This window comes from Neoarius graeffei, chromosome 2 (genome assembly GCF_027579695.1).
Source record: "Neoarius graeffei isolate fNeoGra1 chromosome 2, fNeoGra1.pri, whole genome shotgun sequence".
In the NCBI taxonomy this organism is placed as follows: Eukaryota; Metazoa; Chordata; class Actinopteri; order Siluriformes; family Ariidae; genus Neoarius; species Neoarius graeffei.
In genome coordinates, this window is record NC_083570.1 from 88,623,953 (window position 1) to 88,742,877 (window position 118,925).

At 43.3% G+C, this 118,925-nt stretch overlaps 2 protein-coding genes across 3 annotated transcripts; both read left to right on the plus strand.

Annotated features, from left to right (window-relative positions):
- Positions 1–41,085: 41,085 nt before the first annotated feature.
- LOC132882000 (protein diaphanous homolog 1) lies at positions 41,086–105,434 on the plus strand. Its single transcript, XM_060915145.1, has 11 exons — positions 41,086–41,102; positions 59,795–59,890; positions 60,029–60,123; positions 60,224–60,325; positions 64,237–64,476; positions 64,569–64,698; positions 67,063–67,187; positions 67,494–67,658; positions 68,856–68,997; positions 79,078–79,167; positions 103,097–105,434. The coding sequence occupies exons 3-11, from the start codon at positions 60,115–60,117 to the stop codon at positions 103,282–103,284; spliced, it is 1,191 nt and encodes a 396-aa protein (XP_060771128.1). The 5' UTR covers positions 41,086–41,102; positions 59,795–59,890; positions 60,029–60,114; the 3' UTR covers positions 103,285–105,434.
- A 7,795-nt stretch (positions 105,435–113,229) lies between these two features.
- On the plus strand, positions 113,230–115,261 carry LOC132874265 (uncharacterized). Of its 2 annotated transcripts, none has more exons than XM_060910288.1 (3): positions 113,230–113,420; positions 113,751–114,033; positions 114,381–115,261. In XM_060910288.1, exons 1-3 carry the CDS (start codon positions 113,335–113,337, stop codon positions 114,849–114,851), a joined length of 840 nt encoding a protein of 279 aa, XP_060766271.1. In that variant the 5' UTR covers positions 113,230–113,334; the 3' UTR covers positions 114,852–115,261. The 2 variants fall into 2 exon arrangements, with proteins under 2 accessions (XP_060766271.1, XP_060766281.1); XM_060910298.1 differs by lacking the exon at positions 113,230–113,420 and adding an exon at positions 113,444–113,625.
- The last annotated feature ends 3,664 nt before the right edge of the window (positions 115,262–118,925 follow it).

Genomic DNA, 118,925 nt, shown 5'->3' on the forward strand with positions numbered 1-118,925 from the left:
ACCTACCACCTGACAGAACACTTCACAAAGTCTCTGTGAAAACAGCGTCCTTATACGTGCGTGCTGATTGCGCTCAAATCAGCATCAGGTGTTTCCCCAGGTCTCATGCGCAACACGCTCCGAAGGATCCCCGAATGTAAATGCACTGTAAGTCTCGGGGAAGGTTAGGCTGTGTCGACGAGGCGCCTGCAAGCATCGGAGACATGGATTCAAGACACATGCATCTCAAGAAGTTTGGCGAAGTTTCCCTGAGCTTCAGGAAGTATTCCCAAACCCATCTGCGAGTGTTCACTGCTTCGTTTGCCGACGAAAGCATCGGCACCAAATTTCAGTGCTTGCATTTGAAATTTTTTGTGACGTTTTTGGCCACTCACGAGCCAGAGAGACACCAAAAAACTTGCGAAGCTCGGAGAACATTTGCCGTGTATTGCATGATTGGTGGCGATGCTGCCATCTTTTCTTTGCCAAGTATTCGCAAACCCATCACAAGCTGTAGTGTAACCAAGGCCCTAAAATTCTGTAAGACTCAAATGTCCAGAAGCGCCGGTGACCGGTAGTTTTCTCTGCCTACACAGACAGTCTCCGCTGCCTATAATTTGCTCCAAATCCAGCTATTCCACAGTGAAATTGTCTTCGATTTTGGTCAAGCATGACCGAAAGCGATGCCATACTTGTTGCTCGATTCTTGCGCTCTGATTGGCTGACCACGCTGTAGCATATGTAGTTATGTTGCAGAGCCAGGCAGCGTACTACAGAGGGGTAACTGAGAAAGCCAAGCGCGCGCGCACATCTGGAGGGAAATTTCATACATATTTAGCAAGTATTTTACAGAGAAATGGCTCGTAATTTATTAGTATAGAATGCACCAGAAGGCATGTAAATTTCACAATTTTCTGGGGGGCCAGCTTGACCGCCACAAATTCCAGAGCCACCTACTACTTTATTATTATTATTTTTTTTAAGTAAAGCCAGCTACTTCAGATTTTCTGGAGGACCCTGGTAAGGCTACTTTTTTGACGAGGCTTATTGCACTAATCTTATTGCAGATTAAACGACTTCTGAGCAACACTGCCGAGTACAAATACAAGAGCTTTTGTTTTTCATTTTGTCGTCAAGCAGTCTTCATTTGTTTGATCGCCAATTCAGTCGATACCTTACTTAAAGACATGTGCAACCCTAAAAGGTGTGCTAGCCGTTGTGTTTCCTGTTTGTCGCCGATTGGCTGCAGACGGTGATGAGTTTTAATAGAACTTCAAGGCTCGTCGAGAAGAGTGGATCATGGCAGAACACGAAGGACGAGGGGAGGAAAGACGAGCGATGTCGAAGAGCTCAGTGATGTTGGAGCTGCAATAGATAGATAGATGGATAGAACTTTATTGATCCCTTTGGGAGGGTCCCCTCAGGGAAATTAAAATTCCAGCAGCATCATTACAGAATAAACAGAGAATAGGAAATAGAGAAAACTTCTAGATGAATTAAGTTATACATTATACAAATATAAAAAATAAAATGTGAAAAAAGGTGTGTGTGTGTGGGGTTAGGGAGCAGTGCTGAGGTGTTTCTGATTGAAACCAGCACACAGTAACAGTTCAGCTCTCTCGCGCGCCGCTCCAGCACTCCTTTATCAGCGGAAATGTCAGAACATGCCGCCCTCTTCATCCACGCCCTTCCTCACGCATTCACACTTTTTTTTTCTTTCCTTTTCTTTTCGACTGGCTGCTTCTTTTGGAGCAGGTCTGTAATACCAGGGTATGGGAGAGAAGGTTGTAATTAGTGATCAGCTCCAGGTCTCAGTGCCTTTATCCTGCTAACAACCCGAGCCCTGGTGGTGCTTTGTTCACACAGCCATGTACAGCGGAGTGTTATTCTTAGTACACTCACGCGTGCGCACACACTCTCACACACTCTCCGTCTCACACACACACACTGTTCGCTTGCACTTCAAAGGAACAAAGGAGTGAACTAATGGCAGCATGTAGCAGGGAGTAGGAGACGGCTCCCTGCCTTAATCACGCTCGCCCACTCTCTTCCACCTCTGCTCCCTCTCCACCTGGCTGTCGCACTCATTCGTCCTGCCCTTCTCTCGCTCGTTCTCCCTCTCCCGAATGCTACGTTTCAATGCGGGCGTCCTCAAATAGGTGTGAGTGCGGCAGAGCGAATTTGCTTTTGCGTGGTAAAGAAAGACGAGCAAATTACACTTTTATAGCCTTCTGTCACCATCCCTCGCTTCAACTATTACTCATCCCCCAGACTGAGAGAGAGAGAGAGAGACACAACACTCTGGGTGACCTGAGCGCTCTTTGGATGTGGGGGTGTGTTTGAAGTTGAAGGACAAATGTAGGTAGCTGTCAGCTCAAGCCTCATTCAGCGTTATGAGCTCTACGACTTTGCGAGTGTGTTGGCTGATTGCGACTCCAGCTCGAGTTTTAATTTGTGTGTGTGTGTGTGTGTGTGTGTGTGTGTTGTAGTTTGCAGTGGCTGTCATTTAGAATCCACTGGTGTCTTTATCAGCCATCTGTCTGCTGCAGATTTTATCTCAGTTTCTCCTTCAACCCCTTGTTTTTTTGTTCATCTCTGGGAGGGAAAAAAAAAAACAGTTTTGTGAAACAAAGACGCTTTTAGATTTCTGCAACACCATCCTTTATTGAGGTTTTTCACCTGACGTCACAGGGTCACGTGACGCCCCGGTGTCCGCCATTTTGAAGGTCAAGCTACATACTAACGCTGCAGACAGAGAGGGAGAACCAGCTTGAAAAAAAAACGTGTTACAGACACCGGATCCAGTGTAAATAGCTGCCGGAGCACGCTCCGGCTTGCTCCCCCTCAAATTAAGCAGCGCGCTCCGGCTTGCTCCCGGAGTGCTCCAGCCGAGGTTCCGGAGCGCGCTCTGGCTTGCTCCCCCTCAAATTAAGCAGCGTGCTCACTGCTTAATTTGAGGGGGAGCAAGCCGGAGCGCGCTCCGGCAGCTATTTACACTGGATCCGGTGTAAATAGCTGCCGGATCATAATTACAGTAAACTAGTAAATCCAGTAAAGGAAAAACTTGAGACTGAAAGGTTTTAACAGTCATCCAAATGACTGAACGTTAACATTGCTACAGTAACATACTAGCTATGTTGTTGACATTAGCTAGTGCTAACAGCTAGCTGCTAGTGCACTGCTACAACACAGACACCGACCCTAATAATACAGTTCTTGGTCATTGCCTGGTAACAGCAAATTTATAACGGGCCATGTCTCAACAGACTAAGAAGTTATTTCAATGACATTTAATAACATTTTGTTTATCCTGAGGACCGAAAGTAAATGAAAATGTGAACAAACCTTAGGTGTAATAAGATGGCGACCACCGGCTCCAGGGACGACCCGCTGATGTAGGCATGTTATCCAGCCTGACACAAAATATTTGTAGGCATCCAAACTCTTATACACTTTCAGATCAATACCTGTGTATGGCGATGGGTTTTTAACGACATAGGTATACAGATCATGTGGGCCGAAGTCAGGTAAAGACGAGGGCTTCATGTACTTCCGTACGTCAGTGAGCAATCCTGGTGGAAGCAGGTAAACGTCGTTCTCTAATGCCGCTTTTCCACTACAAACGCGGCTGAGTCGGGCTGAGCCGTGCCGTGCTGAGTCGAGCTGAGTGGGGCTGTTGGAGTTGCATTTCGACTACAACCGCGCTGAACCGTGCTGGCTGGAAGTGGGTGGACACATTGGGTGGAGTTAGCGAAAGCGGGTGGACGTCAGGTGATGTCGTTAAGCAGCGCAAACAGTGACATCAGTGAGCTTTTAAGCGGTAGTCTCACGACCCGGATAGTAAACAATAAACATGGAGGACATGGAGTCGTTAGTGTTGCTGGTCTTGGTGCTGTGGCTTGTTGTCACCGACAACGCCAACAGATACTGGCAAGAGCGTATAGATGAGGCGAGGCGCATAAGGCTTCAGAAATTCTCGTAATTCTTCTTCTTCCGGGTTTACGGTGTTTACAGATCCCAGCGTGCTCGCGGGGCGTGTGTGGGCATGTGAGGACACTCCTCCTCACCAATCAGTGCACAGGGGAGTGTCTGCTCACGCCCCCAGCCTCACTCGGCTCGGTTTGGCTCGCTTCAGCCCCACTCCAAAACCGTGCGAGTTTTAGGGGCTAAGCAGGGCTGAAGCGAGCTGAGTCGTGCTGTTTTTGGTAGTCGAAACGCGAGCCGTGTCGGGCTGAAGTGAGCTGAAAAAGGGTAGTGGAAAAGGGCCATAAGCCTGCTAACCTCAATTTTTGCAAATACCTCTCCCTCTGCTCGCCCTGTAAATGCCCTACGTCGCTGGATAGTGAAGGTGTTTTCTGCATCTCGCTCCTTTTTCTTTTGTTTTTCGTTTGTCGCCTTCCTCGCATTCAAACCGATTCGAGCCGTGATGTCCAAAATGGCAGCCTAACGATGCATCACATGACTTGGTCACGTGGGTGAAAAACCTCAATAGCCTTGTGTGTGTGTGTGTGTGTGTGTGTGTGTGTGTGTGTGTGTGTGTGTGTGTGTGTATATACGGTCCTCATATGGTCTATAAGCACCGTAGATTATCGCTCTTCTTCATTGCCGTATTTCTGCTGTAGAAAATTGACCCCCCCCCCCAGTCTTTCTTTATATCTCGGATTTAGTTGTATTGGTTTATTCTCCATGTGTCCTTCCCTCCTCCTGCTGTCATTGTATCCGGTCTTCCACTGACATTTACTGTCAGATGCTCTCATTATTGAGTCCCTTCAGATCGCTGATTAAGAGCCGACCTCCCCCTGCCCTCCCTCCCTTTTTCTCAGTCTTTTTTTTTCTTCCCCGTCCCTCTTTCTCACTCTCTTGATTCGTTTTTCCCCCCTTGTCATCTCGCTACTTTTTTTTTTCTTTTTTACTCATTCACTCTGCGCTACTGTTTGACCTTTTCTTCCAAGTTCTTGGTTCCCTTCATCAGTCATTCCTTCTCATTCTCTGCTTTTATAAAGGTTGTCAGTAGAAGTGTCTTTCTCTTTCTCTCGATGTCTCAGCTGTGATTTCACTTCCCAAGGACACCGAGCATTTCCGCCTTAATTATACGCTCTCAGCCCACAGCTTGCCTTACCACCCCACCCCCTCCTCTGTGTCCGTCCCCCCCGTCTCCCGCTCTGTCTTGTGCACGCTCTCTTTGTGTCTCTCTGTCTCGTGCGCGCGGTCTGTCTCACTCATTCTGTCTGCGCGCTCTCTCTCTCTCTCTCTCTCTCTCTCTCTCTCACGTGTACACACTCAGTCTGTCAGTCTTTGTCCGTCTGTCTATCTTCCGTCATTCTGTCTTTCCTCTCTCTGCCCTATTCCTCCTCCTTCCCTGCCACGGTCTCTTTTTCTCCCTTCATTTCTGTCTTGCACCCTTTCTCTCCTCCTTGTCCTCTCTTAATTTCTTTCTCAGTCTCTCATCTGTCCATTTTTTTTCCCCTTTGTCAATCTGCAAAAGTGCATCTGCAGCTCAGGTACAGCATTTATGATAGACTGCTTGCTACAGTTTTACAGGAGCCAACTGGAAGGAAAAAACAAAAAACGCTGACCCCTTTTTGCGGTTTCACCTTATTAAAATTCACCTGCAGAAAAACCAGTTCACTGACGGGGAGAACGTGGGATGTGAAAGACGTGTTTCTTGTTGCAGGTTAATAGCGTGGGTTTTTTTTTTTTCTTTTTCCCGCAACGTTATCTAGGTGAACTTTGGATTGTAATTTTGTGAGGCGCTACCCCAAAAAAAAGAAAAGAAAACAAGTGTATTTTTGGTCAGTTTAAAAAAACAAAAAAACAGAAGAGCTGCTAATTAGCAGTCACCAAACTTTTGCCATGCTGTTTTAGATTAGATTAGATTCACTTTATTGATCCCACATCGGGGAAATTCACGTGTTAGAGTAGCAAGAAAATGTCATACAGATAACAAAACTGAAATAAAAATTAGACAAACGAAAGATTAAATACAGAGGGCTATTTGCATTATCTACCGTGAAAAAGTATAGAAATATTGCCTTATTGAGAAGCTCGGAAAAAATTGCACATTACAGGTCAACTCTGTGTATATACACACACACATTTTATATATATATATATATATATATATATATATATATATATATATATATATATATATATATATATGCATAAAATAGTTTAGGGCCTATATTATTGCACATAATTGCATCAGTGAGGTAGAGGTAGTAGTGGTGAAGTAGTGCAAATAAAACGACAAACAGGTTACTGGTGCTACATTAGGGCAATTCCATGTAAATGTCAACCTTACAGGAGATCCCAAATTTCAAACTAAACAAACTAAATAAATACATACATACATACATACATACATAAATAAATATTTTGATCACCTAATATGTCACTGTCAGTCTTTCTTTCTTATAATGTAAAACCCAAGCTAAAATCAACTTTGATCATGTACAATTCTATATTATTGCCACAAGCCACAGAAATGTATGCTAAAATCCACAAAACAGCAAAACAATAGCCATCCTAAATATTATTTAAGAACTTTGATAGTTTTAGCTGATATTTAGAGTTTTTCAAAGGGTTATGGTGGTTAAATTGCTGATTTTCTAAACATATGCCATGTCTATTTCAGACGCGTCACATCCATAACGGAATTTCGTCACATCCATAACGCTGACTTTTCCTTCCGAAACTCTGCATGAAATACAAAATATTTTAAACAGAGATTTTTTAATATTCACCTTGGCCCCCTCTATCAAACGGATATCTCCATTTCGACATTAGGTTTACGATTTCACAGAGTTTGATAAAAATGTACAGTCACCCAAGAAAAGTGATACTTTTTCTGTCACATCCATAACGCGTCTTTTATTGGCATTTTCTGGCATGCCCTAGATGTACTATGGGAATTGTTCTTGTTCTATCATTTCTCCAGTATGGTACAGCCTTAAAATATGCAACACCTGTTTAAATACTGGGAGACAATAAGACATGCACTGGGTCATTTGTTGCCATTTTGAGTTCAAGTGTCACGTCCATAACGCTGGAATTGCTCATTACAAATTGTGGGTGTTCTACAGTCTGACAGCAGCAGGTATGAATGACCTGCGGTATCTCTCCTTCTTACACCGTGGGTGTAGCAGTCTACTACTAAACGAGCTGCTTAAAGCCCCCACAGCCTCATGTAGGGGGTGAGAGGGGTTCTCCACGATTGATGTCAGCTTGGCTAACATCCTCCTCTCACCCACCTCCTCAGTGGAGTCCAGAGGACAGTCCAAGACTGAGCCAGCCCTTCTGACCAGTTTATTAAGTTTCTTCCTGTTCCTCTCTGAACTTCCACAGCCCCAGCAGATCACAGCGTAGAAAATCGCCGATGCCACCACAGAGTCATAAAAAGTCCTAAGCAGTGTCCTGCACACACCAAAAGACCTCAGTCTTCTCAACAGGTGGAGACGGCTTTGGCCCTTCTTGTACAGGACATCTGTGTTGTTAGTCCAGTCCAGTTTGTTGTTTTCTGAACATTACTGGTGCAAACCTGAAAATAAAATCAAAGTAAATAGCGAGGTTCCGCTCACATTCTCTCCAAAGCACCAACAAGAAATTAAAGCGAGAGGGACTTGAATACCTACTAACACGCTGTTAATGCGTGCATCTCAACTCTGTCACTTTGCCAAGAAGTCCATATGCTACCAGCAAAAGCGGACTTGTTTTCTGTTTCATTTCGGTAATTTCTTTTGGGGTGAAAGTCTGTGTAATGATTGCCATGTGGATATCCACGTACAGTCCACGCATGCACTTCTGATCCATTTGTAGCAGTTATGTAATATAGATATTTTGGCAGTGCCTAAAAGCGGCGCTCCCGATGAGTGTATGAACAAAAGGGTGCAAAATCAACAATAATAAGAGCATATGAACTATCGAACTGTGTTGTGTATTTCACGTCAAATTGCTGCATTGTCTTGTGACAGCGATACCAATAACACTGGTCTATAGCTAAAATGCTTCCGAAAAAACATATAGTCAAACTTTACTCGTTCTGTGTTGCTGAGAACGAAAATGAAACTTAAATTTGTTCACTGGCTCTATGAATAAATCTATGATAGGGTTTGGATAGCACTTTTTTTTTTTTTTTCCCCCTTTTTGGGCAAAACAGTGAATGATGCAATCTGGAGCCAGGATTGCATCATACCTGATATCATGTTATTCCTAGAAGTCACTGATGATGCAATCATAAGTCAACTTGCATCACTCTGCTGAACAAATTGCCCTAGATCAGCTAAAAAAAAAAAAATTCATAGTGCTATGCACTCGAGATTAAGGCTTTGCTTGACAAGAGATGCTCCGTTTCATGAATACAAGAGACAAGCTGCCAAAAAGCACTGAGTGTACACTGAATAAGGACTAAGTACTTGTTCTTTTTTTTTTTGCCATTTGGTTCATAATACATTTTATTTATATCAAATTTTTGCTGAGTTTTCTAGTGTTACATAAAGAGAACAGGTGAAATATTATGTAAACCAACCATGAACACATGACCCCTAGGTTTACAATTTATACGGTACTTAAAACGTTACTATCTACACAACGTACGCAAGTGTAAAATCTTAAAGGAGATACACGGAACCATGGCTTCACTTTTTGTTTATAAATGCCTTGAGACCTCAAGAATGGCACAGGAATAGTTTTAAGTGTTAACAATAAATCTAACATATAGTAATTTTTGGCAGCACGGTGGTGTAGTGGTTAGCGCTGTCGCCTCACAGCAAGAAGGTCCGGGTTCGAGCCCCGTGGCCGGCGAGGGCCTTTCTGTGTGGAGTTTGCATGTTCTCCCCGTGTCCGCGTGGGTTTCCTCCGGGTGCTCCGGTTTCCCCCACAGTCCAAAGACATGCAGGTTAGGTTAACTGGTGACTCTAAATTGACCGTAGGTGTGAATGTGAGTGTGAATGGTTGTCTGTGTCTATGTGTCAGCCCTGTGATGACCTGGCGACTTGTCCAGGGTGTACCCCGCCTTTCGCCCATAGTCAGCTGGGATAGGCTCCAGCTTGCCTGCGACCCTATAGAACAGGATAAAGCGGCTACAGATAATGAGATGAGATATAGTAATTTTTACGATTAAAATGATTCCTATAGGTAGCGGTCTGAGTGAATGACCTTGACATCTGTGACGTCACCACAGGAAGTCTATCGGTCTCATCGCCATTTCCGCTATAGAAAAAAAAAAACTGACTGCAACTCCGATCCTCCATTTTGAGCTAATTTATCGCCGTGCCACGTAGATGTGTTGCTGGCAGGTGCAGCAGCATAACAGAAGGTGGATTTATGTTGCATTCATGACCCAAGAATGTTCAAACTGCAAAGATTTGGATGCGTTTTGCGAGAAGTTCACGGGCACATTGGGCAGCTACGAAGTGGTCTCTCCTCTGCTCTGCTCATTTTACTGAAGACTCGTATGAGACCTCTGATCTGTTGAGCGTTGGATGGAGTCAAGGATGGAGATACTATCCACTCAGAAATGTATATAAAAATAAAGGTTCTGCATATCTCCTTTAAATATCTTGGAAGCTGTAGCCAATCAGCTGTTTTGTCATATTTGAATTCAACGCACCAATTTTCATAACAAACAGCCAACTTCATCTCTGAAGCAGACAACTTCTGAAAAATTGTTGACCAGTGTAATGAGATGCACGTTGCAGTTACGAATACATATTTGTTCCTTTCTTTGACACCGCATGCCATGCGTGAGAAACACCACCAGTGTGGTGGACAACAGTGAACCAGCGCTTTCACTTCAGATCATTACTGTATAGTTACGATCGAATATCAAACTTGAGATGTCAAACAGTTGCCTGGTTACATCTTTCACATCCACGTACGTTAGAGCTCAGAGCACGCAGCTGCAGAGTACACCATTAGGACTAATTACCATGCACTTGTTCTTGATTAGAGCTCAATCACAGCGCATACATATAAGGACTCTGAGTAACACGGAGACTTTGAAAGTCTTGTATTTTGTCACTTTTCTGGTTTTGACCCGGTGTTTTCGGACTGAGTATTGTATTGCCTCTGATATCCTGTCTGTGCCTCGCTCGATTCTTTGTCTGTTTTGTCTGTTTGCTAGCATGCTTTCAATGAAACTCTTCCTGTAATTAATAGGGAAGTCATGGCCTAATGAATGAGAGAAGCCGCTTTGGGACCAAAAGGTTGTCAGTTCGATTCCCTGGACCAGCAGGAATGGCTGAAGTGCCCTTGAGCAAGGCACCTAACCCCCAGCTGCTCCCCAGGCTGCTTTGGATAAGATGATGTACGTCGCTCTGGATAAGAGCGTTTGCTAAATGCATGTAATGTAATGATTACGTCCGTATATCGCCCTTACATGACCGAACAAGCTAGTGGACTAATAAAACTGTTTTACATGAAACTGTCGTGAATATTTTCCGCCAAATGTAAATAAATAATCCCATATTTTTAAAAAGCAAATTAAAAATAAGCATTGGATAAAAGTGCGCGAGTTGGCCTAGTGGTTAGCGTGTCCGCCTTTTGATTGCAAGTTCTACTCACGGTCGGGTCATACCAAAGACCGTCATAAAAATGGTACAGACTGCCGTCTGGCAAGGCACGCTGCAAAACAGATGCGAGTGGGGAGTCAAACTCTCGCGGTTACCAGACGACTAGACCCCCACTGTAATCCTAGCTATGTAATGGGCGAGAGGCCGAGGGCTACGGAAATGGAGATCGGCGCCGCCATGTGCGCCACATGGCGTGAGAAGGGACTTTGACTGGATAAAAGCCCATCTATCTTATTGTCAATAAAGATACAGTTGTCAAATGTTTTGAGATGATGCACTTACGGTCGGGTTCTTTGTGGTGGTACACATTCATACGGGCGTCGTACGGTCAAGCCATCAAAAATCGCGTCGATGCATTACCGTATCTTGTGTGTGCGAGGAGCTCCGCTATAAAGCAAGCGTATACGCTCAGCTGGTTGCTTGTAAATCGTAACGTTTCTCCATTTCTGCAGTACGTTTTATCATTTGCGGTGTTTGCATCAAGCCACCCACTGACATACTTGAACTTTATTGTGTGGGGTTTTTTTTTTGGGGGGGGGGGGCATCTGCTTGAACAACTTGTTGGTAACGTTGACACCTTGCTTGTATTTAATCTTTTTCTCTCTCTCACCCAGACGTACGGTACCCGCATTCTCGCAATCACTAAGTGTGTGCGCAGAGTGCCAACTCGTTGTCAGCCAGCCCCGGTGTAATAACTGCTCCGTCAGTGCTCTGAGGTCAGGGAGTGGCTTTGTGAGATAAAGGCCTGGGTCTGCTGATAAGAATGTTCTTGGCTGTTTGTTTAAAGCCACTATTGACTCCCAAACTTGCACAAATTCTAATTACAAGTCTGAAACCGTTATCTCCTAATTGATGACCTGCATTACCCTGCTTTTTCCTGCTCCTGTGTAATAAATTAGCGTTCCTGCTAAACGGGTTGGGACTCTTAAATGTTCCCATCCACAAACCAGCAGGAGAAAAACACAGGAAGAACATGATGTGAAACATTATGATCTAATTTTCAGCCGAGTTTAAGCTCTACTTCTGCATATTGAGTACATCGACCACACATCAGCGTTATCAGGAAAGAAAGCGGTGTGAACACCAGATGAAGGATGAAACAGGTGGTCATGGATGTGTAGTGTGGGTTGGGGACATTTCTGTAGCCTGGGGCCCGAAGCAGCTATTGTGTCCGGGCTGTTCGTTTTTTATTTTTAATTGCCCATGAGACATGCAAGTTTAACAACCAGAGAAATGGGGTGGGGGGAAAATTCCTTATTGATTTTTCACACAACAAAAGCTTTCATTTGTCGTGTATGTCTGATACCATGGTGGTGTAAATTACCGTAAGAGAGACGCTCGGACCATGTCGAAACCTTTATTAGGAGAGGATAAAGGCCCATCTATGCCAGAGCTATGCTGTAGGTATTCAGGGTGAAGTATTTATTCTGTACTTGCACACACAGTCAGGTGTGCGTGTCCTCTAGGAGTCCTTGTCGCATGAAATGCACCAGAATTTACCACTTTTACACATACGAGCGGAATGCAAGCGCCGTGTTTCACTGTAGGAATAATGAACACAAACGGTGTTTTTGAAACAAATTTTACTGGCAAATTTTTTTTTTTTTAAATATAAACCACTGAAAGCATTTTTTTAAACTTTATTTACTTATACAAATAACATGAGATCATCGTGGGTGTTACAGTTAAAAACAAAATATTACTTTACACGTACATCATGGTATAATGTCGTCATACTTTTCACCGTGCATGCACAATCCATTTTTCCCAGTGTTCTGTAGATTTCTCCAACTGAAGTCTTAAAACAAAGGTAAATCTCTCCATACAGTAAATTTCTTTAATGATCCCGCACCGCTGGTCCAATGTTGGAGGATCAGGTTGCAACCATTTTCTGGTTATAGCTTTCCTACTACTTGCCAAAAGTATCTTTAATAGGTATTTATCCTTCTGTAGAACTGTTTCTGGTATTTTACCTACAGTGGGGCAAAAAAGTATTTAGTCAGTCACCAATTGTGCAAGTTCTCCCACTTAAAAAGATGAGAGAGACCTTTAATTTTCATCATAGGTACACTTCAACTATGAGAGACAAAATGAGAAAAAAAAATCCAGAATATCACATTGTCTGATTTTTAAAGAATTTATTTGCAAGTTATGGTGGAAAATAGGTATTTGGTCAATAACAAAAGTTCATCTCAATACTTTGTTATATACCCTTTGTTGGTAATGACAGAGGTCAAACGTTTTCTGTAAGTCTTCACAAGGTTTTCACACACTGTTGCTGGTATTTTGGCCCATTCCTCCATGCAGATCTCCTCTAGAGCAGTGATGTTTTGGGGCTGTCGCTGGGCAACACGGACTTTCAACTCCCTCCAAAGATTTTCTATGGGGTTGAGATCTGGAGACTGGCTAGGCCACTCCAGGACCTTGAAATGCTTCTTACGAAGCCACTCCTTCGTTGCCTGGGCGGTGTGTTTGGGATCATTGTCATGCTGAAAGACCCAGCCACGTTTCATCTTCAATGCCCTTGCTGATGGAAGGAGGTTTTCACTCAAAATCTCACGATACATGGCCCCATTCATTCTTTCCTTTACACGGATCAGTCGTCCTGGTCCCTTTGCAGAAGAACAGCCCCAAAGCATGATGTTTCCACCCCCATGCTTCACAGTAGGTATGGTGTTCTTTGGATGCAACTCAGCATTCTTTCTCCTCCAAACACGACAGGTTGAGTTTTTACCAAAAAGTTCTATTTTGGTTTCATCTGACCATATGACATTCTCCCAATCCTCTTCTGGATCATCCAAATGCTCTCTAGCAAACTTCAGACAGGCCTGGACATGTACTGGCTTAAGCAGGGGGACGCGTCTGGCACTGCAGGATTTGAGTCCCTGGCGGCGTAGTGTGTTACTGATGGTAGCCTTTGTTACTTTGGTCCCAGCTCTCTGCAGGTCATTCACTAGGTCCCCCCGTGTGGTTCTGGGATTTTTGCTCACTGTTCTTGTGATCATTTTGACCCCACGGGGTGAGATCTTGCGTGGAGTCCCAGATCGAGGGAGATTATCAATGGTCTTGTATGTCTTCCATTTTCTAATAATTGCTCCCACAGTTGATTTCTTCACACCAAGCTGCTTACCTATTGCAGATTCAGTCTTCCCAGCCTGGTGCAGGTCTACAATTTTGTTTCTGGTGTCCTTTGACAGCTCTTTGGTCTTGGCCATAGTGGAGTTTGGAGTGTGACTGTTTGAGGTTGTGGACAGGTGTCTTTTATACTGATAACGAGTTCAAACAGGTGCCATTAATACAGGTAACGAGTGGAGGACAGAGGAGCCTCTTAAAGAAGTTGTTACAGGTCTGTGAGAGCCAGAAATCTTGCTTGTTTGTAGGTGACCAAATACTTATTTTACCGAGGAATTTACCAATTAATTCATTAAAAATCCTACAATGTGATTTCCTGGATTCTTTCCCCCCCCATTCTGTCGCTCATAGTTGAAGTGTACCTATGATGAAAATTACAGGCCTCTCATCTTTTTAAGTGGGAGAACTTGCACAATTGGTGGCTGACTAAATACTTTTTTGCCCCACTGTAGATATAAGGTAACAAAAGAGAAGTCTAAATCCACCCCTATTATTTTATTTATCTCGGTAGCCACCTCCCTCCAGTATGACTGGATTTTCGGACAGGCCCAAAAAACATGGAAGTGATTAGCCATAGAGGTTCCACATCGTCTCCAACAGAAGCCTCTGCTCTGTGTGCCTGTTTGCAGTGCTGTTAATTTAGGAGTTATAAAAAAATCTCATGACATTCTTCCAGCAGAACTCTCTCAACGATCTCGAGTTCGCGGTGGTCGCTTGTGTCTCACATATTTCCATCCAGATCTCTTCTGATATTTGCGTTTCTGACTCCCTCTCCCATTTTTGTTTAATTGATATCGTAGAATGTTTTTTAGAGGCTTGTATACTTCCATATATTCTTGAGACCAACTTTTTATAGTCTTTTTTTTTTTTTTGGTATGCATCATGAAATATAGAAATCAGATTGTATTCCCTCTCTTTGATTCGTAATTTTTTATTATAATAGTCTCTGACTTGCAGATATCTATGGAAGTCCTGCTTTTCCAGTCCAAATGTATCTGAAATTAATTCATAGCTCTGAAATTTACTGTTTGAGGTGAGGGAACAAAAAGAAGTGATACCTCTCCCAACCCACTGTTTAAAGCCCCCGTCCAATCTAGCAGGTTCAAATTCTGGATCATATCCTACCCAGTTCAAGACCCTCGCCTGTTTCTCTATTTGTAACTTCCTCAAAACCTTAAACCATAGCTTCGGAGTAAATAAAGTCCATTGATTCAAGCTGTTGTAATGTTTTTCAGCTTGGCTTTTATTTCCTATTATAGATTGTATTGGAATTTCTATCTGCTTAATTTCCAAGTATTTCCATTTGGAGTCATAATTTGGAGCACACCAGTGTACCAAGAGTTTCAATTGCGCAGCATAATAATAATCCTGTAAGCATGGTAAAGCTCTTCCTCCCTTCTCTTTTTTTCAGCTGCAATGTCTTGAACTGAACCCTAGGTCTTCGACTGTTCCAAACGAACCTTGAGATCCAGGCATTCCACTCATCAAATTGTTTTTGGGGTACCTCCAAAGGCAATGACTGGATGAGAGAAAGAAGCCGTGGCAACACATTCATTTTAATTATTTCTATTCTGTTACTCATCTAGTGGGAGGAGGGTCCATCTAGACATGTCCGATTTGATCTCTTTATTAATGAGGTCGTAGATGTTTTCAAAAAGTTTTGACATATCTTTAGTAAGGTTTATTCCTAAATATTTTAATTTGGGCGAGTCCCATTTGAAATTGTAGAGGTGTTCACACGGCACATATTTGCATCGATGCTGCACCGATGTATTTTGTTGCGATATATCTTACACCGGTGTAAATTTTGTGGAGCGTTCACACGTCACAACCCTGCTTACTGGAGAGAAGCGTGTTAGCACCGGTGCAGCCCCACTTGCGGTCACGCGGCAGTTTTTGCGACCGTGCTATACGATAGTAATAATGCGGAAATGAAATATGCGCATGCGTGAAAATGTACTTCCTTTCCCCGGTTGTCATGCCATCAACAAGCACCAGGAAAACAACGTGGATGAAGACACCAGTGTTGCCAGATACTGCTGACGTTTTCCAGCCCAAAATATGTTCAAATCTGCCAAAATGCACTTAAAACCGCCCAATCTGGCAACACTGGAAGACACGCAGTTCTGTTGTTGTTGATATTCGCCATTTTGGAAGCGCAAAATACCAGGATGCAAATTATGCAATGCCCGTATGTAATCAACTCTCCTCCCGCGTAGCGAGTCTACCCCTGTAGCGTTCAGACGTCCCATTTTATATCGGTGCTGCCCCGCAAACTAGCATTTACTCCGGAGTACATTTCTTAAACCACCTCCCGAGCAGGGTTAGATTTGCACCGGTTTAAGCAGCTTTCAGGGGCGACACCGGTATAACTTTGTACCGTGTGAACGCTCTACCGGGGCAGCCGGTAAAAGTTGCCGTGTGAGGAGTATAATTAAATGAGCGGGTTTGTGTTTTTTGAGTATTTTAGCTTGTATCCAGAATATGAATTATATTTATTTAGCAGGGGCATCAATTCAGGGATGCTTGAGTCTGGGCTCATGATAAAAAGCAGAACATCATCTGCAAGCATACACGTCTTATGATGTTCTCCTCTAATTGTAATCCCCTTTATCTCGGAGTCCTCTCTAATTGCTTGAGCCAAGGGTTCAATAAATAATGCGAATAGGGTCGGACTCAGGGGACAGCCCTGGCGTGTCCCTCTTTCTAAATAAATAGTTTGCGACAGGTGTCCATTAACTCTAATCCTGGCTGTTGGCGAGAAGTATAATGCTCCAATACATTTAATAAAGCCATCTTTGAAGCCGAATCTTGCAAGTACCCTGTATAGATATTCCCATCCCACCCTTTTCGGCATCTAGGCTGACCAACATTGCACTGATGTTTTCTGATGTAATATGACTCTCCACTTGTATTGTTCTCCTTAAATTATCCAGTGTCTGTCTATTTAACACAAAGCCTGTTTTGATCTAAGTCTACCAGCTCCGGAACAATAGTTTCCAGTCTCTTAATTGAAGCGAATAATTTATAGTCTACATTCAAGACTGATACTGGTCTGTATGAGCTGCATTCTTTTTTTGATCTTTTCCTTCTTTTGAGATGATCGAGATAACTGCTTCCTTCCATGAATGGGGGGCTTCCCCTGTCAACGTATGATGAAAACAGTGAAGCAACACAGGCGTAATTTGAAGTTTAAATGTTTTATACCATTCGGACGGATATCCGTCTGAGCCCGGAGCCCTATTTGCTTTGTCTTGATGGCCTTGTTCAGTTCTTCTGCTGTTATCTCAGCAATAATTTCTTTATTCTGTTGTTCACCGAAAGCATTTCTGAAGTGTTTTTAAGTCGTCTGTATTCATCAGTTTGAGCATCTCGAAGCAAAAGTCCCACTGTGTGCTCAGGAATGAGGCACAAAAATAATGCCGTCATGTTTAAATTCACAGCAAGACTAAACTGGCCATTATAATGACGCTATAGAGCCTCGCAGTTGATGCGTTTATATTAACACAACGTAGATTTTCAATTTTTGCAGAGAAGAACGAGCAGCCGGAAATGCCATGCTACCAAGCGGCCCAACCAATCACAGCTGGACGTGTAGTTACGTTTCTGGAGAGCTGCGCATCAGGCTACGTCATACTCTACAGTATAGACTGGGGACACGTATAAAATAACCTTAAGGACCAGCTTCACAGTCGTCCCATGTCTTTTCCAGAGGTGGACAAAAGTACCCGACTTCATTACTTAAGTCAAAGTACAGATCCCACTGGTCACATGTTACTTCGATACAAGTGACAGTTGTCCAGTCAACTGTTTTACTTAAGTTAAAGTACTGAAATACTTGCTTTTAAAAATACTTAAGTATTAAAAGTACATTTTCTGTCAACGCATCGTTGTATTCTTGCCACAACGCTTACAAAACCTAATGCCGTTACCAAAGACAGAAATGTGAATTCACAAAATGAACGCATGCTGTGCCATCATGGCGGCTTAACATTAAGCTAGCTCGTCAGTGAAGCGCCACCTGACATACTAGCGAACTCTTTTCGAACTCGAAATCATATTGGGTAGCTAACGCTACTAGAAAAGAGAGATTTCTACGTCGTTTATTTGGCAAGATTATGCTAAAAGGTATTTCTGAAAGGACTTCAGATAAGTTAACGTTATTCATGTTAGCGTTATTCATGTTTTTACATGCTAACTAAGAGTGTCCAAGTTAACTAGCTATGTGTTAACATTAGCCGTGGACAAGGCGATGGCTACTTGGTGGGCAAATCCATAGAAAGTCATTTGACTAACCAGACTGCACAGCTATTGCAACGCTAGCTCTAAAAGCACAGACAACTTCATTGCAAGCTTTCTCTTGGAATAAAACGTTTATAGACCTCAATATGCTTCCGCAGGTCGGATGGTGAGTTTTTGTAGGCCGTGATGTGGTTCGTTTTCAGCAAACGTTTAAAACGAAACGAATCTTTAATCCTTTCAGAAAACTGAAACATGGGTTCATGGGGCGTGCATTCCCCAGAAGAACCGCCTCCTTCCATTCAGCCATCAACTGATCGTGTTCAGTAACGCTGCTGAGAAATCATTGAGCTGGATTTTATCCAGTCTATGGACGTGACATGACCCTAGTGATTACTGATCGGCTGTCTCAGTGTCACGTGAAAAAACCAATCACTTTTTAGAAAGGAAAAGAAAAAAACATCCACTTTCAAAGCTGTTTCAGAGTAACGAGGACCTTGATAGAAATGTAGTGGAGTGAAAAGTACGATATTTGCCTTTCAAATGTAGGGACATTAAAGTCAGAAGTTGCCCCAAAAATTAATACTCAAGTAAAGTACAGATACTCAGAAAGTGTACTTAAGTACAGTACTCAAGTAAATGTACTTCGTTACTGTCCACCTCTGGTCCTTTCCAGGAATTCATATACACGTTCGTTTCCATTATTCTGTGTTAATACACGTAACTAGCTTATAATACATAGGGTCTGATTGGTCAATCAAAGAGGACTTTTTTCCTTAACATGGGCCATATTTCTGAAATGCTATTGGCTAGTTCGTTGCTTGGTTACGGTTACAAAAATGAGCAAATTTTGTCAACAAAGTGGCTGACTCAGCAATGCCGCGTTTCGCCATGTTTGACGAAGAAATGATAAACCAATTGAAAGCTGCAAGCGAAAATGAAAATACCCAAAAAAGTACGAATTTTTGTCTTCCCGTGTTTAAGAAATGGGCCACAGAAAGACAAATAAACGACTCTCTAGTGGTATATGAATGCTGCGAGTTAGACAAGGTGCTATCGCGGTTTTTTTGTCTCATGATGAAAGACGCTTTAGAAACTGATTCAAACGTGCAAGATAGTCTTGTGCCCTGACTGGTTCAGAAAACGTGAAATGACAAATGTGAACTTGAATGGCTTCCGGAGTATGAATTTGGCCCGATATATTATAAACAAGTAATCATATGGTTCCTCGTAAAATTAAGGATCAATTTCACTCGTGATTTCATCTCATTATCTGTAGCCGCTTTATCCTGTTCTACAGGGTCGCAGGCAAGCTGGAGCCTATCCCAGCTGACTACGGGCGAAAGGCGGGGTACACCCTGGACAAGTCGCCAGGTCATCACAGGGCTGACACATAGACACAGACAACCATTCACACTCACATTCACACCTACGCTCAATTTAGAGTCACCAGTTAACCTAACCTGCATGTCTTTGGACTGTGGGGGAAACCGGAGCACCCGGAGGAAACCCACGCGGACACGGGGAGAACATGCAAACTCCGCACAGAAAGGCCCTCGCCGGCCACAGGGCTCGAACCCAGGACCTTCTTGCTGTGAGGCGACAGCGCTAACCACTACACCGCCGTGCCGCCCTCTAGTGAGTTCAAAGTTTTGAAATTGAATTTTCAAAACTTCGAAATCACTCGTGAAATTAATCCTTAATTTGACTGGGCCCCATACAATTACCTATATTACTCACAGTAGCACATAATTAGCTCGCACTTTCTTAGCCCGGGCAGTTAAATTTCCAGGAAACCAAAACATAGGATTAGGCAACACATTGGAGCTTTGCTGATAAATTTGACTTGCTCTTTAGCAACAGATATTACATTGAAACATTTTACAACAAACAAACATCATCCAACCCTAAGTTCTGATCCACTGAGGACTGATATTTAGTACAACACCACTGTGTACATCACTCTGATCTGTGTTTGAGTCAAATTTCAATTCGAGCAACGGTGTGTTGGGTTGAAGTCCTTTAAAACCACCAGTGGAGAATCGTTACTGTTAGAGCTGGGACTTGAGCTCAGCCAAAACTTAGCCAGATCCACCAAAAAAGCAACAGGGCAAAGGATTTTCCAAGGGATTAGCGGCAGGTTGCCGGGTAGCTCCGTTGTGTGTAGCTGACGATGTTGATTTTAAAAGTAACTAAGTAAATTACACAGGGAAATGAATACTTCAGTCTGAGTAAAAAAAATTTTTTAAAAATACTCTGGTGAGTGTGCGTGGAAGAAGAGTCTGGAGACAGAAATCTTGGCTTCTCGGTCGTTAGCCTGTGCTAATTGCTCTCGATAGCACTGGCTTGACTGCTTTAAAGTGCACATCACGGGTAAATTCAGGAGCGAGATCGATGTAATTCTCCTATTTACGTTAAACTCTGGTCAAATATCTGTCACATTTTGTGCAATGTTTTTTATCTTGCGCAATACCAGAAAAATTCAGTTGAAATCAAGCCATTTGAGGCGAATTGGTCCGCCTCTGAAAAAACTTGGCGTTTGGATTTCCCGGCAAACATTGATTTTGGTGACGTCGCGTGCGGGACGCCTCCCTCTGAATCCTACGTCAGCGCTGGTTTGTTTGAGAAAACGACCTGGTGGTTTTCTGCAAGTTTCTTCAACGTTATCGCGTAATTATTAAAATGGTTAACAGATGTATCGTAGGAGGGTGTAGCAACACCAATCTTGATGGGATTAGTACTCATCGTTTCCCAAAAGACCGGACAATGAGAGAGAAACGGGAGCGCTTGGTCTACACAGGCTGTGCACTGAAACCGTGCGAAGCTCGCGCAGCCTGCTGGCGCTTCCACAGGTGACGTCACGGATCTGGCTCCAGACTCCCTTGGGATTTTTCCAGACGCGTTTTGTTATTTTATTTTTTTCTGCTGTAGACAGACGGCCTTGTGCAAAATTACCCCTCTGGATGAGTGTGTAAAGGGACAGTCTTTCGCTAACACTACTGATGAACAACTTGATGAAGCTAACGTTGGCCTTCAAGAAGTCCGAGGGAGATTTAAATTTTTGGTCCCTTCCACTAAAGATCAATATCTAATTGATTGGTTAATTCGTCTGTCACTTCCTACGTAAACGCACACAGCCGTGGCCTTCTGTCCCGGCAGTGAAGCTCTAACCAGTGAGTGAGCCAGCTCTAAACCCTTCTCTGCCTAGAGACAACAAACAAATAAATCTCTCATTGGATAAATCTATTTTAATGTTTTCAGGACAGTAACCCTTTCATTCCTGGAGCAAATTTGATAGAAAATGAGGCCAGATGAGAAGAGGATAATTCTGAAAGAAATGCAATCTATTTGAAACGCTGATATGTTTGAACCTTCTCTGAAGGCTTAGAAAGCCCTGACAGTTCCCCTAAGGCTGTCAGTCGGTCTGCACTTTGGCAAAAATAAACTAAATATTTGTCTGATGTTTCAGTTACTTGATGTTTATCGAGCTGTTGTGCAAAAGCAGGATCGCGCTCGCAGTTGCGACGCTGGACTGAATCTCAGCACAGCTGTGATTTGGCTGCAGGCCAAGTTTTGGCACACGGCCTGTGTTCACTCCGGCAGTGCTCTTGCTCATATATTGTTTAATTAAAGGTTTACTTTATAAAATGTGCATCAGTTCAGTGATTTGATCAGGGATGAGAGTTTTCCGCTTTTCGGCGGATTTCCGCTTTTTCTGAGCGAAAATCGATATTATGCCAAATCCGTTGAGATTTTTTTTTTCATTGAGGGGGGTTGGGGTATGTTCCTTCGTGATACTCAAGTGTACGACGATGTTACATGTTTACATTTTCGACATCTTTCGTCTCGCGGTAGAATACGTGTTATCTGCAATGTAATTGGCCAAAACATCGCTGGCGAGAGCATGATAGCCAATCATAACAGTTCTTACAAGAGTGTGACAGAGAACAAAAGCCAATCGTAACAGTTCTTACAAAAGTACCCGCATCTGTTCTATTTTATCGAAACTTGCACATGTTCATCGTCGCTGCGCTTCAAAAATACGTTTCTCTTTCGTATCGGCTTTTTTACTCAAAATGCCGAATACAATTGACAAGCGAGACGAAGTGAAGGTACGTGAAATCGATGCTGGTATAAAAAACAGAGAGAGGACTGACGAGCTCTTGTCTTTGGCCAAAAGGCTGAAGAAGTCGTCGAAATGATTAAATGAAAATGAGAAGTGACCGTGAACTATAAATAATTGTATAACGTGTACATAGACATTATCCCATAAACTTAGCATTCGTTTGATTTACTACACTGAACATGTATATGATGGTCAGTAAATCTGAATTAATGCTGACAGTTTTGAAAACTTAAATATTTCAAAAGACTTTGAAATCATATGCAACTAATGAGGACATGGGGAGACTGACCTTTTCTCCCTAAGAAATCTTATTTAATATATAAACATTTTGATAATGAATAAAACTTGCGTTTAATGTGAATTTAGTTTCTCATTTTTGTTGATCATAAATTATAACCATACCCTTGAATGTAGAATGTGATTTTATTTTGAATTCAAACAATACTCCTGTTGATTTGAAACACATTTTCATGTAAATATATAAAAAAGACAACAGATTTTTTTTTTAATCTACTACAGCTCAGATTGCAGGAAAAGTGGTTTGTAAGGCCTTATTTTTCTAAATTTTCCTGGGGGGTATCCCTCCCAGACCCCCGGCTTCGGGCGCCATCTTGTTTTCTGCTTTTTTGGTGACCACCCACTCTCATCCCTGTTTGATATCAAGGCTTTAGACAAGTGCTTTAAAAAAAAAAGCAGCTAGGTGTGGCGGTTTCATGCCCAGAATTCTAGTTTGAATCGCATTTGAAAGAAAACATGAATTAAATTAAAAAGAATCTAAACGTCTGAATGTAGCCTAAATGACCGTTATATAATGCAGGTCTGGATTTTGTTCGAATGCTGCATTACTTCTTGCATTAATGCGTCTCTGACTGAGTGGACGGTACTGTAGGTGAGGTTTTTCAGTTTGCGGACTGCGCAGTAGCTCTGTGCCGCCTGATTCGGAGGGCAATGCCACCACTTAGAATAATCATAATGACTCCATTTTCACACCAGAGCTGTGCGCGTGGAAGCTGCTGATAATTAGCACTGACAAGCACAGATTAAGCCTGAAAAGGGCAGCGATGCTGATCTATTAGAAGCTCCTCATCACCACCTTATTCACAGCAGAAGCTAAAGACCTTTTTGTGCCCTTTTTTGGATGACTGTGCCGTTTCGAGTGCAGTACACATCCAGGAAGTGCAGAGGCTGAAGCAGCTAACAGCCTCGACTCTTCCGCCCCCCCGAGCACAGGTCTCCGTGGACTTGCTCTAGTCAGTAATGAGCGCTTTTGTTTGGCTGTCATTTTTACAGCCAGGTGGTTCCTGTGGCATCGCTTTGTGATCTCTGCCTCCTCGTTAACGCGCACCATCACTGCTGTTAATTAGCCGCTTACTGTCATAACATTAGCTAGCATCAGAATGCAGGTTTGGTGCTGGGGTTGATTCACTGATCTTTGAGTTATGGGTATTGAAGCATGAACTTCTGAACCTCATCTCATTATCTCTAGCCGCTTTATCCTGTTCTACAGGGTCGCAGGCAAGCTGGAGCCTATCCCAGCTGACTACGGGTGAGAGGCGGGGTACACCCTGGACAAGTCGCCAGGTCATCACAGGGCTGACACATAGACACAGACAACCATTCACACTCACATTCACACCTACGGTCAATTTAGAGTCACCAGTTAACCTAACCTGCATGTCTTTGGACTGTGGAGGAAACCGGAGCACCCGGAGGAAACCCACGCGGGCACGGGGAGAACATGCAAACTCCACACAGAAAGGCCCTCGCCGGCCACGGGGCTCGAACCCGGACCTTCTTGCTGTGAGGCAACAGCGCTAACCACTACACCACCGTGCTTGGCTAAATAACACTTTAAATTGTAATACCGTCAGTGTAACCTCGTCTAAAAACGTGGCACGTTTTAATCGACCATTTAAAACTGTCATATAGAAAACAAAATCCAGAAGGAAATGATCAAATCTCCTAATTGTTCATTTTTGAAAGCGACTTTTTCCATAAAGCCTCGGTCACAACCGGCCGTACGTGCTCCTACGGCAGGTCTACGTGCAAAAAAACGCAAGAAACGCACGGAGGGCGCGCATGTGACGTGCTGATTTTCGAGCCGTAGACCGGCCGCAGAGGTTCTTTGTCATGTCAAACAAACTCTACGGGCGCTTACGTTTTTTTTTTCATGTTGCAAGACAAACTTACGGCCAACGTGCGTCTTTCTCCACGAACAAAAAAAAAAACGCAGCGATTTGGGGAAACGCCAAAAATCGCACGGCCAAAAAATCGTACGTCCGGTTGTGACCTAGGCTTAAGAGGCGCAAGACCTAAAGATAAGATCGACATCGTTTTGACCGCGTTTTCTTTACTTAAGAACGTTTCGTTACATTTCAAACGCAGCTTTGCTATAATTATGACAGCCCTGTTGTCTATTGTCTGTCTCCTTTTCTCGTTTCGTTCCCCTCGGTCTCGGCGAAGCTGGGAAACAGTGAGGAGATGGAGGAAGAATGCTAATTCGATCATTGTGGCAGAGAGGGAGGAGTGCAAGCATCTAAAATGAGATTCGGTGGACCAACGGTGGCGCTCCCACACACCGCGTGTGTCGTCTTATCCGTGCGCGCGTGTGTTTTTGGCCTTAGTCGTTTCGTCCCGTCTCCGTTTTTCTGGTCACTCCTCCATCTCGCACTTGGAAATATGATCACGCGTTCTTTCGGCGAAGGAAAGTGGAGAGCAGGGGGAGAGAGGGAGGAAATGGGAAGAAAAGAGAGAGATGGATAGAACAGTGTCTGAGTGAAAGAGCGGGCATGGTGTGGCGGAAAAGAAAAGCGATTTGTATGTGTACCCAATTACCAGGCATTGTGCCCAAAGTCACCTTCACTTCACCCTCTCCTTCATTCCCACTCTGTCTCTTTCTCTCACTGCACATGCTCAAAATAGAAAGGCAGTATACTTTGTGTACACACACGCTTCCTTTGTCTGTACACAGACAGGAGAGGGGTGTGTGTGTGTGTGTGTGTGTGTGTGTGTGTGCGCGCGCGCATGTCAGAGTTCTGAGTAGTAGGTGTTTGTCTCTGTCGGAGTTGAGGTGTGTGTGTGTGTGTGTGTGTGAGAATGTCAGCCTCATGGCCCAAGGGTTGTGCACACGCCCTACTGTGTGTCTGCTGATGAGCGACGGCAAATCCTCCCCTGGCCCATGACCTCATTAGAACAACCTCGTTAGAGCCTCGTTATGGACTGCCTCTTAATTAAGAGACCGCTGCCTGCTCTTGCACACCCACACGCGTACACGAATTCTCCCTCGCCTGCTCTTTGTGCCCTTATAAGAACAGGAATAAGGACAGAGAGAGAAAAGGGGAGGGAGAATTTAAGGTGCATGAGCACAAAGTTGAACCGTTGTGCCTTTTTCACGGTAGAGGAGGTGGGCGAGGATTGCAGGAGGCACAAACTTGATTCACAGCATGGAAAAAAAAGTTTCGACTGGGAAATAATGTATGCAGATTTCAAGCTGGAGCTCCGCAGCAGGAGTGTGTGTGTGGGGGGGGGGGATGGGAGTCGGCCTGTATTATAAGGCATTCTAACTATGTTTTGAAAATCCACATACTGTAGTTGAAATATCTCGCACAAAATGACGGACAGCTAGAAAGAGGATTCCATCTTTGAATTGATTTGAAGTTCTAGAGCTGTGCGAGCAAAATTCGATCAAGGATGTCTCTTAAGCCTAGGTCACAACCGGACGTATGATTTTTTTTTGGCCGTGAGATTTTTGGCGTTTCCCAAATCGCTGCGTTTTTTTTTTTTTTTTTTTTTTTTTTTTTTGTTCGTGGAGAAAGACGCACGTTGGCCGCAAGTTTGTCTTGCAACCTGAAAAAAAAAAAAACGTAAGCGCCCGTAGAGTTTATTTGACATGACAAAGAAACTCTGCGGCCGGTCTACGGCTCGAAAATCAGCACGTCACACGTGCGCCCTCCGTGCATTTCTTGCGCTTTTTGCACGTAGACCAGCCGTAGGAGCACGTACGGCTGGTTGTGACCGAGGCAATATGAATTGTTTTAATCGGATCAAATGGCAACGAAAATGACTTGCGCAGTGCTGCTACACTATATGGCCAAAAGTTTGTAGACTCCTGATCATGTGCTACCTCTGCTTTTCTGGGAGCTAAATGTTGGAACGTGGTCGTGAGGGTGTTTGTTCAGCCCCAAGAGCATTAGTGTGGTGAGGCACTGGTGATGTACGAGGAGGCCTGGGATGCAGTCAGCGTTCCAGTTCATCCTAAAGGTGTGCATTGGGGTTGAGATCAGGGTTCTGTGTTAGGACGCTTGTTCTTCCACTCTAACCTTGGCAGACCGTGACTTCATGGGCCTCACTTTGTGCATTGTAAGGCCCCAGCATACCAAGACATTCTATACAATTGTCTGCTTCCAACTTCATGACTTTAACCTCGCCCGCGACGGAGTAAGCAGAGCGAGGTATTGTAATCAGTGCCGTTTGTTTGTTTAACAATCTAGCGTTTAGACGGTTGCACAGATTTGACTTAAAATTTTCAGGGTAGATGCACAACGGTCCATAGATTACCTGCTTAAATTTTGGGGGTGATCCGGTTGAGGTCACCGGAAAGGTCAACCTTTCGGTCAAAATAACATATATTTTCCATTGTAACTCAAACGGTTACCGATAGACAGGTGTTTACTATTATCAGCATATAGGAACTCCCATATGGCCTTTCATTTGGCACCATGGTCTTTGACCTTGAGTAACCTTGAAAGGTCAAACTCAAGTTCATGGATTTTCAGAGAGCTGTAACATTGCTGTCATGACTTTTTGAAATGTCAAACTCAAGGTCATGGATTGTCATAGGACTATAACCTGACAGCTGATGCCTGAGAAATATTACCATTATCAACATCCATCCATTATCTGTAGCCGCTTTATCCTGTCCTACAGGGTCACAGGCAAGCTGGAGCCTATCCCAGCTGACTACGGGCGAAAGGCGGGGTACACCCTGGACAAGTCGCCAGGTCATCACAGGGCTGACACATAGACACAGACAACCATTCACACTCACATTCACACCTACGCTCAATTTAGAGTCACCAGTTAACCTAACCTGCATGTCTTTGGACTGTGGGGGAAACCAGAGCACCCGGAGGAAACCCACGCGGACACGGGGAGAACATGCAAACTCCACACAGAAAGGCCCCTATCGGCCGCTGGGTTCGAACCTGGACCTTCTTGCTGTGAGGCCTGTGCTCCTCGCTATGGACCGCACTGAGCTCATTGCTCTTTTTAACATCAAGGTTGTCCAGTGCTCTGTGCAGCGGTGCTTTGTGCGGTGTTCCAAGCGGTGGGTGTCGCGGTGGCTGTGCAGGTGGTTCGGGATGTGGCAGTGCTTCTGTGCTCGCTTTGTGGATCCATGGCGCGGTGTTCCAGGTGATGTCGTGGCGGCTGTGTAGGCGGTGTGGGATTTATTTTTGTGGGACTGTGGTAGCTACGCCATTGGAATTACATCCTGACCCTCTTTTAGTGGATTTTTTTTCCCCCTCTCCACCCTAATTGTAAAGTGACCTTGCGTGTGAGAACGGTGTAATATAAATTGAATTGATTTTTTATTATTACTACTACTACTACTACTACTACTACTACAACAGTTGGGGAAAGAAGCGAACATGGGTGTGATGGTCAGGTGTCCACATACTTTTGACCATATGGTGTGCATCGCACATTCTTGTTGCTTGACATGATAAGCAGCTACTTGTCAGTCATTCTTGGTTCTAGGTTGCATGCCTGGTCAAAACAATGCATTTAAAATGCTGTAAATGTATAGAGATGTATGCTGTGTGCATAAAGGGCAAGTATGAGTGAGGTACAAAAAAAGATCTGTACTCTCGGGAGTGTTGGAGGGCGTCTAATCTGTGCATCTCAACTAGGCGTGTGTGCACTTCTGCTTCATCACTCTTCATTCCATGAACAACACGACTGGAGTTGCACAGCTGTGTGTGTGTGTGTGTGTTTGGAGCAGTTAGATGCAGGTTTAAAGTTTAATAAAGCTGTCAGTGCTCAGTGATTCTGTGAAGGCTTAACCAGGGCTGACACGTTTGATATAGCACACATACAGACGCCGAGAGCCGCAGTCTCAGACGCATACAGGCTTTCACCAAGCCACGTCTCATCTTTGCAGCGCGTCGTGTGTATTTCTAAGTCCGCGTTTGATTTATTGTTATGGGCTGAATGAAAGCCCGTTTTCACCCACAGCTCAGTGGTGGTTAAATCTCAGTAGCGATTTCTCTGTAAAGTTTCAATACCAAGAATATTAGATACAGGCAGTGGGATATTTCCTCTCATCATGCGATATCAGCCCGATTCGTGCTGCTGGCGTACTTGGATCAGGGTTCTGCTTGTTTTGAACGACGTGTACGCATACTCAACATCGCTGGCACATGCGTGCTGCACTGATTCAGCACACCAGCTGTGCGTGCAAGTTTTACTCTGGTGTTGCACATGGTGAACAAACTAGAGCTGTGTCTCTGCTTGTAAACCTCTTCTTTTCTGGATAGTTTTTATTAGCATTAATGCTTTATCTTACAAATCTGAGCAATCTTCTAGATAGGTAAATATTTTGAGTATAATAAAGTATGCAATTTGAAGTAGATTTCCATTTGCAACACTGAAGTTAACCACAAACGTTTGGAAAGTTTTCAAGAGAAATGAGCAGATGGGTCTGTGCGTGTTACATCTTGGCACGCAGAGACAGATGTGTGACCCGGAATACTGTAGGCGCACGAATACGCAACGTTTTACAGGTCAAAGTGGAAACCTTGGCCTTCTATTAGATACGCAGAGCCATGGCCTCACTTTTTGTTTATACCATAAATGCCTTGAGACCTCAAGAATGGCACAGGAATAGTTTTAAGGGTCAACAATAAATCTAATATAGTAATTTTTATGATATTTTAAAATGATTCATATAGGTAGCGGTCTGAGTGAATGACCTTGATATCTGTGACGTCACAGCAGGAAGTCTATCGGTCTCATCGCCATTTCCGCTATACTAAAACACAGAGCTGACTGCAACTCTGATCCTCCATTTTGAGCTAATTTATCGCCGTGCCACGTAGATGTGTTGCTGGCGGGTGCAGCAACACGACAAAAGGTGGATTTACGTTGTATTCACGGCCCAAGAATGTTCAAACTGCAAAGGTTTGGACGCGTTTTGCGAGAAGTTCACGGACACATCGGGCACCTACGACGTGGTCTCTCCTCTGCTCTGCACATTTTACTGAAGACTCGTACGAGACCTCTGATCTGTTGAGGAGTGTTTGCTATAAGCCCGTACTGAAAGAGGGTACAGTACCAACAATTAAAGAAAAAGGAAAGCAAGTTCAGTTGCACCAGTTCTCCCGGAGTGTGAGCCGAGCAGTAATAGCGGAGTACTCAGTTTGGAGAAAATGGAGAATGAGTGGAGTAGTCGTCAGATTTCTCCACTGGATATGTTCGCCTCAGCAGCAATATCTCGCCCTTACATGGAAGAAGCGAATGAACGAAGAACTGAAAGTCAGATTGTTTCAAAACAATCGGCCTTCAAGAAGCGAGAACACAGACGGGTAAGATGCGACTCTCGTTTGTTGACCTGCGTTTAGATTAATACATGTAACTTGTATTGTGTGTTTAAGTTAGCGGTATAAGAATTTAATTTGCTTCAGAATGTGATCGTCTCCGTTCATCTGATTATTTAATTAGCCTTTTACGTTTTATCAGTGAAAACGCATGCAGGTACATGTCTCTTGCATAAGTTATAGCATCCATCCTGTTTTAATGAGAGTCACATGAGACTATCAGTTCAATTCCCTCCAATTCTCTAGACAGCTTTGTTCTCTGGCTTTATTTCGTAAGGTAGGGGCCTCCGTGGCCAGCGTGTTTCAAACTGATAGGGTTCTGCGTGTATAGCAGTAGCATGTACACGCACTCCAGTTTCAGGACCATCATAGTCAGATGTATTACTGTCTGAGGAATCCGAAGAATCTCCAGTAAATCCAAGCGAAGAGGCCATTGTAACCACTCTCGCCTGCCGAGTCTGGCTTTGGTCTATAGCTGTAAAAGGCCTCGGCCTTAAAACCGGTTCCTGCTGTGGAGTCACGCACTCAGGGCTGGCTGGCTCAGCGGAGCAGCTCGAACGCTGACTTTGTGGTCGATTTTAACTCTCAAAAATGTATTTTTTATTCCCGTTTGTGCAGCATACAAGAGTCAAGGACGGAGATACTATCCACTCAGAAATGTATTTAAAAATAAAGGTTCTGCGTATCTGCTTTAATCTTTAAGATGTACGAAAGCTATGCAGGAGTGTGTGTGAGAGCAGTGCCACTTGCTCGCTGTATGTTTAGAGTTGCACACTAGGGCTGTGAAGAAATTATTCCAGTTGATTTTTTTTTTTTTAATATTTCTGCATTCAAAGGCAGAAAATCTACATTTGAACGTTGCACAATATTCTGTCGGTTGCCTGAGACAGTTTCCTGAACTTTTCAGCAAACTGTGGGTGGTAGAAAAGGGCAACTGGACTTGCTTGAAGATTCTTGAAAACGTTTCACCTCTTGTCCGAAAGGCTTTCTCAGTTCTGTCTGACTAATAGGGAGTGTCAGATATTTATCCTCTCCTGGGTGAGAATCAGAATTCTGATGAGCAGCTCATCTAAGGTGTCATTGAGGCATCATGTTGGTGTGGGTCACTGGAGGCTGGGTGTGAATGGCGAGTCATTAGGGTGATCAAAGGATTGCCCGTTAGGGTGATCAATGGCAATCTGACTCTCTCTGTCCTCCTGTGAGTCACCGAAAACAGCTGGGTCCTGGCGTACACCCAGCCGTCTGGGAAGAGGGTGTCCAAGACCGCATTGTTAGATGGTTGATAAATGATGTCTTAGACCCCCACCTCTGTTCAGTGATGGCCGTTCCAGGTTGACAAAAATGGCTTCTTTAACTCCTCGCTCATACCAACGATCCTCTCTGCATCCTCATACCAACGATCCTCACTTTTCAGCAAAGTGACTCGTAATTTAAGAAATTATGTAAGAAAAGGTGTCCGTCATTAGAAGAAGAAGAAAAGAAGCCTTTGTCACATGCACAGTGAAATTCGTCTTCTGTATTTAACCCATCTGAAGCAGTGAATACACACACATACCCAGAGCAGTGGGCAGCTATGCTACAGCAGTCTGGGAGCAGTTGGGGGTTAGGCGCCTTGCTCAAGGGCACTTCAGGCTAAAGGCCAGTTTATGCTGACAACCCAGTCCTCGCAGATAGCGTCGCAGACAGTGTCTGCGTAGCCCCCCCCCACCTTCGCAGACGCTCTGCGCACACCTCCCAAAAATTGTGACCACCGCAGAAGCCTCGCAGACAAGAGGGCTCTGATTGGTCCACTCTACATCCGCTGTACACGCACTTCCGCTTCCCTACTTTCCCGGTTTGGTTTGTTTTCACGACCGGCATTTTTAAAAACACGAGCGAAGATGGAGCAGCACGAAGAGCGGTTGATTGAGGAAGTACGTACATCTATACGACTCCAGTTCTAGTCATTATAAAAAAAAAGAAAGTTCTAGTCATTATAAGTAACCAGAGGATAAACACTCCACTAACCACACCCACCAACTACTCCTAGCGACTTCGCGCCCCCTTGCGTTGTGCTGGTGAATAACATCGCGCACGCCTATTACTCCCCGCTCAACGATAAATTACAACTGTCTGCGAAAAGCTATCTGCGAAAGCCTTGTCGCAAGAGCATGCAGAGGCCTTAAGGCTGCCCCATGTTAACCTCACCACATGTCTCTGGACTGTGGGGGAAACCGGAGCACCCGGTTGGGTGTAAATTTGAACCGCTGCACCGCCATGCCACTAAACTATTGGTTCAGATTGGTTTTCACTGATTTACCCAGAGTAATGTACTCTAGTTGCTCATCGTACATTTCTACAGGGTTTCCGCGGAGTCTTAAAAAGTCTAAAATTTGATAATCCTAATTTAAGGCCTTAAAAAGTCTAAAATACGAGCATATTTTGCATTGTAGGTCTTAAATGTAATTTTGTGAAGTCTTAAATCCTTACGTCCATTTACCCCATTCGCTTTTTTTTGTTAAATGCGTTGGTGATATTCATAATTAGTCATATAGGCTACGCTGCAAACTACAAATGAGACACAGTGGAATCTGGCGTCTAGCCCGGTTGGCATGGCAGGGCATGGTACGCGCACGTTTGGACAGTAGAGCCTAAAACTTGGGTGGCCAACCCGCGGCTCGCGAGCCGCATGCAGCTCTTTGCCCGGTGTCATGCGGCTCTTACGTTCATATCGAAGTTTGTGTTTGTGTATGTGTTTTTTTTTTTTTTTTTTTAAATGTGCGTGTGCGCTTTGCTTGAGTTCAGTATGGTATTTTCGTCAAATGCATCTTCGCTTTGCTTGGGTATATTACGGTATTTTCAGGTCATGTCAAATGTGCATGTGCGTGAGATAATCGCCAAGTTTTTGGGCAAGGTGTATCTTGTGTCAAGTAGCCTCTCAAAATGGCAATGAAAAAATGCACAGCAAAACGAAAATATGAACACGAACATAGGACATTTTTAACAGAGTGGGAGAGTTTATACTTTTTTGTTGAACATAATGGCAAGCCATTCTGCCTTATATATCAGTCGTCATTAGCTCATTTCAAAGCAACATGCATAGTAAAGTGCACACAATATTGATTGCTGTAAATGACTGGCCTGTGGTATTAGTACTGACTGAAGGAGTAAATTTCTCTCATGTTGGCGTGTGACATTTACTATTAATCTGGCTGAGCAGAGATGCATGCGTGAGCGTGTGGGTCTGGGGGGGGGGCGATGTTCATGTGCGGTCATGTGTATGGTGTGGCTTTTTTTTGGTAATGACCATAAGTCCCACTAAGCAGCATGCATAGTAAGTGCACACAATGTTCACTGTTAAAAATGACTGCCTGTGGTCTTAGTACTGTAGGAGTAAATATGTTGGTGTGTGACATTTACTATTAATCTGGCTGAGCAGAGGTGTGTGTGTGTGTGTGTGAGAGAGAGAGAGGAAGGGATGGGTGATGTTCGTGTGCCCATGTGTATGATGTGGCTCTTTACGGTAACACAGTAAAAAACGTGGCTCTTGGTCTCCAACTGGTTGGCCACCCCTGGCCTAAAAGAAGCGAGGGAGATTGTCACGGTTTGTAGCAAAATGGGCAAATGCAAGTTTAACGACTTCTGGCTTGAACGCAATGATTTCGTAGACTGGTTAAAACGTGTACCAAACAATATCTGTGAAGAAACTCAGTCGTCCAGGTACATAGTAGTCTGTGGTTGGTTGAAGAGAGCAACTGGACTTGCTTGACGATTCTTGAAGACGTTTCGCCTCTCCTCCGAAAGGCATCCTCAGTTCTGTCTGACTACTAGGGAGTATCCAGTATTTATCCTCTCATGGATCATCATAGAATCCGAATCAGAATGCTGATGGCTGATTGTGGGCGGTTTTCAAGAATCGTCAAGCAAGTCCAGTTGCTCTCTTCAACCATCCACAGATTACTATGTACAGTACCTGGACGACTGAGTATCTTCACAGATATGTTTCTACGCACTTTGGGATGAGATCCCTTCGACTGGTGCGGGAGTATGAGAGGACTTCCAGAAAACTGGCAGACATCTTAGCCAGAGAGGATCGTTCATTTTTGTCAACCTGGAATGACCATCACTGAACAGAGATGGGTGTCTATGACATCTTATCAGCCACCTACAATGCAGCCATCAGCATTCTGATTCGGATTCTATGATGATCCATGAGAGGATAAATACTGGATACTCCCTAGTAGACAGACAGAACTGAGGATGCCTTTCGGAGGAGAGGCGAAACGTTTTCAAGAATCGTCAAGCAAGTCCAGTTGCTCTCTTCAACCAACCACAGTGTACCAAACAATCCGTTTGAGGCGTACTGCACATTGTGCAAAAGAACACTCAGACTCGGCACCCTGGGTGTAAAGGCACCGGAATCGCACGCGAAAGCGGAGAAGCACCAGGCTGCCCATAAAAGTCTGCAACAATCGCATGCCATCACTCAATTTTGTTCAGCGTTGTCAGGTCCAAGCACATCTTGAGACGGTGTATCAGCTAACTCCGTGCGAACTGTAACGTTACAACACGCAAACCGTACGGAATCGAATGCCTCATCCTCAAGTGATTTGCGCGATGTCTTTGGCTCCACTGCAACTTAGTTCCTCATTAATGCAAGCGCGCACCCTAGGGATGTAATGAGTTCATTGGTGAATGATAATAAATTTTATTTTGAAAGTAATTCAGGCTCTCCCAATTTTCTTTATTTTTTTGTGCGGCATAAGTCTTAAATTTAACCCGTTATGGTCTTAAAAAGTCTTAAATTGAACTTGTTCAAGCCTGCAGACACCCTGTTTCTAAGGCGAACAGGGTCGCGTTTGCTGCCTCACAGCTCCAGGGGCCCTTGATTGGGTTCTGATCAAGCGTTCCTGTCCGTGTGGGATTTTGCGTCTTTTCTCTCGGGGCCAGTGTGGTTTTCTCAGGGGTCTCTGGTTTCCTCCACTTTTCAAAAACGTTATCAGTAGGCAGACTGCTTCCCATAAAATCACCCCAGTGTGTGTGATATCCTGTGATGGACTGCCATCTGATTCAGGGTGTATCTAGAGCTACAGTGACCCCATCAGAATGAAGGGACATTAAAGTTTATGGGTGTTTTTATGATGATGATGATGCCGAATTCAGCCCTCTGTTTTTTACCTGCTGGGGTTTATGGCATACGGCTGCAGTGTAGCGCTCCTGCTAATGTTCATGATCCGTAGGAGAATGGAGTACTTGGGTAAATATTACAAGTGAGTAAGAACTTTTTTTTTTTTTTTTAAATAAAAACAAGGCTGACAGCTGTATAACAGACACGTAAGGGGTGTTCACACGGCACATATTTGCATCGATGTATTTTGTTGCGATATATCTTACACCGGTGTAAATTTTGTGGAGCGTTCACACGTCACAATCCTGCTTACTAGAGAGAAGCGTGTTAGCACCAGTGCAGCCCCACTTGCGGTCACACGGCAGTTTTTGCGACCGTGCTATACGATAGTAATAATGCGGAAATGAAATATGCGCATGCATGAAAATGTACTTCCTTTTCCCAGTTGTCATGGCATCACCAAGCGCCGGGAAAACAACGTGGATGAAGACACCAGTGTTGCCAGATACTGCTGACGTTTTCCAGCCCAAAATATGTTCAAATCCGCCAAAATGCACTTAAAACCGCCCAATCTGGCAACACTGGAAGATACGCAGTTCTGTTGTTGTTAATATTTGCCATTTTGGAAGCGCAAAATACCAGGATGCAAATTATGCAATGCCCGTATGTAATCAACTCTCCTCACGCATAGCGAGTCTACCCCTGTAGCGTTCAGACACCCCATTTTATATCGGTGCTGCCCCGCAAACTAGCATGTACTCCGGAGTAAATTTCTTAAACCGCCTCCCGAGCAGGGTGAGATTTGCACCGGTTTAAGCAGCTTTCAGGGGCGACACCGGTATAACTTTGTACCGTGTGAACGCTCTACCGGGGCAGCCCCAGTACAATTTTAAGTGGGGGGTGTTTTTTTTTTTTTAATGACATGCTTAAATTTGGCAAGTGACTTTCGGCATGAGGATGAAATATCAGAATGTGTGTGTGTGTGTGAGCATGCACTGCTGGTGGCAACACCATTGGCTTGGCCTGGTCAGACATCATGACAGGTTTGAGTTGTGTGCTGATGACACGACATCCAAGAGGAATGAACCCCAAAGCAGTCTGTCTCTCTCTCTCTTCCCCCCCCTTTCTCACCCCATGCGCACATGATATCTGAACCCCCCACCCCCACCCAGAGCTGCTACGGACGCCGACATACCTACTCACTGAGAAACTGCCATTTTTGCCTATATGAGAGAGAGAAAAAAGAAGAACGCACAACTTTATTCATCACACACTTGTGAAATTCCTCTCTGCATTTAACCCATCTGAAGCCGTGAACACACACCCAGCCATGCTAACAGCGCCCGGGGAGCAGCTGGGAGTTAGGTGCCTCGCTCAAGGGCACCTCAGCCCAAGGCCGTCCCATATTAACCTAACCGCATGTCTTTAAACTGTGGGGGGAAACCCACACAGACACGGGGAGAACATGCAAACTCCACACAGAAAGGCCCTCGCCGGCCACTGCGTTCGAACCCAGAACCTTCTTGCTGTGAGCGCTAACCACTTACACCACCCAGAGCAGAAGATCTTCCATGCTGTTGCACTGGATGAATAGGAAACTCGACTGACAGACATTTGAGAGTTCAAATCACATTTGCCGAGTTGTACATGTTTAATTTCAAACCATTTCACACTTCCACCGTAGTTAAAGAGGGGATTTAATTTGGGCTGGCAAAATTGGCTTGGTTCTGAAATACTTCTGAGAACTGATGAAGCAGTCGTTGAATTTTTATTTTATTTTTTAAATAAGCCATATTGCTAATCTGTTAATCAGACCAAAGGGTAAATAAAATGAGAGAAATCTGTGTGAAAACGCTCCCTTTTCTGACTTAATGCCTCTAGCTTTGTAGTTGATCTCTGATCTGTTCAACTAAATGTGTGAGATTGGCTACAACAGAGGGTCCGCTCCAGAACCCATGATGTTTGGAGAGCTGCAGTCGTTCAGCTACAGCCAGATATGGCCCTTTTCCACTACCCTTTTTCAGCTCACTTCAGCCCGACACGGCTCGCGTTTCGACTACCTCAGAGCAGCACGACTCAGCTCGCTTCAGCCCTACTCAGCGCCCAAAACTCGCACGGTTTTGGAGTGGGGCTGAAGTGAGCCAAACCGAGCCGAGTGAGGCTGGGGGCGTGAGCAGACACTCCCCTGTGCACTGATTGGTGAGGAGGAGTGTCCTCACATGCCCACACACGCCCCGCGAGCACGCTGGGATCTGTAAACACCGCAAACCCGGAAGAATAATAATTACGAATTACGAGAATTTCTGAAGCCTTATGCGCCTCGCCTCATCTATGCGCTCTTGCCAGTATCTGTTGGCGTTGTCGGTGACAACAAGCCACAGCACCAAGACCAGCAACACTAACGACTCCATGTCCCCCATGTTTATTGTTTACTATCCGGGTCGTGAGACTACCGCTTAAAAGATCACTGATGTCACTGTTTGCGCTGCTTAACGACATCACGTGACGTCCACCCACTTTCGCTAACTCCACCCAATGTGTCCACCCACTTCCAGCCAGCACGGTTCAGCGCGGTTGTAGTCGAAATGCAACTCCAGCAGCCCCACTCAGCTCGACTCAGCACGGCACGGCTCAGCCCGACTCAGCCGCGTCGGTAGTGGGAAAGCGGCATTATTGTCTTCATTTCGCTTTACTCTAGCATTTTTCAAGTGCTTGGTATGGTTCACTGAAGTACATTGCTGATCGTCTGCAAGTTGATGAGCCGTAATTTAACGGTGAAGTGGTTTCTCATATTTCACAAAACATGGTTCCTTCATGTTCTTTCCAGTGAGATGCACAACAGATGCATTTTTGTCTCATTGAGCTCAGTTTTTGAAGTTTGTGCAACACTGTAAGAAGCAGAAAGCAGTAGGTGTATCTGTACCATTTGCTTCAGGAAAGCTCAATCAATATCTCTCTGTGCCACAAAAGGAAGAGCAACGAAGCAACAGAAGCACTCTGTGCCAACCCAGTGAATTGAAATCTGTCCTCAGAGGACCTGCCTCAGTAACCACCTCCCTTGTTCTCATAAAGTTTGAATCATGAAGGATTTTTTAAATACCTGACCCTGCACTTTTATTTTCACTTCCTTTCATGGCTTTTTTTTCCCCGTCTAGGGTTTATTATGCAAAATAACATGTGTTGCAAATAATCATGCAAAATGTTCAGGAATCAAAAAGGCCCATGAAGTGTTTCTTCTTGTCGGTTGTGATGCACGCATGGCTGGCGTTAACCGCTAACACGCTAATCTCGCTGTCGCTACAGGCTGCCTGCTATCTTGCCTTATCCACACACAGAGGTGATTAGGACACAGCGCGCAGAGTCAGCGTGCAGAACAGCAAATAAAAATCTGCAGGGACGTGACACAACACTGAGCTAGTCTGTCTCTCTCTCTCTCTCTCTCTCTCTCTCTCCCTCCCCCCCTCCCTCAGTCTCAGTTTCTGTCCCTCTGTCTCTCTCTCTCCCTCAGTCTCAGTTTCTGTCCCTCTGTCTCTCTCTCTCTCTCCCTCAGTCTCAGTTTCTGTCCCTCTGTCTCTCTCTCTCTCTCCCTCAGTCTCAGTTTCTGTCCCTCTCTCTCCCTCAGTCTCAGTTTCTGTCCCTCTGTCTCTCTCTCTCTCCCTCAGTCTCAGTTTCTGTCCCTCTGTCTCCCTCAGTCTCAGTTTCTGTCCCTCTCTCTCCCTCAGTCTCAGTTTCTGTCCCTCTGTCTCTCTCTCTCTCCCTCAGTCTCAGTTTCTGTCCCTCTCTCTCCCTCAGTCTCAGTTTCTGTCCCTCTGTCTCTCTCTCTCTCCCTCAGTCTCAGTTTCTGTCCCTCTGTCTCCCTCAGTCTCAGTTTCTGTCCCTCTGTCTCTCTCTCTCTCCCTCAGTCTCAGTTTCTGTCCCTCTGTCTCCCTCAGTCTCAGTTTCTGTCCCTCTGTCTCTCTCTCTCCCTCAGTCTCAGTTTCTGTCCCTCTGTCTCTCTCTCTCTCTCTCCCTCAGTCTCAGTTTCTGTCCCTCTCTCTCCCTCAGTCTCAGTTTCTGTCCCTCTCTCTCCCTCAGTCTCAGTTTCTGTCCCTCTGTCTCTCTCTCTCTCCCTCAGTCTCAGTTTCTGTCCCTCTGTCTCTCTCTCTCTCCCTCAGTCTCAGTTTCTGTCCCTCTGTCTCTCTCTCTCTCCCTCAGTCTCAGTTTCTGTCCCTCTCTCTCCCTCAGTCTCAGTTTCTGTCCCTCTGTCTCTCTCTCTCTCCCTCAGTCTCAGTTTCTGTCCCTCTCTCTCCCTCAGTCTCAGTTTCTGTCCCTCTGTCTCTCTCTCTCTCCCTCAGTCTCAGTTTCTGTCCCTCTGTCTCCCTCAGTCTCAGTTTCTGTCCCTCTGTCTCTCTCTCTCTCCCTCAGTCTCAGTTTCTGTCCCTCTGTCTCTCTCTCTCCCTCAGTCTCAGTTTCTGTCCCTCTGTCTCTCTCTCTCTCCCTCAGTCTCAGTTTCTGTCCCTCTGTCTCTCTCTCTCTCCCTCAGTCTCAGTTTCTGTCCCTCTGTCTCTCTCTCTCTCCCTCAGTCTCAGTTTCTGTCCCTCTGTCTCCCTCAGTCTCAGTTTCTGTCCCTCTGTCTCCCTCAGTCTCTGTTTCTGTCTCTCTCTCTCTCCCTCAGTCTCTGTTTCTGTCTCTCTCTCCCTCAGTCTCTGTTTCTGTCTCTCTCTCCCTCAGTCTCTGTTTCTGTCTCTCTCTCTCCCTCAGTCTCTGTTTCTGTCTCTCTCTCTCCCTCAGTCTCTGTTTCTGTCTCTCTCTCTCTCCCTCAGTCTCTGTTTCTGTCTCTCTCTCCCTCAGTCTCTGTTTCTGTCTCTCTCTCTCTCCCTCAGTCTCTGTTTCTGTCCCTCTGTCTCTTTCTCTCCCTCAGTCTCTGTTTCTGTCCCTCTGTGTGTCTCTCTCCCTCAGTCTCTGTTTCTGTCTCTCTCTCTCCCTCAGTCTCTGTTTCTGTCCCTCTGTCTCTCTCTCTCCCTCAGTCTCTGTTTCTGTCCCTCTGTCTCTCTCTCTCCCTCAGTCTCAGTTTCTGTCCCTCTCTCTCCCTCAGTCTCAGTTTCTGTCTCTCTCAGTCTTGGTTTATTTCTCTCTCTCTCTATCAGTCTCTCCCCCAGTCTCAGTTTCTGTCTCTATCAGTTTCTCTCTCTCTCTCTCTCTCTCTCTCTCTCTCTCTCTCTCTCTCTCTCTCTCTCTGTGTATCAGTTTCTGTCTCTATCAGTCTCTCTCTCTCCCCCCCCCCCCTCGGTCTCAGTTTCTCTCTCTCTCCCTCCCTCCCTGGTCTCAGTTTCTCTCTCTCTCTCTGTATCGGTTTCTGTGTCTCTCTATCAGGTCCCCCCCCCCCCCCCCCCCCCAGGTCTCAGTTTCTGTCTCTCTCTCTGTATTGGTTTCTGTCTCTGATCAGTCTCTCTCTCTCCCCCCCCCTCCCTGGTCTCAGTTTCTCTCTCTCTCTCTGTCTGTCTGTATCAGTCCCCCCCAGGTCTCAGTTTCTGTGTGTCTCTCTCTCTCTCTCTCTCTCTCTCTGTATCTGTTTGTCTCTATCAGTTTTTCTCTCTCTCTCTCTCTCTCTCTCTCTCTCTCTCCCTCCCTGGTCTCAGTTTCTCTCTCTCTCTCTCTCTCTCTCTCTCTCTCTCTCTCTCTCTCTCTGTGTATCGGTTTCTGTGTCTCTCTATCAGGTCTCCCCCCCCCTCCCTGGTCTCAGTTTTTCTCTCTCTCTGTCTGTCTGTATCAGTCCCCCCAGGTCTCAGTTTCTCTCTCTCTCTCTCTCTCTCTCTCTCTGTCTGTTTCTGTCTCTATCAATTTTTTTCTCTCTCTCCCCCTCGGTCTCAGTTTCTCTCTCTCTCTCTCTCTCTCTCTCTCTCTCTCTCTCTCTCTCTCTGGTCTCAGTTTTTCTCTGTCTGTCTGTCTCTATCAGTCCCCCCCCCCGGTATCAGTTTCTGTCTCTCTTGGTATTGGTTTCTGTCCGTCTCTCTTCCTCTGTCGCAGTTTCTGTCTCTCTCTCGGTTTCGGTATTAGTGTGTGTGTGTGTCTCTCTCTCTCTCTCTCTCTCTTCCTTGGTCTCAGTTTCGGTATCTGTGTCTCTCTCTCTGTCTCTCTCTCTCTCCCTCGGTCTTGGTTTCTGTCTCTCAGTCTCGGTATTGGTGTGTCTCTCTCTCTTGATCTCAGTTTCTGTCCGTCTCTCTGGTTGTGATGTAGCGTTTAGAAGTGTGATCAGTATATTTGTGGTGTGATGCGGCTTGCTGGCTGAAGAGAGGGATGCTGTGCTGGAGGTTGGTGCTCTGAGGGACCCCTGCACTTTCCCCCGTTTCTGCTAATTGGATCGATCCACACAGGTGATGGAGTGCGAAGGATCAAAGCACAATCAGGGTGAAAGAGAGGGTCAGCGCACACTGTCAACACAATCAGCACCTCAGTAGATTGTCCTGAACATGAGGGTGTGTGCACGCGCGCACATGTCAGATAGAGGTTCGTACATAAAACCCAGGATACTATCGCTGTTGCTTTAAGGTTCAGACCACGCGCGTTACTCCAACCTGCAGCCTTTAAGCAGTAATTTACAAATCCCACTTTCATTATATCCGGTCACATTTATGTTGCAATCAGTTAATCACCTGCATCTTGAATTTTCTCAGTTGCTGTTCGTTTAACGATGAATTTCATCCTGCGTGGCAAACCACACTCTCATGGATTTGCTCGATTCTTTTCTTTGTTGATTTTTGGTTTTCAAGAATTGTACTACGGCTCGTTCTGGTGGACCGACCGATCAGACTTCGCTGAATTTGTCTTGCATTTGCGCAGAATCCTTTCCTGATTGTTTTTGAGTATGGACATGTGTAAAAGAGGCTGTCGAGAGAAGGAATAAAAAAATGAATAATCAGCGGTGGGGTGATGTGATGAGGCCCAGTGTGCAGCGGAGTTGCTTTTACCACAATGAAGTGCTGTTTTTCTCTAACAGCACGTCACGTGTTGATCAGTTTATACCACAGCAAGCTGTCAATGGTTTTTTCCATTAAAGAACAACCTGTCGTGCATTTTATCCATTTATAGTTATGTTTAATGTCGTGGGATGTCCACAAAACAACTTACTTACGTTGTAGCAGCTTTAAATAATCTTTCCCTCCCCAGCCTGTATTTTACATTCGCTTGAACTTTTGCATAAGGCAGAAAAATGCAGTTTGTCATGTTACTGCGAAACCCCGAATCCCTTCGTTGTATACTTTCAGATTATGACAAAGCACTGACGCTGGAGACTCCTTCCAAAAAACGTTACATCGGCATATCCTGTCTGGGGGGAAAAAAAATCATTTTTTTTTTTTTTAAATGTGTTTATGGCGGGCGGCACGGTGGTGTAGTGGTTAGCGCTGTCGCCTCACAGCAAGAAGGTCCTGGGTTCGAGCCCCGGGGCCGGCGAGGGCCTTTCTGTGCGGAGTTTGCATGTTCTCCCCGTGTCTGCGTGGGTTTCCTCCGGGTGCTCCGGTTTCCCCCACAGTCCAAAGACATGCAGGTTAGGTTAACTGGTGACTCTAAATTGACCGTAGGTGTGAATGTGAGTATGAATGGTTGTCTGTGTCTATGTGTCAGCCCTGTGATGACCTGGCGACTTGTCCAGGGTGTACCCTGCCTTTCGCCCGTAGTCAGCTGGGATAGGCTCCAGCTTGCCTGCGACCCTGTAGAAGGATAAAGCGGCTAGAGATAATGAGATGAGATGAGAATGTGTTTATGGCTCGTTTACCATACAAGTCCCTGTATAAGTTGTTAGTATAGAAATAATTACATGTTGAAACGAGTGCATTAACCCAAGCCTTGCAGGCAGGGCGATGGTCAGAGCTGCCGGTAGAGAAAACGAATCACTTCACGCTTTCAGAATCGAGCAGCAGTGCTGCTGTATAAAGAAGGCTGTCACACGAGCATGTACGCCAGAATTGATCATGTGACCTTATTGCGAAGATACTTGTGGGTTGTCCTTTCTTTAGGTTAGAACCCAGCTGAGGTGTGTGCGCACGCTTACCTGCAGCTTTTTTTTTTTTTTAACATGGTGTGTGTGTGTGTGTGTTGCAGTGATGTGTTTGAAGAAGAGAGAGTGCCGAGAGTGTGGTTGAGGGTTTGACTGTAACTCTTTCAGGCAGGCAGAAACAGTGCAATCCCACTGGGGCTGCTCTACTCAGAAAGAGGGCAGGCGTGTGTGTGTGTGTGTGTGTGTGTGTGTGTGTGTATCCTGGGGGAGTTGTGTGCTGAGTGCATTGGTCTAATGTACATGTGTGATTCTGTGATAGACGCACCATCCTCCCACTTTTCCCCTCACTGTCCTTACGTCCGTTCTCTCCCTCCCCCCTTTCCCTCCCTCCTTCCCTCCCTCCCCTTCTCATCTCCTCAGGAGCTGCGTTTACAGCCGAATAATTCATTACCAGTCAGACAGATGGCTCGGTCAATATACGAAAATGTTCTTATAAACTTCAGAATTATTTTTGGATTAATTTCACACGTGCATTTGCGTCACGGCCTTTTCAAAAGATGTAGAAATAATTGCGAGGTGGAACGGGCAGCTAATTTCAAATTAGAACGCTGCAGGAAATAACGTAGTTACTCAGCTGTTACTGAAAAGGCATGTTCGAGGAGCGTACTGCTGAGGCTTGTACGGTATTAATGCTTAAACAATCAACGCTGGTGTGTCCAACCTTTTTAAACCAGTCCCTTAGTGTTATGGACACCAACTTAATCATGTATACCGAGAATAACACCACCCAAAAAAAAAGGTTTTGGAAAGATTCTCATTTTAATTTTATAGACCGTCTACTCCGGGGGGGAAACCGTTATCTATTTTTGATGACTCGTCTTGCACGAGACGTGCCCCACCTTCTATGGGATTAGCTTGTTAGCATCGTCGTCTTTCAAGACCACAGAACTAGGTTGCGGCAGATGTGAGAGATCTTCCACAGTTGAAAAATGCCAGTCAGAGAATATTTAGCTAGGTGGCGAAGCTGTTGTCGGGTTTTCGATTCTGCGGGGTTCTTTTAATGCGAACGCTGCCGACTTTTTTTTTTTTTTTCTGCAAACGTGCAGAATCCAATCCTGGCTCTCAAACCATTTAATGCAGACTTTTTCAAAACTATTTACTGCTTGCTTTGACAGTCACATGCAAGCAATCACTAAATCGGCATTTTATCACCTCAAAAACATTTCCAAACTAAGAGGACTTGTGTCGAAAAATGATCTGGAAAAACTTATACATGCCTTCATCTCTAGTAGGGTTGATTACTGCAATGGCCTTTTCACAGGCCTGCCAAAAAAAAAACGTCAAACGACTTCAGCTGGTTCAAAATGCAGCGGCGAGGGTTCTCACACGAACAAAAAGAACAGAGCGCATTACTCCAATTCTAAGGTCCCTTCACTGGCTTCCAGTAAGCTACAGAATTGACTTTAAAGCATTGCTGCTGGTGTACAAATCTCTAAATGGTACAGGGCCCAGTTACCTCTCTGATATGTTGCAGCGGCCTAACCCAATCAGATCTACCAGATCGCAGCAGCAAAATTTACTGGTAAAACCTGTTGTTAAAACAAAGTGTGGTGAAGCAGCTTTTAGCTACTATGCAGTACAGCTATGGAACCAACTGCCAGAGGACATTAAAAATGCTCCTGCTGTTGGCAGCTTCAAATCTAGACTAAAGACCAAGCTGTTTTCAGATGCTTTCTGTTAAATTATTAATATCGTCATCTTTACATGTTTTAAACTTTTACTTAACTTTTTTATTCTATTTTATTCTGCTGTTGGCGGCACGGTGGTGTAGTGGTCAGCGCTGTCGCCTCACAGCAAGAAGGTCCTGGGTTTGAGCCCCGTGGCCGGCGAGGGCCTTTCTGTGCGGAGTTTGCATGTTCTCCCCGTGTCCGCGTGGGTTTCCTCCGGGTGCTCCGGTTTCCCCCACAGTCCAAAGACATGCAGGTTAGGTTAACTGGTGACTCTAAATTGAGCGTAGGTGTGAATGTGAGTGTGAATGGTTGTCTGTGTCTATGTGTCAGCCCTGTGATGACCTGGCGACTTGTCCAGGGTGCATCCCGCCTTTCGCCCGTAGTGTATGCTGTTTTTAGGAGTATTTTCATTAAAGGATTTTTATTTTTCTCTCTTCTTCCCCATTTATTTTATGTAATTTTATTTTCTATTGTTTACTGCTTTGCTTTTACGTCTGTAAAGCACATTGAACTGCCACTGTGTATGAAATGCGCTATATAAATAAACTTGCCTTGCCTTGTTACTCTGACAGGATTCACATCTCGTTAACGCTGACTGCCACTCGCGCACGAGTTCGATTTTAGTTTAGTGTAATCTGTATGTGAGTATAATTGTAAATATTTAAGAACGAAAGTGCCTCGTGCCTAGTCAGCTCATTCAGATGTCATCCAAATATATGCATTTAAACATGATGGTGCCTTAATATCCACTCTCGCCTGTCTTTGTCTGATTTTTTTTTTCCCCCCTTCTCCCTTCTTCTCCACTGGAGGGTGCTGTCACTCCGGCCCCTTCTGTCTAAAACACACACACGCAGCACGCAGTGGGCGAATGTGCATTTAGTTGTAATTGCTCTGGGTTTTAAAGTGTCAGCAAGCGTCAATAGTCTGTCTGGCGAAAGTAGGACGCGCAAAACAGCCTTTGACCTCCCCTCAGGGCAATCACACACACACACGATCTCCACTCTCCTTTCATCATGTCCCCTAACAAGCACTGGCCCCTTTATACTGAGCAGAAAGTCCGCCCCTGCTTTAAATGACCTATGGGCATGTCAGTGTCTGAGTGTGTCCGCTTGTCTGAGGCAGAGCTGTGTTAACCTTGAGCTGGAGGGTTTATATATACTTGGCATGCAGTGTGTTTTTAGAAAAAGGCCTTTATTTTGTCCACACTGAGATTTTTGTGATTGTTCGAGCATATTTTGTGTGCGCGTGTGCTCTCTGAGGCTTGAGAACAGATCGACTCTGAGTGTGCTCTCTCTCACACGCTCGTGCACGCACACAGTCCCTGTGAACCTTAGTTGGCTATTATTTAGAAGGTGCATGTGAGACCATTATTGACAGATTCCGTGTGCGCGCGTGTGCGTGCAATTAGGTAGCTTTAATTGCAGTAGTAAATCTCAGTGCGTCTCCCTGAGAGAGTGCCGATAGCGCTGTGATTTAATAGCTATTCTCAGGCGCAGGACACCGGTGCTCTATCTCGACCTCTTTCATTTAGGGTGTGGGTGTATAGGACTTGAGTGCATTAGCGTTCTGTCAGAAGTGCTACAGTGAATGACCCGAAACTTCTGAAAGACTGCAGAGTTCCTACTTTTTGAACACCGTTTTCTGGGCGTCCATGAAAGGAACGAAGGGAGGAGCTCGTGCGTGCGATGTTATGGTGTTGACGGATAAGAATGGTGCAGTTTTTACACGTTTGTGTCGCACTATGTGAGGAAGTTTCTATAGAATCACTTCAGTAACGTGTGTGTACAGTGTGGTGTTCCTGCATCACCACAGGATACACATCCACCCTCATCATTCGTCACACTGATCGAGATCGAAATCTACACTCTGCCTTTCTGTCACTTTCACGTATACATAAGTAAAGTTTTACTACACACATGCAATACAAGATGCTCTGATTCTGATATACAAGTAAATATCTGTTTATCTGCCACTTCATTTCCTGTTTTTTTATTGGCTGTAGTTCAGAGATTTGGTCAGTAGGTGGCAGTATGTCCCCAGTCATGGATTTTTTATTCTCTATGGGTATATGCAGTCCTTAATATGAGAGATAAACCGAAATCATAAAGATTTCTGTGTGTGTTGTACAAATGTAGTATCTAGGGTTGTTTTTATTAGTTTAAATTTATTCAGGGTGTTTTTTTTTCCTCTTCTTTATTATGTAAATGCAGCACAACAATGAGTTCAGTACGTGCTGTAAGCTTTTCTTGATGATCAGAATTATTGCGCACATCAAAATCACAGCTGTTTACCAGATGTCCGAGTCAGATGACGCTCCTCTGTAGACGTGTGTATTTCACTTTCTAGATGGAGACGCATTGACGAGTCAATAAAAAAAAAGAGAACCGTATTATATCAAATACGTAATTAGTTAAAACTATTTCTAACAATAGTCAAGTAGTTGACTTTACCCAAGCATATGAATGGTTTCTTGAAGGCAAGGCAAGTTTATTTATATAGCACATTTTATACACAGTGGCAGTTCAATGTGCTTTACAGAAGTAAAAGCAAAACAGTAAACAATAGAGAATAAAATTACATAAGAAATATAATAAGAATTAAACAATAGTAGAAATAAAATAATAAAATGAAGTAGAAGTTCAAATAGGGGGAAAAAGGAAAAAAAAAACCCAGCAGAATAAAATAGAATAAAAGTTAAGTAAAATTTGAAACATGCAGAGACTGTAAAAGTACAGATTATAAAACATGTAAAGAAGACAATATTAATTATTTAACAGAAAGCATCTGAAATTAATTTCATAATTTGAAATTAATTTCATAAATATATTTGATTAATAAAGGAAGGTGGGGCGGCACGGTGGTGTAGTGGTTAGCGCCGTCGCCTCACAGCAAGAAGGTCCTGGGTTCGAGCCCCGTGGCCGGCGAGGGCCTTTCTGTGTGGAGTTTGCATGTTCTCCCCGTGTCCACGTGGGTTTCCTCCGGGTGCTCCAGTTTCCCCCACAGTCCAAAGACATGCAGGTTAGGTTAACTGGTGACTCTAAATTGACCGTAGGTGTGAATGTGAGTGTGAATGGTTGTCTGTGTCTATGTGTCAGCCCTGTGATGACCTGGCGACTTGTCCAGGGTGTACCCCGCCTTTCGCCCGTAGTCAGCTGGGATAGGCTCCAGCTTGCCTGCGACCCTGTAGAAGGATAAAAGCGGCTAGAGATAATGAGATGAGAATGAGATAATAAAGGAAGGTGATTTTTTTTTTTTTGATAAGTTACGGAGAGCCTGATGGGGAAAATGATGCAAGTTTAGTTTGCATGTTTTTATAGTGTGTTTTTAAAAAAAAAATCCATTTCTATAACTACACGCTTCAGTAGTGATTTTAGCACAGCGCTGAAACACATATTAAAAATATTTCGGTGCCTTGTAGAACCCTTCCATTTTGTTCGTTTGTTTGTTTAAAGTGCCATTTTGGTCTTTCGTTCCTAAAATAAATTTTACTGCTATTCGTGTTGTGTTAAAATCGGAAATATACTGAGAACGGACAAGCACATCAGGAGTCACCTTGAAGAATTTATTTAACTTGCTGTGTTGCTTAGATTAAAGCTTTTGCTTGGTTGATCAATGCATTGGATCCTCATTGATTTGTAGAAAATCCTCTGCAGCCCCGGATGAGTTTTATATCGGAGCTTTATATCAGAAATAACCAAGATCATGTTATTAAATTCCCCCATGCTGCCCTTGCGTCTTTCATACACCAGGGGAGCGCATGTGAGCAACTTCCAGACCCCGCCCCTTAACCCAGACCCTTGGCTTTACTCCTCCCTCTTCAGGCCAAGCACCTCCCCCGTTCTCTTGTTTCTAACACCACACCCTGCCATCTGGCCCTGAGTCACCCCCCTCTTTCCCTCTCCCTCACTTCCTCCATTCTTTCCACTTCCTTTCAGGACAAAAACACAAAGAAGGGATTCTTTCAGCTCCAAGGTTACCCTCAGTAACTAGAGCTGTGAAAACTCCCCCCCGCCCCGCGTGCTCTCTCACACTGTCGATGGGGCACAGAAGTGTGGACATTTAAAGATTAAAGGTCTTCTGCCATCTGACAAACCCACACAGAGCAGCATCTAGACGTTCAAGCGTGTGCGTTTGTGTTTGAGTACAGCGTTTCACAGCGAGAACGTTCCACGCACCACAAAGACAAGAAACATTCTTTCAGGTTTTCACCAGGCTTTCATGGATCCTGAAGATGGATCGTCAACCCATTAGTTTGTTCTTGGATGATACTTTTTTTTTCCCACCAAGTTTGAAAGCACCAGGGAGCCAAAAGTTTTAAGGCGCAAGTAAAGTTTGCTGAAAGTTCACGCAGCAGTAGCTGCATGTGGCCACCAGAGGCACCAGAGCTCCATCAAACTCTCATTCCCTGTGAACAATGGAGGCTGTCATCGAAAATAACAGCAAGCTGCTCTCACTTTAATGAAAGACAGACGAGAATGAACAGCTCGTCTCTGTTCAAGTCTCTTTGAGGAAAAGTGTGTGAAGCCGGCTGATCGGCAAGGCTCACTTTATACACTGCATCTCTCTCTCTCTCCATCAGAGTTTATAAATGTTACAAAGCAGGAAGAGGATGGAAGTGTGTGTGTGTGTGTGTGTGTGTGTAATGGAGCTTTAGCGTCTTGCTGAGTCGCACTGAAGGATATGTTCAGCACATTAAGTTCTTGTCTTTGTTTTAACAATAAAGAGGGAACAAGTGTGATTGAGTAAGACAGCTGGCAGGCCACTCTGGTGTGCGTTTGGTAACACAGCACTCCCCCCCTCCCTCACCCTGTTGTCTGGGTCCATTGGCAGTACACAGCTGTTGATTAAGGCAAAGGAAAGGGGGGAACAACCCATGTAGGAAACCGCGTCAGCGTTAGAGGTGTAGTGAAGAGTTCGCAAAATTTCATGTCTGTGTTTTTCTCTTTTCATAAACATGTGCACACACAGCCTGTGATGGATGGATTGTTGATGTAACACTGCTGTAGATGGGGCCCAAGTTGTGGTTGCACTATTCATGATCACCACCAGAGGTGCCATCTGCTCATAAATGAGAAATTATTGCTGTGTGTTTTTGTGTGTGTGTGTGAGAGACAGAGAGAGAGAGACAGAGCAGGAGAATGAGGCAGGCAGCAGCCATTTTGAACATGGGTCCCATTTTATGAATCCCACGCCAGTCTACTCTTAAAGGATATGGGACATGGGCTTTTTTTCTGGGTATAATTATGTATAAAGGACATAAGAAATGCCATCTAAATCACTGCAGGGCGTCAAAAATGTGAAAATCATCACATCATTCAACTTTTTTATACATCAGCGTAAAACAAGGATTCGTTAATGAGCTAGGTGGTCACGTGACCCGTGACGTCACAAAAACTTTCCAAGGAGCCAGCGCTTGGGAATCTAATGTAAACAGGTTACCAAAATGGACACCATCGACAGTGACATTCCCGATGTTTCACAGAGATGTGAAGTTAGACCCTATCGATTCGAACCGATAGCTGGAAATTCACATGAACATGGATCTTGTATTTACTCTGACGGGTCAGATGATTCTGAGAGTGAGAGTTCATTCAATCCCCATGAAACTGAAAGCGGTCGGCTCGATAACACTTCCTGGTAAGTTAAAAACAATTCTGCTCAAAGGCTAACGATCTGTTGAAAGAAGTATTATTTTTGTATCATACATTGAAAGTTCATCATAGATCTAGCTAAAGTCCGTTGCAAGCTAGTTTTTTTTGATATTTTTCGAGATTGATTGATATACAATGCTTCCAGAGTCCGAGATGAAAACATTCAAAATGGCGAAACGCCATCACACAGCCAACAACACTACGCCATTTGGCGAAAGAGATGAAAAGTTAAACAAACTTACCAACATAACTTAACAACATAACTTAACATTTATTTAAATGTCCATTAATGTTACAGGATTTCTTGACTGTCTCTACAGTTGTAGGAATGTTAGGCCCTGTATTGAGGTATTTCACCTGACGTCACAGGGTCACGTGACGCCCCGGTGTCCGCCATTTTGGACGGCAAGCTAGCTAATGTCAACAACAGTAGCTAGTATGTTACTGTAGCAATGTTTACGTTCAGTCATTTGGATGACTGTTAAAACCTTTCAGTCTCAAGTTTTTCCTTTACTGGATTTACTAGTTTACTGAGCCAGCCGGCCCCGGAGCACTAGCCAGCCGGCCCCGGAGCACTAGCCAGGCAGCCAGCCGGCCCCAGAGCACTAGCCAGGCGGCCGGCCGGCCCCGGAGCGCTAGCCAGCCGGCCGGCCCCGGAGCGCGCTCAGTAAACTAGTAAATACAGTAAAGGAAAAATTTATAACGGGCCATGTCTCAACAGACTAAGAAGTTATTTCAATGACATTTAATAACATTTTGTTTATCCTGAGGACCGAAAGTAAATGAAAATGTGAACAAACCGTAGCCGTCAGTGAACAATCCTGGTGTAAGCAGGTAAACGTCGTTCTCTCAGCCTGCTAACCTCAATTTTTGCAAATACCTCTCCCTCTGCTCGCCCTGTAAATGCCCTACGTCGCTGGATAGTGAAGGTGTTTTCTGCATCTCGCTCCTTTTTCTTTTATTTTTTTCGTTTGTCGCCTTCCTCGCATTCAAACTGATTCGAGCCGTGCCGTCCAAAATGGCAGCGTCACATGACTTGGTCACGTGAGTGAAATACCTCAATATTATGGCGCTATCACTGCCTCCATCAACCCGGCTATACGGCCTCTTAAATTTGGCTTGGCAATTAATATCGCTCAGTACCCGAGTATTAATGTTGAAAGAATCCTCAGTGAAATGGTCCGAACACAGTTTGTGGGAAACAGTAGGTGCAAAGTTTTTTCTACGGCAGTAGTGAGCCCACACTTTCCTCAGCTTCGGGTCCTTGGGGAATGCAAAAAAACTTACTCCAGGGCATTTCCCATTGGAATTACTGCAACCATAAGCAGCACAATACACCATGATGTCCAATGTACGTTAAAGACTATAAAAACAATTTTCTTGTCATTCACTTCTCCATTCATCTACCCGCTTGTGCTGTGCCCGAAAGTTTTTGTGACCTATGATCATGTGACAGCGGCTCTTCCGGTTGTAAAATATGCATATCGGAGCTCGAGCAGAAATGCCATATAATCATCACGAATATAACGATTTTGCTGAATTTAATAGATGATTTTGTATTTTTTGATGCAATTAATTCATATTTTTAATGGAAAGAAACTGATATAGCGTGCATTTATGTTTCATGTCCCATGTCCTTTAACGGAGGGTCTGGATTGTGTGGTATTAATACACACGCACTTTATTTTGCTTGTTATTAAGGTGTTTTTTCTTTTTGGCGGGCGAAAGAGATCTCCTCCTAGCTTTCCCTGTTTTCTATAAGTTCCTCCACTGTATGATGTGCAAACTGTGTCATACATCAAGATTTGATACTTTTCACAAATCGTGTTCAAGTTCCCCCCTCCCAACATTTTCACCAAGGTCATCATAAACAGCAGGCCGTTGATTTTTATCGGCTAGATTTTTATTCTTTCGTATCAGCAGGTTATTGAATGAATAAGAAAACGCGCTGTAGTTTTCCTGTCAAACAGTAACTGTTCTTTTCTAGAATTAATATCCGAAAGGTTGTGTGTTCCTCCTAACAGTGATGTTACTGTTACTTCTAACGGTTAGTTCACTGTAGAGGTATATTACCAAAATCCTTACAATAAAATTTATGATGAAATGTTTCCTTTCAAAAACAGTTCCTTTGTGGGTTTTACAACATTTTGCAACTTGACAAAACGCAGTCCCCTAAAACTCACGTTTATTGTCTCTCGGGAACTTTCATTAGCATGTCCGTCCGTCCGTCCAGCCATTATTCGTAACCGCTTATCCTGTTCTACAGGGTCGCAGGCAAGCTGGAGCCTATCCCAGCTGACTACGTGCGAAAGGCGGGGTACACCCTGGACAAGTCGCCAGGTCATCACAGGGCTGACACATAGACACAGACAACCATTCACACCTACGGTCAATTAATACCCTGTCCACACTAGGGATTTTGTACCGATACAATACTACTTTCGTACCGCAACACCTGTCCACACTAGCAACTATAGCGGTACTGTAGCGGTATAACTGTATCGGTACGAAACCCACAAATGTATGGGTTTCGTACCGGTACAGTATCGGTACTGTAGCGCTTCACTGTAGTGTGGACAGATGAAGCGGTTCTGTATCGATACAAATATAATGCGCATGCGCAATGAACCATTCCTACTTCTTCCGGTTTATTCATACAATACAATACGCACGTGCTTTCCAGCTGTAAATAAAACGTCAAAATGGCTCAAAACGACCGTGGAGCTACATGGAGCAAAGACGAAGTCATGTGTTTGTTGGAGCTTTGGGGAGACGAGCGATGCCAGGAACAGTTGAGGGGTACACGTCAAAATATTGACGTGTACAGACAACTGTCGAGTGATCGCCACCGCTCGGTAACCATGGAAACATTTCGCGCACACGCATTTCAACTACTGTGAAAGAAAACCGCAAACATTTCTCACTAGTGTGTGTGGACGGATGCACTAAACTGTACCGGTATACTTTGTATCGATACAGTTATACCAGTATCGTACCAGTGTATATATATGTGAACACAGCTTTAGAGTCACCAGTTAAAGGAACAGTCCACCGTATTTCCATAATGAAATATGCTCTTATCTGAATTGAGACGAGCTGCTCCGTACCTGTCCGAGCTTTGCGCGACCTCCCAGTCAGTCAGACGCGCTGTCACTCCTGTTAGCAATGTAGCTAGGCTCAGTATGGCCAATGGTATTTTTTGGGGCTGTAGTTAGATGCGACCAAACTCTTCCGCGTTTTTCCTGTTTACATAGGTTTATATGACCAGTGATATGAAACAAGTTCAGTTAGACAAATTGAAACGTAGCGATTTTCTATGCTATGGAAAGTGCGCACTATAATGACAGGCGTACTAACACCTTCTGCGCGCTTCGGCAGCTCACTGATACGGAGCTCAGATATCAATGTGCTGCCGAAGCGCGCAGAAGGTGTTAGTACGCCTGTCATTATAGTGCGCACTTTCCATAGCATAGAAAATCGCTACGTTTCAATTTGTCTAACTGAACTTGTTTCATATCACTGGTCATATAAACCTATGTAAACAGGAAAAACGCGGAAGAGTTTGGTCGCATCTAACTACAGCCCAAAAAAATACCATTGGCCATGCTGAGCCTAGCTACATTGCTAACAGGAGTGACAGCGCGTCTGACTGCGTCTGACTGACTGGGAGGTCGCGCAAAGCTCGGAGAGGTACGGAGCAGCTCGTCTCAATTCAGATAAGAGCATATTTCATTATGGAAGTACGGTGGACTGTTCCTTTAACCTAACCTGCATGTCTTTGGACTGTGAGGAGAACATGCAAACTCCACACAGAGAGACCCCCGTCGGCCATTGGGCTAGAACCTTCTTGCTGTGAGGCGACAGCGCTAACCACTACACCACCGCGCCATCCCCGTTAGTACGTGAAAGTGGAGAGACAACTTTTCCTCTCTTTTCTGTCCCTCTCTTTCTGCATTAAAATCTCTCAGTATTTGTAGATGATGATAACAAAGCCCGGGCAAGTACGGTAAAAGCATGCTTTGATTTAAACATTTACTGAGTGACCTGATCTCTCACCTCTAAGCCCACATGCTTATGTTCTAGTATCACCTCTGCTGCACTTCAGTGGGATTGTGGGTAAGGGAGAGCAACGCGGCTTGTGGGGGCGGTTCGGTTCTGGAGCTCAAGCTCTGCTGACCTCCTACAGTTGGCTAAAGAACATCAAAGTATGAAAGGGAAAAAATGGTGGAAAAAGTCAATAAAAGTAAGCATGCAGGCCAGGGGAAAGAGAGAGAGAGAGAGAGAGAGAGAGAGAGAATCATGTAAGGACTGAAGTGAGTGCCAAGAAAAACAAAGGCTCTCAGTTCAGCGAGTTAAACAGCATGAAGGACAGAGTGAAGAAAGCTGAGCTGGGGCTGATTAGTGGAAGACCTCTGTTGGGTAGTGTCCATGTTGTGTGTTTTAAAAAAAGTTAGTATGTGTGAGATGTTGGATGTTTGACAGAGATGGAGAGGGTTCGAGGCACAGTGTAATGCAAAAGCCTCTTTTAGTGATTCCATATGTCGCTGTAATCTAATATTCAGAGCAAAGGAGGGGGGGAGGAACAGAGCAGCCAGGCCTGGATGGATGGATGGATGGAGTGAGCTAAAAATGAAGGGAAATGAGAGGGGGGGAAAATGGAAGTTTCTCCAAATGAGAAAGGGCTGGAGGAGTGAAAGAAAAGACAAGCAGATGGCCAAGCATGAAAGAAGAGTGGTACAAAGGAAAGCATACGGAGACCATGTGGCAGTTTTGTTTATTACAGTAGAAATATGATACAAGGAATTCAGATTAAAGGCTGTACAGGAATATCTCCGTCTCCATCCGAACGAGGCAGAGCTCAAATTAACATTACACAGGGACGGAAGAAGCTGTGCGGACGTTGCGATTGCTTGCTTGTTTTTTTACTTGCTGCGGGGGCTTTGTGTCGGTTTCCTCTGTTCTCCAGCGAAGCTACTCCTGCAGTCTGGCCACTGACCTTGCTGTGAATGAACTCCAGGGTGGTAGAGATGCAGAAAGGCACATGCGTGTTTATTTCTCCTCAAGGCTGTGGTTGTCCAGTCACATGAGTAACTTCTCCTCGGATTTTTTAGCTCTGCTATTTTTTGTTTCTCTGTTTTGCGCCGCACAGAAGTCCAAGCACCAGAGATATGGTCTTGTAAGGCCACCCGCTTTTTATCTTTAGGTTCACGGATTTTTTCAACATGTTTTTGATGATGTCGTTCGAAATAAAAATAAGTGTCCTTGTCCAATTTTTTTTTTGCATGGCAAAATTTCAATGTCGGATTAAGATGATAAAATAATTTAAATTCAAGAGACACACTTTACATGCATACACACACACATATATATATTAGGGCTGTCAAACGATTAAAAAATTTAATCGCGATTAATCTCAGGATTTCATATAGTTAATCGCGATTAATCACATTTTTTTTTAATCTGTGTAAATGAATAAGGCTCGTCTCGTCGTCTTCCGCTTATCTGGGACCGGGTCGCGGAGGCAGCAGTCTAAGCATGGAAGCCCAAACTTCCCTTTCCCCAGACAGCTCGGCCAGCTCCTCGGGAAGAACACCGAGGCGTTCCCAGGCCAGCCGAGAGACATAGTCCTTCCAGCGTGTCCTGGGTCTTCCCCGGGGCCTCCTCCCGGGGGGACATGCCTGGAACACCTCCCCAGGGAGGCGTCCAGGAGGCATCCGAAAAAGATGCCCGAGCCACCTCAGCTGATTCCTCTCGATGTGGAGGAGCAGCGGCTCTACTCCGAGCTCCTCCCGAGTGACTGTGCTTCTCACCCTATCTCTAAGGGAGCGCCCAGCCACCCTGCGAAGGAAACTCATTTCAGCCGCTTGTATCCGCGATTTTGTTCTTTCGGTCATTACCCAAAGCTCATGACCATAGGTGAGAGTCGGAACGTAGATCGACCGGTAAATTGAGAGCTTCGCCTTTTGGCTCAGCTCCTTCTTCACCATGACGGACTGGTAAAGCGACCGCATCACTGCGGAGGCTGCACCGATCCGCCTGTCGATCTCACGCTCCATCCTTCCCTCACTCGTGAACAAGATCCCGAGATACTTAAACTCCTCCACTTGAGGCAGGACTTCTCCACCAACCTGGAGAGGACAAGCCACCCTTTTCCGGTCGAGAACCATGGCCTCGGACTTGGAGGTGCTGATTCTCATCCCAGCCGCTTCACACTCGACTGCAAACCGCCCCAGTGCATGCTGAAGGTCCTGGTTTGAAGAAGCCAACAGGACAACATCATCCGCAAAAAGCAGAGATGAAATCCTTCGGTTCCCAAACAGGATTCCTTCCGGCCCCTTTAATAAGGCTTTTAAAATGAAATGTTACATAGACGCCGCATTGAGCTGGTGGCCCGTTGCTGGGATACGTCAGAGTGTCCGCCATATTGGATGTGGCAAATCTTCCCCGTAAACCAATGCAAGTAAATGGACTGAACTTCATAAAGCCCCTTTCTACAATAATATTTAACTCGATGCCTTTTATTCACCCATTAAGACACACACGTATATATTTGGGAAACAAACAGGCACCAAAAACAACACACACAACTTTTAATGTGATGGTTATAAATAGTGTGCGAAATACCCTGTACACTGCAAACTAGCGACAGATCCGCGATAGATAGCTCAGGTAAGCTAATCAGTCAGCATACCGTAGCAAGCTACCAAAACCTGAGGCCACAATAACCAACCTACAAGACTGAATATGATAAATGATGGAAATAGTGGAAAAACTGGAAATAGTGAATGAAAATAAAAATGTACTGTTTTATTTATTGAGTCACCACACAGACCTACTCTCGCTGAATAAAGTGAGCTGAATGAGCGTCAAACTGAGTTCGGCCAGGTTCTAACGTCATACCAAAACAAAATACATCACTGATTCCTTCACATTCAGAAAGGTTAAAAACCATCATAGTGTGGCACTGTATTCTCTAATTCTCACTGCTTATAACTCTACACCTACCCGGTGGAGATGAGTTGGGAAACTGAAGACTGAAGGAACAGTATTGAAAAGTATTTTTCCAGTCTCACCTGTGAAAGGTAATCCCATGTGATCTCGTTTGGACGGTAAACCTGTTGGTACAGTTAAACGCAGCACATGAATGAGGCGTCTTTATTCTCAGCTACTGTCTAGACTTTGCCCCATCCAATGTGGCGGCGAGGATGACGTATGATTCTACGCAGAAGGCGGTGTCTATGTTTATATGTCTATGCCTTTCTCCATCACTCACACGTACTCTTATTGAAGCAGCGCGCGACAAGCCTCAACAGGAACTACGGGTGACTCGCAGGGCCAAATTAGAATTTGCGTTAACGGCACTATTTTTTTTAATCGTGATAAATTGAGATCGCGTTAACGCGTTATTATCGCGTTAACTTTGACAGCCCTTATATATATATATATATATATATATATGAGAGAGAGAGAGAGAGAGAGAGAGAGAGAGAGAGAGGGGGGGGGGGGAGATGTGCAGTCACGTGACCCGTCCGTGTTTACTCTGCCATATTGGACGGCTTCAGGATTGTTTACCTTGCGCGAGCGTAATGGATCGAGGGAGTAATCCCCAAGAAAATTCAGAAAATACCCCATCTACATCGCGCGATTACTTGTCTAAGTTGGTTCAGCATCTTGAAGGTGACGTGAGGCAGCGTTACGTGGAAAAGTGTTCCAGGTTGGGGATTGCAGATCCGTACAACTTGCCGCAATCCTTGTTCAGGGAAATTCGGAGCTGCGGTGCCGGCGATTTGCCCGATCTGGCCTACCACGACATTTACAATTTTCTCGTTAATCGTGAATCGTGTTACACTGGCAAAGCCCTCAAAGCTTACAAGAGCCTGGAAGCTTATAAATATTTTGTTGCGGGATGGGTATCCCAACTATAACTCTGGAAGGTTCCGAAGAAGAATGTCTACTTGATAACCTGACGGGTAAATGGCATTAAGACGTTTAGCATAAAGAGACTATGCAGGACGTTTTATTGTAAGAATGTTCGTAATCTAAACTCAGTTCCAGATAATGACAGGGTTGTAAATATGTATGTTTTTGTCTGGAAAAAAAAATCATAAATCACCGACTATGCAGTTATCATTCAATCCGAAAATCAACTTAACAGATGTACTAGGAGTATTGAATTAGAAGATTACACCTACCTGATATGAAGTGTTCACTACAAATTCGGCTGGTAGAACTGGGGTTCCAGTTTTCTCTTCGCACAGCGGACACCCATTTTGCGCGTCTCTCCGCGTCTGCGGGGAATCTATAAAATGACAGGCCCTCCTTTCGGCCCTGTCTATTGGTACAACCAAATGCTGAACAAGATATAACCATTCTCGAAAGATCTACTCCCACACACTTGATAATTAGAACGGGTTCGTCTAAGTTCTATGCGCGGCCTTGCCGTCCAAAATGGTGGATAACGAATATCACGTGACCTTGTGACGTCACGTGCACGCTCTCTATATGCACAGTGAAGGCTGATACATTCGTGTTACTTGATTCGATAGGACTCTCTGCAGCACCATCCTCTTCTAATTCCACAGTCAGATACTTGCAGCCAAAATCGCGAACTAACGTTATGGCGGGCATATTCGGCATCGCGCTCGTTACATCACCACCACCTTTCTGAGAACCAAAGATCGTTTTGATCTTTTCATTGTTTACTTTCAACGCTTGAGAGATGAAATCGCCCATGTTTTGGTTAGTGGGACGGTGAAGAGACTTTTCTTGACCACACTTTATGCTTACGTACAGTTGAGGCGATAGCTCGGAATCCATGCTGTCAGCGTCAGCCATGGTCAGCACGAGGTTGATACTGTCGTGAATACCATAAAAACATTCAAGTGAATACTCAATGTTGTAAATAGTTTCATTTTCGGACTCGGCTGAAATGGATATACAGTATACAACACGTTGTCGTTTGTATTTGCAGTTCTAATACTTTTTACTTAAAGAAATATGACCTAGTACCAGGGATACATTTCTTTTTGTATGTTTCGGCGGTTAAAATAAAAATACGCACAGACTTTTTATTTCTCTAGCGGTAGTATTTAACTGCCGTCGGCGGATCCGTGATCGGAAAAATCTAAAATAAGTCGCCTAATAAACTACACTGATGTGGGTTTCTGAGAGTAGTTCAGTCACCATCACTAATCACGTATTTCATGCCAGAGATCAAAGATAGCGACGCAGCAGTGTCGCTAATAAAGCAAACACACGCAGACAAAGGTAGCAGGTTGGACATTTAACCCTGCTGTGTCATTTCATGTTTTACAACCAGGGATGCATCGATATCGTTATTGGTATCAGATCTCGATCTAATACCATGCTCGTTTACTCGGAGCGAAAATAAAACAAAAAATACTGTCTTATCTGTATGATTTGTTTGTTCCACCTCTGGTAGTGAGATAAAGGGTGTCGTTTTCACGAGTATCCATCCATGCACGTTTCATCTCTTGTCGTTCATCTGTCTATATCTGTATCTTTCTCATTTCCCTTTTTATTCATCCGTACCTTTTTGTTCTCTCTACCTGCATCACTGACTTGCTAAAAGTGGCAGACTGAAATGAAGTACATGTATATGTACGTTAACAAAGCTCTCTCTCTCTCTCTCTCTCTCTCTCTCTCTCTCTCTCTCTCAATCTTTTTAGCAAAGAAAGAGCAGAGTGGAGGAGAAGATAAAGCAGCTCAAAAGAAGAAAGTGAAGGAGCTGAAAGTTCTTGATTCTAAATCATCCCAGAATCTCTGTGAGTACAGGCGGTGTGTTGGTGTAGAATGCACTGGTTTTAATCCCACATTTCTCTCTAATCATCTCTAACAAATCAAGCAAGCAGCAGCAGGTTGTTGAGTATCCCTGAATCATTGTGTGTGTGTGTGTGTTGTAGCTATTTTCCTGGGCTCGAACAGATTGCCGTATGAGGAGATAAAAAATGCAATTTTGGAGGTGAACGAGAAGGTGCTTACAGAGAACATGGTGCAGGTGTGTGTGTGTGTCCGTTTGTGACTTTGCCAGTAGTTTGCATGCACACTGGGGCCTCATTTGCATCTTATTTGACTTGGGGTGTGTGTGTGTGTTTCAGAGCTTGCTGAAGCTGTTGCCTGAGGAGGAGCAGCTAAAGGTGTTATTAGAGATGAAGGATGAATATGATGATCTCGCGGAGTCTGAGCAGTTTGGAGTGGTGGTCAGTATACGCGCACACACTTGCTCATTCCTCAGGTACAGTCTCACTCTTGACAGGCCAATAAAGTCCAATTCCAAGGAACGGAATTACATTTTTTTCCAGTAATGAAACCATAATTTGCATTTAAAGCTTTGTCGCTGGTCACACTGATCCAACGTGGGAATTTACGGTGTCCAGCCGAGAGACTGCACAAATGTTTATCCCAAGTGCTAGCAAAACAAATGGCATGTACTATAAAGTAATAAATATAGCAGAGCTGTGGCGCAAGTAACAAAGAATTATATATTAAAGATTTTAGAATGCAAAGGTTGTAATTTTAATCAGGTTATAATTGGAAATAAATCAGCAAAGCAATAAGACTGACTAATTGAAACGAAGCGGTCCCAGTGTCCCTGATGATGATGCTAATTCCCCACGCAGTCCCACATTCATACGCTGTACACATATTAACAATGCTAATTACAATGTTAATGAGTATAATGCATTTGTAATGGGGACCAACACTAAGATTAATCCATAATTGATCTTTTTTTTTTTTTTTTTTTTGAGACTAAAGTTTTAAAAATGATGACGCCTGTGTTTTGGTATAATGCAGTGTCTAGGGTATAACAACACGATTGCCTTATACACCCTGTGTAATACACTGCATGTACAGTACCAGTCAAAAGTTTGTACACCCCTACTCATTCATAGGGTTTTATACATTGTAGAACAATACTGAAGATATCAAAACTAAAACTAATTAAATAACATATATATAAAATATAAAATGTGTGTATGTGTTGTTTACCAGCTGGGAGGTCCATATGGTGAAATACCGTGACCGAGGTCTTGAAAGTACTGAGCGAGGCCCTCTGGGCTGAGGTCAGTATTCAAGGCCGAGGTCACGGTATTTCACCATACGGACCGACCTTAAGCTGGTAAATAATATATTTATTTTTTTCTTTACCAAATTCTAACAGAAAATGAGAGCGCCTGAAAGAGAAAACCGAGCCGAGCCGCCATTTTGAATCCTCATTCACGGCTGTAATGCAAATGGCTTCCTCCTCGGTATACAAGTGCACTTCCATGGCAGGAAAAAAATACATTTTGCCGCCTATGTAGTCCCCTATTTATACAAAATTGAGTCATTCAGGATTCAGCCATGTTTTTGCTCGGCGTTAGCAAGTTCGAGGTTTTTAGCTTTCTCCTGAAATGTTTTTTTTATTTCTTCTTCCTCAGGGTAGTAAAACTCGCTTTCGCTGTGAACACTGTCGTTATCGCTATCCATGCTGTAAAATTAATGCTATTCTCCTGAGAAATGCTGGCAAACATTTATAAGACTTTTGATAATCTTCTAAATAAATCTTATTAAAAAAAAAAAAAAGATGGGGGGGTCGTGGCTCAGGTGGATAAGGCGCCATACCATAAATCCGGGGACCTGGGTTCGACCCGAGGTCGTTTCCTGATCCCTCCCCGTCTCTCTCTCTCCTGCTCATTTCCTGTCTCTACACTGTCCTATCCAATAAAGGTGAAAAAAGCCCAAAAATATCTTTTAAAAAAAAAAAAAAAAAAGGTAAATGTTGACAAAAAATGCTACGTTTGTTGTTGTGAATGAGCGAGTCGCCAGAGGTCCATAGGGTCCGTACCGTACGATACAGACCCGCTTGCCAGCCAATCAGAGCACAGGATTTGATGGAAACCGCACCACAAAAAAAAAAAAATTGGAATTAGGCAGTAAACAATATGTTTCATATTTTAGATTCTTCAAAGTAGCCAGTGTTTACACTGATGACACTTTGCACACTATTGGCATCATCATCATAACCAGCTTCATGAGGTAGTCACCTGGAATGCTTTTCAATTAACAGGTGCCTCGTCAAAAGTTAATTAGTGCAGTTTCCTGCCGCCTTAATGCGTTTGATATCAAACAGTAAATAATAAATAAAAATACAGTAAATAGTTCTATTCCACAACTGTAGTAATCCATATGTCAAGAAGCACTCAATTAAGTAAAGAGAAACGACATCTGTCATTATTTTAAGACATGAAGCAACTTTTAATTAATAAAAACCACTGAATTGGGTGCTCTCAAACTTTTCACTGGTACTGTAGATAAAATGTGCAACTTTCTTTATATGCAGTATATACTTGGGCAATATTAAATCGTAATTCCTATTAAAACAACTCAATTACTGTTGATTTTTATTTATTTAAGCTCGTTTCTGTTTGACCCATCTTACATTCCAAACTCAGCTGACTCGTTCTTGCACCCCACTTGGTTTCTAACACTTGGGCTGCATCCAAATACTCATACTTCCAGAAGGTTAGTATGCCAAAAGCAGCATGTAGGGTGTCCAAATATCAGGAGATATTTAATAGTAGTCGAACGGTACCTGGATGATCTACTACATCCATAGTATGCAGATGTACAAACTACGCTATCCCATAATTCAGCTGGTGGTTCTGAGTAACTGAAGGAGGAGGATTCCTCTGGGAAAAATAGAAAGAAGATGGCTGTACGAAGCAAAGCCAGTTTTTGCAGTGTTGTATAAATGCATCAGGAATTGTTCGAACATTTCTGCCATTGCACAATTTAAAAAATATATATACACTACCGTTCCAAAGTTTGGGGTCACCCAGACAATTTAGTGTTTTCCATGAAAAGTCACACTTTTATTTCCCACCATAAGTTGTAAAATGAATAGAAAATATAGTCAAGACATTTTTCTGACCATTTTGAGCATTTAATCGACCCCACAAATGTGATGCTCCAGAAACTCAATCTGCTCAAAGGAAGGTCAGTTTTATAGCTTCTCTAAAGAGCTCAACTGTTTTCAGCTGTGCTAACATGATTGTACAAGGGTTTTCTAATCATCCATTAGCCTTCTGAGGCAATGAGCAAACACATTGTACCATTAGAACACTGGAGTGAGAGTTGCTGGAAATGGGCCTCTATACACCTATGGAGATATTGCACCAAAAACCACACATTTGCAGCTAGAATAGTCATTTACCACATTAGCAATGTATAGAGTGTATTTCTGATTAGTTTAAAGTGATCTTCATTGAAAAGAACAGTGCTTTTCTTTCAAAAATAAGGACATTTCAAAGTGACCCCAAACTTTTGAACGGTAGTGTATGTATATATATATATATTGTTTTTTTATTTTGGAGAATTATTTTTATTGTGTCCTTACTACTTGCTCACATTTATAGAATGCACTACGGTTATGGTTAGATAGTGGGTATTTAACCGACGTTGGTACATATTGGGACGGCACGGTGGTGTAGTGGTTAGCGCTGTCACCTCACAGCAAGAAGGTCCGGGTTCGAGCCCCGTGGCCGGCGAGGGCCTTTCTGTGTGGAGTTTGCATGTTCTCCCCGTGTCCGCGTGGGTTTCCTCCGGGTGCTCCGGTTTCCCCCACAGTCCAAAGACATGCAGGTTAGGTTAACTGGTGACTCTAAATTGAGCGTAGGTGTGAATGTGAGTGTGAATGGTTGTCTGTGTCTATGTGTCAGCCCTGTGATGACCTGGCGACTTGTCCAGGGTGTACCCTGCCTTTCGCCCGTAGTCAGCTGGGATAGGCTCCAGCTTGCCTGCAACCCTGTAGAACAGGATAAAGCGGCTAGAGATAATGAGATGAGATGAGAATGGTACATATTGAGAATTCGGATGCAGCTGTGGTCTAACAGCACATGTCTTGTTTAGTGTAATAGCAAAGGAAAGCAGTGTTTTTTTGTATCCATGTTTGATCTTGGGTCTGTACTTTTTCACAGTGAAGTTGAAAGTAACTGGGGGAGTAAAGTGTTGGAGAATGGGTGGTTGTTGTCCGTGAATATTTGCAAGAGGAAGAGAACATGAATAGGACCTGTGCCTAACTGTAGCCAAACAGATTCATTTTTTCTCTCTTTCTCTCCCTGTGATATAGATAAGTGCAGTGAAGCGTCTGAAGCCGCGGCTCAATGCCATCTTGTTCCGGCTGCAGTTTGAGGAGCAGATAAATAACGTGAAGCCAGACATTGTGGCCGTGACTGCGGCGTGTGAGGAGATGACTAAGAGCGATAACTTTGCCCAGCTCCTTCAGATTATCCTGCTTGTTGGCAACTACATGAATGCCGGCTCACGCAATGCCAAGGCTTTTGGCTTCAGCATTAGCTACCTGTGCAAGGTCTTACACACATCTGCTCTGTAGTGTGAACATATGCATGGCAAGCAGCTGTATTGCTATAATTTATCAATGTCGTCTTTTATCACATGTAGCTCAGAGACACCAAGTCCGCAGATCACAAGCAGACCCTCTTGCATTTCCTGGCAGACACGTGTCAAGAGAAATATCCCAGTGTCATGCACTTCCCTGAGGAGCTTATTCACCTGGAGAAAGCCAGCAGAGGTGCCTTCCATCATTATTATACACCACCCAGCTCAGTAATACACATTTGTTTGCTTCTAGTCACGTTCACACACCTGATTGTCCTTCTGTGTTCGACTAAAGCAGCGCGTTTGCTGGCATAAGCACAATGCCCTTATGAAGAAAACAGTTGTAAAGAATGAAATGTGGAACATGTATGTGATTCCCAGAAATGAATCGTTTCAGCACATTTCTCGGTTCTATGAAAAGGACATAAATTTTACTACAACCCCGATTCCAAAAAAGTTGGGACAAGGTACAAATTGTAAATAAAAACGGAATGCAATAATTTTCAAATCTCAAAAACTGATATTGTATTCACAATAGAACATAGACAACACATCAAATGTCGAAAGTGAGACATTTTGAAATTTCATGCCAAAGATTGGCTCATTTGAAATTTCATGACAGCAACACATCTCAAAAAAGTTGGGACGGGGCAATAAGAGGCTGGAAAAGTTAAAGGTACAAAAAAGGAACAGCTGGAGGACCAAATTGCAACTCATTAGGTCAATTGGCAATAGGTCATTAACATGACTGGGTATAAAAAGAGCATCTTGGAGTGGCAGCGGCTCTCAGAAGTAAAGATGGGAAGAGGATCACCAATCCCCCTAATTCTGCTCCGACAATTAGTGGAGCAATATCAGAAAGGAGTTCGACAGTGTAAAATTGCAAAGAGTTTGAACATATCATCTACAGTGCATAATATCATCAAAAGATTCAGAGAATCTGGAAGAATCTCTGTGCGTAAGGGTCAAGGCCGGAAAACCATACTGGGTGCCCGTGATCTTCGGGCCCTTAGACGGCACTGCATCACATACAGGCATGCTTCTGTATTGGAAATCACAAAATGGGCTCAGGAATATTTCCAGAGAACATTATCTGTGAACACAATTCACCGTGCCATCCGCCGTTGCCAGCTAAAACTCTATAGTTCAAAGAAGCCGCCGTATCTAAACATGATCCAGAAGCGCAGACGTCTTCTCTGGGCCAAGGCTCATTTAAAATGGACTGTGGCAAAGTGGAAAACTGTTCTGTGGTCAGATGAATCAAAATTTGAAGTTCTTTATGGAAATCAGGGACGCCGTGTCATTCGGACTAAAGAGGAGAAGGACGACCCAAGTTGTTATCAGCGCTCAGTTCAGAAGCCTGCATCTCTGATGGTATGGGGTTGCATTAGTGTGTGTGGCATGGGCAGCTTACACATCTGGAAAGACACCATCAGTGCTGAAAGCTATATCCAGGTTCTAGAGCAACATATGCTCCCATCCAGACGACGTCTCTTTCAGGGAAGACCTTGCATTTTCCAACATGACAGTGCCAAACCACATACTGTGTAGAAGAAGGGTCCGGGTACTGAACTGGCCAGCCTGCAGTCCAGATCTTTCACCCATAGAAAACATTTGGCGCATCATACAACGGAAGATACGACAAAAAAGACCGAAGACAGTTGAGCAACTAGAATCCTACATTAGACAAGAATGGGTTAACATTCCTATCCCTAAACTTGAGCAACTTGTCTCCTCAGTCCCCAGGCGTTTACAGACTGTTGTAAAGAGAAAAGGGGATGTCTCACAGTGGTAAACATGGCCTTGTCCCAACTTTTTTGAGATGTGGTGTTGTCATGAAATTTAAAATCACCTAATTTTTCTCTTTAAATGATAGATTTTCTCAGTTTAAACATTTGATATGTCATCTATGTTCTATTCTGAATAAAATATGGAATTTTGAAACTTTATAACAGAGGTGTTGGTCAAGTTGTTAGGGAAGTTGGTAAATATTTAAAATAAGCATAATCTATGGTTTCTGTCTTGGGATAAGATGGACATGAGAACTTGTCTTATCAAACTTCTGTCGTTTTGTCGAACGTTCCACAGTTTGAGTCAATAGTAATTCCAGTTACCGATGTTTACTCAAGATTTTGTGGTATTCACAATCTGCTGTAACCACAAATTCTTCCCAGTGAAAAATTAGACTCGTCTCTGAAAGAATTATACGCATTTAAAGCTAATTTACACATTTTTAAAGAAATCTGAAGCGTTCTTTAATGCATTCTACAAAATGTGTTTTACATTTCTGAACTACCCGTAGGCTTCTGTTATAGAAGAGTTTTGAATGTTCATGGTTTTCTAGATTTTCTAGATGTTTTTTTTTTCTTCCCTCTCTTCTCCCATCTCCGCACTCGTCAGTGGTAATCTCACCTGTGCTGCATATGCAGTGGATAAAGATTTGATTTGAAGTGCTGGAGTATCCCAAATCATATTGGTGTCTAGAGAAAAGGACAAACTAGGATGAGCATGGATTATTTGCACGGAATGTAAAGAGACATCTCTGCTTTTCTCACAGTCTCCGCAGAGACGCTCCAGAAAAATCTGGATCAGATGGGGAAGCAGATCAAGAATCTGGAGAAGGACATCGAGACTTTCCCTCCTCCCCAAAATGACAAGGACAAGTTTGTTGAGAAAATGACGATATCCTTCACATGACCGCAAATGCTTTAGGCTTCATTACAGTATTGGGTGGTGTGACTGGTCAGTTCACGGTCCAGTATACTGGTTAAAATTCTTCTCAAGGTGTGGATTTTTTCCATATTGTGATGATGGTTAGTAAGTGTATGATGCACAGTACATGCAGAACGAAACCGTGGGCGGCGGATAAAGGAAAAGTGATGTTAATCAAACGTTTCTGCCACATCTGTCGGGTTTCTTTCTGCGGCGTTTTGTAACTGAGCCCTGAATGGAATAGTGCTGTTAATATTCTTTAACTGGTCTGAGTACAGTTTTGTGGCAATTGCACGAGAGCAGTTCGAGAAGCTCCAGCTGATGCACAGCAACATGGAGAAGCAGTATGAGGACCTGGGCAAATACTTTGTGTTTGACCCCAAGAAGATAAGCCCCGAGGAGCTGTTTGGGGACCTCAACAACTTTAGGAACATGTTCCAGGTAAGGTCAGACGTCATGGTTACGCTCTGGGACCATCACATAGTCACGATTTATGATGATACTGTAGATAAAAGCAATGGTTAAGAGTGTAGATGCCGAAGATAGGGTTTCTATGCATGTATATTTACTTCTAAGGTCAATTAAAGCCTAGGTCACAACCGGACGTACGATTTTTTTTGGCCGTGCGATTTTTGGCGTTTCCCAAATCGCTGCGTTTTTTTTGTTCGTGGAGAAAGACGTACGTTGGCCGTAAGTTTGTCTTGCAACCTGAAAAAACCGTAAGCGCCCATAGAGTTTGTTTGACACGACAAGCCTCGGTCACAACCGGCCGCACGTGCTCCTATGACCGGTCTACGTACAAAAAACGCAAGAAACGCACGGAGGGCGCGCGTGTGACGTGCTGATTTTCGAGCCGTAGACCAGCCGCAGAGGTTCTTTGTCATGTCAAACAAACTCTACAGGCGCTTACGTTTTTTTCAGGTTGCAAGACAAACTCACGGCCAACGTGCGTCTTTCTCCACGAACAAAAAAAAAAACAAAAACGCAGCGATTTGGGAAACGCCAAAAATCGTACGGCCAAAAAAATCGTACGTCCGGTTGTGACCTAGGCTACAAAGAACCTCTGTAGCCGGTCTGCGGCCAGTCTACGGCTCGAAAATCAGCACGTCACACGCGTGCCCTCCGTGCGTTTCTTGTGTTTTTTTGCACGTAGACCGGCCGTAGGAGCACGTACTGTACGGCCGGTTGTGACCGAGGCACAAGAGATCGGTAGTGAATGTTGCGTCTGTCTAAAGCTGCTGCTTTTGTCAGGGACAGTAAACACACACACACACACACACACACACTGTTGAAAGATGTAGTTAGAAGTCAGTGCACCTGCATAGCCAGCTGCTCTGTGTGTGTGTGTGTGAGAGAGAGAGAGCAGCAGGTCATGTCTTCACTGTTTATTTTTAGTGTATTAAACACCTCTGTGAAGACACTGAAATCCCCCCTTTTAGTTAGTCAGTGTATCCTCACTCGTACTATACGGTAAGTATTTAAACGCACCAACACCAGCGAATACACATCAACCCACATTTACTCAAGTGAAAAAAAATAACAGTACACATTTGAAACTAGGGTGATACAAACATGAAATATGCCTCTTCCTGTCCTTGTCACAGCTGCATTTTGTGTGTGTGTGTGTGTGTGTTACAGCAAGCCGTGATTGAGAATCAGAAACGTAAGGAAGCAGAGGAAAAGATGCGCAAAGCCAAACTTGCAAAAGAGAAAGCAGAGAAAGAGAAAGAGGAGAGACAGAAGAGGATGAACGCTGGACACTCACTCAACATCAATGACGGTATGGCTTTGTGTGTGAGAAGCTAGAACTCTGCAGTTCTGTTGATCAGCCACTGAGGGCAGTCGTGCCACGTAAAAAAAAATAAATTCTCAGCCTGTGTGTGTGTGTGCGTGCAGAAGAAAGAAACAGAGATGGAGTAAAGGGGGGGGTGTTTGAGGAGTAAAGGATAAGAGGGAAGATTTATATGTACATAATCACCATTTCTAGTCTAGTATACAAGTATGATCTGCATGAGCCAAAGAACAAGCGAATGGAGGAATAGAAAGGAGAAGAGAAACGCAAGGCAGCTCACTAAACACACCAAGCACCTTTTGACTTGATCAAAATTAAAATATTTCATAGACAGCCATAAAACACTCCCACTTTTCCCTCAGAGACCTTGTTTGAGTTCCCCTCTTCTCTACTTGGCTGCAGTTTGTCTTGGGATGCCAAAATTCCTAAATCAGTACACTCTTTCACCATTCTTACTCACACACCGCTCAGTCAGTGAGTTAAAGTGCATCTCACGGGTAAATTCAGGAGTGAGATCAATGTAATTCTCCTATTTTATATTAAACTTGGGTCAAATATCTGTCACATTTTGTGCAATTTTTTTATCTTACGCAATACCAGAAAAATTCAGTTGAAATCAAGCCATTTGAGGCGAATTGGTCCGCCTCTGAAAAAACTTGGCATTTGGATTTCCCGACAAACATTGATTTTGGTGACGTCGCGTGCGGGACGCCTCCCTCTGAATCCGACGTCAGCGCTGGTTTGTTTATGAGAAAACGACCTGGTGGTTTTCTGCAAATTTCTTCAACGTTATCGCGTAATTATTAAAATGGTTAACAGATGTATCGTAGGAGGGTGTAGCAACACCAATCTTGATGGGATTAGTACTCATCGTTTCCCAAAACACCGGACAATGAGAGAGAAATGGGAGCGCTTCGTGCAAGGCACCTGGAAAAAGCTGAGGACCAAGCAGAGCCGAGAAAAAGACCAAGAAAATTGGCAATTCACAAGTTGACTGTTGCCAGGGTACGAAATAAGAGAGACTATACTCTAAATTAGGTGTTCCTGTGTTTGTGTGGTAGACGGATAATGTTATTTATTGACACACACAAAAGTAAACAACACGAAAGCGCTGAGTGATAATGCACTTAGATTAGATTAGATAGAACTTTATTGATCCCTTTAGGAGGGTTCCCTCAGGGAAATTCAAAAGATACAGTCCACAGCCGGGTAAAAAGCAGCCAAAGTAGTGTGTTTAAATTCCCTGCTAGCTAAATTGTCTGCTAGCCTAGCCTTTAGCTTAGCCCCTGGGTTTCCTCCTCAGCTCGGCCGGGATGGGGCGTCGTATCCCGGCTCGTCCCATTGTTTTCAGGGCCAGCAGCTCCTCTCTCGAATAAGCGAGAAAACTGGCTCCTGGTTGCGTGTTAAAGGTAAAACACATTAAATGTAAATACAACCCTGCTTAGCCGATTCCATGTGTGTAGCTTGTGAAATCTTTCTCCGACAGTAGCCAGTACTCTTCTAAATGAAGAAATATATAAATACATAATAGTAATTAGAAAAAAATATGATTTATGTAGCAATAAATAGATGAGCATTGATACATGATTCCATGGGTTTAGAAGCTCAGGTGACAATTCCATATTTCAATGCAAAATCGCTCACTGTTAAACTTGGTCTACACAGGCTGTGCACTGAAACCGTGCAAAGCTCTCGCAGCCTGCTGGCGCTTCCGCACGTGACGTCACGAATCTGGCTCCAGACTCCCTTGGGATTTTTCCAGACGCATTTTATTTTATTTTTTTCTGCTGTAGACAAATGGCCTTATGCAAAATTACCCTTCTGGATGAGTGTGTAAAGGGACATACTTTCATATACAAAACAAAACATGAATTTGGTCCAGGATATGCACTTTAAGCTCGTACACTAGCACTCAGTGTTGTGAATAACAAAGTTAGTGTAATGTAAAGGAGCCGTGCAGCAGTCAGAATAAAGTCGTATAAGGACAATCATACTCGGACATGCTGTTATAGGAAACTAATCAATGACAGTGCTGTTGCGTATCCTGTAGGGATGCAGCAGTACAGCTGGACCACGGTAACGGTATGGTTTTGTATCTTCATGTTTAAGAATAACAAATAAAAACACATCACCCTTTAAACCAGAGACTCAGATTGTTTTGCAGGTCAAGGGCCCCTCCTGGGAAAAAACAGGGACCCATTTCTACAATGGGGGGCCCAGTGATTATCCTTCAGTTGAAGCGAACCTAGTGAGCGACGCGAGCCCAATGAACAGCTGGGGCAGCCCAGGGGCTGCTTTTTTCTTCTCAATTCTGTTTTTTTTTTTTTTTTTTGGTATTAGAAGCCATATGAAGCAATGTAGATGACAAAAATCAATGCTTCAACCAAATATATTGAGATATTGTTTAATCAGTGGCAATATTTTGGAATTCAACCACAGGCCACTATATATCACATCTATATTATCTCCTCCTTGTAAATTATAGCACAAGAATGCTGTGACGGTCTAATTCTGCTTGTCTCTAATCATCTCTACTTCTAATTTCAGAGAATAGCCAATAAGCCATGTTATTCATATATTTATTTATTCATTTATTTATCATTAATTTATTTTATTAGCTTGTTTTCAGTTTGGTGTAGGTCTATAGTAGTAGTCACCAGTGGTGGTAGTAGTCGTCACCAGTGGTGGTAGTAGTAGCGGTTGCTGTTGTAGTAGTTGTTGTAAATCTAGTATGACTAATTACCTTGGGTATCAGGGGTGTCAGTTTTTTCAGGTGAATGTACTCTTTCTGCCGAAGAATGACAAAATAGATGTATTTTTCTTTTTTTCTTATCCATGTTTTCTCGTCTCTTTCAAATATTCGTACATAGACCGTAAGACGCCACCTAGCGAAAAGATTTGGATCAGGTTTTACTCGCTTGGGACGCTACAAACAGGGCGGCGTAAATACATGAACGGGTCCGACGTATATTCAATATGGCGGCGGTCAAAACAAATTCATCCGCTGCTGAAATCTGTTGAATATCCAGATAATTATGTTGGAAGTTGCATATTTGTGCAAGATTTTCGATATTGAGACCATGAAGTCAAGTAATACGCCACGAAACGTTCCAAGTAGGGTATAAAATGCTTGCGTCCATATTGGCCCCTGCCCCTCTTGACAATGCGTTCATTATTCGAAATAATGCATCTTAGACATGGGCGCGCCAACAATCTGAGTCTCTGTTAAACAATGAAAATTTATTTTGCTTAACCCTTTCACCACTGCGTAACTTTTTTTTCCATAAAGGGTTTCCTTACTACAGTGAGACCAGAATAGCGGTCTGTAGTGGTGAAAGGGTTAAAGACTAATAAAACTTTCAGCCTGACTGAGTAGGCCTGGATTCTGTCTCTGTGGTGTAAGATCAAGGGGAGAAAGACAATAAAATTAGGTGTCTCTTAGCATTAACAGCCTATAAGTGCTTTGCCTTGTCCATTCTTAAATAAACAAGGTATATAATTGTATCAGAAATGGATATTTGCAAGGGATACAGCTGGGTGACGTAAATGAGACGTCATGTTAGAAGTGCCTTTTCAGATTTGCTTCTCTCTGTCTCACTAGCACTCGCCATACCAGCTGGGAGGTCCGTATCGTGAAATACCGTGACCGAGGTCTTGAAAGTACTGAGCGAGGCCCTCTGGGTCGAGGTCACGGTATTTCACCATACGGACCGACCTTAAGCTGGTAAATAATATATTTATTTTTTCTTTACCAAATTCTAACAGAAAACGAGAGCGCCCGAAAGGGAAAACCGAGCCGAGCCGCCATTTTGAATCCTCATTCATGGCTGTAATGCAAATGGCTTCCTCCTCGGTATACAAGTGCACTTCCATGGCAGGAAAAAAACTACATTTTGCCGCCTATGTAGTCCCCTATTTATACAAATAGGAGTCATTCAGGATTCAGCCATGTTTTTGCTCGGTGTTAGTAAATTACAGGTTTTTAGCTTTCTCCTGAAATGTTTTTTTTATTTCTTCTTCCTCAGGGTAGTAAAACTCGCTTTCCCTGTGAACACTGTCGTTATCGCTATCCATGCTGTAAAATGAAAGCTATTCTCCTGAGAAATGCGAAAATAAATGTTGACAAAAATTGCTGCATTTGTTGTTGTGAACGAGCGAGTCGCCAGAGGTCTGTATCTGGGGTCCGTAACTGGGGTCCGTACCATAGGATACGGACCCGCTCGCCAGCCAATCAGAGCACGGGATTTGATGGAAACCGGACCGCAAAAAAAAAAATTTTTAGTTTCTCCTCTCCAGCTCCTGTTTGCATACAGAGTGCTGATTGGCTCCAGGAAAATTTTGATAGGCTCCAGAGATGTTCTGTGGATCTGAATGTGTGTAGTCTGCAGTGTAATAAGCAAGTTTTCGAAATGATACGAAAATGTATCATAATAGCGCGGTTCACGGATGCATATGGGACACACCGAGCAGGTCAATAGCATATCGTTTACTCTTGCATCCCGACTATCCTGACATGGAGTTATTGTTGATTATTTTCCTATAGCAGCACAATCCGGAGGGGTGGGTGTGTCTTTTGTTTGTTTGTATTTTTAAGGACGATAGATTATATATTTTAACCATTTGTATGAATTCAGCATTGTGGAACATCCACAAGCCACATTAGTTCCTATTATAGCTGATGTTATAACAGCTGTAAAGAGTTATTTGTTGGCGTTCTCTTAAAAGGAATAAAATCTCTTGTTACAGAGAAACCGCAATGTCATCTTGCGTTTCAGGCAAAAATTATTACATACATGCCTAAAACAGTCACTGCAGATTTCTTCCATTACTGCTAATTAAGCACGTGTGAGAAATAAGAAAGCTTAAAGCTGGGCGGCCTTTCGATTTCATAAAATCGGTGAAATTTAGTTCCTTCTGAAATTTGGTCATTGTGATGTATTTAATATCTTAAAAAAAACAAAAAACAGGCCATTCTGTGGCTGGGAAGTTATTTAATTTGAGGAGATTCCCTAGCAAATAACGTGCATGAAATCAGACAGAGGAAGTCCAGTGTGCGCATGCACAGGTTTACTATCTTCGTTTGGGTTTTACGGCAGCTGGCATCCACAGTGTTGCATTACTGCCATCTACAAGTTTCCCTTTGAGCGTGCACTGACAGTTCCATCATTCTGTCACTAAACGAACAGCTGATCACACCGAGGTGCTCGCTGACCGCCGATATTTATTAGTTTGGTCCTGCATTTCCTTTCCTTCGTAACATAACGTTTTTTCTTCTCGCATTCCGTTACTGTAGTTGGTCTTTCATGTTTCATTCGCACGCTCACATCCTCCATTTTTCTCTCCTGTTTCAAAGTTGTATCCCACAATGCCTTGCGTGACCAGGGAAAGCCCACCACGTGATGCATGACGTAGTATCTTGTATTACGTCACGGTGAAGCAGGAAAAAATAGCAGAGAATTTCAGGCCACATGGCCCTAAATTCATTATCTCATCTCATCTCATTATCTGTAGCCGCTTTATCCTGTTCTACAGGGTCACAGGCAAGCTGGAGCCCACCCCAGCTGACTACGGGCGAAAGGCAGGGTACACCCTGGACAAGTCGCCAGGTCATCACAGGGCTGACACATAGACACAGACAACCATTCACACTCACATTCACACCTACGGCCAATTTAGAGTCACCAGTTAACCTAACCTGCATGTCTTTGGACTGTGGGGGAAACCGGAGGAAACCCACGCGGACACGGGGAGAACATGCAAACTCCACACAGAAAGGCCCTCGCCGGCCACGGGGCTCGAACCCAGACCTTCTTGCTGTGAGGCGACAGCGCTAACCACTACACCACCGTGCCGCCCCCTAAATTCATTAATTGTGCTATTTAAAAAAAAAACAAACTGGAAGTCTGTGATTCGAATTCAGTAGCTTTCGGTCCACTAAACAAAAATAACTGGATGTCTGGCGTTTTTCTTTCTTTGACATTTTTCTTATTCATGACACTTTTTTATATCTGTATCAGATAGGGCTGTAACGATATGCGTATTGAAATCGAAATCGCGATACGCAGAGCCACGATCCGTATCGCGATACAAGAAGGCAGAATCGCGGTACACCCTTTCAAACTTCTCCTCAGCCCAAAAACAGAGGCGCTTCCAAACTTCAATTTATGAATACTTTACTTTTTATTTAAATTACATTTTAAACTTACTTAAATTACTTTTTTTTTATATCTATTAGTAAGTCGTTTTTTCGCCGACCTGCAACAATCTTCTGCGAGTCACGCAACGTCCACACTCGCCCCTGGCAGAGCATTCATTTCTTTTAAGCGGTCGCCATTCTGGTTGCGACGCGGGGAGCGAATCTGTAAACAAGCAGCTCATTGGCTGGCTAGGTGTGCCACAAGCCAATCACAATCACTTGACCGGAAAGGCATGCAGTGTTGCCAGATTGGGCGGGTTTAGGTGGTTTTTGGCTGGTTTTGAACATATTTTGGGGTGGAAAACGTTAGCAATATCTGGCAACACTGAAGGCATGTCTGCCTGGGCGGAAGCCTTCTGCGGCAGTTACATTTTGACACGCGAGCAATGTTTCACCATAAAAATTCCGTAATTTCCATCAGTTTTCCGCGATCACAGAAAATCATTGGCCCTATGAGAGTGAGACAGTGAGAGAGCCACACCACCCCCCCAAAAAAAAATCTTAACGGATTTACACGATTTGGAAAAATGACTTTTTCAGAACCGAAAAAAACAGAGCTTCCGGTTCAACAGTATTATTTTGAGAAATAAAACAGTCTTTGGATATACATTTGTTCATTTTTGCATACATATTACTCATTCTCTGCAGTGGTCTGAATTATTTGTTATTAAATAGTTAATGTAAGTAAGTAAATGTTAAGTCAAATTTACTACTTTAAAAAAAACATTTAAAAAAAAAATTGTGGGCGTATCGAATCGTGGGTCAAAAATCGCGATTCGAATCGTGAGTTGGGTGTATCGTTACAGCCCTAGTATCAGATTATTTGAGCGTCCATAGTACATTCCCCTGTCAATGATTACTATGGAAGCGATAATGTATTGGCGCTAACGCGTTCATATAAACCTGTGGTGTGAATTACCGTACAGCCAGAACTACTGTCCGAGCTGCTGCTCTTGAAAATGATTCAGCACATTTTACTCCTAATTACTTGAACATAACTGCTGTGTGGGTTTTTTTTTTTTTTTTAAATACAAGTTAATTGATGCACCAGACAGGGCTGCCGAGCGTGGTCCAGCTAGGCGCTGTAAACTTTTATATGTATTATTTGTCTGGCGGTGTGAGAACTCTGTTTAACACACGGTGAGAAAAAGAGCAGCATCAGAACAAAGGCCTCAGTGTCCGAGTCTCATGCTGTTTCACCACTGCTTTCTGTCTTCCTCTCACTCGCTCTGTCTCACACACAGGGTTCAGTGCCCTCTCGGGGTCAGTGGATGTGTGGAATGTTCATGTCATTTCCAGACGTATAAGCCCACTAGGATTTGAGTGCAGTAATGACCTGCAGTGTTAAACGGTTTATCAGCAGGCACTCTTTGTGTGGGTTTTTTTTTTTTTTCTTTTTTCCTTTTACTCCACTTCTCGGAGATTTATTCTCTGCCCTCTCAGCTCTGTATGAGATGTTTATTTCATGTATTTGCACAAACTACTTGTTACTTGATATAACTACAACTACTGTCGTTTGTCAGTGACTTAGGAAATGAAAAGCAGATGTTCTTGTCGAGGAAATGAAGGCAGGCATCTGGTCCGGCAGTTACGGGACACAGTGACGACCAGGAAGGTTAATCAGGATCAGGCATGGGGTGATGTTCAATATCAGCATCGGGAGGTTTTTAAATAGTGAAAATATCAGATTAGAGACAAAACAGGCTTTCCTTTGAGGTTTCTACAACATGTATTATTTTAATTGCATAATTATTTAATCGTGATAGGCCACATGATTTGTTAAACAGCAAGTTTAATTGAGCAGCACTTGTGACAATACAGAGAAATAAAATGTTTTTCGTCTTTTGGAAATTGATGAGACTAGACCGTCTACTCAGACCAGGACAGATGATGATGTATTCAGCCAGGCAGTGAGGAGCACTGCTTACAGGACGGCCTGTGGGTGCGCTCTTGCACTTTCCGATCACTCTCAGTCTTGGTTATTTCACAACCTGACCATTAGGTGTCAGGGCTGTGTGAAAGATGGGAAGGATTCTGAAGCACCCACGTGAGTGTGTGTGTGTGTGTGTGTGGGAAGATCACATGCAGGGAGGAGATGATAGGACCGACCTCCTTAGTTCTCATGCACTAACACACTTTTGTCCGTATGTGCTGTGGGCTCTCGCTGTGTGTCGTGTGTTATATTTTATGCCCAGAAGTTACACTGTGATCAAACTATTAATCCAATAATAGTGTTATTAGTCGTATGACTATTATTACTCTAACCTAGTTGTTCAACTGCCCATTCGTGGATTTTTTTTTTTTTTTTTTGAGCTAATTTACAAACTACCACCATTATGGATTTTATGGAATTAGTAAAGCATGATTTTTTTTGTCTATAAATAATTTAGATTGCACAGATTAATATTGCACCATTTTTTTATGCTTAATGTTTCATTGTTGGCATGAACGCTGTATGGATACGCTGAATAATAAATTTAAAGCTCTTGCAGTTTTTATTACAGGCCTCTTGGTGGCGTATTTGGACTGTGCAGAACATTTTGTGGGTGTATGAGTGTCTAATGGGAGTCTGGGTCTTTGTGTGTGTGTGTCTTAATGGATCCTCTTTGCACGTGTGGCAGCTTAGACATAAAGCCATCTGCCATCAGCTTTACTAGGGATTATAGAGTGTGTGTGTGTTTGTTGGGTCAGGGTAGAGCATAGTTGGGGAAATGGGGAAGACGGGGATCAGTCCCACTTTATCATGTTTTATTACTCCTGTCTGTGTGTGTGTGTGTGTGTGTGTGTAGGAGAGAGACAGAGTGAGAGACATAAACTTACCTTGTTGTGTTCAAAGAAGAAATGATCAAAACCATCTGGTTAAAGCAACAGCGAGGCTAATTTTACCCGCTGTGCGCACACACAGTATAGTGCACTGTGTATCTGTTATAACTTTAGCTCGTACAAACGCTTAATTCTTGCCTGTATCTGGCCTTTGTGTGTGCTCATGAATGTCTGTGGCAGCTGAAGTGGGTCTGGGTTAACGTATCAGTCCTTCAGTCAGTTTGCTAACTGATCTGCTAAACTATTTTCTCATACAGTCCGTCATAGGATGTGATCTTCCCGGCTATACGGCGTGTGATACAGTAATTAATTAAAGCTTTTCGGACGTACGATTTTTTTGGCCGTGCGATTTTTGGCGTTTCCCAAATCGCTGCATTTTTTTTTTTTTCGTGGAGAAAGACGCACGTTGGCCGTAAGTTTGTGTTGCAACCTGAAAAAACCCTAAGCGCCCGTAGAGTTTGTTTGACATGACAAAGAACCTCTGCGGCCGGTCTACGGCTCGAAAATCAGCACGTCACGCGCGCCCTCCTTGCGTTTTTTGCACGTAGACCAGCCGTAGGAGCACGTACGGCCGGTTGTGACCGAGGCAATAGTGATTATAGTTCCTACGACAGAGTAGGTACATGTGGAACAGGAACTGCTAACGTGAAACTTCCCACCAACAGCTGGGGCAGAAAAATAGTTTGGTTTCAAATTTGGGTTTTCTGAAGCAGGCCGTGATGGAACAAATCTGTTCTTCAGATGATCATTAAAAGATAAGTGGAATGACATTCGTTTTATTTCTTTAAGCCTCGACTTAGTCCTGTGAGAGGTAGTGTGTGTCGTCGTCCCCCCCCCACCTGAGAGTTTATAGACGGACTTCCTGTCTGTATATCTATATGGATATGCGTGTTTGTACTGACTGTGGTCAGCTGAACTTCAGTTCTTGAGGTTGAGGTTTGTTATTCCGTGAATGGATGGGAAGTGCATGAGTGCTGTGAGGAATTAATAGAGGATTGTGTGTTTGGGTGTATTCATGGCATTAAAGTTTTCTTCTTTGTGTTGGTCAGATGGTGATGAGACGGGTATCATGGACGGCCTGTTGGAAGCGCTGCAATCAGGAGCTGCTTTCAAAAGGAAGAGAGGACCACGGCAAGCAGGTAACGCACACGCACGCGCGCACACCGTTGAAGTGGAGCAATACAAAACTGGACTTTACATCTGTCTAGTTTCCTCATCTGATTCATTTAAATCACACACGTAAACATTCAGTGGCACGCGCACGTTCATTTTCACGAAATGTCTCGGTGTATCTGCAGAATCTGTTGGAGCACTGCAGAGAAATGCAGTAGATTAATTGCATTTCCGAAAAATCGCATTTCTCTCTTCACATTTCGTCTCCGATGGATTATTTGAGACCCATTTCTCCTTGTCTACTTTGCAGACTGAAGCTTGTGCCATATTGATTAGCTTAGTGTAGTGGAAGGGTGTGTGCAGGACCAGCTAGGGGTGAACAATGTCATCAGATTCTGATTTCATCAGATTTTTCTCTCCGTGCTTCCACGGAAGGCGGTCGCATTTTCTGCTCTCCCTCTCCCTCCTTTTTTTCCCTGCTTGTGCTTCTGTGTCTTGTCTTGTCTCGTCTCGTCTGCTGTACTTTTTGGAGAGACTCTTCCTGCATTACTTTCTAAACTAAAAAAAAAGCTCTAACTCTCCGCCGTCACCATTTTTACCCCCCAGTGTGACAAGCGGGTGCGTGACCAGCGCCTTCATGGCTGCAGGAGCGGACGGCTGCTTGCTTGCGCTGGATTACCTCCTCCCCTCCCCCTCAAGTCCCGTGTTTAAGTGTACTCGTGTTGTTGTGTGCTTATGTGCAAAGGTTTTTAAATGTTCCCACACTGTACTCCTGACAGGAGCATAGTGGGGGGGTGTTCTTTTTTTTCCTTATCTCTCCTCATGTTGTGTTTCCTTTTTATCTTTATCCCTGTCTTCCTATCCTGTACGGACAGGTTGACGGCTAATTTCGCTGGTACATGTGACTAGTGAAAATAAAGGGCATCATCATTATCACAATATTTTTCATATTTTTGACAGCAACAGTGTATACATCATAACCTTTTGTAACTTTCGTTCGTTTCTGAAATTGGACAGTTGCGTAAACTGCAATGAAGGCAGGTTTCACTTTATAGTCAATAACTAAGATGTTCTGTACCGAGAACATGGTCATTGCAATAATTACTCAGTGTTCTTTAATATAATAATAAAGTGGACACAATTTATTTAGCTATCAGTCAACATGTTGCGCATATCTTTTTATTCTATCCACATTCACTGGATATGAGCAATCGCACGCTCTGATTGGCTACTCTGCTACTAGGCTATCAGCTCGTATACCATGAGTAGAGAAAAACAAAATGGCGGCGCGTGTTGCTGAAACAACCAAGGACGAAATAAAAACTCTACTTGAAAACAAAACCCCCAAAAATACAAAAAAAAGCAGCAAAATATGAAAAAAAAAGCATTTGATGGTAAGAACGTATCTTTATTTTTCAGGCTTTATTATAGCTTTTTTTTTTTTTTTTTACAAATTGCTACCCATCATTTCACCGGTTTGTTTACGTTCTAAGCGGGATGATTTTGTCGGACGTTTTGTATGAAGTTTTTAACTTTATTGAATTTGCAAAAAATAAAAATGCTCCGTTTTCTCAAAATCCAGTGAGTGCGGATATAATGTTATTCCACTCAGTTTTGTCGTACATGGCTTACAGCCAGCTCGGTGCTACGCGCCTCATCGGCTATCAGCTCATGTACGACTTGATTTCGTGGAATAACTGTTGAATATTGCAGGTCTTTTCCTTCACCTTCCAAGTGTTAAAAGCATTAAGCAGTCACTCCTGTGTCAAACAGGATGTCGGGACCATACAGGTTCAAATCAGTGCCCATAATGATTTTTTTGTTCTCCTCCCTTTTCTCCTTGCACATGGGAAACATCTTTGGAGACTCAAAGCCAAAATAAAGCAGTGTTGAAATCCTCTCTCGGTGACTTTTTGGTGTAGCAGATTTGCTACAAGTTAGGTTTTAAAGTAAAAATATCAACTGTGTGTGTAATTTTGCTCAACCATGATAGTAATTGTGTTTGGAAATTACTACCTGATAACTCATTTCCACTCCTCAGAGACATCTCTTGCTGCCAGGAAGAGCTAAAACATCATAAGATCTGCATTTTGCCATGTCCGTCTGGAAACATAACGTTCACTAGCTTAGGAATAAGTGCAGAACATTTGTTGTGTTTTTTTTTACTTGTGCGCGCGCGGGAGAGTGTGAGTGAGTTGTAACCGGATCTTTGACTGAAAGAATCCAGATGTGGAACCGTGGCACATGTTGAAATAACTTATCTCCCTCCCTCTCTCTAAGTCTCTCTCCGTTTTCTCCTTCTCGAATTCTTTCTCTCTACTTTGCCTTTTGCTTTGGCACAGCTGCTTTCTGGGCTCCTCTTACACTGTCCTCTGGGAAACACAGTCTGCTAAAAAGAGGGGAGACGGAGAGGAATGAGCAGGGGTTATGTTGTTGTATGTCAGCCCTGACTGCACTAAATTCAGGGCTGTACAGTAGAAGTTGAGAGGATTAGCACCATAGCTGTGAGCCCCAGCGCGTCTGATTAGCTACACAATGACGATAAAACACAAACAGTAGAAACCACATGGTGAAGCATACGCTCGAGTAACACACAATAACTGCACCAACACATCACTCATAAGATATTTAAATAATATTGGCTGGAGCTGACTAGTCTGGTTAACACCAGACCATATCACAAGTGAGATATGGTCTGGAATCCGCCTATTGAATTTCTCGTAGGGGAGGTGTGGTTTATGATTGTCAATGGCCGTTTATTGGACGTTGCGAATGTCTATCATTTGGCGTATACGTAGCCCATGGCCAATCATGGCAGTTGTACCCGGTGACGTAGTTAGAGCGAAGAAAGACTGTAACGCCAAACGCTGTTCTTTTTTTTAAAACAAACTTTCGCTCTAAACTATTCAGAACAGTGTCTAAAGCTTGATCGAAAGTTTGGTTCGTATCGCTCGCCGCCATGTTAAATGTGATCCGTAAACAGTCCCAAATAAACTACAAGCTTCCGTTTGTCGAGTAGTACGTGTCACCGTCTTCCCACCCCTCCCCACTCTCTGATTGGCTCCCTAACTCAGGCGAGCCTTTAGACCATAGTTTCCATGCTGTCTTTTCAGATCGGAACGATTATGCAAAGCAGCATGGGATTTCCCAGGCTAGGAGTTGACTGGTATATCAGATATGTTCCATTCAGCTAACATAATAGTGAACTCTGCTTCAACTTGTTCAATATCATGGTAGCTGAATGGAATATATCTGATATACCACAAAAAAAAGCCATCATTATTATTATTATTATTATTATTATTATTATTATAATACATGCACATTCCTTTGGGTGTTCAGCACATCTTTCTGTTTCAAAATTCTCTCAAAATCTTTGGTATTTAATGACGCAGACCTGGCGGCCATGTTTGTTTCCAAGTTGTGTCAATTGCTCACTAGCGCAGAAGTTTTATCTCTCCATGTGACGTCATGTTGTCTTGACAACCATGCAATATCGTAAACCGTGATGTAATACACACAGGATAAGCGATGTGATAATATTTCAGGCTATCAAGCCAAATGATTGGAACCCGCTAGAAGGAAATAGAATGCATATATATTATTTACCAGCTGGGAGGTCCGTATCGTGAAATACCGTGACCGAGGTCTTGAAAGTACTGAGCAAGGCCCTCTGGGCCGAGGTCAGTTAGCCTGGGCCCGCCCATCCTAAGTGTGACGCAACACAAGGGCCTGTTGCGAGCTTAGTCTGGCAAGGCAAGCTATCTCCAGCTCTTCCAAGCTCCCGAAAAATCGGGAGCCAATCAACTTTGAGCATCTCCAACGGCCCTGGGTAGAGGCGTGTTCAAGGCAGTGACGTAGTAGAACTGCGACCGGAAGCCATAGATCGTTTACAGAATCTATGCCGGAAGCGCTTCATTCACTAGAAACATTACGAACATGGAGCAGCAGCAAGCCTTTGACACAGCGGTAGATGCTGTATTGAAAGCATTCAACGGGAAGTTCTCATTGAAAACGGAGCAAAGAGCAGCCCTGGAGGTATTTATCTTCTTCCTGTTACTCAAGCAGTTTCCGTCGCGTCACATACGTCAGAGGAAAGAGTGATGTGATTGGTTTAAGCTTCGTCACAGCCTTTTCTGGCTTCGACCAGTAGCAAACTGAGGCATTTTAGGGAGGCAGGTCAACCACGCGCTTTGGGAAACGGTTGGGCTTAATATCTTTGCCGGACCAAATGCTCGCAGAGCTTTGAAGTCGCGTTAGCCAGACTAGAGGTCAGTATTTAAGGCCGGGGTCACGGTATTTCACCATACGAACCGACCTTAAGCTGGTAAATAATATATTAATTTTTTTCTTTACCAAATTCTAACAGAAAACGAGAGCGCCCGAAAGGGAAAACCAAACCGAGCCGAGCCGCCATTTTGAATCCTCATTCACAGCTGTAATGCAAATGGCTTCCTCCTCAGTATACAAGTGCACTTCCATGGCAAGAAAAAATTATTTTGCCGCCTATGTAGTCCCCTATTTATACAAAATTGAGTCATTCAGGATTCAGCCATGTTTTTGCTCGGCGTTAGCAACAGTTAGAGGTTTTTAGCTTTCTCCTGAAATGTTTTCTTTTATTTCTTCTTCCTCAGGGTAGTAAAACTCGCTTTCGCTGTGAACACTGTCGTTATCGCTGTCCATGCTGTAAAATTAATGCTATTCTCCTAAGAAATGTGAAAATAAATGTTGTCAAAAATTGCTACTATGTTTGTTGTTGTGAACGAGCGAGTCGCCAGAGGTCCGTAACCAGGGTCCGTACCATAGGATACGGACCTGCTCGCCAGCCAATCAGAGCGCAGGATTTGATGGAAACCGGACCGTGAAAAAAAAAAATGCTTTTATTCCATCGAAAAAAGTGTCCTGTATGTATAATAATTAGGAATATAGTTTAAGGTGCCAAATACTGTAGTTTCCTGAGAGTTTTTACACATCTTTGTAAGTAATTCAGAAACTTTTTAGGTCTTGATGTTAATTGTTCTTAAATACTGTGTACGTAATTAGAATATGAGACACTGAGTAAAGAATAAAGTGAGAAGATTGTGTGGAAGCCAGTAGCTATACTGTAAATACTGTGTAGTAGTAAACTAAATAAAAAGTCATTTAATATAATACAGGGTGTTTCAAAAAAAAAAATTTGATATTTGAGATGTAAATATCCCAGAAACTACACAGTTTCGGCAAATGAAACTGAACAGCTTTAATGTTGAGCAATGATAGGTTTATTCCTCAAAATTTGAATGAGAAATTCAAAGGTATGTGGATTCCATGATTAATTTCACAAATTTTCAATGTGCATGCCGCCTGAGACATGGCACACGTCAGGTCGGTAGTCCAGCTCCTGCCAAACGCGCTGCAGCATGTCTTTGGTAACAGTCTTTTCTGGTAACAGTGCATTTTTAGAGAATTCTCTCATAAATACACGCTGCACAGTCTTGTTCGACTGTGTTTGAGCGTCCTCTAACACACACAGCGCCTTTTCTTTTCCAGTGAATGGCATTTCTATACCTAAAAAGATCAAAACATTCAGCATAAAATTTTGACCCGTTTCCACACACGCTGTTAAAATTTGAGGTCAATTGAGTGAGACTTGGCAAAGTTATTAGATTGTGAAATGATATCACATTTTTTTTGAAACACCCTGTGCTTCCCAACAGTATTACTCTTATGCTGCATAGTTTTCGCTTGCAAGTAATAGGATTTATAGATGTTATACCCTTCAAACAGCCTCAACTATGCAGAAAACAGAATTCCTTTACAATTTTCTTACTACACCGATCTAATGACCGACTCATCACTGCTTGGTAACTACATAAAGGCAAAAACCTTGTTTTTTTTTCCCCACTAGATTACAAAGATAAACGTTACTGCCTAATAGCAGTTGATCCAGTCTGACATGCTCAAGGATTATGGCAAAGGAAAATTAGACAATGCTGAATCAAACATAATAATTCCCAGATGTTCATCCACGTGGCTTATTTATTTTATATGTTTATACATTCCCCCCCAAGTAGGATTGTACAGTTCCCTCAGTTGCTAACATCTTTTGGTATGAGGTCTAATACCCTTTTTTCCATCCAAGACGGACTTGGTGCTGGTGCCAAAGCTGGTGCTGGTTCCACCTTTTAAAGGATTAGCTTGCATTGTCCCTGGCCTGAATGCCATAGCATTACACAATCAAATAAGCAAGTGTTGCCTCTGGCTTTGAGAACAACTTTCACCATCCGAAGTCAAACTCTTTAGTTTATATTAACGGCACAATGATAGCAATAGGTAGTCTGGTTAACACCAGACCATATCACAAGTGAACGGTCTGGAATCCGCCTATTTAATTTCTCGTAGGGGAGGTGTGGTTTACGATTGTCAACGGCCGTTTATTGGACGTTGCGAATGTCTATCATTTGGCGTATACGTAGCCCATGGCCAATCATGGCAGTTGTACCCGGTGACGTAGTTAGAGCGACGAAGAAGACCAAGAGGCAAAGAAGAGAAGGAAAGAGAAAGAGAAGGCAAAACAAAAATAGGAAAACAATGGCACCGAACGATTACTGCCGTTTGTGCAAGACAAATATGAGAGAAGCTGGTTTGGTTAGTTTGGTTCGTATCGCTCGCCGCCATGTTAAATGTGATCCGTAAACAGTCCCAAATAAACTACAAGCTTCCGTTTGTCGAGTAGTACGCGTCACTGTCTTTCCACCCCTCCCCACTCTCTGATTGGCTCCCTAACTCAGGCGAGCCTTTAGACCATAGTTTCCATGCTGTCTTTTCAGATCGGAACGATTGTGCAAAGCAGCATGGGATTTCCCAGGCTAAGCAATAGGGGTGTTCACACGGCAACTTTTACTCCGGTGTAGCACCGGGGCTGCCCCGGTAGAGCGTTCACACGGTACAAAGTTATACCGGTGCAAATCTAACCCTGCTCGGGAGGTTAGTAAATGCTAGTTTGCGGGGCAGCACCGATATAAAATGGGCCGTCTGAACGCTACAGGGGTCGACTCGCTACGCGTGAGGAGAGTTGATTACATACGGGCATTGCATAATTTGCATCCTGGTATTTTGCGCTTCCAAAATGGCGAATATCAACAACAACAGAACTGCGTGTCTTCCAGTGTTGCCAGATTGGGCGGTTTTAAGTGCATTTTGGCGGATTTGAACATATTTTGGGCTGGAAAACGTCAGCAGTATCTGGCAACACTGGTGTCTTCATCCACGTTGTTTTCCCGGCGCTTGGTGATGCCATGACAACCGGGAAAAGGAAGTACATTTTCACGCATGCGCATATTTCATTTCCGCATTATTACTATCGTATAGCACGGTCGCACAAACTGCCGTGTGAACGCAAGCGGGGCTGCACCGGTGCTAACACGCTTCTCTCTAGTAAGCAGGGTTGTGCCGCGTGAACGCTCCACAAAATTTACACCGGTGTAAGATATATCGCAACAAAATACATCGGTGCAGCATCGATGCAAATGTGTGCCATGTGAACACCCCTTATGTAGCTTTAATTCGGTTTGCTGCCAGTCCCTGAGATCATAAATTGTCTTTCCTGTTGTATATATTATTATCCAACCCAGCATGTGTTTGCTGCAGCCAAACAAATTTTTTTTTTGTCTGGGGAGAACCAGCTCTTTTGCGGTGAAGGAGCACGGAACAGTTCAAGATTAGACACTGGAATAAACACCTTGCTCCTGCAAGAGCTCTAAGTGTTTAATCGCCTATTGTGTCTATTTTTGAGAAGGTGTGGAACTGTGACTAAATGTAGCTGCACAAATACAGCTTTCCGTCTATCCTCTATGAGTCTCTCTCTTCCTCTCCTCCCGCCATTCAGTAGCAATGTATCCTGTGTGTGTTCATGGTGAGTCAGAGTTCTCCATATTTTTAGCCTCTGTGAGGAGATGACGGAACAACCTTCTGTTTCCCTGGTAACTAAAACTCCTCTGGCCAGCCCAGGCTATTCCATATTACTCATACTCTCACACACACGACCCCAACGTTAGCCACATGAAAATAAATCCAGAACAAACACCACCACTCTCAAGAGTTACAGATTTCGGACATTCTAAATGAACCCCACCCTCCACCATGACTTCCATTTACACAACTGAGTGTAATTCCCACGTTCCAACACAGACGCACGCACTACTCCAGTAGTCAAACATTTTGACGCATCTAGCCATAGAAGGTTTTTCTTGATTATGATTTTTGAATAATAATAAAGACATTAACATTATGTAATAATAATAATAAATGGAAACGTGCAGTGAGCTGAAGGGTTAAACAAGTCAAAATGACGGAGTTTTCCGTTTTTAACCGTATTCCTGATGCTGCTTTATGCACATTGTACTGTAGCATCTCGTCCATCTTCACCCATAAAGCTTTTCTTAAAGATCCCAAACAGGCCAAGTTCCTTACTGACTCTAAGCTCTAAATGAAAATTACTAGTTTGGGAAAGTAATTTAGAAGTTAGAAATAATTTTAAAAGGGCAGTAACCTCACTATTAACATTTTGTTTGACTCAAATGTACTTTTAAGGTCTGTATTCAGTCTGATGTGTCCAAACTCTCTCGAGTGGTCGTATAAAAACACACACATGCCAGCCACACCCACAACGACTCTGCAAACCACATGTTCATCCGATGCAGGAGCACATTTGTTCAGGCGCGCGCACACACTTGTGGCTGATAGAATAGACGCTCAACGAATGGAGGGAGACTGCAGGCATGTGGAAGGGAGTCAGATGACCTTTCACCTCTGACCCCTGACCCACGGTAATGACTGAGAAACCAATCAAAAGACTTTCAGCAGCTGCTGAGCCACACACGCACAGAGAAAATGCTTATATGCACGCCAATACCACAGATATTCTGGTGGAGGGGGGAGGTGCTAGCTACACATGCCCCATTCCCACTGCTGCCATTTTAATGCTGCTTTTCTTCTCTAGAACGTGCTGAAACATGGGCCCCATCAGATCGGGAGTTTCTTCCTGAAAATCACGTTTGGTTTTTTTCTAAATATAAAAACAGAGATCAGAGGTTTCCATGCATTACCCTTTGTGTGACATATGGATCTTTATCATGCTCTATAAATCCTATAACCAGAGTATGTCAAGATCCTACTCGGTACACACTATATATAGAAATTGTCCATGATTTATAGTGCTGGCTAAGGACCAGTTTTACCTTTTAGGGTCATTGTAAACCTTGACTAGATTCTGCGTCTGCAGCACTAAGCACTTTTGGGCTTGGTATAGAAAGCACTTCAATAAATGTCTTGTATCATTTACAATTGAGAGAGTACAGCTACAGCTATGTGACATTTATTCACATGTTTCTGGGTATCACGCAGAGAGAAGAAACTACACACGGCTGGACTTTTATAATGTATATCCCCCACGCACTTCCAGATTTATCTATTCCATTTGCTACAGTTGAGCACAGCCGAAAAGCTCATCTAGTACGAGACAATAAAAATAAAGACGTCTCGCCCTGTCGAACAGTGTACTTTCTCTGTTGCGTATTAAGCAGTGTAGTTTTTCTCCATTGTCCAAAAACTGCAATAGTTGCCGTGTTCACACTTATACCGGTATGATAGTGGTATAACTGTATCATACAAAGTATACCGGTACAGTTTAGTGCATCTGTCCACACTAGCGAGAAATGTTTGCGGTTTTCTTTCACGGTAGTTGAAATGCGCGTGCGCAAAATGTTTCCGTGGTTACCGAGTAACTTCCTTCCGAGAATATATGGCATCCGTTATTTCGAGATCTCGAGAAAACAAAACAATTATTTCATGATCTCAGCTGGATCACTGTATCTCCGTCGGTAGAGGCGAAGCCGGGCCAGTCTTCTGCGGAGGTGCCGCGGACTCATTTTGAAATGATCCCTTATTAAAAGACTTAATGCAATCTCTCCCTGTCAACCCCTGATCAAAATATTGCCTTATTAGGTGATCCAGACATTCTAATGACCAAAGTTGCGTCTATACAGAATGAGAAACAGCCCCAAAGTCAGCATATCGCAAGTCTCTTGGCGCACCTGAATGAACCATTTCTCAGCTGTTTACTCGAGATCATGAAATAATTTTGTTTTCTCGAGATCTCGGAATAACGGTTTTGTTTTCTCGAGATCCTGAATTAATTATGTCGTTATCTCGGGATAACAAGGTGAATAAAAAAAAGGATTATATGAAGGGCGTCTCTCGGCTTCCGTACGGATGAAACGACGTGTGTGTGCTTTTTGTTGTCAGTGTACAGTCTGTATTTCTGGTGGTCATTTATTCAGTCAAATCGTATAAAACGCGCGAGGCAGTTGAGAAAGAAACAAAGAAAACGAATCTCCGGTCTTCACTATTTTATTCAGCGAAGACATCGATTAAGGTGTGTGACTTTGCGCATTATATTTGTATCGATACAGAGCCGCTTCATCTGTCCACACTACAGCGAAGCGCTACTGTACCGGTACGAAACCCATACATTTGTGGGTTTCGTACCGCTACAGTACCGGTATAGTTGCTAGTGTGGACAGGTGTTGCGGTACGAAAGTAGTTTCGTATCGGTACAAAATCCCGAGTGTGGACAGGGTATATATTAAACACCGCAGTTTCAGCTTTGCAATTCTTTGTAGATAATAAGTACAGTTGTCATAGTCATGATTTAGTTCATTAGTTATAGGATTTTTAATGCAGTTTTGACATGTATGAATTCCAAACTGTGTATATGTCTGTAATTTTAAATTATATTGTCTGGCAAAGTACAGCGATTTAATGATTTAAAAAAAAATTGCTTTGTCTTTCTATCTGAATTGATATTTCTAGCGATCTGACTGTTCATCAGTGACGGAGCAGAATGATGACGACAGCATGTGTGTTATTGAGTTTCTGCTTTGTTTCCTTTAGAAGTGTTCCAGGGAGTAAACTAGAACACACAATAATAATGCCAGAAAAATCTCTTTGAGCTCAGAAGACGTGTGATCTGATTCTGAACAGTCTGTCCTTGCTTAATTTTGTGGTTTTCATTCTTACGGACTCAGTGGAAGGCCAAGAGTGGATGCAGTAAACGTGCCTGCCCTTTCTTCATTTCGTCTCTAATGTCAACAGCTTGCCAATCCTTCAATAATTAGCGAGCGCAGCCAATCAGGAGAGAGGCGTGTTTTTGTCTAAAATAGCCCAAGTTTTATAAAAGGCTACGCTTCTGCCCATGTGGGCTTGCCTGCACTTATTTTCGTCTGTCATATAGGCTACACACATCTGCCAGGTCACGACCTACTACACAAAGAGCCCGACATGATCCTACCACCAGTGACTGGGCACACACACCACATCACAAAAGAGAAGTCACACACACGCGCTTCTGCTCTAGAAGGATAGCACTCACCAAACTGTATCACAAAAGAACGAACAAAGACAAAGATGGCCATTACACAAAGGACTTCTTACTCACTCACTCACTCACACCTTAGTTCTTTGCACACCCTTCTTAGCTAGGAGCAAAGTGAGCACCCAGCCACTAACTCTCACTTCCGAGCTGCTGAGATCACCACACTCCTGCTTAGTTAACACGTCTCCCCTACTCCCTCTAGGGGGCGCTAACTGCCTCAGATGCCGCACAACACAACAGAAGGTTTTGATTAAACACACGCACCAAACAAACAGAGCGATATTGTTTAACCTCAAGTTTCCTTGAATACACACGACTACTATATATTCATTTTTGCTTTAACCACATAAACGTCCAGAACAAGCGTCATCTCTCTCAGACCTTAGATTTCACAATGACCTCTAAACAGATATTAAGATAAAGAACCTGTACTTTTCCTCCCACATTCACATCTACTCTACTGGTCAAAATTTCAGACACATCTGCTTATAGAACGGTTTCGTCATGTTTTCCGCTGTCCTGTTTTAGAATGCAAAATGAAGTCGTTCACGCTATAAAATGACACACACGGACATGTGTTCAACAATCAAAACTGTTTAAGTTCTTCATAGTATTCCTGATGAAGCTGCGCACGCTTTAGGCTTCTTCTCAATCCGCTTCATGAGGACCTTCACCCAGGAGGCTTCACTTAAAAAATACATTTAAATAAAAAGAAATGGATTAAATGTATTCATGGGCATTAACTTCACTACTTATATCTTACAGTTTTCAGCCTTAACTCTTTAGCCCTTAAAGGAACAGTCCACCGTACTTCCATAATGAAATATGCTCTTATCTGAATTGAGACAAGCTGCTCCGTACCTGTCCGAGCTTTGCGCGACCTCCCAGTCAGTCAGACGCAGTCAGACGCGCTGTCACTCCTGTTAGCAATGTAGCTAGGCTCAGTATGGCCAATGGTATTTTTTGGGGCTGTAGTTAGATGCGAACAAACTCTTCCGCGTTTTTCCTGTTTACATAGGTTTATATGACCAGTGACATGAAACAAGTTCAGTTAGACAAATTGAAACGTAGGGATTTTCTATGCTATGGAAAGTGCGCACTATAATGACAGGCGTACTAACACCTTCTGCGCGCTTCGGCAGTGCATTGATACGGAGCTCAGATATCAATGCGCTGCCGAAGCGCGCAGAAGGTGTTAGTACGCCTGTCATTATAGTGCGCACTTTCCATAGCATAGAAAATCCCTACGTTTCAATTTGTCTAACTGAACTTGTTTCATGTCACTGGTCATATAAACCTATGTAAACAGGAAAAACGCGGAAGAGTTTGTTCGCATCTAACTACAGCCCCAAAAAATACCATTGCCATGCTGAGCCTAGCTACATTGCTAACAGGAGTGACAGCGCATCTGACTGCGTCTGACTGACTGGGAGGTCGCACAAAGCTCGGAGAGGTACGGAGCAGCTCGTCTCAATTCAGATAAGAGCATATTTCATTATGGAAGTACGGTGGACTGTTCCTTTAAAGCAGTTGCTACAGCCACCCTTGTATATGTATATACTGTTCACCCTTAGAACATATTTAAAAGAAAAAAAGTCTAAAGACAAGGTTTTAGACAAGGCGTCATACGTCGTCATTATGGGATATACACGGGGTCGTCAAGGGGTAAAGAGTTAAGCTTTTATCAAAATGCCTTTAAGCCAAAAAATAACACATTCAATTTAGTGTCAATTTTGACTGCGACCATTAATTTTACATGATTGTTCTTACATAATTTTGCACAATCATGTAAAAATCTTTTTTCTTTTTTTTAATATTTTGAAGAAATCTACTAAAAATCCAGTTAACTTGATAAATAGGCGGTAGTTTAGGGAGGTTTTTCACAGTTTGTCTGTGATGCAGTAAAATACTGCCGTCCGCTTTGACAAAGTAGGTAGATGTAGTTTTTGATGAAAGCAGTTCATTGCCAGGATCACTTCAGAATGGATTACCGTTGTTGAATTTGTAGCTACAACAAATAAAATAAAATAAAATAAATAAATAAAATTACACTGTATATGGCTTTTCTTGGGCGGCACGGTGGTGTAGTGGTTAGCGCTGTCGCCTCACAGCAAGAAGGTCCGGGTTCGAGCCCCATGGCTGGCGAGGGCCTTTCTGTGCGGAGTTTGCATGTTCTCCCTGTGTCCGCGTGGGTTTCCTCCGGGTGCTCCAGTTTCCCCCACAGTCCAAAGACATGCAGGTTAGGTTAACTAGTGACTCTAAATTGACCGTAGGTGTGAATGTGAGTGTGAATGGTTGTCTGTGTCTATGTGTCAGCCCTGTGATGACCTGGCGACTTGTCCAGGGTGTACCCCGCCTTTCGCCCGTAGTCAGCTGGGATAGGCTCCAGCTTGCCTGCAACCCTGTAGAACAGGATAAAGCGGCTAGAGATAATGAGATGGCTTTTCTTCGGACACGCACTGCATACAGGGTGTTCTGTACATGCGCAAAGTTTGAACACGGATTATAAAAAGTGTGTTTATAGATTCAGAGTAAACTTACAAAATTATTCAAAGTGTAACCTCATATAAAAATAAATATCATTCTAACCACATGCACTGGATATGAGCACGTGCTCTGATAGTCTAGTAGCAGAGTAGCCAATCAGCTCATATACCGTGAGTAGAGAGAAACAAAATGGCAGAGCGTGTTGCTGAACCAACAGAGGATGAAATAAAAACTACTTGAAAACAAAACCCCGAAAATATATAAACAAGCAGCAAAATATGGAATGAAAGTATCTGATGGTAAGAACGCATCCCCCCCAAAAAAAAAAATTGCTACGGTCATTTCACCGGTTTGTTTCCATTCTAAGCGAAATTATTTTGTCGGACATTTTGTACCAAGTTTTTCTTTATCGAATTTGCAAAAAAAAAATGCTTGGTTTCTCAAAATCCAGTGAATGTTGATAGAATAAAACAGTTACTCCACTCAATCTTGTCGCACATAGCTTATAGCCGACTCGGCGCTACGCACATCATTGGCTATCAGCTCATGTATGACTCGGTTTCGTATAATAACTGTAATAAATCTCATCTGGCTGAGGGAATCTGGGCTGTTGCCAAGCCGGAAACAACACCTGGTTTTCAGAAATGATAAATGTTCATGTAAAACTCTAAAACTGATATCTTTCATGCTGTTTTTGTTCAGCAGTATTTCACTAAAAATCAGAAATTGAATCAAACAGTGTCGTCCCATGACGGAGCCATGGAGAATGAGTTTTGCTAACTGTCAGGGTTTTTTTTTTTTTTTTTTTTTAATGGGGGCTGGGTAGGGCTTTAGATTTCTAGAATATTTCCATAAAGTGCGCTTAGATGAGAGCATCTCAGAAAGTTAATATGTGCCATCAGACAGGCGAGAGAGATATAATTGGGGGGGGGGGAGAATGACGAGCAAGCAGAGGGACATGAGTGTTAATTAAACATGGCTACTGTTTATCTCCCCTTTCCAGTGATTCAAGAAGTTAGCATGTGTCACTGCCGTTACCCTGTATACAGGCCACACAGGAATGTTATCATGGAACATGGCGTCATCGGAAGTAGAGAATTTTTCCCTTCTGAGGTCAGGAAAGTCCATGTAGCCTGCTGTTCTGAGCCGCTCTAATCCATCATATTCGGTTTGGCACTCTAAAGATCAAGGACCTTCTTTAACAGCACACAAATAAGCAAGATTAATTCCTCAGAAGTCATTTACTGAAAATTATACTGGCTGTTCTCTGTCGGGGTTTAAAATGGAATCTAGCAAAAACACGAGCTATTCTTAAAAGATATATTCTGTAAATATGTTTATTTCTTGCAACCTTTTTGTGGTTTGAAGTGAGAATTATGAAGCTGTTATTCTAATTAACAATTTTGTACATTCTTCCTGTCAAAACGGAAACCATGGTTTAATTGCGTCTGTTGAATATTCGCTCATTTAGAGCCCATATAACGTACAAGTCATGAGGGATTACATTTGGTGCAGTAACTTATTGATGACCTTTCTAAAATGCATCTACGTTTTGATCATTTGAATCATTTTCTGTCCATTGGGGTTTAATTAGATCAAAAGAAGCTAAACGAATGGATGGACAAATAGTTCATTGTGAGTTAATTATAATGATGACCTTATTGAATATACAGGGTGTTTCAAAAAATGTGATATGACCTCGCCTGCGACGGAGTAAGCAGGGCAAGGTATTGTAATTAGTGTGGTTTGTTTGTGCGTCCGTTAACAATCTAGCGTCTAGACGGTTCCACCGATTTGACTTCAGATTTTCAGGGTAGGTGAGCAATGGTCCGTAGAGTACCTGATTAAATTTTGGGGGTAATCGGGTCAGGGTGAAGGTACGGTAAAGGTCACCGGAAAGGCTGGGCGAGGTTTGTTTTGCCTGGCAACACTTGTCTGATGTGTAAATGTCCCAGAAACTACACAGTCTAGGCAAATGAAACTGAACAGGCTTAATGTTGAGCAATATAAGATTTATTCCTCAAAATTTGAATGAGAAATTCAAAGGTATGTGGATTCCGTGAACAATTTCACAAATTTTTAGTATTCGCGCCGCCCGACACGCACGCAGACAGCCTTCCTCTTTGAACTTTTTGGGCCGTGTCCAAATCTGCATTGCAGTTGGTGCATTTTTAGAGAATTCTCTCATAAATGCACGTTGCACGGTCTTGTTCGAGCGTACTCTAACACAGGGGTTCCCAAACTTTTCCATGCCAAGGCCCCCCAAACAGCATTAGCTTCTGGCCGGGGACCCCCTTTGCAAACCCACAGACAATGCTACAAAATATGTAAAGAAACATCAACTTTTAGGATGCTTTCTTGTACTTTTATTCAATATTCAATAATTGTTACATTTGTTTAGCATAAGAATATTATTAACTAACATGTTTTCAACACAAATATTTTCACACTGAACCATAAACTGTATAACCTCCTGTAGTACCTGATTCAACTCGTTATCCATCCTTTTTGCGACCAGTGCCTCGCGATGGAGCATGCAGTGTGTAGCCACTACATGCGGGGCCTTCTGCTTAATGAGAGCGGTCACGCCACTGATCTTCCCGGTCATTGCCACGGCTCCGTCCGAACACACCCCCACACAACGGGTCCAGTCCAATCCGTTAGACTCGGTGTAATCGTCCAAAACTTGAAAAATGTCTTTCCCAGTAGTTCTTCTTTCAAGTGCTTTACAACATAGTATTTCCTCCACAAATCTTTCCTGTGAAATAAATCTGATGTCCACAAGCAGTTGGGCCTCATTGGATAAATCTGTGCTCTCATCTAGCTGAAGTGCGAAGTATTCGCTGGCTCTCACCTGCTCCAACAGCTGAGCAGATACGGCTTGAGTCATGTCACCAATCTGTCGGCTCACGGTGTTATCAGAGAGTGGGACAGCATCAATTTTTTTTTTTTTTTTGGCAGCATCCTCACCAAGCAGTTCTCGGACAATGTCTTTGGTGGCTGGTAAAATCAAATCTTCTCCAATTGAGTGAGGTTTTTTAGCACGAGCAATGTGGCACGAGGCTAAAAATGATGCCTTCAGGGCCCGCTTGGGGACAGTAGCTTGCTGGGTGACCAAATGATTGCCTGACCAAATGCTGCTCTTTGCGTCTGAAGAAACCTACCGTTTTTTCGGCATCTGTCGGATGTTTTTGTACCAAGTGACGCTGAAGTTTCGAAGGTTTTAAGCACTCGTTTGACAGGGTCTCCAGACAGAGGACGCATTTCGGACAATCATGGCCATTTTTCTGTATGGCTGTAAAGCCATACTTAATGTATGCTGCCTCATCTTTTCAGATTTTAGTTGGCCAGGACTTCTTAGTTTTTTTGCGCAGCAGTGTCCTCCACAGCAGGGCTGTTGGTTTGTTCCTTCGGTCTCTTCTTCAAAAACCTGTCCATTTTGCGCTAGCAATACGCTAGCTTGAGGAGCAAAGCAGCTTCATAAATGGCGCAAACCACAACGTCACAGGCAATCGGAGAGATGAGCCTGGCAAGCAACATTTCGATATGATGTATTATTATTAATTATTATATTTTATAATGATTAAAAAGCTAATTACAATTAGCCTAGTAAACTAGACCCACCCGCCTAGCAGCCAAAAATATTTTTGCCTAGCGAGTGGGTCTAGCCTCACACCATATAAACAAAAACACTCCGGGCATCAAATCGTGCCCGCCAATCACAACGCAAGGTTTTTGTTTGGATTCTTTGGGCGGGCTTTTGCAGGAGTGACGACAAAGCTGCGTGACGCTGGAGAAAGCACAGCAGGAAAGATGGCTACGGCTAGTGAACAGCGCGCGTTTAACTCCGCTTTGGAATCAGTTTTAGAAGAATTAGACTTGGAGTTTTCGTTGAAGCATGAGCAGGAAGAGGCTCTCCGCTCATTCCTTTTCAAGAAGGACGTTTTCGCTGTTTTGCCGACCGGCTATGGCAAAAGTCTGATCTACCAGCTGGCTCCGCTCGTAGCCAAAAGGATGGGGCTAGTTTGTGCAGTACGAAGAATTAATAAACAGCTTTGAAACATTACTTTCTGATTGTTTCTTATTTTCCCGTTATTTTAAATTTAAGGGAAATTATTTCACCAAACACCACTAAATAAAAACTCTCAAAAACAGTTTAAGCAAACCCTTGAAAAACACTTGGAAAAAAAATGAGTGTATGTGGTACAGACTCCAAACTTGTGGTCATTATCTCCAAACTTCTTAATATCTAGAACCTGTTTATTAATTAATACGCATTTTGAAAAATTATTTATTTCAAGGCCTCCCTCACTGCTTTCTGTCGCTCTGACTACGTCAGTCACTGTTGCGCTGATTGGTCAGAGCGTTGGCCTATACGCACAGAGACGGTTTGAAAGACAACGGGTTGTTCCACCCGTCGGAAATGTCTACGAGCGAGGCCAGACTAAATATTCACATTTAGTCTGGCTTGCCAGGCTAAATTACAATATATTTAATAAAAATTATTTTAAAAAAGTATATATTTTTTTCGCAATTTTTTTGTCATTGTCCCTCCAACTTTCTGAGGCCCCCCCCAGTACCCCTTGGCGGCCCCCACTTTGAAAACCACTGCTCTAACACACACAACGCCTTTTCTTTTCCAGTGAATGGCATTTCTATACCTAAAAAGATAAAAACAACAAACATTAAACATAAGTTTGACCTGTTTCCACACACGCTGTTAAAGTTTGAGGTCAATTGAATAAGAATTGGTAAAGTTATTAGATTGTGAAATGTCAAATTTTTTGAAACACCCTTGTGTTATTTGGGTCTTTGAACACATTCTGTTTGGGGTCCTATCGACCAGACAGCACAGAAACAAACACAGCATAACGACCAAAGGGAAAATGGCAACAACAGCATGAGGGTTACGAAGTGTCCTAGAACACGATGGACATTATTGATTCTGTGGGTGCCGAGCCTCTGGGGCTGAAGTTGGTTATATCTGTTACAGGAGGTGTTGGAGAAAAGCTGATAGCAGGACAGACACACACACACACACACACACACACAGAGCTCATTGTCCTAAGCTTCTCTGAGAAGGTCATGTTCTCGTTTCACACAAAGCATCACGTCTTTGTGAGAAACATTGCTCTTATGTTCAGCTCTGATATTTTCAACCTTCCTCAGTTATCCTTTTTTTTGTCTTTCGACCTCTTTTATCGCTCACATGTCCTGTAATTGCTTTTTTTGCTTCTCCAACAGACTCGGTGCTCTCTTTGTCCCAGCTCATACTGGACACCTGCTCGGTAACGTGTGTGTACCTGTGTGTGTTGAGAGCATGCTGTTTTATGCGCTGCGGTGTTCATTGCAGGTGTTTGTTTAGTGAACCATGTGGCTTAGTGATATTAGTGGCAGTTTGGGTGTGTACTTATGTCTACACCAGCCAGCCATTGATTTTCATCCATGGTTCATTTTGCATAGGGTGTGTGTTGCATGTAATGCTATAGTAAACATCATACAGGAACTGTTCTGTGAAGTAAAACAGGAGCAGTGAATTTTAAACCACCCTACTGCAATATTGAACTGAGCTTTCCACAGACCACATGTTTGCTCTCCACATCATTGATCACGCTTTAGAAGTTTAGATCACTGTACGAGCAGTTCAGCTTTGAAATAAAGAGGGCAGTGTGTGTAGAGAGAAAATAAAGCCATCGTTAAAGAAGCCAGTACTTGAGCTTCTCGATCTGCCTGTAGCCATTTTCAGAGATGCCAATCACTACGATTTGTGCGTAGTCACTACGTTTTTGACAGTAGCACTACGAGGCTACGACCGTTTATTCAGTTTATATGGGATTCATACGATTTTAGCATGGATGCGGTTCGAAACGCGTGAATCTATAATAGACTGGTACCAAAATCCAGAATTGTGACACCCAAAGGCATTTTTGAGACAAAGTCGGCAAACAGTCTTATTTTGTCAATTTGGGTGTGCCGAATTCAAATCTGCAATATGCCGAGCTCTATCTGACCTCTGTTGACCTCTAGAGGTCATTGAACTTTGGGCCTGTAAACGTCTCAGCTGAACCCAGTTTCTCAGCTTTCTAAGGAATGAAATGTACTAAAATGATTAATGAAGTTAGCAAATGGCCTTGTTTGTTAAATGTTTGGGTGCTGAATTCATTTTTCATTTGTAAAACGACATATGACCTCTGATAACCTCAAGGTCATTAAACTTGGCCTATAGGCCTATGCATTTAACGGCATTTTTAAACTGACTTCACTCCCCCAAAAAGAATATGAACAGACAAAAAAACAAATAGAAAGGAACAAATACAACATTAAATGCCAGTCCATGTACATGTGACTTACTTTTCACAATGAGAATGCCTAGGCGATCACCTTACATAACATTGCATTACATTTAGCGGTTATTGTTTATACAAAGCTACTGAAAAAAGGACAGATTCAGCAGCATACAAAATGTGGGGGCATACAGGGTATACAGGTTAATCAGGGTTAGTATATATGAGAGTTTTTTTCTTTGTTGTTTGTTTTTTGTAAAGGCTTTACCCCGTTTAAAACAAAACACAAAGAAAATAACTCTCATATATCCTAACCCTGATTAACCTGTATACCCTGTATGCCCCCACATTTTGTATGCTGCTGAATCTGTCCTTTTTTCAGTAGCTTTGTATAAACAATAACCGCTAAATGTAATGCAATGTTATGTAAGGTGATCGCCGAGGCATTCTCATTGTGAAAAGTAAGTCACATGGACTGGCATTTAATGTTGTATTTGTTCCTTTCTATTTGTTTTTTGTCTGTTCATATTCTTTTTGGGGGAGTAAAGTCAGTTTAAAAATGCCGTTAAATGCATAGGCCTATAGGCCAAGTTTAATGACCTTGAGGTTATCAGAGGTCATATGTCGTTTTACAAATGAAAAATGAATTCAGCACCCAAACATTTAACAAACAAGGCCATTTGCTAACTTCATTAATCATTTTAGTACATTTCATTCCTTAGAAAGCTGAGAAACTGGGTTCAGCTGAGACGTTTACAGGCCCAAAGTTCAATGACCTCTAGAGGTCAACAGAGGTCAGATAGAGCTCGGCATATTGCAGATTTGAATTCGGCACACCCAAATTGACAAAATAAGACTGTTTGCCGACTTTGTCTCAAAAATGCCTTTAACTCTTTAAATAAGCACTTTTTTGAATTTTGGTACCAGTCTATAAGGGTTCACGATATTTTGCCGGTGTTCGGTACATTTGAGGCCAATTATCGCTTGATATATATATATTTTGACTGTATTTATGGTCAAAGTTTGCTTCAATGGGCGCCGCCATCTTTGTTGACAAGCGTTCTGTGCATGCGCGAATTAATTATCGATGCCGCGACGGCATGTCGAGCAGCCCATGTCACTAGGTGTTGAGGGGCTGTCGGGGTGCTGTAACCTCACAAACATGCTACTAAAGAAAAACTGTTGGACCTGAAACAGTCATCTTCTGAATTAAATCAATCAGAACTGAATAAGTAATCTGACTTGATATTGATGAGATTAAAAGTGAAAGGAAGTTGATAAAAATTAAAAGTAATCAAAGTCACTTGACATTAATCATGGGAATAAAAAGGAAATAGACATGTTCCAGTACAACTATTTGAGTATTGCTAATTGTGTTCCAGCATATTCTCTATAAACATTGATGGCATGTAATCTGCATTTGTTTAGTAAACTATTTGAGTCTTTGCTACTTGAGTGTTCCAGTATGTTATCTATAAATATTGATGGTATGTAATGTGCATTTGTGTAGTAAAGTTAAGAAAATAATATTCACTGTTTGAAAGTTGATTGTATACAAATTACCAGAGAAGTCTTTACTTTGTGTGAATGTGGTGAGTTATGAGTATCACTCATGAGAAAATCACGAGTGATTGTGGTTTGGTTTTATTTTTCAGATAATTGAAGAAAAAAAAACCAAATCAACAATTTTCTCCCCCCAAAACCAACATGTCCCAGTTCATTTTAGTCACCTGTATTCACTCAGAATGGCCCTAAAAAAGCACCAATTTCCAAAATTTTCTTTGATTGATTGGGGATTGATTGATTGGGGAAGTCATGGCCTAATGGTTAGAGAAACAGCTTTGGGACCAAAAGGTTGCTGGTTCGATTCCCCAGACTAGCAGGATTGACTTAAGTGCCCTTGAGCAAGGCACCTAACCCCCAACCGCTCCGGCAAGAGTGGTGGCATACCTTGTGTCTGATTAGCCAAAGAAAAACTGATGATGTGATCATCAGTTCGGGCATTGAACCCGACCAACTGAACTGAACACACTGATTTCACAAAAGGTTGGCATCTCTGCATTTTGATTTTGAAAGCGCTCCTGTACGCAACAGAAAATGGCAACTGTTTGTATCTCGTCTTTTACACAAATTTCATTCATTCTAATGACCTGCGTAAGCATGTTAGATTTTTGTGATCTTTTTAACATCTGCATGTGTTTATTGTACCTGCTAGTTTTCAGCACAGGTGTGGTGTTGATGATTTGCTGCTCCTTGATATTTTTTAACCCAAATTCTGTTTTAACTAACATCACACTGTTTGACACTCAGCCTCCTGTGACAGCTTTAATGACTGTCTCTGTGTCACTGCTGAATGTAAAGCATTGTTCGACTTTTGAAGTTGACGTTCGGTCCTTTCAGGGGTCATACAAGGGCATGGAAAGTATACTTTTGAATCCGATTATATCCAGGTCAAGAAAATATGCAGAGAGAGTATGCAAAAATATTTGATCATACTTTCATTTTCGCTTACTGTATTAGTTATTCCATGAAATCGAGTCGTACATGAGCTGATAGCCAGCTATAAGCCATGTACCATATGAGTGAGTGTGGAACAACTGTTTTATTATATCCATATTCACTGGGTTTTGAGAAACGGCGCATTTTTATCTCATCTCTAGCCGCTTTATCCTGTTCTACAGGGTCGCAGGCAAGCTGGAGCCTATCCCAGCTGACTACGGGTGAAAGGCGGGGTACACCCTGGACAAGTCGCCAGGTCATCGCAGGGCTGACACACAGACAACCATTCACACTCACATTCACACCTACAGTCAATTTAGAGTCACCAGTTAACCTAACCTGCATGTCTTTGGACTGTGGGGGAAACCGGAGCACCCGGAGGAAACCCACGCGAACACGGGGAGAACATGCAAACTCCGCACAGAAAGGCCCTCGCCGGCCCCGGGGCTCAAACCCGGACCTTCTTGCTGTGAGGCGACAGCGCTAACCACTACACCACCGTGCTGCCCCCGCGTTTTTATCTTTTTGCAAATTCGATAAATAAGAACTTGTATGCAAAATGTCTGACAATCCTTTCTGCTTAGAATATAAACAAACCAGTGAAATGACGGTAGCAATTTTAAGATAATGTGTTCTTCCCATCAAATACTTATATTTTTTGCTTTTTTTTTGGGGGGGGGTGTTTTCAAGTAGTTATTATTTTGTCCTTGGTTGGTTGTTTTTCTGTACTCAGAGTATATGAGCTGATATCCTAGTAGTAGAGTAGCCAATCAGAGCGCGCGGTTGCTCATATCCAGTGAATATGGATAGAAGAATACTAATTATACTTCAGAATTAAGTTTCACGAGGAATGATCGAGTTAATCCCAATGAACCTATGATCCTTGTACCTACAACAGGACATTGGAAATTCTAAGAAAAGTGGCTAATCGACACCAAATACAAAAGTAGATGTGCTTCATTTGTACTGAGTTTATAACCATGACTCTGAGCAGTTAAACAGCTCGTCTCTTCAATACCTGCCAGCTTTTCTATCTATAAATCATAAAAACATCAATGCGGAGCGCATGGCGACACACATGCAACTAAATAGAATTACAAAATTCTGCTCATTTTCCTAAATCCATACACAGTGGGCTTATAAACGCTCTCTTACAAACTGTAATGGTCTTAAATCTACCACAAAAACATAACCAGGCCTTTCAAGAGGACGTTCACATGCTTCGTCTGTCTAAACGTTTATCATTTCCTTTCTCGTCTCTCTTTCGTTCAGGAAATCGGAGAGGAGCTGGCCATGCAGTGACGAACATTCTCGCTAAAGAGCTGCTGCAGGAAGACCCCAAGGCTGGCGTCACAGCCAAAAAGAACCGATTGGACAATGAGAGCAAGAAGGCAGAGTCACCTGAAGACATGGGCTCGCTGGAGGATCTCTTGGACGATGCCCCACTACGGTCCAGTTAGGAACTTCCCGAGCTGATCCTCCCTTTCCTGCTGAAGGAGTCAGAGGGTTGGACGTTGCTTGGGGGCCAAATGTGACGACGGGGCTTTCTCTGACCCACATCCCCATGTTAGCCTTTGTGGCTCACCATCGGCCAATTTTACTGTAGTGGAAGGGCTCTGTTGGCCCCGCCCCTAATCAGAGCTTAGAGAGTGCTAGCACTACACCTGCACTCATCCATTGCCCTGTTTTCATCACTTTTTTTTTTCCCCCCTCCGTATCTTTTTTTTTTTCAACACTTCTTGTTACATTTAGATCAACCCAAAGATCGGTTCTTAAATTTTGACACACATCAGGTGATACATTCCAGGATATTTCTGCACTTGCGTTTAGTTTCTTTTACCTTGTAGTTGTTTTTCAGTGCTTTGTATTTACACACACGCATTCAGTTTGTTGGGTTTTTTTTTTCTGGAGCCGGTTGTAACGACCGTGCAAAACGTACTGTATACAGAGTGTTCAAGGTAAAGTGAATTTCCATTATATTAGCACAAGGTTAACCAAAAAAAGTGCCAACTGTTAGCTTAGAAATGTACATACCAGCAAACTATTCAACAAGAGTGTGCCTTAAGGGGAGTGGAAACCAACCAAACACAGCAAGACATGTTCAGAGAGAGAGATGAAGGTCTAGTACTTCACTGTGAGATTTTTTTTTTTTTTCCCCCCCAGCTGTTTGTCTTTTTGAAAGCTCTGGCTGCACATCTCGTAGCTAAAACCAGAATAGTCTCTCATTACATCACCACAGTGATGGCGTTTACGCATTTATACACTGCGCTGTGTCATAAACATCTCAAACAGTTCTGTTTTGTGCATGTCTGAGAGATACGGATAGGCATGTACTGAATTTCCTGCTGCCCAGAAAAGCACTGCAGTCTGCGCCTGTTATCCTGTTTGATTTAAGACAGATTTTGAATTTGCTTGTGCCAGATGAACAAACAGTTCATTCCCTGCATGCTGGGAAATCTTTAGCTGTCAGGAAGAAAAACAAATATTAGAATACTTGACTTACCGTACTGCTCTCTCACTTAGAAACATAGCCAAGTTTCAGTATTTCTGCTGGAAATAATCACCTTTTAGTGAAATGTTACTTGCGGTTTCACTGCTCTTAAACATATCAATAATTATACTCTTTGCTGGAACCGTATACACACGTCACATGTTCGATATCTGTAAGAGATGTCTTTTGAAAGACATCGTCCTTAATGTACCGTAACATACATCATCGTACGTCTTAAAACACTGGACACGTGCTGATTGGACTGCAAGGCGTTCTGCATGTCGTGCCGCGAATGCGCGACTGCTTTCGATGCCATGTTTTATCCTGAGAAGGAGTCTTCCATAAAACTTTCCGACTCTACTCTACTCTATGTAGCTGCGCGTAAGGATCATTTAGCAATCGTAAAGCCTCCACGCGTCAGCCGAGCTGTTTAGCTTGTGTAAATCAGTTGAAGATTTAGCCAGAGAACTGACTGTCGTACGGTAAGCACGCGCTCGTTTTCGCTCATCTGGCATTAATACCAGGGAATCATTTGCATATATGAACTCCATGTAAAGGCCAATAAAAGAAAGGGTGGAAGAAAAAGGAGTTTTAAATTCATTTGCACCTCGCAAAGTTTTTTATGCTTTGCATTTGCAAATTTAGTAAGTTCACCATATGGTAGATCTCAGAATGGCACAAAGGGTTCACTGTGATATTAATGTCAAAATAAATCCATGCAACAGTAAAAGCTTTTTTTTTTTTTTTTTTTCTTTTTCTCTCTTCTCGTTTGGATGGGCATTTTTTTTTTTTTTCCAGAGCCCTCCGGAAGCCAAACATCAGGTCTGACTTGGTCACTGATGGCTGGATTAGAGCCTCAGATGGCATTTACTGAATGAATGTTCCTGTTTAAGTATGTTAAGTGATTGATTTATGTACATGCTGGAAAGCATCAATACATCACTGGATTGAGAAATAAAATGCATATTTTTTTTTTTTTTTCCATTTTATGGACAGATTTTCTATATAAATTTTTATTGATTTTTGTTTTATTTTTAAGATTAATGTAATTAGAAATTCACTTGGTAATGTGTGTATATTGAATTATCTTTAGATAAATGCTTCCAATTGTGTTCAACCCTTGCCATTAAAAAAAATCTTTAGTATTAGCTCATCTTGGTGTGTGTGTTTGTGTGACAGTGTGTGTAGCACTGTTCATGTGAAGAACAGTACGACACAAGTGATGTTCTTGTACTCCTCTACAACATCCAACACCTTAACATTTAGAACAAATAAGCATTTTGATTTTCCCCCCCGAGTGCTTTTTTTTGTGATCACCTTTTTATGGGTCAGTATTTGGTCTTCATGTACAGCAGCAGCGTGTTCTGATGTGTGAGAGCTCTGGATTATGACTTTCACAGCACTGCTTTAAAACACTTGGCTGCAATAGCATTTGTTTTGAACCTGAGGTTACGACAATATAATGTTGTAGGGCAGCTGCTGCCTGATCTCTCTCTCTCTCTCTCTCTCTCTCTCTCGTACAGTCAGGCTGGAAAGTCTGCACAACCCTTTCACCTTCTCCATGTTTTATGTTACTTATTCTACAATAGATTGAGTTCATTTTTTGCCTCGAATGTTTACACACAATCGCCAGTAATCACGAAGTGAAAACAGGTTTTTAGAAAATATGCTATTTTATTTTATTGACACAAATAGGTTATTTGGGGGGGGCGGCACGGTGGTGTAGTGGTTAGCACTGTCGCCTCACAGCAAGAAGGTCCGGGTTTCTGTGTGGAGTTTGCATGTTCTCCCCGTGTCCGTGTGGGTTTCCTCCGGGTGCTCCGGTTTCCCCCACAGTCCAAAGACATGCAGGTTAGGTTAACTGGTGACTCTAAATTGACCGTAGGTGTGAATGGTTGTCTGTGTCTATGTGTCAGCCCTGTGATGACCTGGCGACTTGTCCAGGGTGTACCCCGCCTTTCGTCCGTAGTCAGCTGGGATAGGCTCCAGCTTGCCTGCGACCCTGTAGAACAAGATAAAGCGGCTAGAGATAATGAGATGGTTATTTAGGGGCTCCATATCTGTACACGCCCTTAGCCTAATACTTCGCTGATGCACCTTTGGCAGCAATTACAGCTTCAAGGTTTCTTGGGAAAGAAGCTATGAGCTTGGCACACTTGTTTCTGGATGTTTTTGCCCATTCTTCATCAGGTTGGATGGGGAGCATCGGTACACAGCCATTTAAGAAGAAAGAAACCTTTGTCACATGCACAGTTCAAGCACAATGAAATTCATCCTCTGCATTTAACCCATCTGAAGCAGTGAACAAATGCGCGCACACCCAAAGCAGTGGGCAGCCACACTAGAACGCCCGGGGAGCAGTCAAGGGTCAGGTACCTTGCTCAAGGGCACCTCAGTCCAAGGCTGCCCCACGTCAACCTAACTGCATGTCTTTGGACTGTGGGGGAAACCGGAGCACCCAGAGGAAACCCACGCAGACACGGGGAGAACATGCAAACTCCACACAGAAGGGCCCTCGCCGGCCGCTTGGTTCGAACCCAGAACCTTCTTGCTGTGAGGCGACAGCGCTAACCACTACACCACTGTGCCGCCCATTTCAGCTCCTTCCACAGATGTTCAATTAGATTCAGGTCTGGGCTCTGGCTTGGTCACTCAAGAACATTCACAGACTTTCCCCAAAGCCACTCCTTTGTTCTCTTAGCTGTGTGCTTCAGGTCGTTGTCATGTTGGAAGGTAAACCTTCACCCCAGTCTGAGGTCCGGAGTGCTCTGGAGCAGGTTTTCTTCATGGATCTTGGTGTACTTAGCTGCATTCATCTTTCCCTCTATCAGGACTAGTCGCCCCATTCCCGCTGCTGAAAAACACCCCCACATCATGATGCTGCCACCGCCATGCTTCACTGTAGGGATGGCATTAGCCAGGTGATGAGCGGTACCTGGTTTCCTCCAGATGTGACGCTTGGTATTCAGGCCAAAAAGTTCAATTTTGGTTTCATCAGACCAGAGAATCTTGTTTCTCATGGTTTGAGAGTCCTCTCGGTGACTTTTGGCAAACTCCAAGCAGGCTGTCGTGCCTTTTACTAAGGAGCGGCTTCCAACTAGCTACTCTACCATAAAGGCCTGATTTGTGGAGTGCTGCCTGGATGGTTGATCATCTGAAAGGTTCTCCCAACTCCACAAGGATACACCAGAGCTCTGCCAGAGTGACCCTCGGGTTCCTGCTCACCTTCCTGGCCAAGGCCCGTGTGGCAGCGGGGGCGTGGCCAAGCATCAGTCTGTGAATGGAGGGTGGAGTCAGGGAAGATGAGTGGTTGTATCGCTCCACCTGTTTGTCAATTAACGTGTGTTTGTGTGCGTCTTCCAGTGACTGCACCCTATAAAAGAAGAGTGAGAAGGGGAGCTCGGAGCCGAGGGCTTGATAATAGCCAGTGTGTGAGAGTGAGTGAGTCCGAGTGTTTTGTGCTGAAAAGCTGAAAATAAAGAAAATAGTTAAGAAGCAAACAAGCGCCTGCTGTGCTTCTGTGCTCCACCCACATCAGGGTCTCTTCTACAGCCCGTCTTCCCCGATCGCTCAGTTTGGTCGGGCGGCCAGGTCTAGGAAGATTCTTGGTGGTTCCAAACTTCTTCCATTTACGAACGATGGTGTCCACTGTGCTCTTTGGGACCTGTAAAGCTGCCGCAATTTTTCTGTACCCTTCTCCAGATCTATGCCTTGACACAATCCTGTTTCTGAAGTCTGCAGATAATTCCTCTGACCCCATGACTTGGAGTTTGCTCTGACGTGCACGATCAACTGTGGGACCTTATATAGGCAGGTGTTGGCAATCCCCAATCATGTCCAAACAATTGAATTTACCACAGGTGGACTCCAATTAAGTTGTAGAAACATCTCAAGCAGGATCAGTGGAAACCAAATGCACCTCAGTTCACTTTTGGGTGTCATATCAAAGGTTGTACATTTTGATATTTTGAGTTTTAATAAATTAGCACAGATGTTTAAAAAAACAAACAAACCCTGCTTTCACTTTGTCATTATGGGCTATTTTGTGACAAAAAATGAACTCAATCTATTGTAGAATAAGTCTGTAACATAATAAAACGTAGAGAAGGTGAAAGGGGTGTGCAGACTTTCTGTCTTGACCGTATATATAATTTTATTCTGTCTAGGGTTGAAATGACATTTGCATTGTGATGCATGTCACAAAATGTGATTGTTTAGTTTTATACAGACAAAAACGCACCGTGTTGCGGCTTTCGAGTAGCACAACAGTGTCGCCGTATCATCCAGAGATTGTGAGCTCAAATCCCAAACATGTTGCTGTGACCCAGGAGCTCAAGAGATCAAGAATGGCCGTTCTCTCAGGGAGGCGTGGCATACCGTACGCTCTCTCCCCTGTCAATTACAGCAACACTAGCCAATCATGGGTGTCTATGAGCTCAGAGGTGGGCGGATGGCGCTTTTTTCTGAGTATTACGCCACCCCTGATATTGCTTGAGCAGCAGTTTGAAAGGATGCATCATGTGCTTTGGAGGAAGCGTGTCATAACCTTCACCCTCTCTGTGGTGTGATGGGGAGAGGGGGGGAAATCCACATTTGGTTTGTTTATTAGACAGAATTTTTTTTTTTAAAGGGAGTTTTATTAATTTTTTTTTTAAATTGAATCAAATTATGACTGAAGTTCATCATCTCTCACTCACTCTCACACACACCCTACCAACTTTTCCACTCTGGGTTGCCAATGTTCCGCAGCATGTTCTCTCTCTCTATTGCGAATCAATAGAATTTGTCAATCACCTTGTGAATCCTCTCTCTTTTGTCTAGAAGAGTGAGGGTGAATGTTTAAATGCTGGAATCTTTTTTGAGAGCCGTGAGACGATTTCTACCACAGCTCTGTTCACGTTTTGATTCTAATTGTTGAAAGATTCTGATTGATTGTCCAAATCAGCAGCTCTGATCGTAGTGTTGACTCGGTCAAATCTCATTCACGTGCTTGTTCTAATGTTTCTAATGTTATAGTTTCTATAATGATACCTTACTTACACAGTCACTTATAGGACAAAGACTCTGAATAATGTAAGCCTTTTCAAAAGTAAAGCTGTTCCTTTTTCCCCTCCATCTCATCTCATCATCTCTAGCCGCTTTATCCTGTTCTACAGGGTCGCAGGCAAGCTGGAGCCTATCCCAGCTGACTACGGGCGAAAGGCGGGGTACACCCTGGACAAGTCGCCAGGTCATCACAGGGCTGACACATAGACACAGACAACCATTCACACTCACATTCACACCTACGGTCAATTTAGAGTCACCAGTTAACCTAACCTGCATGTCTTTGGACTGTGGGGGAAACCGGAGCACCCGGAGGAAACCCACGCGGACACGGGGAGAACATGCAAACTCCACACAGAAAGGCCCTCGCCGGCCACGGGGCTCGAACCCGGACCTTCTTGCTGTGAGGCGACAGCGCTAACCACTCCACCAGCGTGCCGCTTTTCCCCCCTCCATTTGTATTTAAATGTAACTATAAACAGATCTCAAGTGTGATGTGTATGTGGTGGTAAGTTACTCTGCTTAGCACTGGGCTGCACCAGACCATTTCATTGAATTTGTTCCTATAACGGCACACACTCGTGTCTTATTCCATATATAATATAGAAACCATGCAGAGTTGCGTTATAAACATGTTTTTGAGACATGGTATAAATGCCCAGGAGCTATCAATGGATCCAGACTTCCATTCTTCTCGCTTATCCTGTTATTTCCACTATATGTGCTTTTAGATTGATGATATAAGCTCAAAGTTTAGTCAAAATAATAATTGGTTTTTGAAAGGTCAGCATAAAATCCCAGACATGATTGCTGGAAATCTGCGTAGTTTAATTGCTATACTTTGAATGCTAGGGCGGCACGATGGTGTAGTGGTTGGCACTGTTGCCTCACAGCAAGAAGGTCCGGGTTCGAGCCCCGTGGCCGGCAAGGGCCTTTCTGTGTGGAGTTTGCATGTTCTCCCCGTGTCCGCGTGGGTTTCCTCCGGGTGCTCCGGTTTCCCCCACAGTCCAAAGACATGCAGGTTAGGTTAACTGGTGACTCTAAATTGACCGTAGGTGTGAATGTGAGTGTGAATGGTTGTCTGTGTCTATGTGTCAGCCCTGTGATGACCTGGCGACTTGTCCAGGGTGTACCCCGCCTTTCGCCCGTAGTCAGCTGGGATAGGCTCCAGCTTGCCTGCGACCCTGTAGAACAGGATAAAGCGGCTACAGATAATGAGATGAGACTTTGAATGCTACAACTTTTTAACTATCCTAAATATCCTCGTATATTATGCATTGCATGTTGTAAAATGTCAAATCCCATGAAATATTTTTGACACGTAGCCAATGCCGATTGGAATCTCATCTCCACTATAATGCTGATCACTGAACTACAAACAACTCTCGTCTTCCTGCTGACCAGAGCATGTGCTCACCATATGCCACACGACTGTCCTGGGTGTGTGTGCTTGTGTGGTTTCAAGGTTAGTAGAAAAGAGGATTATTGACATGTAGGCTGCTGTTTAAGTACTTCAGTTCTCAAGGCAAGGTGGCTACGACAAACCACATACAGTGTTTATTTTACTCCTGCTCTAACACACGTTATTCAACTAATTAGCGAGTTATTCAGGCCAGTGGAGGTGTGTTAGAGCAGGGAAAACATGAAATTGTGCTCTAGCACCAGGGTTGGCAACTAGTGATGATAAAACGTCTTATTTTGCTTGTGTCCTGTTTTCATAGCCAGAACAGAATTGTCTCATGACTTTGCAGAAATCATAATCACAGCGTGCATCTAATGAAATCAAGTCGGTTTATTTGTGTAGCGTTTTTAACCATAGGTATTGTCTCAAAGCAGCTTTACAGAAAAATATAGATTTTAAGTATCAATTCATACGTTTTATCCCTAACGAGCAAGCCTGAGGCAACGGTGGCAAGGAAAAACTCCCTGAAAGGACATGAGGAAGAAACCTTTTGGGTGATAACAGATAGCGTGATTTATAGAAGTTATTTATAGTGTGTCCTCTATGGTCCAAAATTGCAATCATGTAACCAGGAAATTCATTATAGTTTTAACATGAAGTCTGTTTTGTTGAAGTTAGCAACTGTTCATCAATGGAGACTTGAGTTCAAATCTGTTCATGACACTGCAGTCCTAAAGTTATCATGTCGATTGTAGTCCTCAACCATCATAGCAAAGCTGTAAGTGTCCAGAGCATCTTCCAACTGCATCTTTACGCGGTCCATATGGGGCCACCTGCCACAGGAGTGAAGTGATGTGAACCTCAGCCAGAAGTAGGGCATCAGGATGGATCAGGCAGGTCCAGAGGTCAGCATGGCTGGTATCTCAGGAGTGATGTGTAACTCGGCAGAGAGAAAGGGAGAGAAAAACAGATTTTTAGGCATGCTTGTTGTCACCTAATGGTTAAGATCATTGTGCATTGAATGCAAGCAGGGACTCTGGCAAGACTAACTATGACAGCAAAACTAAAAGGGAGAGCCAGAAGGTAACACAGTCATGAGGGAGCCCTGGAACATAAAGCAGCCAGCCACTACACCATCAGCAAACCTGCGTGAATGTGTGAGAGTGGGCGGGTGACGGCATCCATACATCCTGTAACACAGTATACCAGCGAACCCTCCTGATCTACTCCTTTATCAAATAAAAACTATTAAAAATCTAGGCTGAAAACTTGAGACTGTGTCGGAGTCCCGAACACTACTTGGAAGGCTGTTCCATAACTGTGGGGCTTTAATAATAATATTTATTATTATTATTTTCAATTTACTGTATATAGCGTCTTTCTCAAAACCAAAGGTCACTTTACAATTATAGGGGGGAAAAAGTCCACCAAATAAAGGTCAGAATGTCATTCCAGTGGTGTAGCAGCCATAGTCCCACCAAAAGGTGCAAGGAAACAAGTCCCACACCGCCAGCACAGCCACCGTGACGTCACTGGGCAACATCACTCAGAACACCACGCCATGGATCCACAAAGCGAGCACAGATGCACCTCCACGCAGAGCGCTGGTATGTCCCAAACCGCCTGCACAGCCACTGCGATGCCACCAAGCAACATCGCTCGGAACATCACACCAAGCACTAAAGCACTGCTGCACAGAGCACTGGACAACCACGATGTTACAGTTTTTCTCCATTGGTTTGGCTCATTTCTTGAAACTGAGATGACATTCTCAAAACAACATGGACAAATCCCCAAACTAACTTGCAGTTTCTCACAACAGAATGGCATTTATCATTGCTTTCATCAATATTTCAAATGCTTTGTACATGTCTCAAGCATTTAGTACATCCATGCAAATGGCTATGTACAAGTATCCTACAGTTAACACAATCAGCCTACATTTAGTACATTTTTCAAATGAATGTATCTTGCTGATCTATCCCAATTGGTTGGTTCTCAGTGTAATGGTCATTGTCCTCAAAACATGTCAGCACATTTTCATCGTATAAGTCATCATATGCAGAATAGTCTGCTCAATTGTCAAAATAGTGTTAGGAAATTGGAATAGAATACAGTACATATTTTGTAAGATGTCATAGTAAATTTAGGATAATCATGTTAGTAGGTAATAGGTGAAATCAGTTTCTGACTAACGAAGGAGGAGTGTCCCACTTTGCAGGTGACCAATCCATCTGTTTGTTGAGTTACCTGACAGGTGTTATCTATGTTTTGGAGTGCTGGCATTGCTGTATATATACAGCTTGGCCTGGTGCTAGTACTTTTTCCTATGTCAACATGGAGAGAGAGCAAGTGCATCAACCAGGGCAATCTCCACTTGGAGGAAGGGGAAGAGGAAGAGAAGGAAGAGGAGGTGGAGGATTGAAGGTGCGTGGAGGTAGAGGAGAGGGAAGAGGAGGAGTGAGGGTTCGTGGTGGTGGAATAGGAGGAAATAGAGTTCGCAGACATCATGTTGTCCCAGATGAAATTCGGGCCACCATTATTGATCATGTCATCAACCATCGCCTCACAATGGCAGAGGCAGGGCGCAGAGTGCAGCCTAACGTGCCACGCTCCACAGTTTCCTCCATCATTCAAACCTTTCGGCGGGAAAACAGGTATGCACTCAGGCAATGACAACTGTTTGACTGTGTGTGTGTGTGTGTGTGTGTGTGTGTGTGTGTGTTTAGACCCAGGCCGAAAATCTTACCTCGATGTGAAGTCACAGTATTATACAGTTCACTACTGTAGAATGACAAAGGAAATACTGTTGTAAATTGGACAAAATACAGCAAGAATTCGCAATAGAATGGCAGTGCAATTGTAAGTACAGTAGCCTACAAATACAGTAAAGTGGTGTGTAATGCAGTCATTACTGTACAGTGATTGATAATCTGTAACAAACACATAAGGCAAGGACAACAAATAGTTATGTTGTCTATGTGCAGGATTGGCCGACAACCTCATGCGGGTGGAAGAAGAAAACTTCTAACCGATCGCCAAGAACAGGAGATCTGTAACATGGTGATAGCAAATAATGCCATAACACTGACACAGATCCGGGATGCAGTCCTCCAAAACAATGGCGTCTTCCAAAACATCAACTCCATCAGCATATCAACAATAGACCGGGTTCTGAAGAAGAACCTAATCACCATGAAACAGATATACAGAGTACCATTTGATAGGAACACTGCCAGAGTAAAAGAGCTGCGGTACCAGTATGTGCAGGTAAGTCAATTATTCATTGTATATCATTTTGTAACCTATAAGTAGCCAACACTGCAGAGGTTCCAATTTCTGAGGGTTTCAGTATCCTCCTCTTTACCTTTGGATTCCAGCTTTACAATATATGACCACAGCATTTTGCTGAACTGTAACAGAACACTGTCAACAGTATGTCTCTGTTCTCTTTGTATCAAAAACTACCCCAGAAAATCTGCATAAGTCTGCACTCTAGGATTGGAACCACAGTGGGTTATATTGACTTTGTGAAGAACATATTGTGTAGCATTGCTGTGACCATATGACCCATCTACATGATTGATTTTTTTTTACTCTATTTATCTCTTTTCCAGAGAATCCTGGCACTGGAGGGGAGTGAAACACCACACATCCTAGTGTTTGTTGATGAGGCAGGCTTCAACCTGGCCAAGGGCTGCAGGCGTGGCCGAAACATCATTGGCCAGCGGGCCACAGTGGATGTCCCAGGCCAGCGGGGGGGAAATATAACCATGTGCGCGGCTATTTCAGAAAATGGTGTGGCCACCCACACTGCAAGCTTGGGCCCGTATAACACAGAGAAACTCCTCCGTTTCCTGGACCAACTATATGCATATTTGGTCCCAGAAAATGAGAGGGGTCTCGAAGGGCCCCACCTACCCCAGTTTGTCATTGTATGGGACAATGTTAATTTCCACCGTGGTCCACGCATCCGGGCATGGTTCAACATGCATCCAAGAATGCATAATGTCTTGTTACCACCATATTCTCCATTCCTGAATCCTATCGAGGAGTTTTTTCTCTGCTTGGAGATGGAGAGTATATGAACACCATGCTGAAAACCAGAGGTCTCTCCTCAATGCTATGGATGCTGCCTGTGAGGATATAACAGGTGATCAGTGTAGAGGATGGCTCAGGCATTCACGACGCTTCTTCCCACGCTGCATCTCAAGAGAAAACATCAGATGTGATGTTGATGAGAATCTGTGGCCGAACAGAGCACAGAGAATGGATGGCCAGGAAGATGAGGATGGTGACCAGGCGAGAGAGGGGAGTGACCGCGACTAAACAAAATGTCTTCATTTGTGACTCTTTATTTACAGTATTCATTTTTTGTTTGTTTTTGTGGGTTTTTGTATTTTGTGTACACAGTATACACAGCGTATACATTTTCCTTTTTATTGTTCCCTACCTACAGTAATGTGTACAATTCACGTTAGCTGAGAATAAAAATGAAAATTCCTTGGCAGAATGAGTGCAGCGTGTGTGTGTGGTGTGAAAACTGTATTCCTATAGTTAGACATATGCCATGACAAAGCGTCTAAGCATTTTGACTCGCAGTACTTACACAATACCAAAGGGACAATGCATTTTGGAGGCACTGACTAGTTATATGAGAAGGAAATGTAGTTTTGACAGATGGGTAAACTGTTTTGGGAGCTGTACAAACATTGCCAGGTGATCCATGTAGTTGTGCTGTACCATCCAAGTTATTTTGACAGAAGAACTGAATGAATGAAAATGTGCCAAAGCAATTGAGAAGGATTTATGCCATTTTTATGGTACTGACTATTTAGATGGGAAAGGGATTTCATTTTGAAGCATGGATGAGTAGTTTTGGGAGACAAATGACATTTTGCTGGTTATCTGAAGTGTTGTGCAGAACTGTAAGTCTGTTTGGCCAAATTGCCTTATAGTTATGAGAATGTCATCTCAGTTTCAAGAAATGAGCCAAACCAATGGAGAAAAACTGTAAAATGAGCAACGAGCTCACTGCAGTCCATAACTAGGAGCACAGGCATCACCCACGGCGAACCAAGGCCTGGAGGGAACTGTTGCCCAAAACTGGGTCTGGAGCTACACAGCAACTGGCGGACAAAACACTCAAACAAAAACATCAAACTACACAAAAAAGAAAAAAAAAAGAGAAAATAAAATAAAAATAAAAAGCTCCAGTGAGAAGCGGCAGCCAGAATGCGCACAGCGTACTCTCAACCGGAAACGGAAATGAAAAGGTTTGTACGAAAAGGCTCTGCCCCCTGATGTAGCCTTTACTATTTGAGGTACCAACAAATAGCCTGCACCCTTTGATCCAAGTATATGGAATCAATTTTGTGCCAAAATGTTCATACAATACTTTTGAAATATCAAACTAAAACGACAAATCAAAATACAAAAAAACAAAAATAAGTCAATTTTTTTAGACTGGCAAACAAATTATTCGTGTAATCGTGCAAAATATCAGTCTATTACTCTTCAGAAACCTTTTATTTTTGTTCCGCGTCTTTCTCAGTTTTGTTTGACGTAATTTATTTTGGTTGCGATTCCAGCTTTCTCGTTTGCGCTCCCTGACTTTTTGCTTGCAGTTTTGGCACAAATTTCACGTGTGGGTGGGCTGTCCAGGAACGCATTCCCATTGGCTAACTTGTGTTTGACTGACAGCTCCGCTCAGCCATTCCCTACTCGGATTCTGGCGGACTGTTTGCCGAGTGACCGATCCATTGACGGTAAACAAGGATGGAGTGGACTTCAGTGGCGACTATGATATTGAATTAATTCAACAAAGTGTAAGTGCGGGACAGATGTGCTGTATGTGTTGCAGTAGTGCACATTATGCAGGTGTTTCGTGGCAAGTCAAATGTTAGCCTTCGCTCCACGACCCAATATAATAGCTGTCTTGCTAACGTTAAACACGCCTGCATAATGTGCACTACTGCAACACATACAGCACATCTGTCCCACACTGACACTTTGTTGAATTAATTCAGTATCATAGTCGCCACTGAAGTCCACTCCATCCTTGTTTACCGTCAATGGATCGGTCACTCGCCAAACAGTCCGCCAGAATCCGAGTAGGGAATGGCTGAGCGTAGCTGTCAGTCAAACACAAGTTAGCCAATGGGAATGCATTCCTGGACAGCCCACCCACACGTGAAATTTGTGCCAAAACTGCAAGCAGAAAGTCAGGGAGCGCAAACGAGAAAGCTGGAATCGCAACCAAAATAAATTACGCCAAACAAAACTGAGAAAGACGCGGAACAAAAATAAAAGGTTTCTGAAGAGTAATAGACTGATATTTTGCACGATTACACGAATAATTTGTTTGCCAGTCTAAAAAAATTGACTTTTTTTTTTGTTTTGTTTTTTTGTATTTTGATTTATCGTTTTTGTTTGATATTTCAAAAGTATTGTATGAACATTTTGGCACAAAATTGATTCCATACAAGTAGGCGTAACGGGTCATAAAAGACCAGAGGTTTGTTCAGGTACTGTGCTGCAAGGCCATTCATTGCTTTGTAAGTCAAAAGTGCTATTTTATAATCAATGTGAAATTTGATTGGGAGCCAGTGCAGTGTGGATAAGGCAGGGGTGATGCGGTCATATCCTTGGGTTCTGGTAAGGAGTCTTGCTGCTGCATTCTGGACAAACTGGAGCATCTGAAGTCTTTTCTCTGTTGTACACACCGCATATAAAATAACAAATATAGGAAAAATGCACCTACTATATGTGGATATCCAGTGATGGAGGAAATGGTAACTGATCTGAGTATGAGTGAAGTTGTATTAGTTAAGAAGTTGTTAAAAGTAAAAACGCAGACATCAGATTGCGTGTATTGGGGGTCTAGTAGGGGGTGACCAGGTAAGTAGTTAAAAACGGCACACGACAGGATGAAAACAAGGAAATAAGGAGCCCAGAGCCAAAGAACAAAGGAAGGAGGAGAAAAAAAAGGAAATGACTTCAGTAGACAGTCATAATGAAACAATTACTGTAGCTCATTTACGAAAGAGAAGGCAAAGGATGAAAGTGTCTGTGTGAGTTCCTTTATTCAAGACAACCACAACAGCTGTGTGTGTGTGTGTGTGTGTGTGTGTGTGTATATATGTGCACCACAAGGAGAGGAATATCAGACAGCTTTGACTTTATGGGGACATTTTTTGGGGGAAATGTTTTGTTTGAGTTGCTGAGGGTATGTTAGTTATATTTAGTTGTAGGCATAGCATTACTCTGCTACATGAATAGATGTCAATGGAAGGTCCTCACAATGAGTGTGTGTTGTCTGAATGCTTGTGAACATGGACATGTACAGATTTGCACGTTAGTCAATATGAACTTGAACGTTTTGCATATATGGACGAATGCTGACTTGTTTTCTTTTTCTGGATTAGTGATTTAAAAAAAATATATTAATAGATATCTGTCTTTTCTCAGCTCTTCACCTTAAGTCTTCTTCATACTCTTTTCTATTTTTGAGTTGTCGGTCATCTGTTCTCTCTCTCCCTCTCTTCCATTTAAAGGTTGTTTGTGGTGAAGAGCACTGGCACATAATTGGCCCAATCGTAGCCAGACGACACAGTGGAGGACATGCTGATATACTAATAAGCTTAGGGGACACGCATGACCAATCAGAAGCCAGGCCTCTAGTTCCCATGTGAGCTGATTGGCTGGCTTTGTGTCCCTGTGGTTTCCAGGTATCTGGGTGAATGATGAAGAATATTTCACAAAGAGAGAAAGACAAATGCCGAATGCAGTATCCATGACTGACTTTTTTTTTTTCCCACATTCTCTGTTTTCTCATTTAATTTATAAGTTGGTGTCCATGTAAATGTTGTTAAAAATCCACATTGTTGACCTCTATTAATCTGAAGTTTCTTTAGGAATGTTGAATGTCTCCCATTATCCAAGCCTTCAAAATAGAGTACCTTCTTATTTCCCTCCCTCTCATTCTCTCTTTTCTTCTTACTTGCTGGAGCTTGAAAATAAAGTAGACTGATGAATGTGGTGGTCGCTTTTCACAGCTTGAGTCCACTTTCCCCCTGGAATTTCTCCTTCAAAACACTGAGATGTGTCTGACTTAAGAGAAATAATGTTTACCTGCAGAGAGGAAGGAAAAGAGAAATGGT

Excerpts from the sequence above, each read along its gene's own strand:
- LOC132874265 (XM_060910288.1), top strand. The coding sequence starts at position 113,335 with ATGGCAGAGGCAGGGCGCAGAGTGCAGCCTAACGTGCCACGCTCCACA. Across the intron at positions 113,421-113,750 it reads ACCTTTCGGCGGGAAAACAG|GATTGGCCGACAACCTCATG; the intron begins GTATGCACTCAG and ends GTCTATGTGCAG. Across the intron at positions 114,034-114,380 it reads TGCGGTACCAGTATGTGCAG|AGAATCCTGGCACTGGAGGG; the intron begins GTAAGTCAATTA and ends TCTCTTTTCCAG.
- LOC132882000 (XM_060915145.1), top strand. Across the intron at positions 64,699-67,062 it reads CCTGGAGAAAGCCAGCAGAG|TCTCCGCAGAGACGCTCCAG; the intron begins GTGCCTTCCATC and ends CTTTTCTCACAG. Across the intron at positions 67,659-68,855 it reads ACTTTAGGAACATGTTCCAG|CAAGCCGTGATTGAGAATCA; the intron begins GTAAGGTCAGAC and ends TGTGTGTTACAG.